Here is a 114,469-nt window from a genome sequence, read left to right on the forward strand (position 1 = left end):
GAATGCCTGGGCCTCTCCATGTTACCGGGGAGTGGCGAAAGCACAGCCTGCCTTAGGTGTGAGCAGGTGGATGACCTGCTCAGCCTGGTGGTGGAGCTAAAGGAGGAGGTAGAACGACTGAGGGCCATCAGGGAATGCGAAAGGGAAATCGACTGGTGGAGCTGCATCCTGCAGTCTTCCCAGGGAAGCTACCCTCAGAACTCCCCAATTCAGTCAGAAAGTCCAGTGCCCTCTTGCCCTAGGGTAGAGGGGGTGGACTTAACAGTTTCCAGGGACGACCAACAATGGAAACGGGTCCCCACTCGAGGTGGCAGAAGATCCCCTCCACAGCCCACCTCACCTCCACCGGTGACCACGTTCAACAGGTACGAGGCCCTGGAACATGTGAATCGGATAGAGGAGGCCTTGAACCGAGGCCCGTCTAAGGGGATCTCTACACAGGGGCAGTCTAATCCATGCAGCAAGGCTGCTCCCCCTAAAGTGAAAAGGAGCACCCGGAGGAAGCGGCGGGTGATCGTCGTGGGTGACTCCACGCTGCAGGGCACGGAGGCACCGATATGTAGACCGGACCCCTCATCCAGAGAGGTCTGCTGCTTACCTGGGGCCAAAATAAAGGATATCACAGAAAGGCTCCCAAGAATTGTTCAGGAGTCGGACTATTATCCTCTACTATTGATTCATGTGGGTGCTAATGATGCCATGGGGAAAATGAGGGACGTCAAGCAAGACTTCAGAGCCCTAGGGATGGCCATCAAAGGTACAGGTGCCCAGGTGGTGTTCTCCTCCATTCTGCCAACGAGGGGAATGGACTCAAGGAGGAGAAGGCGAATATGGCAGCTTAACAACTGGCTGCGCCGCTGGACCTGGCAACAGGGTTTCGGCTTCTACGACCATGGGTCTCTGTTTGATGACCAACAGCTAGTGGGGAACGATGGTACTCATCTTAGCAAGAGGGGCACACGTCTCTTTGCAAAAAGGCTGGCCAACCTGGTTAGGAGGGCTTTAAACTAGGCAAGAAGGGGGAAGGGGAGTGGCACACTGACGCGGCAAGCAGTACCGCACAGCCCAGGTCAGATGGCGTCCAGCGGGAGTATGGTAGTGGGGAAGTGAGGATAGGAAATGATCACAGAGGGTCCTCTTTCACCCCTCCTGGGAAACCTGTGGCCTCTGTTGCTTCCCTGAAATGCCTGTATACCAATGCGCGAAGCATGGGGAATAAGCAGGATGAACTGGAGATCTGTGTGCGGTCCCAGCGTCATGATCTCATCGGAATCACAGAGACGTGGTGGGATAGCTCGCACGACTGGAGCGCTGCCATGGAAGGCTATGTGCTCTTTAGGAAGGACAGGCTGGGAAGGCGAGGTGGTGGAGTTGCTCTTTATGTGAGAGAGCAACTGGAATGCATGGAGCTCAACCTGGGAGTCGAGGATGAGCGAGTTGAGAGCTTGTGGGTAAGGATTAGAGGGCAGGCTAATGTGGGAGACACTGTGGTGGGTGTCTGCTACCGGCCACCTGACCAAGACGAGGAGGTTGATGAGGCCTTCTATAGGCAGCTGGATGTTGCCTCACGGTCACAGGCCCTGGTTCTCATGGGGGACTTCAACTACCCCGACATCAACTGGGAGGACAACACAGCCAGGCATAAGCAGTCCTGGAGGTTCCTGCAGAGCATCGACGATAACTTCTTGACGCAGGTTGTGGAGGAGCCGACGAGGAGAGGTGGGCTACTGGACCTCGTGCTATCAAATAGGGAGGGCCTAGTAGGAGATGTGAAGGTGGGGGGTAGCCTCGGCTGCAGTGACCATGAGTTGGTGGAGTTCAGGATTCAACGAGGAGGAGGAAGGGCTGTAAGTAGCCTTGCGACGATGGACTTCAGGAGGGCCAACTTTAGCCTCTTCAGAGACCTCCTCGGTAGAATCCCATGGGCTAGTGCTCTAGAAGGCAGGGGGGCCCAAGAGAGCTGGTTAGTTTTCAAGCGGCACTTTCTCCACGTCCAGCAACAGTGCATCCCTGTGTGTAGGAAGGGAGGCAGAGGGGGCAGGCGACCTGCGTGGATGAGCCGGGAGCTTGTGGCAATGCTCAAGCAGAAGGCAGCGGTATACAGAATGTGGAAAAAAGGACAGGCCCCCTGGGAGAAATACAGGAACGTAGTCAGGGAGTGCAGAGATGCGACAAGGAAAGCTAAGGCACGTCTGGAAGGCAAGCTGGCAAGGGACGTTAAAAATAACAAAAAAAAATTCTTCAAATACATTAACAGCAAAAGGAAGATCAGGGAAAACGTGGGTCCGCTGGAGGACGGGATGGGCACCTTGGTTACAAATAACACAGAAAAAGCAGAGTTGCTCAATGCCTTCTTTGCTTCGGTGTTTACCAAGGGCAGCCCTTTAGAGCCCCAGGCCCTAGAGGCAAGAGAAGAAGCTGGTGGAGAGGAAGACTTGCCCTGGGTAGAGGAAGATTGGGTCAGAGAGCACCTAAGGAACCTCGATACCCACAAATCCATGGGCCCTGATGGGATGCACCCCAGAGTGCTGCGGGAGCTGGCAGATGCCATAGCTAAGCCGCTCTCCATCATCTTTGAAAGATCCTGGAGAACGGGGGAGGTGCCGGAAGACTGGAAGAAGGCCAATGTCACTCCAGTCTTCAAAAAAGGCAAGAAGGAGGACCCAGGCAACTACAGGCCAGTCAGCCTCACCTCCGTTCCCGGAAAAGTGATGGAACGGCTCATACTGGCTGTTGTCTCCAGGCACATGGAGGACAAGAAGGTGCTCAAGAGTAGTCAGCATGGATTCACCAAGGGAAAATCTTGCCTGACTAACCTGATAGCCTTCTATGATGAAATGACCGGCTGGATAGACGAGGGGAGAGCGGTGGATGTCGTCTATCTCGACTTCACCAAGGCTTTTGACACCGTCCCTCACAACATCCTCCTGGGCAAGCTCCGGAAGTGTGGGATAGATGAGTGGACAGTGAGGTGGATTAGGAACTGGCTGGATGGCAGGGCCCAGAGAGTGGTGATCAGCGGTGCAGAGTCTAGTTGGAGGCCTGTGGCTAGTGGGGTCCCCCAGGGGTCAGTCCTTGGTCCAGTCCTGTTCAATTTATTCATCAATGACCTGGATGAAGGCACAGAGTGCTCCCTCAGCAAGTTTGCTGATGATACCAAACTGGGAGGAGTAGCCGATACCCCAGAGGGCTGTGCTGCCATCCAGAGGGACCTGGACAGACTGGACAACTGGGCGGTGAAAAACCTCATGCAATTCAACAAGGCCAAGTGCAAGGTCCTGCACCTGGGGAGGAATAACCCCAGACACCAGTACAGGCTGGGGACCGACCTTCTGGAGAGCAGCTCTGCAGAGAAAGACCTGGGTGTCATGGTGGACGACAAGTTGACCATGAGGCAGCAGTGTGCCCTCGTGGCCAAGAAGGCCAATGGGATCCTGGGCTGCATTAAGAAGAGCATCTCTAGCAGGTCGAGGGAGGTGATCCTGCCCCTCTACTCAGCCCTGGTGAGGCCGCATCTGGAGTACTGTGTCCAGTTCTGGGCTCCACAGTACAAGAGGGATGTGGAGCTGCTGGAGAGAGTCCAGCGCAGGGCTACAAGGATGATCAGGGGCCTGGAACATCTGCCCTATGAGGAGAGGCTGAGGGAGCTGGGCCTGTTCAGCCTGGAGAAGAGAAGGCTGAGAGGGGATCTAATCAGTGTATATAAATACCTCAAGGGAGGGAGTGCAGAGGACAGTGATGGTCTCTTTTCAGTGGTGGCCACTGATAGGACTAGAGGAAATGGCCGGAAACTGAAACATCAAAAATTCCATAGGAACTTAAGGAAAAATTTCTTAACAGTGAGGGTGACAGAGCACTGGAACAGGCTGCCCAGAGAGGTTGTGGAGTCTCCTTCTCTGGAGATCTTCAAAACCCGCTTGGATGCAGTCCTGTGCCACGTGCTCTAGGTGTCCCTGCGCATGCAGGGGGGTTGGACTAGATGATCTCTAGAGGTCCCTTCCAACCCTAAGCATTCTATGATTCTATGATTCTATGATTCTATGATCATTAGCTGGAGGCAGAGCAAATCTTTTAGCAGTGCATAGTTTAATGTCCTTGGCATCTTTTTGCATGATGCATAGAAATGCCTGCATCTTGCATCTGTCTGAGACGTAGGGCTGACAAGCTTCCAGTTCAGTATGTAATGAAGAATATAAAAGCAAGATAGTGATCCCAAATGTTGCCTGCTGGTTCCCAAAGTTTGAATGCGCTAGATATTGCCCACCTGAATTCTCGGAACAGCAGTCTCGCCTTGCAGGCAACATTTCCTGCTGTAAGTATTTAGACAAAATGTCTTTTCCTAGTTGGAGGATACTTCTGATGAGACATACTCAAGTCATCACTCCCAACACGAAGAACTTGAGCGAGCCCACGGGGTTCCTGGGCAACGGCTGTTTCCCATAAGCGAGGAAGCAGGTACTGGGCTCGCTGGCAGACACAGAAGGCATCTTTTATCTGTTCCCCATTTTAGATTGTACAGGTATCCGCATTCCAGAGGTGGTTCTTCAGTGCCTGTCACTTTGTAAAGTGACACAAATACTACATTGATATAGTAGGGTCTAATGAGTGGGATAGCATCATAGCATGTTGTAGTCATGTTCAATAGCTTCATACTAACCTGTCTGTTGAGTTGAGACCTTTCCCATTTCTTTTTCCAGAAGTTTTTCCTTTGTTTACTAGCTTTGACAGACTGTTCTGTGTGCCCCTGTATGGAGGCTGCTTCTGCTCACATGCTCCTTACTATTTTGCCTGTTTTCCTGGACCAAGAACACCAGTTCTGTGTGCTCCAGAGCTATACACGTGCTATATCAATGGATGAGGGTAGAATTTCCCTCCCCAATACCTAGCGGGGGCAGTAGTACATCCATCTCTGCTTTCATTATACATTGAACTTTAATAGAGAGGCAGGGTCTCAAGAATACTAAATCTTCAAAGTGTGACATTTTCACCAGCTGTTGCACAGTAGGGAGGGGAGACCAAATGGCAGACCACGTATCATTGGTGATTCTCCCTTTGGAAAACAGGGTGAAGTGATTGCCCAGAGAAAGGAAGTATGTTGGGAACATGCAGGGAACTTCAGCTCTCAGAGAATCCAAGATCTCCATCTCTGGTAGCTGGTGCATTTTGCTTTGTCTTGCTTTTTACAAGATTTTAATCTTTCTCAATGCTTAGTTGCTCTCTTCATGCTTGGCACCAGTGAAATGAGCAATGATTGCCCAAGGCAACAGCTAGATGGGAGAGAAGGGACAATTTGGCTAAAGCACCAGCTGGACAATATGATAATCTTATTGTATGGAGGTGATAAAGCGATTTTGTTCCAACTGCATTTCAGCTTATGTTTTTCAGTGTACATTGACCTGATTTTTATTTGGGTTTCACATTTTAATTAACTCTGCTCCAAATATTACCTTGCTTTAGGTCCTCCAACACTAGATGGCCAGTGGACCGGGCAGCCTGAGCTGGCATCTCCAGTTCCTGGCCTTAATTGCCTCACGGATCTGTACGTGCCCCCTTCCACCAGCTCGTGCAGCCCTGAGACGTGCAACAACTTGCAGCCTCTCTCCATAAACAGCAGAATGGAGCTGTCCTGCAGTGAAGATGCCAGATCTCACCTAGGAGCATCAGACAAAGCAATTTGGGTGAGGTTCCTCTGGGGAGGTTTTGTTGGTGTGTCTTTTCCTGCAGTGAGTTAATGATGTAAAACAATGCGATGACAGTATGATAGTGTGGCTTTGGTGGGCAATGACTTTGCACAAGGCTAGGAGTTCAAATTTGAAAACAAGTCTGAAATAGGAGCATGTACGGGCTGATAGCTCTTCACCAAGTTATGTTAATACAAATGTCAGCTGGCTTCAGCTTCCCTGGTCTTTTCTAAAAATAATTATATTTATACTGGGTTATAAAATAAGCTTTCTGAAAATACGTGAATACCTTCACACTGCTCAAAGAATAGTTCGGTTTGCATTTCTGCAGAGACTTGGGTTGGTTAAAGGATTCTGAGTGGGGAAAAAAAGAACACTTCTTTATGGCATAATTTTAATAGTTCTAAAACAACATTGATCAATGTATCCTTCACATAAACTTCAGCAGTAGAGGCACAAGATTTGCTTTGAAAGATGGTTCAATTAATGAAAAATCAGGACTACAAGTAGAAATAGCAAAGCAGGAGTCTGGATATCAATGGAAAACGGAGCTAGTGAGCCAGGGAATGTTGTGAATGGCACCCAGTGTTTGATCTGCCTTGGGAGCCTGACAAACTTGGAGCTAGCTCTCCAAGTTCAATCAGCTGGTCTTTCTGGAGATGAGGGAGAAGAACAGGGAGCTGAGTATAGTCTTTGGCTATTTGATTCTAGGTTTTAGTGTCAGCACCACTGAAACTTTTCCCTTTTCTCTCCTTTTCACTCCCTAGAATGTACCACATGGGGAGCCTTGTGCCTTTCTGCTCTCTGATGCTGCACACCAAGCTCCTGTGCAGCAGCCACAGACAGGTGGCTGTGGAGAGGCTGATGTTCAGCCCAAGCAGAGCATCAAGTGCAGACACTGCCATAGCCAGCTCCAGGGAGAGGCAGTTTCCAAGTACACACTTGCAAACATGGCAATAAGAACATGGAGAGATTCACGATCCAGCAGTGCAACCCAGGGAAGCTCCTCAACAAAGAGGAACCTGACCCGGGGCGTTTAGGAACTGTTAGAAACTCATCCCTCAGTATCAAGAGGCTGCTGAGTGGGTGCAGTGGAGCAGTAGCAGGGTCAGGTGCTGCTGCAGAGACAGCAACACTGGGCAACACACAGAAAGGGAAAAGTCAGGCAAGAGGAATTCCAGTGGAATTCCAGAAGGGAACTGGAATTTTTTGATCTTGGCAAAGGTGCCCACCCGTTGGCCACCAGGTGCTTAGTGGCTGGAGGCAGATTTGGACGGGTTTCGAGTGGTGCTCACCCACTTTCTGAGCTATTTACAAACACCCCAGCAGGACTGTGGAGGTGTTGTTGTGACTTGGGTATCAACCAAAGGCCTGATGGAGAAGAAGGAGAAAGCCTCTTGCTGGTGCTGCTTGCTGTTTACTGTTAAATACACAAAAATCAGGTTCCCCTTGCACAATTGTATTTTTTTATCAGTTTTCTTCAATGAAACTGCAGATTCATTTGGTAACAGTTGTCTTACAGTATCCTTGCTGTAACAAAATTGATAGGTCGAAAGGAAATTTCTGACTTCTGTAACTTTTTCAGAGCCTCCTTTCTTGGGAGCGAAACCAGGCTCGGGGATTTTGGCAACAAGCCCCTGCAAAGCAGTACAGCTGGGGGAAAATGTGCATTCTGTGACAGGAACCCAACATTGCTGCTGCTTCCAGGTGAGCAGGGCAGCAAGCCAATTTCAGGGAATGCACTTGAAGCCTGGCAGGCCTGGTTGGTGTCCTACCAGCATGATTCAAATCCAGTGCTGCCGGTTGAAAGGCCTTGGAACTGTATGAATTCAGCCAGCAGCAGTGACATGTTCCAGCTTGAATTCTTTTCACTTGAAATAATTATCTTGAGCAAAGACTGTTTCTCTAGAGCATGGGGTGGAAAAAAATATTCTTACTACCATTTTTTTATGGAATAACGTGCTTTGCTGTCTCTAAAAATGATCCATGAAGTTTAGATTTCTGGATGATTGATTGTTTTCGTTATTCTCTTTATCTCCAGAAGTGTCCTTCCTTGCAGGTATTTATTTCTGGGTCGGAGACTGAGGAACACTCTGAAGTGTATGAATGCAGTGTATTGGGACAGTCATTCTGAGGGTGCTGCCAGAAATGTTGCATGCGCGCGTGGAAGTGCTGCCCGGTTGTGTTCTACAAGGTAAATCACAGGTATTGAGGGGCCCTGGCTGGGAATGGGTGGCAGGGGCTGCCACACCGCAGTACGGGGGCAGCGGTGCCCAACCCGCAGCCTCGCACGCACAAGTCATCACCTAGTCCTACATGCACGTGTGCAGCCAAATTATAGACTTCTAAAAGAGGGGAAAAAAAGCCCAGAACTACGTGTCACAGCTGGGTGCGGGTTCCTGTTACTGCCTGAGTGGCCAAAGACTTTGCTACTTTTTGACACTGGTTTGAAAATGTGACAACTGGAGAAACTCACCTTCATCTTTTTTACTTTTCTAGAGTCATATAAATGTACTACATTTTCTTAATATTAAATGTGCCACATGGTGTAACTTATATAGAGAAGGGTGTTGAGGTTTTTTTTTTTTTTTTTTTTTTTTTTGCCTGTCACTCTGAATTTTTGTGTTTTGAATGATTGAATTCACAGATAAAATAGATGATCAAAGACTCAAACAAGGCTAAAGTGTTTTATTAAAAGAAGAAATGTGGGGAAAATTGCTTCATAATGCTTCATAGTGTTTATGGGATGGTAATAAAATTTCTGTACGTACCCAGCAGTGAATCCTTGCTACAGCTCTGTGTTCGTTATTGTTGACCCATCTTCTTCTGTGACGCCTCAATTCTTCTGCCCCAATTTGTCGAGGAAGATCTTCACTGGGGCCTCAGTATCTGAGGATGCAACCAAAGGGTAGCAATGAAAACAGCTATCAAACTCTCCCTCCCCTGGGTATGAAAATAAGTGATGTTTGGCAAGTCAGCAGCCAGCATATCAGCTAAAATTGTATATAATTAGAGTTTCACTCTCTTTTTCAGGGAGAGTCCTGAGCCATGGGCAATGATTCTTGACGCCTGATGCCATAGGTGGCAGCTCTTAGCACCGAGTTAAAACAGAAAGAGTGGTGGCCCAATCTAACTCCACTGGGCAAAGCTAAGGCTGGAGGTGCTTTGTGAAGATCTTGAACTTAAACTCAGTTTGCAGTAGGACTGAGAGTAACCTGCAGATCGAGTTGTAAGAGACCAGAGCTGTAGCTCCTCTGCCGCTTGAATGATGAAGAATAATGTACGTGGAGGTAAAGCAGCACCCTTTTTCTAGGCTACTCGAGCTGTGGGCCATGTCGTCAGGACCTTATAACGCAGCTGCCGGTCCTGTTGTGCCATCGTGGGAGGGAGGCATTCATTCAGAAATGAATTTATGCTGCTGCTGCAGCTCCTGCTCAGGCAACTGAGGCTGCTCGGGGTGTTGTGGGGCACAGACGTGGAGCTGCCCCCTCGCAAACCTGAGCAACCTTCCCTGCCTCTTTGTCCAAAGCCCAGGGCAAGGACGGCCTGCTCAGCAGTGCTGGTGACAGGCCATGGGACACGATCCCCAGCGCTGGCTGCGGCTCCCGCCTTCGCCTGGGGCAGCAGCGAGGCCTGCAGGAGATGTGCATGGCAGAGGAGCGGTGCCACGGCGCTGCAGAGCTGCCCTGCAGCTGTTCAGAGAGCTGCCACAACCTGGCACCCCGCAGCTTCTCCCAAGGTGCTGCAGCTACGGGTGGAGTCTGCTGAATGTGGCACCTCCTTCAGAATTTCTCCTTTTAAGTCGCCACTTCCTTTGGAGCTCCTGTCATGAGAACCTGGTTGTGCTTTGAGCTAAAGCTGCTTCCACCTACTGGGAAAATCTGCCAACTTTACTAGCCAAGACTTGTTTCTTCATGCAGTGTGGGGCAGAGATCCAATAAAGGCAGTATCCAACCACCTCCATAGTCCCCAAATCATCTTGTGGCCTTGTTATCTTTTACTGCTTCTGTAATGGCTTCTTGGCTGTACAAGTCGGGCAGCTCTTAATTTAAAGTTGCTGTATCTCATCTTTGGCTGCTATTACATCCTGCCAGGGATTTGTCTATCTCTAAATATCCTTAGTATTAAATCAGCACTGCCACGTCTGTATGGGCAAGTTCAGGCAATACCCTCCACTCCAATTTTCTCTCGTGCCAACACTGTCGGAGTCATCTTTCAACATGTTCCTCCCTTTAATCTTCCTCTGGGGCTGGAAGTCGGGTCTTGCGCTTGCGCTGAGAGCAAGCTGCAGGGCTGTCAAGACGGGAAGCTGGCCCGAAGCCTCTCCTGTGGCTGCTTTGCTGTGGGAAGCCAGCGCTGCCTTGGCTACCTTAAGGCTCGCAACTGACTGTAAGGCAGCCAATTTATTCCCTGATCACCCATCTCCACTCAACCTCTTAAAGTTTCCATACAAGGCCTGAGCTCCACTCGTCTTATGAGCTCTCCCTTTGCATCCTGCTATGTTTGTGCACCAATGTGTGTCCTAAAACAAGCTTATTAAATCCTTGCCAATCATGGGCTAGTCTTTAGGTACCCTCTTTCCTTGTTTGGAGGCTTGAACCCTTTTCCCTGCCCCAGGCCAAACGTGATGCTGCTGCATGCCTGGAATCCCGGAATGATGGGGTGGGAGGGACACCCTCCTGGAGCACCAACTACTCGCCCAGCTGTCCAGAAAATCACAGTGTTTGTGTTGTCTGTCAGACATGACTGAAGGCAGTCAGCAGGTCCAACGCTTTCAAGGTTTAGAAACCTAAAGAAAATGAATGAATAAGCCTTATTCCTTTAGGAAATGAGGCTAAAAGCTAGGTCTTCCTCCCCTGTGACAGTCAGGCCATCATATATCAAGGAGGTAAGTTATATTACACTCTCAAAAGACAATTCAGATGACACATCAGATCCAGAAGAAAGAAAAAAAAAGGCAGACAGATTTGAGATGTCTGGAGGCAGGGCCTGAATAGCATTCCCCAACTTGTCAAAATCTCACAGTTCTTACAAATCCTCTCAGATTCCATCACATGAAATCTCTATTTTTCTACTTTCAAGGCACAGATCAAGCCTATTTCAACCTACCTAAGAGAATCAGTCTCAACAATAGAAACCTGCAATTAATTACAGGGCAGGCAGACCAAGATCTCCTTTAAGGTAACTGAAATACAAACATTTCCTTAGTCTTTACAGTCCTAACTATCAGAATCTGAATTCCTTTTATTTCTTCCCAGAGCTTTTACAAAATATCAGCACATATAAAGCTGATGTACAACTACGTCCTCCTTCCTTCCCCTCTTTTCTCCTGCTCCCCTTTTCTCATCACCAGCTCCTCACCCTTTGCCACCAGGATTCCAAGATCTGAGGAATTCGATAGCGATTACGACTCCAGCAATTTCTGCTCGCAAGAGGCTTTTCTGCTTGCGTGCAGCAACTCATCCTCCTGGGGTTACACAAATATAGTATTCCCTAGACCATGGTGTGAAGCCCCCCAACAGCAAATTGTAGTTCAGGTGACTCAGGTTGCGAAACCACATACAGGATCTCCTGATAACACATCTAAGGAGATGCTCCGGATTGTGATATTTTTGTTTCCTTCTGTACATGTCACTCTTTCCCCTTCCAGCAGGTCAGGGACTTTGGAAACTGCTGACCTTTCTAGCTTGGGTGCAGCAGTGGCTTAGCATGAAGAGCCATCTGTAAGCGGAGCGCTCAGCAGCTTACCGTTGCATACGTGTCATTTCCAGCAGTACTATCGCTGTGTGATGGCAGATGAGTCTTCAAGGCTTTTTGAAGGCCAAGGTCCTGATTTCCTGTCCTCCATTTCCTCTTTTCTTTTTTTCCCCCACAACATTACTTATTTTACTGCTGTTTTTTTCTCTTCTGTGCAAAGCGTTGGCCACTGAAGGAGCAACACAAGTAACCACACTGCCCCAGAGTGATTCCACTGGCACTCACACTCCACCACATCCTGTGGTGCCAGTTACAGGACAATCAGCCTGGGAGGCTGAGGCTTGTTTCATCTCTGTCTAGGAACACAAGAAGGGTCCTTATAGCAAAGGGTCAGATGTGTGTAGAAATGGAGATGGGGAAAAAGCAACGAGCGCTGGCACATCCGTGCGGCTGTCCTTGGCGTGTCCGCAGGGAGGTCAGGCGCACTCCTGTTGAGTTGGAGAAGCAAACAGAAAAGGGCAAGCGACTCCCCATCATCTTGCTTTCCCCAGCAGGGAAAGGAAGAGCCACACCAAGGATGTATTTCCACCGCTTGAAGAAAACTATTGTCACAAAGGTGGTTATCAGAAACTTCAACTAGCTGAAAATGGGCATCACCAGGCGTCGCGCAGAGCCTGTTTAACTTCACTCTCCGCACACCCAACCCGTCTCCGCCAGGATATCGAGTTAAAAAGGAGCTCACGCAACCCGCAGCCCCCACAACCCAGACCTACCGCGCGGGGAGCTCATCGCGGGGCGGACGAGACTAAACCCCGCACAGAACCGGGGCGCTGCCCTCACGGAGCCGCCGCCACCTCGCCTCAGGCGCCGCGGCGGCGCGCATGCGCAAGCGCGCCCCCCCGTCCCCACCGAGGCGCGTGCGCGCGCGCAGGGGCCCGGGCGCGCTGCCCGCGGGGCGGGGCGCGCGCGGCTCGACGCATGCGCGGCGCGGGGCCGCGGCGGCGGCGCTCGGCGAGGGTAACAATGGCAGCGGCGCTGGCGGCGGGCGGCGGCGCGGGGCCCGGCGCCGCGGCGGCCGTGGGCGCCGGCGCGGGGCTGGCGGCGCTCTCGGTGGCGCGGCGCAAGGACGGCGGCCCCACGGGCAAGTTCTGGGAGAGCCCGGAGACGGTGTCGCAGCTCGACTCGGTCCGCGTCTGGCTCGGGAAGCACTACAAGAAGGTGCGGCCCGGCGGCGGGGTGGAGGCGGGGGGCGGTTTAACGGTCGCGCGGCGGCGGTTTAACGGTCGCGCGGGGAAGTTCCCTCACGGCGGGCGGGCGCCGCCGCCGGTCCTTTGTGCGCGGCCCGGCTCGGCCCGGCCCGGCCCGGCCCGGCCCGGCCGCGTGGCCCCTCCGCGCCGCCGTTCAGCCCCCACGGCGCTGCGGGGGCTTCCGACCGCCTCGGGACGGGCTAGAGAACAGACAAAGAAAACCCCTAGAACAGACGAAATAACCCCAAATCTCTTGGTCCGCCGGGGCTGTTTTCCAGGGCCTCGCACCCTTGTTGATCCCGAGCAGAGCCGCAACTTTCTTGTGCGGACAAGTCGCAGCGCCGCTTGCCAGGCTCTTATATGGGTCTCGTTTAAGCCACACCCCGTTTTCTTTTCTTTTCTTTTCTTTTCTTTTCTTTTCTTTTCTTTTCTTTTCTTTTCTTTTCTTTTCTTTTGATTAGGGAAAAATCAATCCTCATGCTGTTTATAACCGTTTTACCCGGTGTGGTGCGTGTGGGGAAGCTCAGCGCTTCCGTCGGGGTCGCGTCTGGCCGCTCGCTCTGTGTTGGCCCTGCCGTGTGTTGTGTTCTGCTGCTTGTGGTTCTGAATTTATTTTTTTAGTCTCTTTCCTCCCCGACAGCTTTCCAGCTCTCAATATGATTCTGTATACATTAACACTGAAAAATTACTGGACAATTTTTTTTACCAGAGAGATAATTGTGCCTGGATGGTCTCGCAGACGTCCTACGACGAGTGTTTTCGATGGGGAAGCTGGGGAGAGATGTTGAGGGGAGATGCTAGACAAACTGCATGTGCTTATTTTATATATTTATCTCAGATGTAGGAGATTGTGATCAGTGTATGTTGTTTTCTTCTTTTTCCTTCCCCTCCTCGGCAGGTCTGGTTTAAATAACCTATGGGCTGCTTTGCCTCCCGTCGCTCTGGGGAGCTGCGGATTTGATTATTTGTGTGGCAGAGCTCCGAGACGGATGCGTGAACCGATCTGGCTCTGAAAACAAAAACAGAGCGTGTTTAGAGGGGTGTTTTACCGGTCTTTCCACATATCTGTTTGGAGTGCGGCCGCGTGTAGTCGAATCAGCGCAGTGGGGGACAGGTGATAAGTTAAGCGAGCGTCTTAAATTACATATGTGGATAAAGAAGTGACGCTGTAAAACTGCATCTTTGGGTTTAACTTACGCTTTTGAGGCCTTTCGCCCTGTTTCTAGACTTTTGAGGAGGAACTTTTTTGCATTTTGTTTTCTTGATGGAATATCTGCAAGATAATAAGTTTGCTAATTCTGAAATGGCCTGGAGCTGGCAGCTGCCAGCTTGCTGATGAGCTTTCTCAAGTCATGCTATTAAAAGCATTGACAATTCTGCTTAACTCCTCTTGTCCCTGGCTATTGTGAGGGAAAACTGCCTAGCTGAGTTGGTTGTCACCTAAACATAGCCTGGCAGGGCTCTGATCATCTCTAGTTCAAGAATGGGAGCTTTCATTTTGCAGATCAAAGCAGAACTCTTATAATTACTTTATATTTATTGGTATTACTGATTAGAAAGATTAGATGCTTATATTTATTTCTTAAGCTCTGAAAGATAAACAGAATTGGACTATAAAGAAATCCATGGTGGGGAAGTGAATTCCAAAATATTGCCTTATAAATTCCTTAAAAAGTAAGAAGAAAACTTTTTTTTTTTTTTTTTAAACAAGAAGCTCATAATTATTAGTAATGTTTAAAGATGTAGCCCGAATTTCTAAATGGAATTATTAATTCCTTTCTGACTTGTACTTAACTGACCTTAGTTCTTCTTGAGGGATCCGCTTTGCATAGTGGATACTTATTTTTTAACCTTGTTTCCTGTGATTCAGGTGGTGGTTTTACTGTAGCAGTGTCCTATTTCAGAAGAGTATTTTAGGGCTTACAGCTGACATATGTTCACCATACACTATAAAAATTGATCTGTATCCGTTTCTGCATTAACCTGCAGGATTGTAGCTTTTCAGGCCCATTTTTTCTTCCTAGCTGAGGTGCTGATGGTGAGAAAGGCCCTTCCTTGAGGCCCAGAAAGATGGTGTGTGCGGTAGGAATTAGTGTGGCAGAGGGGAGAAACGGCTGGTTCAGTGGAGATGGAAGAGATATTAGAGATGGAAGGAATATTGGGGATAGACTCCTAGTGACACCAAGCGTAATGCCAGAAGGTGAAATTGTGGGTTCCCGCCTCCCGTGTCCTTCCCCCTTTTTGTTCGTGTTAGGTGTGTGACCTGTGTTGCGCTGATTCCCTGCACTGAAACGTGCAAGGCGGCCTCAACTTCTCCCTGGGCTGCGTTTCAGGTGTTGGGGCTGTTCTCCCTTGTGAGTTGCCAGCTTCATTTCAGGCTGTGGTTTTTAAGACCTGGAGGAGCTGAAATCCTCCACAGCGTTAGGGAAGATTAACTCTAGTGACATAAAGGTGTCCATTGTAAGTGGGAATTTGCAGTTCAAAGGAGGAGGAAAAACGGAGCGATTCACTTCATGAATGTTTGGTTAATGCTCAGTGACTTCTTATGTGTTGTTTAGGTAATCCCTCTGACTTTAAGCAACAAATTGCTTATATTAAAATGGCATGTCATGAAGAGGACTTGCTTCTTGTGTTTCGAATAGGGAGTAGAATGCAGCAGCTCGGGCCGTGGTCCCTCCGTGGAGACCACCTGCTTGCTTGCTGCAAGCCAAGAGCTGCATTTAGACTGTTGGTAATCGCCCTTCTGCCAGTCCCACTTTGTTGCTGTTATCCTTATCAGGTATTTCCTCACTGACTGGTGGTGGTTTAATCTGAGGGAGGGATTTCTGCGCGTGTGCTTAGAGTTCTTTTGTGTTCCTGCCTTTAAGAAGGAAATAAAAGGGAATCATAGCCTAAATCAGAATATTTTAATGCTGGTCTTCCTTCCTTTCTCTGGTATTTAATGATCTAGGTGTTCTTTGTTTTGGGGGAAGGAAAGGATTTTGTGCATAGAGCCGTAATGGGGTTATTTGAGGTCAGTAACCACACCAAAACTGGGTGCTCGGGGCTTCCCTTCCGTCCGAGGGACAAAGGCTGTCCCAGGGCGGCTGTGATGGCCAGTGTGGCTAGCGAAGACGGCGCTGTGTCCCGCGGGTAGCTGCTATCTCCGGGTAATCCACGCCGGCCTTCCATGGCGTGTGATTCCTGCTTGATGCCAGTACAGCTCAGGCGTGCTTGTGTTTCCTTTGTGTTTCTCATCGTCACAACATCTTTACGGTATAGATCAGGCTGTGGGCTTTCAGCACCTTTTTTAAAAGAAAAGATGCTGAAGCCATGTGGTGGGTAACTATGCATAACTTCTGTCTTACAGATTTTCTTTTTGCTGCAGAATCGCTGTCAGCTTCCGTCTGCTATGGAGAGTAATGAGAAGCTGCCGGTGCGCCCTGCCTTCATGTTCCGTGTTCCTCCAAAACACTGTATATCACCCGGGAAATAACCTTATAATTTTGCTGACTTAAAGCTTATGGCAAGATCCATGTGCGCTGCTGGTTAGGGTACAGTGGGTGAAAGTGTGGAGCCTTTGTGTCTCCCTTTGGAGGTTCCTGTCCTTATTGTTCAGGAGAAAGAAGTGACTTTGCCTGCCTAAAACATTTGCCAGATATAGTCTAAAATAGAGCCAGGAGTTCCTAATGTTAACTTAAAGCCTCTCCTGCGAGAGGTGGAAGCGGATCTGCATGTAAATAAATAAATAAATGTCCCCAAAATCTCACACCAAGAAGTTTGCAGAGTGTGTTGTTATAAAATGTCTTTCTGAGGGAAAATATCTTAATTAAATAGAGTAAGTCCCTGCGCAAATACTGCCCCCTCCAAGTTCAGTTTTTGGCCAAAAACACCCTCCCACATAGAGTAGGTAGCCTGTATGGATTGAGATTGAACTAGCTGCATTTGGAATTTTGGGATTGGTGATTGGATTTTTATCATGTTTTTAAGTACAGAAATGCTTTGTTGCTCTGTTTCACAAGCTGTTAATAGAAGCCATCAATACATGATGTCTTATCATACTTTATGCTCAAGTTGCTCTTTCATTGCTTTATTCATGTAACATACTGCATTACTGAAAAAAGATTGATACCTTTTGCACTGTATTTAAAAAAAAAAAAAAAAAAAAAAAAAGCAAATGCAACAGTGCTGAGTTAATTGTTCCTTGCGAATGGTTGAGGGCTCTTCTATTCAGTAATGCCCTAATAATGAAGGTTGTGCAGCTCGAGAGGTGTAGAAGTAGCTTTTGCATTATTTATTCTTCCTGGAATATGCCCACAACGCAGACGCATTGCTCTGTTTAACAAGAAAGCTGTTGTATCTATAGAGCTCTATATATGTTTAGACAAACGGTTACTGTGAAATGGGGAGACAGCCTTAAATAACCGTTCTTAACTTAGAACTCCCAGCTTTGCTTTTTGGAGGTATTCAGCAGGCACGGTGTGTGAACGTGTTGATGGCCAAGGCTGCTTTGGAACTAGGAGTGGGCTTAGTTCCTATAAACTGATTTGCTGGCACTTGATTTGCTCTGCTTTTAGTTTCACTTCTCTATCTCCATAAAACTGTAGCTTAGTAGTTACCCGATTTGCTCACATCTCTTAGCTGGTATTTGCTTGATTGCATAATAATAAAATAACTGAAAGGACAAGACCTATTCAGCTATTAGAGGAAGGTGCTGGTGTAGAGGTTGAATGCGCAGAGGTTTCGAGCTGTTAGCTGTGGTACAGGGCATCTCTCTGTGCATCCTTGGCATGACTGTCGTGTTATTTTCCTTGTTTTAAAAGGCATGTGTACCTTCTGTTAACAATGTAAGAAACTTGGAGCGCTCTGTTGTCTTTCTCCCTCTTTTAGCAGACATTAAGCCCTTGACGAGAAGAGTTCTGGCAAATTTAAGTATTTAAGCACTTTTAAGTATTATTGTGTGCCTCCCTGGTGGACAGTTCTACTACCTGTAACAAGGGCAAAGGAATGGGATGCTTCTCATTGAGCTGCATTAGCTGGCGAGCCAATGGCTTTGTTATCTTTCATTTTATTTGAGTAAAGATGCTGGATTAACTGGGATACAGGTCTTAGTTACCTGCTCTATTTTGCCATCCTGTCCAGGCTCAGGAATTCTCACCAAAGACTGCCAAAATCGCTGTGGTTACTTCAGCTGCAGTCGAGTGAGAGCGTCCAGCCCAAGGGCTATAAATGCAGGAGTTACTAGCTGAGAGGAGTGTGGGGTCCCAGGTGCCTTAAAAACGCTTCCGAGCAAAAGTCTTCGGGGTGCTCCAGCACCATTACAGCTCTGTAGTATATCTCTGTAGTATGTCTGGTGTGAATTAATAGCGGTTGTTAATTGGATAAAGCTGTCAGGTGCCTGCTTTTCACTGGGGGAAGGCAAGCAAAGCTCTGGAAGTTTGTCTTTCTCTTCTCTTATGGGCTCATGTTTCCAGATCAGGTTTTATACACGTGGTAGGACACCTGGCGAGTCTAAGATTTAATTTCTCAAATGAGTCTCTCTGCCTTTTAACAAGTGCTGAAAAAACTTGCACCTACAGGTGCTTAAATACTGTAAAATCGTCAAGGAAAAGTCATGTGTTATACAGTGTATTTCACTACTTATATGGTGCTTTGGAAAGCTTAATTAAATTAGACTATTTAAAACAACAGGATTAAACTTTTGAAGGTTTTGGCTCACAGATCTTTTATTGGGCTTTGGAAAAATGTGATTTGAAGGTAGAGCAAAGGCCTTATGGTTCATACTGTTACACAGGCAAGTGGCTGTAGCTAATACTACTGTATTCTGTAAAATACAGTTCCTAACTGAATCCTGCCAAGAGAAATCTTTTTGGCTTGGTGAAGAGATTACAGTCAGTATTAGCAGTAATTAAAGCTGTGCAGCCACTCAATTTTTATGTACTCCGTGCTGTCATTTCCCCTTTGCATGAGCACTTTTTATTACAAGTACATCCTGGGGAAGCAATTTAGATTCTTGCAGAACACTGCAGTTGTAATCGTCTGGGTCAGTTTTTTTGTATGTGACCTGCTAAACAATAACAAATGAGGACTATTAGGATTAACCAAAGTAGTTGGAATTAATTGCTGAAAGATCTTAAAAAGGCTGCCACAGAAGGCTTCGTGCATGTGGGGGCCGGAATTAGCCTGTTACTTTATTGGGAACTAGAAATTGGGCTGAAGTAATTAATTCCTGTCTATAAAACACCAGTGGTCATGATAAACTGATGACGATTCACAGATACTTGATGTATTTCAAGATTACGGCTTATAGTTGTGCTTAGTGCCCCCCACCGCATACCCTGCCCGAAGCACAGATCATGTCCTTGCATCTTAAGCTGTGCCCGGCAGCTGATAGAGTAGCCTGGGGATTTGCTAACCACTCTTTGTGCTTTATATCCTCTGTCCCAACCAAGGGTGTGTTTTTGTTTTGTTTTTCAGTATGTTCAAGCAGATGCTCCTACCAATAAAACTCTGGCTGGGCTGGTGGTGCAGCTGCTGCAATTCCAGGAAGATGCCTTTGGAAAACATGTCACCAATCCTGCCTTCACAAAGCTTCCTGTGAGTATGAAGCGCTGCTCTGCAGTCCCTTCTTTCCCTGTTTGCCTGGTTGCCGTCCTGCTGGCAGCCTTCCAGCCCATGGGGAGCTTTTGTCACTGCCTTCTGTGAACGGGCAAAGTACAGCAGCTCTCTTTTGTAAGAGCAGATTTTCAATTCAATATTCTCTCCACATTTGCAAAGAATTTCATGGATAATGTTGAGAAGTTTTAATATCTAGCGCGTGTTCCTTGTAAACTGGTAAATTTAAAGTCAGACTGATGCATCCTAAACAGACCATCTAACATAGTTTCCAAATCAAACAAGTTTTAAGCAACAGAAATATTCAGTGACAACTTCAAACTTGTAATGCTGTCAGATTTAATGTGCGTGTTGGTTGTGCGTAGTTATCTACTTAGTCTGGGTTTGTTTTTCAGTCATTCAGAATGTTGGTAAGTTTTAATATTAAATAAAGAGAAACAATATCAACATTTTGAGGGCTGCCTATGGTATTTAAACTACAAACTTTGTGCTAACTTACTAGTGGTATTCCTGGTGATCCTATTCAGAGATGAGCCCTGTTGTGCTTGGAACCCTGTATTCCATGATGGTCATGTCCAAACGTGCTGGAAGTCCCAATGTCTGGTAGGGATGAGAGGGATAGATCGAACGCAGAGGACAAAGGGTGCTCGGTTGTGCAAGGCAAGGATGGCAGCATCCTCCAGGTGGTATCAAGCCTCCAGTCTGATTCTGGGGAAGGGCCAGGAAGACTGTCATAAATATGTAAGTAAGCATTGTGCACATCAGCAGCGAAGTGCAGAGGAACTTGAGATGAATTCCCATGTTGTAATCACAGCTTTAAGTGAGTCTCTTCAGAAAAATTACCAAGTCAAAACAATGAGAGCTGTGTACCATCTAATAAATGTTACTGATCGCTAGTGTCCGGGCAGAGTCATTGATTGTCTAAGCCTCAGGTTACTCAGTAGGGACCTAATTTGTGCATCAAACAATCCTAGATTGCACAGTCTTAAGTTGGAAATATTTATAACTGTTTAGTGTCATAAGCTCAAGTTGTTCTGAAATGATGGGAAGTATTCATATCTACTTTGGTTTACTGGTTTAGACTCCGTCCTTTTTGTTTTATGATTAAATTTTTTTTAATACACCTTTTGTTCATGTACCCATTCTTGTTAAGATTGTGCATACGTGCAAATCAGAAATTCATGTTCTCTCCAGAAGAGAGGTTTTCAAGCTCGCCTCTTGGATGGATCTCTTGATGCCCAGGGAAGCAGCACGAGATGCCGTTCCGGTGTAACTCACCATCTCTCCCACTGCAATCACATGAATTCAGTGGCAGTAACAAAATGTTGGAGCTCTAGGATCAGAGCTGCGTATTGTGGTGGTTTATTTTGATATGGCAGTGTGGAGCATTTGGGAAATTTTTTTTAGGCTACTAAGCAAATGTTGTTGTTCTGCCATAGCATTTTGAAGAAGAGCCAGAATGCTTCAGTTCTGTTCCAGATAAAGCTATTTAAAAGCCTTTCACTGAAAGGAAACTGAATCGAGACTAAAGGAGTCTCTTAGTTATCTTAATGATTGCTTAATATCATCAAGTCCCAGGCAAGGGAGGATCTCGAGTTAAAAATCAGTGAGGAGGACGTCATTCTGGTATGGAGGAAAACAAAACAAAAGGCAAAGCGTTGAAATTGGAATGCTCTGGATGTGCAGGCGACTGAAGAGATCCACAGTTTGTGAGTTGCTCACAACTGCCACACTAAAGAACCCAGGGAGCAGCCCCTTCTTTGGTGCCGATTACGGATTTCCGTGCGTGCTGCGGTGTTTCCCTCAGTCGTGCAATTTATTTCACATTGTGTTGCTCTTTAGAACTGCAGTTGCTGCAAAACCCAAGGATGTGGCTCTCCAGGAGCGCTTGCTAATGAGAACATTACAAGGTTGCTCCTTGCTGCAAGGTCGCTCTTGCTCCTGTGCACATCAGAGTCCTTATATTTATTTGCCCGGTGCTAGCAGGTCTCAGACCAACTTTCTCTCCCAAGTGGCTGCACTTCCACGGTGGAGCAGTCAGTCAGGAGGGGAGGCTGGTCTGTTCAGGCAGTATTCAGGGTTCATTTCTCTGACTGCACAGAGAAATCTCTCTGTGAATTCTCTTCATTTATTCCCTTTTCAGTTCTCTTCAGTTTTCTGTGAATTCTCTGTGAATTCTCTCCATTTCTCCGACTTCACCATCACAGTCTGCATTTAGTGAAATAAACTTCAAACACTTTTAGTGCTTTGAGTGAATAAGATTGCTAATTCTTTAAGGATGGAGCACAGTACAGGATCTGTAAATGGAAGAGTGTTGTTAGAGTGGACTTCAGTGCCTGTATTCTCATTACTGTCTTTAAACATATATTATCCACCTTCATTAATTCTCTCAAACAAAAATTCTGATTAATTCTCTCAGTTCTACATGTTTCATAGGCAGCCTGCACTAAGGTACTAACCCTTTAGACAGACAGTTATGAGACCAGCTGATCTTAATTGCCTTGTTACAAGGCTGGAATGTTCCAAAAGGATTACTGGAGAGATTTTGTTGGGGGAAAATGTTGAAGGGAATCTGGCTTATTATCAGTTATCTCTCTTCTGCAGAACAGCTTCTGTCTAATTGTTAAAAGCAAATTCCCCTTATTGTAATTGTGGTCATTGCTACGAGCATGGGAAGGTCTTGCTGAGGTCTGCAAGACAGTTTAAACAAGTGACCTATGCCTGTGAGAAAAATTTGTGTGCTCTTTTTCATAAGTTGGTATTGGTATCTTTCTGTGTTCAATAATAAAATCATAATTTGCTGAAGCCTGTGATTACGTCAGCCTTGTGCCGCTCGGGATCTCTAGGTCCAGAGCGGTGATTCTGGATGGCCATACACACATAGTATGAGATCAACAACCCTCTGCATGAGCGTCCCAAAAATACTCATTACAAGGGTGTTTTCTGGCATTTTATTAGGGCAGCTGAAGTTTGCATGCACGTGCGTAGGTGTGGTTGAAAGCCAGGAAACCAAGTAATATGTTAGTGAAATCATTCAGTGTGTTAAAACGTCTTGTTTCCATTCAAGCTTCTGATCAGAGACATCTCCAGAATTGAGTTTTCTGCTCCCAGCTGTAGAGGACTTCGGTTTGCTGAGAATGAGACTGGAATATCTGCAACCCCCAAATAAGCAGGTTGCTGCACGGCAGCTTTGAAGTCCTTTATTGCTTTCTGTGTAGAGCAGGGCTCTAAACAGATGGCAGAGCAGGAGCAGCCCTGTTCCTGTTGAGTGCTCCTGAAGGATCTTCTTTCTGGTGTTACTCTGCACTGGTGTATCTGATACCTTGCGGAACTGCTTTGCTTTCCATTAGCAGCTCTGCAGCTGAGAAAAGGACCGTTTCATTTTAGTGCCCATGCTCCTGTTTTAGTTGTCTGCTTGAAGAGCGAGTTTACAGCTTGTAGTAAAGCTAAAACTATCTATAACTTGGTGGTCGTTCGACTTCAGCAGTATAATACAGTATAATACGTATGTATTATACGTACAGTATAAAACGTATACATTAGCAGTATAATACGTATAATCCTGCAGTATAATACAACTGAGCTCAAAGAAAATGACCTGTTCTTAGCTGAAAAGTTAGCTAGAACCTGGTCAGAAATGTTTCTAATGTGAAAAATGAAGCTGAAATGTAGCTTCCTCTCTAACTGCTTGGTTCATAAATGCTCTTTTGTCCTTCCTTCTTGCTGTGCCAAGGGTCAGTGCAGGGCAGCGGTCTGGGAAGGGTGGTTAAAGTAACTCCTGGGGGTGGTACGTTCCTCTGAAACACTTGGGGTTTAGCTGTGCCATCCAAATGTCTTCCCTTTCTCACCTTACCTGGCAGGAGTTTGTTTATTCCAACTTTCAGTCTAAAGTCTGACAAAAATGTGCGGTTCTTAGGCAGCAAGCAGTTGTAAATCCACTTCCAGAGAACGGAATTGGTGGCCATCAACAGGCTGTTTCCAGTCTCTTGGTGCTGCTGTTCGAATCTCAGTTCCTGGCTTCTGAGAGCAGGTTTACTAACGCATAGCCCAGCTGTACTCTCTGGACAGTAAGGTAAAGAAATGGCTTGATTTTGGCATTTCAGGGTTGATCTGCACAGTGGCCTTTTCAGATCTTCACAAACTGAAGTGTTTATTATGGCAGGGGAGGGAGGTGAATGGAAGTCTATAAAACTTGCACTCAACATTCACTGTTGCTTCTCCATTTCTCCTGATTTGGTTTTGTCTGTTCAGTGCAGACTAAGATATTCCTAGCTGATGCTAGGATTTTCATTTTAATAAGCTGCAAAAGGGATGTGCAGAGGCAGCTCTGATTTGTTTCTTCAGCCATGGAAGATTTTTTTTTTTTTTTCACGTATTCATACAAAGAATGACTAATAGCTTCGGATGCATCAGGTTGATATCTGCTTGATACATACAGAAATCCTCTTAAATGGAATTCAGTCATGTTCTTGAAACCTTTAAAAGAAGAACATAAAACTATAAAGGAATTATATGAAAATTAAACTATGCATTTGATAAGTCAGGTGCCTAAAACTGCCAAATAACAGTGGTATCTTCACATTGATTATGGTAATTACATAGAAATTAATGTCACTGTTTATGCTTCCTGATTGTAGGCAAAGTGCTTCATGGATTTCAAAGCTGGAGGTACATTATGTCACATTCTTGGTGCTGCTTACAAATATAAGAATGAACAGGGCTGGTAAGTTTTTGCTTTGATTTATACACCATTTTGCATGAAATTAAACACACGAAATGCCTATGCGAACTACTTAAAGTTTAATACTTTCTGGACAATTGGGTAGGCAAGGGAGTTGGAGATGGGAAGAGGAGAGGATTTTGTTTGATTGAGAAACACACACCACTCACCCCCAAATTCAAACAAGTTGTCCAAGTTTGAGCTCTGGAACCTAGAGTTGGGAATTGGATTACAAGCTTGAGTTTTTTTTTGCCATTTATTTGCTGTATGGCTGAGCGAGTTAACCAGTATCTTGGAATCTTTGCCATCTGTACGATGGAAAACTGTCATTGTGTCAAGTGTAGGGATTTAGTTACTACTGAGAAAATATGAAGCATAACATAGATACCAGTAAATATGAAGTATTTAGTTGCTTATCAGTCTCCACAAACGAGCAATGTAGAGAGTATAGAAACATTTTGCAGTTGGGCTCGATGATCTTGAAGGTCTTTTCCAAGCATTCTGATTCTATGACTGCCCATGTAGCTGCTGATGCTGCAGCTACTCGTGTGACACCCCAGGAGTGCAACGACTTGGGTGTTTCTAAGCTAAAATCCATTTCTCGAGATGGCAGCAGCATAAATTACAGTATTTGAGAACACTGGAAAAAGTCTGAGGATGAAAAGTCATTAGCTAAAAGCAAGCAGTGACTGACCCATACATCTGTTTAAATAGTTGCTGATCTCATGTTGTTGATCTGTAACAGCATTCCTGAAGGGGGATGTGTTCCTGTGATCCACAGGAGCAAATTAACAGGCAAAAATCAAGTTGTTTTCGTATTGTTGGTATTTTTTTAGGAGTTATTTATTCTCATGTCAGCTAATTGGATGTATGACATGGAAATAACCAGAGAGCCAGTACGAGTGACTGCTGTCAGAAGTCTCTTTTCTTATTCTGACATTGCCATCATTGAGGACATGGTGCCACTCCTAGTGTGGCGTGTCATTCAGGAGTGTCATGACACTGGAGTTTACATGGCTCCTATTTCATGCTACTTCAACATTCCCACTTTTTCCAAGCAAATTTAGTTTCCAGTTGCTGAAACCTAAGAGCAAAGCTCAGCTGTGTGGCTGCCTCCTCTCTTCTCACTCTCTTGCTGATTCCTCAAAACTAGTGGGTAGTGCCTTGTGTTTGTGCATGTGGGATGTAGAGGGAAGTAATACTGGACTTCAACTCTGAGGTTCAGACTTAGAGCTTGGAATGTATCCTTCACTGACTCAAACAAATAATATGTGGTGTTTTGCCTGAAACATGATTTTATTTTTTTTTTAATGCTATGCATTGTCACTCTTGCTTAACCTGTTTGTGAATGATCTGTCTTATAGGAGAAGTACGTTTCCTCGTCATAATAGGTATGTCTGAAAAATGCACTTATCCAGTGCACGTGGACATACCTTGTCTATCCCTGCCATTCAAGTAGCTGTTTGCTAAGACCTGTTAGAGGGCTTCAGTTAAACCAAGAACTGGAAGAGTTAGTGCTGTTTTATCCGAGTGGGCTACTGCAAAGTGCTATTTCTTAATATATAGACATGCTTCTCTTAGATGATGGGATTCAAGAGCAGGCAAAAACATGGGGGCAGGTATAGCTCTACTTACCTGCATATGTTTGGTGCTTATATTCAACCTTGAAACTTCATGAGGTCTACTTGAGTAACAAACATTTTGAACAAGCTACGAGGCTGTCAATGTATGAACATTGGGGAGAGATCACTTGATCTTGGGTGTTTAAATCCTGTGCATTATAGATGTAACATACATTAATGATGTATTAGTATATTAAAAATATCTCTTTTGTTGTGTAGTGAGTTGACAGACTTCTTGATGACTAGTCCTACCGCTAGAAGTCAATATAAAATCTTCACTCTGCACAACTGCTTAGATCATAACTTTCTTTTAAACATTGAAGGATTATTCTGCAGAATGCAGCAGAATACTATGGTTTTTGCCAGGTCATTAGGCTGAAGGGAGAAATCTGTAGCACGGCTTCAAGAGAGATACCACTGATAGCAGCAGCAGTCATTCACTAATAGTGACTGATCCGAGTGATGCACAACACAAGAGCAGATTTATGCAGAACCATCTGTTTGGGCAGCTTCCTTTTGAGAATGTTAGAGAGACTCAAATGAAGGAAAACCTGGTGGTCTCAGTTAAAATGTCCTTTATTAACTTAGCAGTGTAATGTCATTGTGATCCTACAGTTGTGTGGTAATGGGTTTTGTGAGGAAAAATCAATCTTGCTTTGATTTGCCTTCATTGTGTATTTATAAACGGTAAAAATTGATCTGGTGTTTTACGGGAAACAAGCATGTCTTTAGAAGAAAATCTCATTAAGAGCCGGGCACAGGAATAAATTCCTACAGGGTAAGTTGAGGAATGAACTTAAAGCACATGGTCACTCCACGATAGCTACGTGCACATTCTTTCACTGTGTTAAATGCAAAGAGCACTCCCTGCTTTCACGGGCTGGATCCCCTCCTGCCTCTACTCTACTCCTGAGCACTGACTCGGCGCCCCAGTTAAGAGCGTTACCAGAGTATTTTGGCAGCTTTTTTCCAAACTTCTGCACAAGGCAGTGTTCTCTAAGAGCCAGCAACCTCATTATGGATATAGATCTTGCTGCGGAAAAGCGGAATCGTTAAAAGTCAGGACCAGTTTGATTCCAGAGGCATGGTGCTAATTCAGGTACCTGCAGAAGCTGAATTTGGCACTGATGCCGCTCACTTGCCATTGCTGTCCTAATCTTTCAGGTCCTCAGGGAATGCTGTTCAGCTTCTCCATTGGAGGTTGGTTCTCCCATGACTTTGGAAGATGGGTGGTGTTGGAGGGTACAGCAGAATGCTTCTTGGAGGCTTCTGCCAGCCTCCCTTCCCCAGTTGAAAGTCTAAGATGTTGGTTTTCCCCCATTATTTGTAATAGGTGCTTAGACCAGCTTTGGGAGCTTGAAATTTTTCATCACTCTCGTTTAATAGAGAATTTATTAGAGTTCCCAAGTCCAGTAAATACAATTGTAAAATGCATATGTGGATTCTTAGGTGCAGTTATGCCGTGTGGGGTATCTTGCTGCCATTCCCGGGGGAAGGCACATGGCCGTGTTCTTCCTGGGTCAGAATCCGGGACTGATGGATGAGCGCAACTAGAAATGAGAGAAACGTGAACGTTTGCTCGAGTGTTGTTTCCTCTGGGTGTTGAAATCCATCGTGGGCACCTTGGTGTTTTCATTTAATTGCCCTGTGTGACTTGTGAAGCACCTGGCCCTACTACAGGGTTTTGTTGGAGAATTTCAACCTTCATATTTCTAGTCAACAAATTTGTTGCATTTCTCGATTGGTGTTGTGGTACTCCTGCTTATGAGGGTTGCCAAGCAGAGTAAAAATATACTTGAGATTGTCCTTTAAATGTTGTTATAATTATATTCTTATGTAGCTACCACAATGAACTGTTTGTGTGTGCGTGCGTAAAACATGAAAGTTTCTCTACTGCTGATGGGGGGAAGATTGAATTCTTTCATATTTTTGAATCTCTTTCCTCAACAGGCGGAGGTTTGACCTGCAGAATCCATCCCGAATGGATCGAAATGTGGAGATGTTCATGAACATTGAGAAAACACTAGTGCAGGCAAGAAACTTGCATGCAAAAGCATTTGGTTTCTCTCCTTGTCCCCTGCACGTGCTCAGGGAAGATGCCTCCCTGGGCAGGATTAGGGCATTCCCAGGGGCTCAGCATCACTTGGGCGGCACCACCTTAACACTGGTTCTGGGTGTAGTTTTGGGTATTGACTTTCTGGAGGCTTTCAGCTTTGTAGTGAATTTGATCTATATTTTTCCTCATTGGGAGACATTCTAGACTCACTTGTTTTATCTGAACTCCGGAATTATTACTAGAAGATAGCAGGTAGCAGCCAAGTGGAGAATTAATTTCAAGTTAAAACGTAGGGTTTTTTATTTTTACATGTGAAAAGCAGAATATTTTCCTCGGACTCTAAATCCACAGTCTGTGTGCATGATATATTCGAGATGAAACTTTCTTATGCTTTTCAAAAATGGAAATAGGAGGAAGAATAGTGAAAAGCAGTAATACTTTTTATACATTTAAAATTATGTGTCTGAATATATATTTTATATATATTAAAATATATTATATGTGTGTATATATATGAATATGTAATCAGGCATATGTTAAGCACAAAATACAATGAACAAATACCTGTCACTATACTGGAAATGCAAGAATGTGCACATCAGTGCAACAGGACAAATTCTAATTGGGCCTTAACACACAGGGGACCTAAATTTCCTTTCATGGAAAGCAGTCTGGAACATGTCCAAAATACTTGGATTTCAAAGGCGTGATTCTGTGAAAGCAAAAACCTCAGGAAAGTTGCATTAGGTCAAGTTTTCTTCACTCATTATAAAGTTTTTGGCAGCATTAATAGTAGATTTGCAGAGGCCAGAAGGAACTAGAGCACGAGATAATGTAATGGGGAGATGTGCAAGGGAAATACTGCTCCCTTGGGGTTTCTGAAGCCAGAAGCAGCGTGCTGTACTGCAAGCTGATGTGTACAAGCATTCAAGCATTGCTGCTGGACACAGGATTTTTTTTATCACAGTCACAGGTGTCCTACTGGTTTCTTATTAAACTTTCTGTTCTTCACCCTAGAACAATTGTCTGAGCAGACCAACCATCTACCTCATCCCAGATATAGAATTGAAGTTGGCTAATAAACTGAAGGACATTGTCAAACGTCACCAGGTAACTGGCATAGCACATCTCAAATGTTTTATCAGTTGGATTTCTTTGCCCTCAACGTACCGGTTGCATTTGGATCGTGTCTGATGACACAAGACAGCAGGAGCAAATCACTTTAACACCAGAAGGTCACTAGTTGGAGAATGTCATTATTAGTTATCTCGCATGGAAATAGAAGTATAACTCTGCTTGTTCTAAAAGTAGATCAAAAATGCTATTGAAGTATAAAGTAATAATCGGAATTAGTTTGCGCTGTCTCAGTGAGTTGACTGTAAGCCCTAAGCTGATTTAAAGCTAGGGAGAGAATGAATGTGTATTTAAAACAAATCTTGAGCCTGTCCAAATCTCAGACCAAAGAAGGTAGTGCATAATAGAGCAATATTCCAGATATGTGGCAACAAGCTGCATAAAGTAATTTTGTTCTTAAATAATCACTGCTTTTTAACTCCATTTCCTTGCTCTTTTTTACCCTGTGTTGAATAGAAGTCTTTTGCTTATTACGTGATGAGAATATTTCCAGGATAATCAATGTCTTGCTGCTGTAATTTAATCCGCCAATGATTTGGGGTGGTTCTTTATTACTGAATAATTTTGGAGGCTGAGCTGCTGGAGAACAGCTCCAGTTAAACCTGGAGTCCTGCTTCCAGGTCTGGGACATGGAGCTACGGAGTAAATCTGGTGAAGAGCTACTAAGGTGATGGAGAGACTGAGCATCCCTCTTGAGAGGAGAGGCTGAGAGCGCTGGGATTGTTCAGCCCAGAAAAGAGAAAACTGTTGGGGTTGGTATAAAGAGGATGGGTCCAGGCTCTTCTCAGTGGTGTCCAGGACATGAGGCAAGGAAATGTAGGGCTCTCTACTTCTGTGCGTGTGGAGGCAGCTTCCTGTCCTCCAAACTGTCAAAAATCTTCTTGTTTTTGTGTTGCGTGAATAGATTGTAAAATACCTTCTACAAAAATATATATTAAAGATCCTTCCAATTCTTTTTTTTGATTTAAAGATCTCATAAGTAATGTTAATGATCACTTCTATATGTTTTTCACTTACCTGTGGGCCTGTTGGCCCTTAGGCAGATACCATCTGGTGACTTTTCTGTCACAGGAGGTTATTTCCATCAAAGCACAGTGCAGCACTGGTCCCACAGCTGGCCACACAATGCTCCTTTCATTCCCCTTCATAAATCACGGAAACTACTTACCGAACTACTATGCAACATGCTCTCCTAGCCTTTTCCGCTGTAAGAATTCACTGCTCTAGCCAAAACAGTTTCATTTCCAGATTAGATGTTTCCTTTGTTATGATTATGACATATGATCTCAATTTTATAGTATTTTTTGTCGGTTACTCTTAATTACCCCGTCCCTAATAACTGGAACAAGCGTCTCCAGTCTTTCTCAGCTGGCTGGCCTGCAGGCTGTGCCGAGCAATAGTATCTCTTCCCCAGCACAGGGTGGGCAGGCTCTTCTACTGCACCTTTATACAGGCTTCTTTCCTATTAGCTTTCCACTGCCTCCCCTATAATATCCAAAAATTGTTTTGGATCAAGCTGTGCATGTAGAGGAAAAGATGTTAGAGGTGCTTTCTTATTAAATATTCACCAGTAGGCTTGAATGAACTGATAGTTAGAGACATACATAGAGAAGTGGGAACCAGAAAGAGGAAGGGTTTGAACTGAAAGGGCAGGAGAGCACAATATAGCTTTCTACACTACAAAGTAGTAGTGAGCAGTGTCTTAAGATAATTGCCCTTTTCTGTTGCTTTTTAGAGGTGATGTTCTTAGTTGTTGCATTAGAAATAATGATATTTCTAGGTTGCACAGGCTGTGGATGAGAAGAAACTCTGGAGGAATTCCAGGTTCATGTTGAAGGTTTCTCATGAAGTGTTTCTCCTTTCCTTCCATCTTCCCACAGGGAACAGTAACTGAAGAGAAGTCAAAAGCTACCCACCATGTTTATCCAAGTCCTACCTCACTGGATGATGGTAAAGTTGCTTGCTTTATTTTGTTTGTTTGTTACTTAAGTGGAAGTCATCTTGTAGTTAAATTCCTTTAGCTTTCACACAAACTGTTTTTCAGCCTGCTTCTGAGAGCTACTTAAAGTATTATTAAAATACTTAAAGTGTTATTAAAGAGCTAACAACTGTAAATATATTCACCATGTAGTGCTTCTAACTATCTGGAATAATATTCCATTTTGTTAATAGATGTAACATTTTCTGGAAAGACATGTGGCACTGAACAACCCTCCTTTAGTGGTTGGATAGGAGGTTGAGCTATTAGTTTAATAGTCCTTAACAGAGTTTTTCAACATCATACAAATCCAATAGATGCCCAAGTGACTTAGGGACTGAAGGGGAACAAAGCTAAAGGTCTGGAAAAAAAATTTGGATTTTTAAAAAATGAAGGATAATCAAGTGAATTGATCATGAAGGCTAGGGGACTTAAACTTAGTTTCCGCTGTGATTTTTCTTGCTTGATGTTCCACAGTAATTTATAATAAATTTAAATATTTAAATTTAAATATTACACAGTAATTTATAATAAATTACTGTGTAATACATATTATTACTGTATAAATTACACAGTAATTTATAATAAATTACTGTGTAATAAGTGTGTAAAGTGGTGGTTTTTTGTTACTGTTGGGTGGTGGGTTTTTTCTTTCAGTTAAAATGTTGAGTACTGCAGCATTTGGGAGACACTACTAACACTACTAGGACTCACCTAGGTGTGTGATACATAGTACAGGTGCTAAAATAATTGAGAAGACAAGCTGACAGATTGCAAAAGCTGGTCTAGCTACCTTGTCAAACCTTAGGCAACGATGAATGTGATAACAATAAGGCTTGGAAAAGAAAATTGTTGGTCTAATTATAATGAAATCTACCTCTATATGAAATACAAAACAATTCGGACTTCCACAAAACAGTTTCACATCTACAGCAAGCAGGAAAGAGACTGAGCTGTTGAGCTATTTGATCTTAGCTCTGTTTTATTGTCTAGGGGATCATAGCTGCTGAGGTGAGATGTACTGGCATAGCTCAGATCTTGCTGTTGGGCCCTGGCATCTGATCTCCACTAGATGGAAGTGTTCACTTCCATACAGGAATGAGGGGGGATTGTTTCCCTCTGGGTTTGTCTAGCTGAGCTTGGGACTGCTGGGAACATCCAGCCTATTTGCAGATTTGCATTGAATTCTGACCACTTCAGCTTTGGGGGGAATAAAAAACCTAAACACATTGAGTCTTACCTGTCTTATGTTCAGTGAACCCGTGGGTGCTAGACAGAGCTCTCCTGTTAATCCCTGATTACACGAGGATGAGGCAACAGCCACGAATTCAGGCAGCGTCGTAGGACACAGGCTCAAATCCTCAGGATCCTTTATTGTAGTCCCACCTTGGACAATATTCCCAAACCGTGCCCTTTCCCCCCTCGCCTGTTGCATTGAGGAAAGATGGGTTTGATTTAGAGGAGGAGGTTTTGCATGATCTCAGAGGTGGAATTTGGAAACAGAATCATTTAAAACACCAGTCAAACTGAACGGGCACCTTCTTGCAACATTAGCAAAATACCTGTGTTGCTCAGTAGCTCTGCATTAACTTGAAGTCAGTATTAAGCAGTGTGCAGAAGACAGATGAGATTTAAGTCTCACTAGGCTGTTAATCTCTTTAAAGCATTTTAACAAATCAGCTTAACTGTCTCCTCCCTCTCTCCTCTGAAATTCTTCTTTCAAAACTTTGTATTTTGTCTTTTGAACTCTGTTAAGAGTAGAATTTAATAGTGGGAAAACAGTCTTGTGGAAAAAATGTAGATCAGTTAGAGAAGTTAAGGAGGCAATTGAGATTTCTGGCCACGGTATGAAAAGAGAGAGGAGAAAGACTTAGCACTTGACAAGAAAACATTTGGGGGAAATTGAGACTTTTCAGTTACACAATGATTAAGAATATTTGTCCCGAGGGACCGGGGAGCCTCTCTCTTTCCGTGTTGTTGTCTTTACTGAATGTCATCTTGGAGGATTTCCGTTACCCCGGAACGAGTGCTGGGTCCAAGGAGCTGGAGGGCTTGGGAGATGTGCTGGGATGTCATGAGCTGGTGGGAATCAGCGGATCCAGTGTTCCCACCTGTCAGACCAAACAGCTCCTTTTGCTTCTGCTTTTGGGTCTGCGGAGAAGCAGATGCCTGTTTCAAACCCCCTTGCATCTTAATCTGGAGTGGGTTAGATTAGTGGTATGTGGCCAGGGGTGGGAATGATTTTAGCATTAAAATGGTTTCGCTAATACGACATCTGTGCAGTGCACATGCAAGTTACTTTTACCTGAAGAAACAGGTCACAACAATTTTGCTATAACAGACTTTTAACAATGATGATTGCAGTAACCTTGTGCTCTCTAACTATGGAAAAGCAAAATAGCTCCAAAGATGGTCAGGAGACTGAAACATCTGTCCTGTGGGGAAAGGCTGCCGGAGCTGGGTTTTGCTCTAGGTACTCTGCTTGTGCAGGGGCTGGACTAGATGATCTCCAAAGGCCCCTTCCAGCCTCAGCCATTCTGTGCTTTTGCTTGAATCATTTCAGGCTGCTGAACCTGGTGCTAAATGTGTTTTTTTCCTTTCGCAGATGAATGGTTGAGACCTGTGATGAAAAAAGACAAGCAGGTGCTGGTACACTGGGGTTTTTTTCCAGACAGGTAAAGAAAGGTGGGGGAAGAGAGCACATCCCAAATGTTGCTGAAGTTTGTTGAAGGAGAAGTGTTTCTTGCGAACAGGCCCATACATAAACATGCTATTCCTTGAGCTTGCTGACTCTGATTTCTTCTGATACCAATACTCTGCATTCTGTGCTTCTGGGGCTGTCAGGAGTGAATCTGAATTGGGGATTCCCTGAATTTCAATGCTTTTTCCTTGTTCTGCGCAGTATAACAGGCTTGTTTTATGTGGGCTCTTCTAAAACATTAACCCAAGTACCCAGTACTACATTCCTTTTGGTTTCTGGATGGATGTGTATCAGTGTTTAGATAATGAAGCAAGCAGAGATGTCTTATGGAATGTAACCACTGAGCAATTTTGTATTGATACTGATTTTTATTGTGTCCAAGACTTGGTAAAAGGCTTAAGCCAGTGGCTTTAAAACTGTAATATTTATACCTGCTTCTGACACTGGCAGGTGGGTGAGGTTAGAAAAGAAGTGCATTTCTCCCCACATTCACTAATAGGGCTGCAAACTGAACCAAACCTCCAAAATTGGAGTGAGCTTTCTCATTAATAGAACCTTAAAGCCCAAAGGGCAGTCTTTGATCATCTCGCTGGACCTTGCTTAACGAAGGAGAGAGATTTCACTCCATGGGTTGTCTTCAGTCAAGTGCAGGTGGCTGCTGCAGTAGCTGAAGATGTCAGCGGGTAGCGTGTGTGCCCTTAGTGATTTTAAATGTATTTGCAGTAATTGGTTTCTGAGCCCAGCCTAGGAAGACACAAAAGACTGAAAACTCAGCACCGGCTCCTATTTATGCAGTCTCTATGCAGGGACGAATATCTGCTCTGCTGCACGTGCGCAGAATTCTTGGGAGCCACATATTTTTTTTTTAATGGAAGAGAACAAACAACAATCACACTGAAGTTTCTCTATTCATATAAATAAATGAGTATTTTTCATTATATCAGTTATCAGATTTGCATGTTGAATCTGTGTGTGTTCAAATATGTGTTGGTAAATATCAAAGAAAACAGGAAAAATGCTATATGCATATCCTTTCCTGCTTATGATTTAAGTCACTTAATACATGCCTGGGGTTGATTACAAGGTTTTTTGGCTCTTAATGTTCCTGAGTGCAGTTTTTTATTGTTGTCTATTGCTATGGATAGGCTTTTGTGTGAATAGCATGCAGAAAAGTGAATATAAGTAATAGATGGATTGTACAGCAGTAGGGTTTGCAGGACACACATCCTCCTTTATTTCAAGGGCCCAATATCTTTCGCGTAATGCCATGGGAATGGGAACGACTTAATTAACAGAAAACCAACCTTTGAGGAAGTGACCCAGAAATAGTGCGTTTACCCTTGAGTCTAATGGCTATTTGTGTAATTTCAAGCTGGAGCTGTTTTCACTAGGATGGCTTCTGACTTCAGGAAGTTATAAATGTACATTAGATGCTTTGATTCCCTCAGTTTCACTGTGGGAGTGTTTATTTTCACTAAAAACAAACTATTCCTCTAGCAAAAAACCCCAGTGATTATTCTCCTTATTTAACTTTTCATTGAGTGGAGAATAACTTGCTATTCTATCCCAGAGGTATGATCCCAATCAGATTATGCTAAAATTGCTGAATGAATATCCCTGCTGCTGATCTGGATGAACAACCGAGGCTACCAACTTTTTCTTACCACTTTTCCCACAGCTATGACACTTGGGTTCATGCTAATGAAATAGATGCTGAAATTGAGGATCCTCCAATTCCTGAGAAGCCATGGAAGGTAAGCCTGTCTTGAACAGTTCCCCAGAGTTATTGTGGTAGATCTCAGCCTCGGGTACTACTGCATAAACATTTTAAAGTGTTGTTGAATATCAATAACTGTATTTCCATATATACGGAAAAGCAGAAAAATATTTTTAAGGTTGTAACGGAAATGCCTGAAGTATATCTGTGGATGAGGGAATTATACCTTTGAAAAACACTTTTTATCCATGAAAAGGGAGGAAAATGCATCTCTGTTAATGATTGGTGATTATTTTGACTCAGTTTGTGTGTTTTGTATTGGAGGTAGCTCCTTTCTGTGCTGTTGAAATGCAGCCATCTCCGAGGTGAAAGATGGAAATTCATTATTTGGGCAGGATGGCATTATACATTATTATTTAAGGAGAAGTGAGGAAAATACAGTATCTACACGATATTTTTGAAACAGTGTTATTAGAGAAAATAATGTAGCTAGAACACTGGCGTTTCCACACGCGTGTGTCAGGGCTCGGCACGTTCCTTGCCTGACGCAGGCGGTGCAGAGCCCTTGCCTGGCTGCTCCAGCCTGCCCTGATGTGGCTTTGAAGACTGGCAGTTCGAGCTGGTCCCCTTCCTAAAGACTTCAGGGAACGTTTTTCCAAAGTGCTGAAGGAAGAGCTACCTTAGTCTGCTGTCACGTTGACATCTGTTCAGTGTTTTGCTCACAACATGCTATAACACAGAAATGGCCAAATTCTTAACTGCTTTAGAAGCACAAATTGAATTTTTAAATCTCTAGTGCAATTGAAATGTTGCTGTTCCTTTTGCCATGCTGTGCAGGTAGCTCTTGCCAGCCCCGGGAGGTATCACCAGCCACCCTTCAGCTCAGCTGCGCTGCCGAGTCCTGCGCCCTCAGCCCACCCTTCCCCAGCTCCATTTCACGTTGTTTCGTGAAGCTCTTGAGTCGGTTTGACTTGACTCAGTGCTGTGGAAGAGCCAGTTTCTGTGTGCTCTTAGTACAGTGCGTAGGTGAAATTCTTGATTTGACTAAATTTGCCAAATGCACCGAGGCTGCTTAAAAAGATAAAAGTTTTTATTTTTTTTTTTAATGTAGTGACAGTTGCATTTCACACACTAGAGTCACAGCCAGCAGGAATGTCTAAGAAAACCTGCAGCTGCTTTCAGAGTCTCACGGTGTTGCAGCTCACTTTGCTGGTTTGGAAAGACCCTGTTTGAATGGGAACACTGTTCCTAGCTGATTTCATAACGATGAAAGAAGAATGGGCGTTTCTCTGCCTGCAGACTGCTTGAGCGCTCACCCCGACAATGGCAGCTTTATTGGGATTCTCCACATGATTTGTTTTCCTTGTAACTCATTGGTTTGCCTTTCTGCTTTAGTTCATGGCAAGAAAACAATACAAAATAGTTAAGGAGGACTAAAGTTTACTTTTTTGTCGTATTCTTGGACTGATTCTTTTATACATAACACGCAATGCTGCTCTATGTCTCTCTTGCTGAACTGAATAGAAGAGTTAAAAGGGCAATTCTGGTCAGAAAACAACTTGATTTCTGCTCAAAAATTATCCATTTCAGGCAGTTACTTGGAAATAACTAAACATGTGTTTTTGTGTGTGTGTGTTTTTGTGTATGTATATAAAAACCACCCTAACTTCACACTGTAGAACACTTAGGCAACTGAAAAGCAGGCACAGAATTCAGTAGACTATGTACACCTACATTTGCCTGCGTTCACCCTTTAGTGCATTGTCCAATACAGACCTCATCTCATTTATTATCTATGGAACCACTATGGATACTCGGATCTTCAGACCTTTCTAACCAAAGTGCAAATATTTCCAATATTTTGCTAGGTCTGTTGTGGAGTGTGGTTTTGGTTTGGTTTTTGCTTTTCTACCTCCAAAAAGAGTGTCAGCATGCAGGTATGTCCATTTGTTCTTAGGTGCATGCCAAGTGGATTTTGGACACAGACGTATTCAACGAGTGGATGAATGAAGAGGATTATGAGGTAGATGAAAACAGGAAATCAGTGAGTTTTCGACAGAGAATCTCCATGAAAAATGAAGAGGTAAGGTGCTTCTCTGCATAATGAGTGACCTGCTGGTGTGCTAATGTTCACAAAGCTGCTAACATTCACCCAGTCAAACAGTTCAGTGTGAGGTACCCATGATAACACAATCTGGTTTAATTTTCTCCTGACACATCTGTCTTTTCATCCAGGAACATAATTGTGTTCTTTGACCCCCTCCTATCCCCAGCATAAGAGATAATACCCACACTGTGCCTTCTCGCAAATGAAAACGTGTAGTACGTCAAACAGGAACAATTAATTTTTGATTTCCAAATTCCCTAAACCAAAATGCTTGTTGAGACTGATTTTGTGTGTCCATTCCCCCTAGCGCACCTCGTAGTGCAGGGAGTTAAGACCCTGAGGACACGTTCATTTTTGCCCTGATGGATGGACTAAAGTCAGCAGTTAGCGTTCGAATCACACCCTTTAAGAGCACAGCCCTTGGATAGTGATAGCAGCAGCTAAGGGATGGCTACAGAAAACTTAAGGCGTTTCACAGTAACAAATGGAAGTATTTGGGAGCAGAATGTGGTCTCGATGTGATAAGTTTAGCCCCCTTGTTGTAGGATATATTAAAGACTGTAGCCTGCCATGTTTCAGCAACTGTAGTATTTGGGAGGGACTAATAACTTTGCTTCTTTACCAGCCTGTACGTAGTCCAGAGAGAAGAGATAGGAAAGCGGCAGCAAGTACAAGGAAGAGGAAGCATTCTCCCTCTCCTCCTCCCACTCCCGTGGAATCGAGAAAGAAGACAGGGAAGAAGGGGTGAGTGTCCAGCTTGGGAAGGCGAGACTGTAGCTTCTCTTGAGAAGTGCCTGTGGGAAGGTCTCTCTCCTTCCTCGCTTGTCTCACGTTATTTCCACAGTAATTGGTGCCCTGATAGTGCATTATGCTAAATGTCTATTCTGCTGTACAAGTTTGTTGTTTGCAGGCAGAGGAGAATCTGATGCCGAATCATCACATTACTTATATCTCAACAACAGGGTTCTCATTACTGTGTGGAGAATAGAGCTTCTTAAGTGAAAAGCTGCACTACTGCTTCTAAAATAATTCAGACTCGTTTAGTTCGCTTAATGCAAGCATATAGTACACATACTCTTTTTAAAGCCCTGAAAATCACTGCATTAATTTTTTTTTGTCTACATAATTAGGTGCTTTTAAAGCTCGCTCATCAGTTGCGACTCTGCAATATATTAGCATTTGTTAATTACAGGTAGCCTAAAATAAAGGTGATGCCTTTTTTTTAACCTGAAATGTCTTATTTTCAATAACTAGACCAACTTGATTGTGTTAGATTTGTGTGGTTTTTGGCTTTTTTCTTTCTTTTTTGAAGAAAAGGTATGTCTTGAAATGGTCTACCTCTTTTTTTCTCTGCCCTGTTTTGCGCAGCAGATGCCCTTATCAAACCTTCAAAAAGGACACATAGGTGAATTGCTAATCCATTGAACCTCACTAATATATAAGTGCAGCCAACATATTAGAGGCAATTTTGATTTGAAATTAAGAATTTATAGAGTATTACTCTAGTGTTTCAAAAAAGGGAAATAACCATAATTTTTTGAAATTGAAGTGGTACTTCGTTAGAAGCTGATTAGAGTGCAAAAGGTGCTCACATCCTCTTAAATGTTACTTCATCTTCATAATATTTAGAGAAGCTTTTTCTCTAGCTGGCCAGCACCATTTTCTGCAGCACTCTTGCTATCGTAAGGTATTTTGGCCCGATTCTTTAAAGCTGAGATTTGACGAAGGCAAAAGTGAAGACGAGAACCTCGTGACGCTTGCAGCTGGCAGAGACTTTGTGTTTTCTCTTGTAGCCAAGCAGCCTTATATGGGAAAAGGAGAGGGCAAAAAGAAGAAGATGAACAAGAAGATCTTACTAAGGACATGGAGGACCCCACACCAGTTCCCAACATAGAAGAAGTGGTCCTTCCCAAAAATGGTAAAATGTGTCTGGGCTGCATTTGTTGGGTCTTAAAACAACCACTTAAGCAGCATAGTGTAAATATGCATGTACTTTATCAAAGCCTTGGAATACTCTGTGGCTTTGAGGTAGGATGATCTGTCCCCATCTCAGTTTTAGCTAGACAATAATTCAGATTTTAGGACTGTGCTAAGAAGAGTAAGAAATTCACCTTCTACTGCATGTTTTTGAAATACATTTAGGAAAATGCACTGAAATGTTTAATTAGGCATGTTTTAGGTTTGGTCTGTGTGCTGAAATCATGGCATTTTCGAGTATGGAGTTTTCTGGAGCAAAAGGATAAAGTTGTCAAGTACCCAAGATAACCAAATCAAATTAGTGGAAACTGGCCGCATGCCTGATGCATTCAGTTCTTAATCCTTTTCAGAAAAGTGCTTATCTATACAATTTCTATAAAATATCTGCTGGGTAAGGAGCAGATCAGAAGTAAGATGTAATTCCTTTTTGTCGGTCCCCAACACCAAACTGTTTTGGGTGTCGTCCTGTTCAGTTTTACCTGTTTTGAACTTACATGTGAGACATGTAAGAACTGCTAAATGTGATGCAGGTGGGAGGAGTACAGGACTTCATCCCCTGAATGCATGAATAAAGGCTGCAGTGTGCTCAGGGCTGCAGTTGCAGAGAAACCAAACAAACGATCTGTTGTACTGGGACTGCAGAGATCAGATGAAATCTTCTGAACTGCAGAGATATGACCAATAAAATAACCAACTGTTTATTTGTAAGATAGTCTGGCTGCTGCATGCTAGATTTGGTGATAATTGTATCTTGTTAGCTTACTCATCAGAATTTCAATCTTGCTTTCTTTCGTAGTGAACCCAAAGAAAGACAGTGAAAACACACCTGTGAAAGGAGGAACAGTAGCAGACCTAGGTAAAAGAAAAGTGTCTTATAGTAAAATCATGTTTACAGATAATAGAATAAATATCTTTAAATCTCTCCATCTTAAAAGGAATCTGTAATGCCAGTCCTTTATTTAACTGCTTTAGTCTCTGTATGTATTCCAGGTGGAATGTACTGGCTCATTTCCCCTTTGAGGCTCTGTTTCTCCTTAGACATCTCCCCTGCCATGCGCGCACGCATACCCACACATACACATATACACACATATACATATACACACTAGGAGTAAGGTAAATCACAGGTTCCCTGGGCTTTGCTAAGCTTTTGGCATCAGAAATCTAGACTAGTATCCCACATCCTATTAAACAAGACAACATCTAGGGCACTGGGCCAGGCTGTAATTAATTATGGATTCCCAAGTGTTGAAAAATTCTAATTATCGTTGGTCTGTATTCCAGTTCTTATCTGTTCCCTTGCTGGGGTAGCCGAGTGTCTGCATAAAGATGGGACTGTCTTAATGAAGTGCTGCCCATTTTACTTCCCTCCTCAGTTCCCCCCAGGGCAAATATCCTTTCCAATTAAGCCGTGGTATTGCTAGAGAGGCTTTTGAGTGAACAGATGCATTTTGTTAGTTTGTCTGTTTTTACCTTTCAGATGAGCAGGATGAGGAGACGGTGACAACTGGAGGAAAGGTAACAACAGCCATTCAGTGTTGAGCTGAGCTTGGTGGAAACTGAGATCAGCTTGATCCAGTAGCTTACAACAGAAATGTTTAGTAGTGTATGAGATCAAATTGGTCACTGCTGGGAATGCTTAAGTACCTCAAGGGAGGCAGTGAGGAGGATGGGGCGGCCTCTTTTCACTGGTGGCCACCGACAGAACTAGAGGAAACGGCCCCAAACTGAAACACCAAAAGTTCCACAGGAACTTAAGGAAAAATTTTTTAGCAGTGAGGGTGCCAGAGCCCTGGAACAGGCTGCCCAGAGAGGTTGTGGAGTCTCCTTCTCTGGAGATCTTCAAACCCGCTTGAACGCAGCCCTGTGCCACATGCTCTGGGTGACCCTGCGTGTGCAGGGGTTGGACTAGATGACCTCGAGAGGTCCCTGCCAACCTTCAGCATTCTATGATTATAAAAAGAAATCTACCTTAATCTAGCTTAAGAAATGACAGGGTGAAATTTATGTAACTTTTAATAAACCAGATTTTAAAACACTCTTCTCAGTTTCAGCACTAAATCTAGACCCTAGGAAGCTTTCCTGATCACTTAATAGAATTGCCTGCATAGCTTCTGTTTTTAATTCCCTTGTTTGTGCAGCAGGATCCGTTTGTAACAGCTTGCCTAGTAAGGTGGCTTCCTCGCCATGCAGATAAGCACAGATCACGTCTGTGTTAGGTTTGTGCAGTCGTAGACCTGCACAGATGTAGCTGCTCGGATATGTTCCTAGTTTCACGCATTTGTTAAGAGCATCTGACTTTCTCTCCATACTGATGGACTTCTAATTTTACTAGATTTCAGCTCATGCATCTGATTGCTTATGTGTTTTCAGAATTGATCTGTGTCAAACAGGCTTTTTAAAGTTTATTTTTGCCCTTCATGTGTTTCTCTGTAACAAATGTAGTTTGGGAGAAGGATGTTGGAAGTTAAGGGGATTAAGAAACAAAGGACTTTTTATAGCTATTGTCAGCTCACTAAAGTGATTAGTACAATTTCTTGCTGTCTTTAGGGGAATCCAGTTCCTGAAGACAATGCTTTGCTGCCAGCAAAGACTCTTAACATCTTTCTTTAGGGACTGCATTATTTTTAACAGTCAGTTTTGTTTCTCTTGATCTGGTTAAATTGGTGCTTCAGTCAAAGGAGAGCATGAGCTACCTGTAGTAGGATACAGAGATCAAGTATTGCTCTGTTACAATTGTGCAAAAAACTTGAAAATGCAGAGGAAGCTTTAGAAATTGCCACTGCATGCAGTGCACTCACCTGGATCTCTACTGATGGTGAGGAATGACTCCTTCACGCTATTAACGCACGCGAGCCCTTCATCGGTTTTGTTTGCTCTCGGAACATCCTGTGTCTCCTGTGTTAGCATCCTTCCAAGGAAACGGCTGCCCTCTCTGTTCCAGCTTCTGTGATCTGTTAGTTGTGTGGCTAGTACAAAACGTCCGGCCACCTTTATAACCTACAAAGCACATCCGTACTCGGCGTCCAAGCCTTCACAGCACTTGGCTACAATACATCAATGAGTATTAGACTACAATACATCAATGAATATGGACTGCAGGGCTGAGTTTAAGCCATTTTGGGGATTTACCCTGAATATATGACAAAAGCCACTCGGAAGCCTTAATACCATTCTATGGCATAATAAATTGGCTTTTTGCTCTCTAGTTTTTGGAAGTGCTTTTGTTTCCTGCCATTCTCCCTCAAAAAGGGAGCAGCTCAAACTCTCAGGTGAGGATTGTTACGACACCAGTGCTCTTCAAATAGCAGCGGAGGGTTTCTTACACAGTCTGTATCATGTCATGACTCTTTTATGCTACCTTTGAGTGTCTATCTTTTTGCATCTGAACGAGAACCCGTGCTGGATCTCAAGCTGCAAAGAACACACAGGCTTGTGTTATAAAGCAACAGAAGTGAACAAAGACTTGTCCTCTGCCTGGAAATCTTATAAAACTTCATTCACTAGTTTCTTCGTCCTGTTTGGTTTTTACTGAGGTCCTCACTGTAGTGGCTGCTCACTTGTACATAGTAATCTTTCAGCTGATTAAGTAGAAAACTATGCAGATGTTATTGGCTCAAGTAAGATGACTCTTCACCTTCATAACAACCCACTAGCTTAAGAGAATGTAGTTTGAATCCTGTTAAAAACAATATCACATGTTTTAGTAAAACCAAAAGGCTAGTTTTACTTTGCTGGCCAGTTCAAGTTGGCCCTGCCAGCTCTCTGAAGATCCCTTCCTTGGAGATGATGTCGAGGTCGGATCTCCTTCTACAGCGGCCTGTTCAGGATAGTAGAAGAATTTCTGAACCAGAGCTGCCCGCTCTGCCATCCTGATGCTGCGCCTGGAGCTGTCTCCTTTCTCCAGCTGTATGTGAAGTGCTTACCCAGCAGCTGCTACAACACTACCTGTCTGCTCAGATTTTTAACTATATTTCTGCTCTTGACAGTATTGAAACTGAAGAACCTCATATCTCCTCTTGTGCACCCACCCCAACAAGCTATTTTTTTTCCTGACTTAAAGTGCTCCTAATCACTGCTAAAACTATTCCTCCTCTCCTCTCTGCTGGAAGGATAGATACCCCCGTGTTACCCCTGCTAGAGGGGCTGCTGGCTTCAGCCTGGCATGCTGCCTCGGAGATGTGGATGACATCGTCAGTCGTTATCCAGCGTGATCTTGGCACTCAGATCCATTGCACCTTCAAATTCCTTCCTAATCCCCACACGGAACACAAGGGAATCCCTGTAAATATTTTAGGAGTGGAGTGTGTTATTCTTCTGCTATATGGACTATGTGGAGACACCAAATCTGAAGCTTTTCATGTATTTCTCAAAATAATCAAATTTAGTCTTTTTGGCTTAACAGTCGGATTTGCAAGCAGACTCCCATAGGCCACCTTAGCACCCTACTGGTAAAAATAAATCTATTTTTATTGATTAATAGTACCACTCTTAGCTGTACCTCTCTCTTCCAGGTTTTAAGCCTTTTTTTTGTCCTTGAGTAATCAGTGTCACTGATCAACTTTGCTGTCCTCTGAAGTGTCTGGGCCACGTTTGCTTCTTATTGCTTCAGCAGGGGCACAATAGCATTAAACTCCTGTTAGAACTCAAAATGTTAGCTTTAGCGAGTGCTGTTTTTCTCACTCATGTTAACGGATGTTGATTAAAACCCAGTGATAACTACTGTTAATGTTACAATATTTCCTGCTGCCCGAGTCCATGCTGAGGGTGGATGTTCCCTACACACCCCCGTGATTATTCCCAGTTCATGCCAGGTCTGTCCCCATGCTACCCTACAAGTGAGTGGGGCTCTACTGCCCTTGTGATTCTCCTTCAGGAGGAACCAAGTCCAAGCACAAAGAAGCTGCCCAATACAAGCAAACTCGTGGGAACTTGCACCTTCCAAGTGGAAACAAGTACACAAACACACAGAATTACAGTTTGAACTTGCTGCGTCTTCATCACTAGAGTGAAACACCCAGGACCACCTTTAGGATTGATTGAAGTGAGCTCATCTAGGCAAGAATGTAGGGTAGCCAGAAGCAGTTTTTCAGAAAATAAATTTTATTAAAGAAATTATAGCTGACAAGTGTCTTCTAGTAAGGCTAGGAAAAGCAGTGAATCTGACTTCTTTTAATACTCTTGAGTAATAACAGTTCAGTGTCAGCATCTGGAGATTACAGTAAGAGCTGGGCAAACAGCTTGCAAAGTAGTCTGGATCAGTGCTATTGTTTTTATTACTTATGATTGCTCTAAACTGAAATGCAAAGATGGACTACTATGGTTAGTGCATTTGACTTCATAACCAGGACATGAAGCTTGATTTAATTGTGGTTATGTGCATCCTTGAGGTCTGAGAAAACTGGCTATGTAAAACAGCTCCCTATTAGCCTTTAAGAAGACAGGTTTCACTTTCTCTCATCTCTGTGTCTTTCCCAGCTGACCAAAGATGTCCTAAAGAAAACTATATTCTTCCCAGAATGGAAGAGTACTTGTTCTGGATTAATCTTTTGGTGGTTGAGAATTTAGGTGTCCATCTTTGTTCTTGCAACCTACTAACCATTATATTTCCCCGATGATACAGGAAGATGAAGACCCTAACAAAGGTGACCAAAGTCGATCAATTGATCCAGGTGAAGATAACGTCACAGAACAAACTAACCACATCATTATTCCAAGCTATGCATCATGGTTTGACTACAACTGGTAAGAAACTAATTTGGAATTGGAGGAAAGTTTAGTCTTGGAGATTGATTGATTTTTGTAATAACTCAAGCCGAGAGCTGAAAGCAAGCACCGTTTGGGTCTAGCTCTCCTGTTACAAGTGCATCTTTTTCATTTAAAAATCTTCCTTAGTGGACCTGGGGCATTTTCCACAGGTGAGGAGTGAGGGGGAGAATTTCAGGAGGGGGTGTAGCATAGATCTTTCAACTACTTTCTCAACAATTTATATTTTACACTGGTTTTTACAGAATAAAAACTAATTTCACTTCACTACTTCCCTAGTCTTTGCAGGCTCTTCTTAGAAGCTGTCTGCTTCTAAAATCTGGTGGCTTTTTAAATGTTGCTTCAGATTTTTGCTGGGAGGATAAGCTGTTGATTATACAGGGTGCTTGTTTCTTTTGTTTTGGGATCCTCCCTGGAATGATAAGTTATAATCTGTGAGCAGTTTCAGGGCTATGATCTTACCAGGATCGCAGACTCTTGACTTCAGGGTGGCTTTTGACACACTCCTCCATAACATCCTATTGGGAAAGTGCGGGGAAGTGTGAGCTGGGCGAGTGGGCAGTGAAGGTGACTGAAAAGTGTCTGAATGATAAAGCCTGTAGCTAGCAGTGTCCCTGGGGGCAATACTGGCTCCAGTCCGTTCACCGGTCCTGGTGGGGTGGGTGGTGGGGCAGAGCTCGACTTCAGCAAATCTGCAGGTGATGCAAAACTCAGAGGAGAGGTTGATAGACCGGGTGGTTGGGCTACAGTTCACAGGGACGGAGGCAGGTTGGAGAAACAGGCGGAGAAGGAACCTCATGAAGCTCAACAAAGGCAAGTGCTGGGCTCCCCAGGGCAAGAGGGACACGGAGCTACAGGAGCGAGTCCGGCAAAGGGCCTCGAAGATGATGAAGGGACTGGAGCATCTCTCTGAGGAAGCCCGAGGGGCAAGAGAAGACTTAGGGAGGAGGAAGGCTTTCTTGACAGCCATGTGAGAATATTAGGATACCTAAAAAGTAATTCTTGCTTTAAATACTCCATCAAGGTGTGCATTTTAAGGGTTTGTAAAGTACTCGAAGATTATGTTGAGCTTCTGGCCCCTGACTTGTGCGTTATGTTTGCAGTATTCATGTGATCGAACGTCGTGCTCTCCCTGAATTCTTCAATGGGAAAAACAAGTCCAAGACCCCAGAAATGTAAGTCAAACATGCAAAATGGATTCAGTAAGATAAATAAAGGAGCGCTCAGGAATCCTGTGGTCACGTCATTTGTGCCTGTGTTAATTGGATACTGTCTCCTGGTGCATGAAAGAAGCACAGAACGCTTGTAAAGCCACTCGTAATATAGGTAAAACTTGTAGATATCTAATTAATAGCTAGCAGTAGATATCCAGGAAAAACAAAAGTGTTTCCTTCAGCTAATACTGAAAAAGCTCTTTGTATTTTGTCTGTAGCGTGGTACATGACATCTTTTGTAGAAGTCTGAATTTTCTTCATATTATAGAAACTTATGTTCCTCCTTGTTTTTCTTACTCCCTTGTGATTACACACTGAATTTTAGAGACTCGAGTTAGAACAGCAGGTTTGTTACAGGAGGCTGTCAAATGGATTTTCCTTGGTTATATGTGGCCTAAGTGTTTATTAGTTCCCTGGGCAGCTGATGTGTGATTCTGAAAGAGCAGGTGAGGGCCAAGGAAAGAGTCTTATTTAGCACAGGTTTGAGATAGAAAAATTTTGTCTTTCAGAGAGCTGGAGTTGTGCATTGCAGGAAGAAAAAGTGTGTGTGTGTGTATATATATACACATATATATACATATATATATATATGTGTGTGTGTGTACATGTATACACACACATATATATCAGTAGTAAACCATCTAGTGAGTTTTAATTCTGAATTTATTTATAAATTTTGGTTGGAATTTTCTCAGTTAAATTTAGATCCAAGTTTGTACCTATCTCATCTCCTTATTAGATCTGGTATCTACTGCACAGCTTCAGCAGTTCTTAATTGAAAATTATACAGACACATTTACTTAAACTGTTTCAGGAACACTGTTAAAATGCTGAATACAGTATTGAAATATTACAGGCTTTTCCATATGTAGAGTGTTTAATTTTTGATCTGACTAATAGATGTAAGGATGTGGTACAGTGATTTTCATCAGAATGCGTATGCTGAGCTCCTGCAGCTTGCCCTGCAAGCCTCGAATAGCATTAGTGGAAGTTTATCTCCCCTCCTTCTCTGAATATATAACAGTAAACTGTTATTCAGAACAAAACTGAAACATGGATTAAAGAGATTTCTCAAATGCCTGATGTTGACCCTGTGGTTGCTTTTTATCTTGGGGACAAGTGAAGGAACACGGGTCACACTTTGGTTACACAGCTGGATTAAGTACTGGGTGTTTGCTGCTGCTGTGGTCGGTCTCAAGTTGTGGAGCCCCATGCTTCCTTCTGCACCTGAAATCAAAACCTTGTCTCCTAGTCAGTGATCTGCTAGCCATGGCTTGTCCCCAGAGGAGACAGATTGGAGGTGCTTCTCCAATAAATTCTAAATAAATTCTAGATTATCCTGCAGATGCATTTCTGCTGCTGTTCAGGTACTGTAGGCATAGTGGGTAGTCTTGGTTTTGGGTTCTTTTCTTAATGAAGTAAAAACTTCCGTGTGAATATGCCTGCAGCTTCAGTGTTCAGGCTAGACAAAATGCCTTTCTTAAAGCTCACAGAGGTTCATTCTTGTGACAGGAAGGCCTAGGGGGTTCAAGAATGTCTCAGGAGGGTTCCTATCTAAATACTAGTTGACTGTCGTTGTTGCTGTTAACAAGTTTTAGCTGATGAGTCATGTCATTGTTCAGAACAGATTCCCTTCAGGATAAACTTTAGATATATTTGTGTCTTATAGGCTTAACTCTCTTCACTTAGTAATGTTGCCTTAATTAACAAGTATTACACTCCCCGTTCCTGCAGCTAGGACCACATTAAGAGCTCCATCCTCACGAAGGTGGCAACATAGTTCTCTCCGAGGATGCTCCCTCTTGGGCTTCTCCATGTTGAATGTTACACGAGAAACAACACCTAGTCCCATAAACAACTTCTAGGAACCTACAAATGTAATTTGGTCAGAACTGTGAATGGGATTTTGACCCGAACATGTCTTTGCAGTGTCTCTCTGCTTATATCTTGCCTAAAATATACACTTCCGAATTTTAAACATCAATGTATGACAGTAACTCTGATTCAATTGTCTTACAGATACCTGGCCTACCGCAACTTCATGATTGACACCTATCGGTTAAACCCTCAGGAGTACTTGACTAGCACTGCTTGCCGAAGGAACCTGACTGGAGATGTGTGTGCTGTCATGAGGTAAGGAAAAAGCCTGGTCTCCTGGTCAGCACCTTTGCTTTGGCAGAAAGAGCAACCTCGTCGTAACTGAAAATACTCCACTATGCTAAGAAATGTTTTAGCAGCATTCCTCATGCTTCTGACTAACACACCGCTTTCCCCTCTTACAGTAACCAGAAGATTTTATGCCATCCTTCATTTATAATATTGTGCTTACTGAACCATGCTGGCAGGTTCTTAACTTACTCAGTGATGCTTGGATTCTGCAGTTTACTTGATAATGTGGAGCATACTTCAGAATTTCCTATTTTGCTGCTCAGTTTTGTCTGCTCTACCTGTTCTGATAGTCCTAAATTGTGAGGCACAGCAGAGCCCTGGGATTTTGGAACTTGCTAAGCGCAGATCAGTGAAGAACAGGTATTAGATGAAGGAGGCAGAACAGCGCTTGTGACAGCCCTCATAATTCATGTATTGTCTGCAAATGGTTTCAAGTCTGCTGCCCTAGCTTTGCTTTGCCTGAATTAAGTAATAGTTCTGTTATCTGTGATTGAAAATGTCACATTTTGTTTTATATAATATGAAGTGAAGCGATCGGGTGTGTGTAAAGCTCATGCAATGTGACTCGTATTGCTGTTTGCAATTAGTGAAGTATTATAAGGGATTCTGAACTTGTATTTGATCCAGAAACTTGTACTTAAAACTTCCCTTGCTTCCTTTCTGCAAGGCCAAGCCTAAGCCAGGCTCTGGCTGATAAGGTTCTAACTGGTCGCGTTGTTTCGCAGAGTCCACGCGTTTCTGGAGCAGTGGGGTCTCATCAACTACCAGGTGGACCCAGAAAGCCGTCCCATGGCCATGGGCCCCCCGCCTACTCCTCACTTCAACGTGCTTGCTGATACCCCCTCCGGGCTCATGCCCCTGCACATCCGCACTCCGCAGGTGAGCCCCGCCGCGATGTTTGCCTCCGTTCTGGAGCGTTTGTAGCTCCAGCCAGCGTCATGTAGCAGCTCCCTAGAATAATTTAGACATGTTTTGCTGAAAAATTCCCTTCTTTCTTGTCCATCCAAGTTGATAGTTTCAGGTAATCAGATTTTTACTCCTTCTCACAGTGGAGATTGATGATACACTTAGCACTCTGCGAGCTTGGCTATCATTGGGTGCTAGTGATGTTAAGTAGAGATATCTCTATAGAGTCACGTTCGGCTTTATATGTACTCTGTGTTCTATTCAACATTTGTCAGCAAACTCGGAATAACTTTCAAATCCTGACCTTTTTCCTGTAATTTTTTTTCCCACAGGTTCCAGCTGCTCAGCAGATGTTGAGTTTTCCTGAGAAAAACAAAGAAAAGCCTACTGATCTGCAGAACTTTGGGCTTCGCACAGATATTTATTCAAAAAAGACCTTGGCAAAGGCAAGGATGTTTGGATTTCACCCTCCACCCTCCCATCCTGGACTGTTACTGAGGTTTCCCTCAAAACTCTCCCCCGCTAGAGAAGTGACATATTTGTGTTCCTCCTCTGTCCCTGCTCTAGGACCTTTCCATCTCGCTGTAGGACACTAAGATACTGCACTTGCAGTTGTGCTGGTTACCTGATTTTACAGCCATAAAGACACACACTCGTTCCACACTAGTCGATACTGTCACTCTTCAGACACTTGTTATGGTATCACCTGTTGCACTTGGATGCTTCAGAATCAACAAACCAGCAGATGACTCAGTGCAGAAACTGAGGTCTTTAAGCAAGATCTTTAACTATTCTGTTACGGCCACTCACAGCAGCCTGTCTGAGATGGGATCAGCTTCTGGATCGCTCACTTTTATTGATGAGCTCTATGAGTTAATGATCTGTTTGAAATGCACCTTGGGATAGGATATAGTATTTATTCCAGATAAGCCTTTTCCTTTTGGAGTGGCTTTAAAATGGAGGCATCTGGTCTGGGTGATGATACCTCTGTTGTCTGTTTGCCATCTAATAAATCAGGGTGTTCGTAATCTCTGGGGTGAAATTTTCTGCAAGAGTTTTGCAACTTCTAGGAAATTGAGGAATCTTCCCCAAGCTATAGATTTGGGAGAGGTAAGCTTCGGGGCAAGTATTTGATAAATATGCAGATTACCTTGCTGTAACTTCTTTGGGCTTTATCTCATCCGTTAAGGCTCTCATTTTCCTGAGGTATTTTGTTGAAGTTGCTGACTTAGGTCACATCTGTCTTTTGGGGAGACCCTTATGTACTTCATACAGCCAATCTGCCTTGGAAGCAAGACCAGAGATTCGGTGGGTGTGAAGCCTTGTTGGCATAAGGCCTATTCCTGAGAAAGGTGCCCTTAAACTGAGGGTGCCTCGCCTGAGTGACAGCACCTCCCCGGCCAGCAGGAATCGTAGCTGGATATTCCTTGTCCGCTAACCACCGGTGTCCTGCAGCGCGAACGCAGCCTGCTCTGTGCAGACTGCCCTGCTCTTGGCTGCATTTTGCATTCAAGCTGACCAGAAGCCCATCAGCACTCCTCAGCTTTTATTTTTATTATTATTATTTAGGAAAGCTTCTGCTGGCTGTACGTGTAAGTGAAGATAGCTGGTACCAAGGAGAAGAGGGTACTAAAACTTTGGTTTGGAATAAAGAGAAGTCATGGGGTCCCCTAGACCTGTTGGGAAGATGGACTCTGTAACTACTCCTAGAAAACTGTAGGGATACACTGCCATATGTGCTCTAGCTAGGTAGGAAATCATGGAACCACTGCAGGGCATGACCAGGTATGGGTTAACTGGAGTATGAGCATTGTGAAGAGTAGCCAGCTGTCTGCGTGCACTAAATCACAACAGGTTCTTCCCTTCTCCTTTTTAATGCATTTTTAAGTACTGTACAAAGAAAACTGAATTTCACAAATTTTCCTGTATTATTTTTGTAGAGTAAAGGTGCAAGTGCTGGAAGAGAATGGACAGAGCAAGAGACACTGCTGCTCTTAGAGGTAAGTTCATGAGAAAAAAAATGAAAGCTGGGAAACTGCAACATACAGGATATTACACATATTAAAAATCTTTACATAGGTTAATCGTTTTGTTTGAAGCAGAATTGAATGGCATTCCCATGCTTTTATGGAAATGGGATAAGAGAAGCAAAGTTTGTAGTGGGGGGTCGCCTCTGGAGACCAGCTCATTTAGGTGGAGTAGAGAAGTGTCTGAATATCTAGGTGTGTATGATGCTTGTTTGTCTCTCTTGGTTATGTTTTTTTGAAATTGGTAGAATTTTTATAGGTGTCCTCCAAACTTCATCCTGTCATTCTCAGATAGTCATGGCCAGAAGAGGGCAACTGCCAGGAGTAGATGGCAGTAACACTGGGTACTGACGGGACTGCATGCAAAGTCCCTCAGAGGTTCAGCTCTATCTAATTTGTATCTGCAACCCAGGACCAAAACGTGTCGCATAAACTTGGGAATGGATCTTCCTGGGCAGAGGGGCCTTTCATTACACAGGAGATGCTAATCCCAGAAGGGCTGGGGCTGGCAGGGCCCTCCAGGGACCCCCCAGTGCAGCCCCGGCTCCAGCAGGGACACCCAGAGCACGGGGCACCCGGGCGCGTCCAGGCGGGTTGGAGATCTCCAGAGCAGGAGCCTCCACAGCCTCTCTGGGCAGCCTGTGCCAGGGCGCGGGCACCCTCACACCAAGGAAGTTCTTCCTCGTGTTCAGGCAGAGCTTCCCGTCCTTCAGATCTGGTGTCCTCGCGGAGAGCATAAAGAAGCTGGAACTCTTGTGTGCGACTGTTCTGGCTTCTTCGACTTTACCTGCATCAGTAAAATTGTTCAGTAGTTAACGAAGTTCAAGAGGAGAAGCACTGACAACAGATTGTGAAATTGCTTGACAAAATTCAATTCCCAGTGCCACATATGGCTGCGCTTTTGTAAACCATACCTGAGCAGCAGCAGACTGTTTCAGGCTCCTTGGCTCTGGAAGCATGTTCATTAGATAACCCAAATTATTTTTTCATGTTAGATTGGTGCGTGCTGCTTAGCCCACATTTTAATATTGGATTATGAAAAAATATGCTTATAGAGTGAGAACAGTTGAGATGTGGTCTGTGATGTTCTTGCACGGTGCAAACATAAGACAATATCTCAATACACTGATTTCTTTGCTTGCTGGTACTGATATTTAAAATTCATTCTTTTGTATATATGTAACCTAGTCATTTATATGGCAAAAAATAGCCTAATGAAATAATTAGGTAAAGAAGTAATTATTTTGCATACTTTTTCATTAAAAAAAAAACAAAAATTTGAGTCTTAAACTCGCAAATTTATTTAACAGGAGTTTAAACTAACAGCTCTTATTTGTTCTTCATTCTTGGATTTAACCTATAAATAAATCAGTAAAGAGAGTATATCAGTTCAAGCATAAGTAATTCAACTATAACGAGCCAGCTCTATCCAATTAAATCCTCAGGGTAGCTTTGGGCAAATATATGCAGTGAAGTTCCAAAGAACAAATCTTTTCTGAAATAATTACTGTCCTTCTGCCTGTTGACTGAATGACTGGGGGGAAAGTGTAAAAAAAAATTTAAAAATAAATAAATAATCCTTTTTCCCTCCCAGAATCATCTTTGTTGCCCCCACTTCTCTGTGTCTGCATGGAGTACTATTCTTGCAGAGCGAAGAGTATTTTTCAGCTATTTATAGTAAGGACAACTACTGTGAGCCTTAGTACAACAGAAAAATAGCCAGTAGTGAAGGAGAATGTGTAAAACCCACTGCACTGCCATTAAAAAAAACAGAAAGGAAAATCAAGGCAGCTGATCTAATGTGCTAGTGTAATTAAAAATAGATGGGTGGTGGCACAGAACTAATAGCAGGGAGCTGAAATTGCCTCCTGGATCTCCAGCACTCCTGTCTTTAACTTGCCGAACGTTTCATTAGTTTGATTCACATTTTGAAAATGCTTCTCAGCTTGCATCTTTCCCCGGTCACCTTTCGAGAGGCAGGTCTTGCAACGGTACCACGTTTGGGTGGATGAGTTTGCTTTGGAAGAGCTCATAGTATTTCCGCTGCAAAAACACTAAAACACTTCTCATGTTGGCTGGTGAAGTCAGCTTTTAGTGCTGATGGGAAAGACTGGTTTAATATGGTCCTGCAGGCAAGTGTCTTCTGAATGCAGAAGCGTTGTGTCTATTGAAATGTGTTGTGTGGAAATGTCTGTGCCCAGGTTGGGGAGCTCCTGTCACAGGAGCCCCACTTGGTTTTGCTGTTCTGCTTGCCATAATTAACATGGAAGCACCCAGCATTTCAACTTCTTGTGCTTGTAGGGACTGTTCAGACACGTCAGATAGACCCTCGTCCTGATACCTGACACAGGACAGCTGAGTAGCTCCGGTTCTGCCTTTTATTGGATGAAAGGCTGTGCATGCAGAAATTAAAGTCAGTCTTGCATGTTACCCTGAATACTGAGATTGCTGGTAGTTCTCAGACTATGGAAATGTGTTTCAAGTGTTGGACAGCCATGAGCTTCATCTGTCCGTAACATTCATGCGTAGATGTGTGTTGGGAAGCTCAGCTGTCACGAGTAGTTACAGTCGCAGGGAGCAGGATGGCGTCTCTGCCTTCTGGAAGGTGCCAGAGCTGCCAGCAGCGCCCTGCCAAGCGCGGCAGCGTCCTCGGCCAGAGGACACGTTGTTTGGGCTTTGCACAGGGCTGCTTCGTTACCTTTTCAGAAACTCCTGTCAGAACTTCCCTAACTCATAATCTTTAAATCACTTGAGTTTTACTGAAGTTAAGGTACTTGAGTACCTTTCTTCCATTTAGAGATGGATAAAACTCAGAATCAAATCCTTGATTTTAATGTAAGTCCTCACTTTACCAGGCAGCTTGTCTGCATGATGATGACTTGTTGACCAGAATGTTTGCTGTAAATCAGGGTGGTTAATATTCCTTAGAAAACCATTTGCTTTTAGCTTCATAGCAGAGAATATTGCTGGGTTTTTTTCATTCTTTCTGTCTCTTGGTGCATCATTTTGATGCTGTTTCAGTTTGCAGAACATTTGTTGCATCTGAAAACTGGACTTCTGTGCAAAGTAGTACAGACATGTGAAATAACATGCTAGGCTCTTTAGGGCAAGATGAGTATTTAGCACATACAAGAGGGAACATAGACAACGCTCAGGAGGAGGCAGAGAGTAGTTTTGGGAATTAAAAGTAGTAGGGAGGCTTGGTAAGATAGCAAATTTAGTTCCCTTTAACCTTTTTTGTGTGTGAAAACAAGGTGGGGAGACGATAACTGTGCAAATGCTGTTAGCAGATTCAAAATCCTCTGACAATTTTTTGATACAGTAACAACATGAAATTTGTCTGATGATGCCTTCAGCTTAAATTTAACTGTCATCCCAGCAGGGTAGGTCATATTTCTTCTGCAGAATTTTGCTAGCAGGAAAATCAGGATTTAAATAGTTGTCTGATCCTAATTTATTGTTCCCTCCCCAAAATGATTAGTACTGAAAAAGTCTTTCACGTAACGAAGTTCATAAAGAAGTATACAACAACCTTCATCTTTTGCAGGCTCTGGAGATGTACAAAGATGACTGGAACAAAGTGTCGGAGCACGTGGGGAGCCGCACTCAGGACGAGTGTATTCTTCACTTCCTGAGGCTGCCGATCGAGGACCCCTACTTGGAGAACTCGGACGCGTCCCTGGGCCCGCTGGCCTACCAGCCCGTGCCGTTCAGCCAGTCTGGAAACCCCGTGATGAGCACCGTGGCCTTCCTGGCCTCCGTGGTGGATCCCCGCGTGGCGTCCGCCGCAGCAAAGGCTGCGCTAGGTATGGCCTCGTCTGCACAAGCACGAGCTCTGTGTTCACCCGCTCTTAAAACCGGCTGCATTGTAGAGCTTCCCCTGGAAAGGGAATAAGTGGGGAAAAACAAGCAACACAAATATGTAGAAAACAGGTCTACTAATGCCCAGTCTTGCATTCTGTTGTTACCAAAACTGCCAACTTGCAGACAAGTTAGAGTCTCTCTTAAAAGCCCCTGGATATCTACGGACTGCTCCCATTCTCCTTTTGTGCTCACTGACCAAATATTGTTTGTTAACAGCACTTAAGGAGCTGGTGTTTCCATGACTGCTGTCGCTTTCTGAGCTATGTAAATGCTCAGTGCTAAACCTCCTGTTGTGCAGTTGTGCCCGTGCTGCCTAATCAGTCACAGCCAGGAATGACCTCCAAGAAACTGGCCAGAATAGTTTGTCACCTCTCTTTTTGTTGATTATTTCTGTTTTTTTTTTCCACGTTTTCCAAGTAAAAGACAAATCTATGTAATTGGGAAGAGATTCTGTCCCACCACATTTGAGAGAGGAAAATTCACTAGTTAAGGTGGAAAATGGGAACTGAAAATGGATGTGAGAATTAATTTTGTCATGAGTTTTATTGCCCATTGAGAAATTCAAAACTGCTTTTAAATTGCCATGAAATACTCCATAACATTTTCTGTGTGTTTTTTAACAGAGGAGTTTTCTCGAGTCAGAGAGGAGGTACCCCTGGAGCTAGTCGAAGCTCACGTAAAGAAAGTACAGGAGGCAGCAAGAGCCTCTGGGAAGGTGGATCCAACATATGGCCTGGAGAGCAGCTGCATTGCCGGAACAGGTCCAGATGAGCCGGAGAAGATCGGTAGGCTGGCTATCAAAATGCTGAAATATCTTGAATTGTGTTTCTTAGCAGTTTCCTTCTGACTCACAATAACCTTCAATTCACCTCCAACAGAAAACGGGGATTATGGTGAGGAGAGAGTGGCACAGGTCATCCTGCCTCTGCTTGCTGCAGGGTTATTACCTCTTGGCACTGCTGTAATGAATTTAAGATCAGCTTCACTTTTGACAATTTGTTTTCTTCTTCTGGCTCAGTGGAAGTGCCCTTGCTTGGGATACATACAAGTTGAGTGAGCAAGAATACCAAAGGGAAAATTTTTATACCAATTCTGTGGGTATTAGAGGGGTTAGAACAGATGATGCTGCCTTTCTGGCATTATGGTTATGATAGAGCTCACTGGTTTTATTGGCTTTTTATGTTTCCGTTAAGCCTGTAACATTCCTCCTTGCTCTGGGGAACTTGTGGCTCCGAGTACCCTGTCCACAGTGCTGGAGACAGGAGAACAACATTTTGTTTAATGGTAGCCTTGCATGCAGCGTGACAGAGTCTCGGCTCTGCTCCTGTGCGTTTACACCACCAGACTTACAAGCTCTCATTTGGTTTTCAATCAAATTACTCAGTAGATACTCTAGTATAAAGTTCATTATCCTGAACTTTGACACATACAAATTGTTTATTCATCACTATAGTGAGTAAAAGCATAACATTTTGCAACTCTCTGTAAAGTGAAAGCACCTTGTGAAACCCCTTTCTATTTTAATTTGTCTCTCCTAACACAGTATGATGAGTACAGATGAGTACAGTTCTACATACGACTTACCTTTCTCAAAGACTTGATAATTTGATTTTGAAATAGTGCTTAGCTACTGAAGGCATCTTTATAAAGCAGTAACAGGCCACTCAACCCTTCTGCCAGCCTTTTCCAGCCCCACACCGAATGGGACAGAGCGGATAGGAGGCAAATCTGCACTTGGAGATGGCAAATGTCCCGCAAAGGGGACTCCAGCGGCCCTGACATCTGGAATAGCCGCTTCTCTCTTGTGCAGAGCTCACGAAGACAGCCAGGCCCTTCTAAAACTATTGGAAATAAAACTGAAGCCCTTGTCCTTTCAGGTGTGCCAGGAAACAAATCTGGATGTTGTGCCGTCTGGAGCTGGGTTAAATTTGATGGTTAATTTAAAAACAAGCTCATCATACGTCCTTTATTGTTTGTTTGTTTTTCCCCGTGGGTTTATTTGCTTCCCCTTCCCATGTTCTCCAAGCACAGGCTGTCCTGCAGTCCGTGTGTGTTAAGGACCTTCGTAAAACGTCTGCCTTTTGAGTCTAATTCCTAATCCTGCGGGACGAGCGTGGAAATGTTACCATCAGCACCACACTGATGGCACTGCTCGGCCCTCAGGTAGCCTTTTCTCGAGGACAATTTGCCCACAAGTTGCAAATGGAGATTTTTGAAGTGCTTGTTGCTTAATATGGCGAGTTGGAGCGCAGATGACCATAACGTGATTATTTCTGAATGAGCTGTGTGGAGAGTCCTATAACTAATACCGCCCTGTTGCGGTTAATGCGATTTGTATCGGGCTGTGACTAATGGAATAAATTAGGACAACAGCAGATGGTTCTCCCTGGGGGAGCTGCTCAGCAAGAGTGAACTGGGTCACTCCGCAATCTGCAGCGCCCTCCACCTCCGAAGCAGCCTGCGCTGGGGGCCGGGGGAAGGCCCGAGCCCTGCTCGTGCAGAGGTGTTTGCTGTGCTCAACCAGGCCTGAGGTGCTGCGGCGAAATGTCACCCTGGAGAGCCAAAAACATCCGCCGAGGGAGCCGCGCGGTGATTAAAGTTCATCAGTTGGTGTATGTTAGAGATAAAATTATATTATAGCTCCATAATCTTTGCAAAACTCTTCATATTGGTGGATTACGGGAAATGTGCAAGGGGAAAATGACTTGAACAGATTGCAGGAACTTGTATTCGTACCAGGAGTCTTTTCTTGGAGGGTTTTCTTAGCTTTTTGTAGAGGCTGATGATGGTGCTGTTAAACTGGTGTAGTAAAGCCATGAGAGCATTAAGAACAGATTGAAGTGGTTTGGGCTCTATGGTGAGCATGGCAGACACTGGCAGCCAAGGTCACCTAGAGCTCCTTTTTGCAGGCTGGGAGGATTATATCACTCAATAATTGATCATCATTGCTGTAAAAGCAAAGCTCACCTTTCTGCATCGACCTTGTGTAGTGTAAGAGAGAGCTCTGCTGCTTGTGCCTGCGAATTGTGCCCTGGAACGGGCAGGGTCGTGCCCAGGCTCAGGGAAGGATGGACTCGGAGTCTGCTGAGGTGAGCAGCATCCGGATACCTCCGTCTGTGTTAGTGCAGCCACCCCCGTGCCCTCTGGATACGAATTGTCCAGAAAAATTTTCCTCGAACCAGCCTTCACTCTGGTGCTTTCTTCTAAGCTCCCACTGATCGCTTTATCCTTGTGTCCCGCGGACTGGCCAACATCCAGGGCAGGAGGTGGTGTGTGCATCTCCTCGTGGCCGGCCTCGCTTCGGTACCCAACCGCCTTCTCCAAGGAGCTTCCTACCTCCGTAATCCTCCGTATAACATCTGGCTTGTATAAAGCTGTCGTGTTTCTTCAAAATCCATTTTGTCTATGGGACTTTGGTAGCTTGAGACTGTGAACTGTGCGAGGTTGCTCCTCAGGACAAAAGTTGCCCAGTCTTTGACTGCACTGCATGGGGGGCTTGGGTGCTGTCCAGCCAGGGAAGGCTGCTGCCCACATGCTCCAGGGGATCATAGAACCGTTATGGTTGGAAAAGACCTTCAGGATCATGGAGTGCCACTGTATGCATTTTAAACAGAGCTGAGGAAACGATATTTGGTCTTAATGAACACAGGCTTTTCTTGCGTTATTCCTGACACCTCTCCAGAGGTATCCAGGATGTTAAACACTGGGCAGGTCTTTGGGCAGCCCAAAGACTGGGTTTTTCTTTACAGTGACTCTTGCTCCACTTCATTCTCTGTGATCTTTTTGCCTATTCTTACAGGTGGCCATATTAAGGGATGTGAGTAGGTTGTCCTGTGTGAGCTTGTGCTTAATTTTCACTGTTTGAGATGAAAAATATATATATATTTGACTATGGAGATGATAATGTTCATCATCAGCTCTGACCTTTGAGGTCCTGGATGTCTCCTGTCCCAGAAACTTTAGCTTTGTCATCAAAGCTGCTGTGTATGTGGGGAGAGCCTTGTCTAGTCTGGCTTTCCTTTTCAAGACATCATCTTTGTTCTAGCCAAGGCTCTTGAGTGCCTTGAAAATAAGTGAGATTTGGGAATCCCTTTGGCATACTTTAATGTTGCGGTATCGTCTAATTTCAGTGTTAATTGCAGCAGCAAGATGCAGCACAGGGGTAAGGGGTTGGTGGCCTGTAGCCATAAGGAGAAGCGAGGTGAGATCGAATGTACCGGCACGTGACAAGGACAGAGCTGCCTTTCCTAGCTGGATGGCTGAATATTTGCACCGGCAGAACACTTGAAATCAGTTCTCTGATTAGCCCGAATGGTTTAAACACCATTTCTTCCTTTCCTGTAGGTTTTAGACTATGAGAGGTGACGGCGCTGCATCCAGTTTCATAACAAATAAGTCAGAGTGAGCAGGAAGGAGCCGAGCTCGGCAGGCTGCTGCGGAGCCGCGCGGCAGGGCAGCCCGGGACGCGCAGCGGTTCGTGCCGGCTCTTCACGGAGGGTTTGGGCTCTCGGGAGCGCTTCCCTTGGGCGCTCCTGTGATCCGAGCCGCGCTCGGATCGCCCGGGCCCTGCGGGGACGGGGCCGTGCAGCCCTTCCTCTAGCATTTCCTGCTTCCAGCCCGTCTGCCATGGCAAGAGCTCAGGGGATTGGGCTCTGATTTACTGGCTCTGCTGCAACCCCGACTTAAACAGCTGATAAATGTTAATGCTTTATGGATAATTTTGTGTCATGTTCTCAAATACACATGGTAGAGAGGTGCACGCAGAAGTATATGAGCATATGGGCAGTACGTGTGCAGTTTTTGGCACACTGATTTCCCTCCTGCTCTCCGGGCCGTCATTTCCCTCTGAAATGCTGCACACACAGCTCCAACGAGGTGCCTCCAGGTTCTGCATTCGCCTCACGTGCATCGAGGTGCCGTGAGCCGGCTCAGCACCGTCGAGCCCATCGATTCTCTTGCAAGAGCAGCCCGAGCGCTGTCCCCGTGCCCGGCGCGTTGGGCGCGCGGGAGCCGCGTGCAGCACGAACCGAGGAGGCTCCGGTGCCCGTGGACTCCTGCCTTGCTGCAGGGAATCAAAATTACAGTTTAGGTAATAGCGTAATTACCATATTCAGACCCAGGGATTTTTCCACAGCTACGGTATTTTCCTCCCAATTAAATATTAATGTGGAGGGCTGGTTTCTGATGAGCCGCCTAAGTGTGGTGCCTCTGTGCAAACAGAGCGGAGTGTCTTGAGGGCATCTTTAAACTATTTGCTGAGCTGAAGCTCTTGCTAGGAATTCTGTGCATTTTTATGTGGGGTTTTGCTTTTTGTTCTTCTCCTGACCAGGGAGTTTACTTATCTGCTTGTGCTGCAAGTGTCACAGCTTGCTAGTGGTGCTGTAAATCATTCCAAGGAAATTATTATACAGCTTCCCTGGCTGTCCTGAAGCCAGTTGAACGTCAGTGGGGAGTCACTGCGTTTCCTTAGGAGTCGGCCGTAAATTCTTTGTGTTGGAAAACGGGGCTCCCCGATCTTGGAGGTGATGCTCAGAACAAAACATGTTTCTGCAGAGGCAAAAATAGCTCTTAAGACAGAGGTCTCACTTTTACCACTTAATATTATCTGAAGACTAGAAGTTTTCTACCCTGTTTTACTTTTGACTTGGGGTTTTGTATGAATCAGGACTTCAGAATTGCTCTCTCTCCCCGTACTTGAGTTTTGGGCTCCTCATATGAAACGATGGCAGTTTTCTTTTAGTCATTCCCTTCTATCGTAGCACTAGAAATGTGAAATTTCGGCGTTTCACCCGAGCTGCCCCAGCGTGGGCAGGGGCAGCTCCTCTCCCTCTCGTGAAAGGAGAGAAGGGCCCTTTCCTTACGGATCTTTCTCGCTTCTAGGCTGGCTCTGGAGCTCTGCTTCAAAATCGCTGTCTGAAGAAAATCTAATCTAGACTTTTTCTTATGGCATTTCTAGGTCACCAAATCCTAACTCGTAGCTAAAACTTGGGAGGATGTCTCCCCAGCCTCCACGAATTGAATTATGGTGGCAAATGCTTCAGATAAGTAGGTTTATCGTCTTAAAAGAAGCTAAGAGGGAAAATCTTTATCTTTCAATCATACATTTAAATACATTTTTCTAATGTATAGAAGGACCTCGTAAAAGCTGCTCTGCAGAATTACTGCTATTAAAGGAGAACTCTCTGTGCATCTGCTTTGCTTCAGCGTAACGCATGGGAATTACCAGGAAAATGAGGATTACAGCAAATGAGCACTGTGCACCAACTAATGTCTTTAGAAGCTGTCTTAGAGGTGGATCAGGGCTTTTCGCCAGCAGGTTTGTGTTTGTGTGGCAGCATGTTTTGTATCCCATGGTCTAGGCAGGCTCCCTCTTTAATTCCCCTGTACGTTCCGTTGCGCTGGGGTTTCTGCTCTTGCAGCTCTGCGATACCTGATAGGGTTTTAGTCAAGGGACTCGAGATTGTGCTGACACTTCCCCCTTGTCTCCACTTAAGGAGCGCGATGGACGGGTGTTTCTTGGCCTTCTGCAGAATCCCTGTGCACACGCCAGGAAGAAACAACACGTTATGAAGACGTTCTCCATCCTTGTCATCCTCCTCTGTGAGGCCTCTCTGCCTCTGTCATTAGCTTATTTGAATGCTCTTTAAAGGAATAACTTAATGAATGAACCAACAGTTAGCAGCGAGACCTGTCCTCAGGATAAGAATATGTAGCTGGGAATGGAACTAATTGCTGTGGAAACACTTTGCATGCACCTGGCACGTGGTGCCGGTATTTCTGATATTGTGCTGCCAGAAGGGTGTTTTTTTTTTCCCCTATCTCATTTTAGTCCCACTGGTATCCCGTTTAGGCCCTTGTCTGCTCTGCCTTTGTCCATGCCAAAGTTAAATGGGATAATCAGCCGGCAGCGATCCCTGAGGCATCAAGCTGGGCCTTGGCCGGGGTCTGGCACTGGGTTTAGGCTCTGAGCCAGGCTTGGCAGAGGGGATCTCGCGTCCGTGTCCTCTCCTGGAGACGCCGGTCACTGCGTAAGGCTGAAGCTTCCCCTCCTTTACTGCTCCGGAACGCAATAGCCCCTGCACGTCCCGCGGAACGCGTCGGCAAAGCTGCGCGCCACGGGGAGAGGAAACCTCCAGCCAACACTAACACCTTGGGTGCAGCTGCAGCTCCGCTTCTCCTAAAGCACCTTAGAAAACTTGGGAGAGCTGGGAATGAGCAGGCTGTCCTGTGGCGGCACTGCCAGGGGATGTGTTCGTTCAGCCTCCGTTCTGGATAACTATTTTGGATGCAAAGGAAACACTTCAGCTGGGAACTTATGTTGTTTGCGTGGTTTGTATGTAGCCAACATTATGCTCGACTGTGATTCATAGTCTGTTTAGCACCTAATTAGGAAGCTGCAGTTGGGCTCTGGAGGAGCTGCCATACAGCTTTTTTCTCAGTGGAAAAAGCTCCAAGTGTTTGGGTTTTACTTGGAAAATCCCATTGATCCGCTCTTCAGTACGGACTCACAAATACAGCCGAGGGAGGAGCGATGGAGCCAACGGTCCAAGTCTCGGTGAGATCTTGTCCGAGAACATCTTGTCCAGGGAAATCTTCAGATTAATTTTTTTGCTCTTCGGTTAAGATTCACAGGGGCCTGTGGCTCCACATCACGCGGAATCCCCCATGGTGGCAGCTGCGACGCATGACGTGCCTGACACCAAGCGCCAACGTAGACCATGGTGGCAGCGAGGTGCCGCGGCCAGCGCGCTGTGACGGTCCCCTCGGCAGCTCGAGCGGTGGCGGAACGCCCCGCCGATGTGTTTGAGGGCCTCGGAACAGCTCAGGGTGCTCCGGGGGGAACGTCTTGAGGAACCGCAACGTGTGCGAGGGGGCGAGGAGGTGCTGGGCAGGGCTCAGGCAACGCGGTGCCGCCAACCGTCCCGCCGTCCGTGACGTGGGAGCAGCAGCGGAGGGGCACAGGAGTGTCAGTAGATCTGCTAGATCCTCGTGTCACTTGGGATAACTGTTTTGATGCTACTCTGGAGAGCCTTAGCCCCGAACCCTGGCATTCGCATAACGCCCAGCGTGAGCTTCACTCCGTGCAAATCCAAACCTTGCAGCAAAGGGAGCCCCGGGATCCTGCGCCGAGGAGGAATTCCAAGTGTGGTGGCCTGTAACTGAGGTTAATCATGTAACTGACAACCAGCTCCGGGAACAAATGGGCTGTATTGGGAAGAACATTTTATAACCCTGCAACTTGCCAGTGGGAATTACTGTATGACTTGAGTCCTGCAGAACTGGACATGGAGCTGGTTTTTTATACAGTTAAAAGGGACAGTTTTGGGGGGTTCTCCCTCTACAGGCAAGCTGGGTGTTTCTGTATCGATAGTTGAACGTGTTGTCTCGCTTACCAAGCTCAAAAGAAAAACCTGTTAGACTTCAACATGAATTTAATTTTGATTTTTGAGTTAAGTAGTGTAATAGGCTTTTGATCTTCCAGGAGTTCAGTGGTATGCAGCTTTCTTTAAACGATTCTCAGTGCAGAACAAGAAATTTCAGTTAACTCTAAAATAAATATTGAGTATAATAAAGGGATATTGTGGCAATTCTAACTACTCTATTAATTTACATTTTCAGAAGGAGCTGAAGAAGAAAAAATGGAAACAGAGACAGATGGGCAACAGCCTGAGAAGGTAAGCTTGCTTTGGAACATGCTTCTGAAGAGACAGTTGTGTCGCCTGGAAAACTGCATTGTTATATTTTAAAACATCTGATCAGAAAGGTGAGCAGTGCTGTGCTGATCAGCATATACATCCAGAGCAAGCAGTTGTTCCAGAGTTCCCATCTTCGTAGCAATTCATGTTCTTATGAGTGATTTAGTCCTACGTCATGTGGAGACGTTTTTTTTACTGGTCAGACTGAAAAGAGCCATCGTCATGTGCAGTTTTCCAGTCCCAAAGAAAAAAAGGTTGGAATTGGAAGAAAACAACAAACAAACAAACAAACAAGAGCTGTCCAATACATTGTAGAGCCTTAAACTGCGTGTGTGGTTCATGGCTAGTAGTGCTCAAAGGCAGACATCGCTGGGGGGCTCTGCCAGGTTGTCTTGGGCCAAAATGCTTTTTCCCAAGTTGAATGCTGCTCCTGACAAGATTGTCAGGAGGAGATGAGGGTTTTGCAGGAAGTCTGCGTGTTGTTTGGGTCGCTCTCAATTCCTGGCAGGCATTTTGGGGTGTTGTGCCAGGAGCTTCGTGCTGCTTTTGGAACCTTTCTGAGCCCCCGGGATGGAGCATTGAGGTGACTCGTGCCCTGAGTCCCTGCGGTTGTGGCTTCCCAAGGAGGGAGGCTTGGCTCCTGGCTAGAGGTGTGCACAGTGCCCCTTGGTACGGTGCATCCTGCCGGTAACCGGCAGAGTTTTAGCAGTGGCATCTCCTTAATATCACACCTGCCTACCAGAAAGCAACTGTTGAGGCAGGTTTTTTAATAACCCCATGTCTACAAACAGGGTACTGGGCATTTCTTTTCAGTTTTATTGTAGCTGCAGGTGAAACATCTGGTTTGAGTTACTGAAGAGAATAAACAGTAACTGCGATACCAGGAAATCTCTTAAAGTTTTGGTCTCAAATAGCTGCTGTTTAAGCCCATTTTGACAGCTTTCAAAATTTTATCTCTTTGTGCTGATGAACTAATTTGAAAGCTATAAACCAAGCTAACAATGAAAGGCTTTGATAGCTCCTCATTCTTCAAATAATCCTTCGTCCCATTCAGGTTGAAAACAAAGGGGAAAGTGAAACTGAGGAAGGTGATAAAGTGCAAGAAGGAGAAAATGAGAGAAATCCAGAAAAAGAGCAAGATAGTGAAGTGACTGCCGAAGTCAAGCCAGGTAATGGTTTCCAGCTGTTCCTCGAGCCGCATTGCTTTAACAACCTGCCTCTGAAGTGGTTGGAATAGACCATAAACTTAACTGTGGCAGAAATATTTCCTCTTGCACGTCAGGCTGTTTCATGGTTCAGTGGTAAATATTCTGCTTTAATTTCACTGCAAAGCTTGAGCACTAAATTCTTTCCTGAACTCATTTTAGACTCCGGTTGGTCTTTCATGTTGTCTATAGTGACTGGGTGAACAAATTGCCGTTCCAAAGCAGCACAGGTCGTGCACATTCTTTTCCTTCCTCTGTATTACTGCACTATTTGATCATTTCTGATGCAAAGAAATAGGACTGCTGACTTTTATACTTAAAGCTAATCTGCCAACTCAGCTTTGCTATGAAGTGGTGCTGAGCTTTTACTTTGGCAAACTGAAGAGAACTGCCTTTTTCTCTACTTAAAATAAATAGCAATAAAGTAGCATCTTCGTATGTCCATATGGCACAACTAGAATATATTGTTGTTGCCTGGAATTCATGTTCAATATTTTAGTCACAGGTAAAACAAGACCTGGTTTTACGTACAAAAGCAGGTGCAATAATAGCGTTGATTGGAAATGCAGCAAAAATTGTTCTGATGAGGAAACTGATGGTTGAAGAAGACTGGACAGGCTAGAATCTAAAAGTGCTTGAAGATGACATTTAATTGGACCAGATTCCCTTAGGATTGCTGTTTTTGGACCATTTGCCATAGTGTAGGGACGCTACAGCATGGGAATGAATATGTTGCCTAAGAGTGTGTGTGGTAGAATTGCCCCCCAAGATGCAGTAGCTGTTAACGAAGGGAGAACGTTCATAACAAATTTGGGGGAAATCTCTTCCAGAAGAGAAGGAGGCCGAAGAGAACAAGGAGAACGTTGATGCAAGCAAAGACAAAGAAAACGAGGCTGGGAAGAAGAAAGTGGAACACGAAATCTCAGAAGGAAACGTAGCTACAGCTGCAGCTGCTGCTCTTGCCTCAGCTGCCACCAAAGCCAAGGTTTGTTTTATACGGATATCCACTTCCAGCTCGTATTTGAACTCTTTAAAATGGTCCTTTGTTCCAGTCCCGTGGGATTTCGTGTTCTAGTCTGTAATACCTTGGAAGAGCACAAGTGCCATCTTCCATTTCTTCTGCTTGAACTCCTAAATGAAATTATGTATAATTTATTTCAGGCTACTTCACGTAAGCTTATGCAATCCGTCCGTCCCTAAGAAACGGCCCCAGACTGTGTTCATGGCTTTTGGAAAGGTTTTGCTCTGCATCTGTAGCCGCAGTGCCGCCGGCAGCGGTGACAGATGCCCTCTGCTCCCTGCGTGGCTGTGCCCGCGGGCTGCTCTGTGGGCTTCAGCAAATGGGAAACCCTCTGCACTGGGACTGCATCCTAAAAACAACGTTGTGCTTAATTCCAGTGTCAGGATTAGAGGTGTTGCATGTCCGCTAATGAGCGTAACACAAGAACACGTCTTTAAATTTGTATTTGTTGTCTACAGTCTCTTCAAGAGCTGTAGTTTGAATCACTGTTCTGTGCAGTGACTTTACTAATTGAATGTTCTGCTTCATTGGTTTTGTTTTTGCTGGAATGAATCTACCTTTGCTTCCTTACATTCTTTTTTTTCCAAAATGTGTTTCCTCTTTACATATTTATTTGGTTCAAGATGCAGTTTTGGTGTCGTGCCACTCTTGGATTCAGTGCTGTATTGCTTTATATCTAGCAAAAGGAAAGCATGGATATGATTTATTTCCTGATAGTTTTCCAGGACATAATGGTGGGCATAAGGAAGTGTTGGCTGAGTTATACTGATTTTTTCCAGTCTGATCTCCTTTGACTCGTGAAGATTTAGTTTTGGCTTTGCTCTGGGTGCCTCATCCATCTCGTGAGGGTAATACAGTGTTACCATGAGACGTGGGATCCGTTCTCTGTTAACTCAGGAGATTTGAGTCTATTTCTAGTCAAGGCAGGTTCTCAAATCAAAAGTTACTGCCTTCCACATTCACTACCATGGCTGGGCGGCCCAGCTGTGTTATATTGCTGCTGAAATGCTGGAAATAGGGGGCAGACTGAATTTTGTTAGTGCAGTGCAGTGCAGAGTCCTCGCTGGCTTCCTGCAGATCGCCTTGCCTGTGCGCTCCCGAACCCTTGGCGTGCAGTTTGATGGGTATTTTAGGGGAGACTTTTCCCCCAAATATGCTTGGAGCAATTCCTCTTCCCTTGGTGGTTATGAGGACTAGAGGGAGAGGGATCTAATGATAACTTTCTGTATAATAATGTTCTAGGAGAATTGTAGCTTTATGTTGCTAAAATAATGCATTATAATTAGGACGTTCATGCTTCAGAGCTGAATTCAAGTTCATCAGGGTTTTTTCTTTCCATTTGCACTAAAAACCAGACAATATTAAGGTTTTCAGTGAGCTGTATCATCCTGAGCAATTCAACTCTTGAAACCAAACTTCAGACTTAAAACACTTCTCACCTGAAGAGCTGTTGTGAAACTGCAAGAAAGGCAGTTTGTATTAGTGAAATATTGCAGTTAGTTTAAGAATATATAGGGATTAAAGGCCCTCGAATTTCCTTCCTTTTGAGATGGGACAGCTCCGGGGAGGCCACTCACTTATCTGCAAAATGGTGTCTGGTGGGTGAGCTCATGTATGGGAGAGACTTGCTGATGCATTCCCACGTGTATTTGTACTTTACAAACACAGTTGTTATTTGAATCCCTTTCTTCTCAGACTGTTACACCAGCGGCAGCTCCCCTTCCTCTCCATCCACAGCACGGGGTGGGATCCAAGTCTCCCCTCCTGCCCATCGCTGTTCCCCTTGCTCGGTTGTGGTCGAGCTGTGGATCTGCTGGAGCATCCAGCACTCACACTGCCCAGCAGGACTGTTCTCCTCATAATTTGACCTCCTGCATAATATTGACCATAGAACTTCTCTTAATTTCTGTTTTAAATTAGTTGGGATTAAATGCATGTTTTCACTGATAGTGATATCAAGACTAGCGATGTGGAATCCCCTATAATCCTCCAGAATTTGTTCCATGGCTCATTAACGTTGCTGTTAATCTCTGTTCTTAGTCTGAACTGCCTCTACCACTGCCAACTGCCTGGCTTCCTTTGCCTGTTGAATTGCAAAGCCCTTGGATATCACCTCTTCCTTTTGCTTGTAGCAGCTCAACGGGAAGCATTGGAGCATTTTCTTTTTCCAGGGAGAAGAGCAAGCTGTGAGCCCCGTTAGGGCTGGCTCCTCTTCACGCAGCGTTCAAACAAGCCATCCTCTCCAGGCTTGTGTGCAGCTATCCACAGGGTGAAGCCGATGCCGTGCGCGCGCTCCTTGCTTGCCTTTATCTGCACTTCATTATTTCAGCCTTTAAATACAGCTTCGCCTTTAGCTTTCTACTGAAATGGGAATACTAAGCGACCTGATTATAAAAGGAAGCAGGAGATATATATAGATATATATGTTTGAATTAGTTCTGAAAACTTTGTATACCAATAGACAGACGTAGCTTAGTGAAGACTTCTGTGCAGACTCTCCCAGCCTAACTGCTGCACTGAGAAAGCTTAGTTTAGTGTTTGTGAATGCAATGGAAGCATGCTTAACTAGAAAGCTTCTAATTTAGTTAAGCAAAGAATATTTGAGTGGCAAAGGCATACAGGAGTGTCCTCGGTGTTTCTGTGGGTCCTTCTCCCCTGGGAGTACCTTGGTGAAGGCTTTTTGGGTGGCCTCAGGCTGGCTCAGTTTGACCCAGCCTTCGCTCACTCGTTTGCAGTTGCTCTGTCTGTGGCTTCAGGGCTAAACTGGATTGCTAATGGGAAGTGAGCAGGCACGATGCCTTTCGTGGTAAAATTTGACACCTGTTTATTTGTTAAAAGCTTAATTTTCCACGGGCTTTTGGTTCTGAGCATGAGGTTGATGATGTGAAGTCTTATTTTCTCTTCAGAAGAGAAACGGAGTGGCTGAAGCTAGATGCAGGTGTGCTTGGTTATTCCTTAAAGTACGTTTTTGTTTCACGCACATTTCACAAAATAATCTGTTTTACCCTCAGCACCTAGCAGCAGTGGAAGAAAGAAAGATCAAGTCCCTGGTGGCCCTTTTGGTGGAAACACAGATGAAGAAGCTGGAGATAAAACTTCGTCACTTTGAGGAGTTGGAGACCATCATGGACAGAGAGAAAGAGGCAGTAAGTAGGGGAATACTCTTCCGAAATTCCCGTTTAAACCCCCTGTGCTAACAGCTGGAAAACCAGCAGCTTCAGCTGTTCCTCACCTTTATGCAGTTCTTCATACCTCAGCAGAATTCTTAATTACTCCATAAATTACAACGTTTGACTCTCTCCTGAAACGTAAGGAGCAAACTAGTTGTATCCTGGATTTGCTTCCTAATCCTTATTCCTCTGATCTAGGCACAAACACAGAACTGAGTGTTCATGAGGTACTATGAGCAATCTCCGACTTAGGAATGTTTTTCCCTGTAAAGAAGATGAAGTGGTTGGAAACTTTACCCTTTGTCTAGAAGGGAGGGAAACCAGGACTGCCAGTTTAGACTGGAGATGGTGGTTTTAAGTATCTAGTTCTGTTTAGGAGGGTGTTCTCAGTAGCTCTTGGAAAACTCTTCAAAGGGTGATGCAGTAGCAGCAGAATGCATGCTAAGGAGTAACAGTTTCTCATTTTGTTATAAAGAAATTGCTTGATCTGGAGAGGGAAATGGCAGCTTGAAGAGAAGGGAGGGACACTAATACCAAGAGTTGAGAAAGATGAGAAGAGCTAATGATTGTTCTTGGGGAACAGAGAGGTATCCAAATGAAGCCAAATTAGCAAATCGGAATGCAAAGCATCATCTGAAGTGATGTGGAAGGTAGAGAAGAGGATCTGGGCAAGCGAAGCAAGAAGCTGCTGTCTGCAACCTAGCAAAGTAGTAAGCCAGAGCACAGGTTTTGATTGAGGGCTACCCGGCTGAAAGGTAGTGACACTAAAACGGTATCTACAGTGTGTTCCAAGCAGGGCTTCATTTATAATGCAACAGTGACATCCCAAGACTTGTGCATAGCTATAATCAGGGGATAGTGTGGAAGAGAGGCTGTCTGTGCCTGTCAGAGCTGGGCCCTGCACCTCGTGCTGGGTGTTCTTTCACATCCAGCTCAACTGCCTTTCAGAGGAGCAATTTCTCTGCAGCTCCTGGGAAGATGCCTCGAAACTTGATTTTTGTTGGACACTGGGCAAATTTTGCATTTCTCTGTTGTGCAATTAGCAGATTTTCGTCAATACGTTGTTGCTGTGGGTATGCTGAGAAGATAGTCGTGATTCCAGGGTCTTTCCCCGTGCTCTGCCTTGTGGGTTTAATGGAGCTGCCACCCTCACCTTGGCATTAATCACCCTGATGGAGTGTGACAACGTGTGCTCTGTTGTTGTAGCAGAATGTCAGCAGGAATCTCTTCACTGCTCGGCATCCTCAACCCTTTCGGTGCAGCGTCTGCTTCCCATGCTGACTGGCAGCTCAGGAAATGGACCTAACTATTTTGCAAAGGTTCTCTGCAGACCCCTTTATTTGGAGGCTGCATTCTGTTATAATAAAAGGGTTTTTCTTCTTTATGATGTTTCCCCTCTTAAGAATGTGCATACAGATTTCTCCCTTTCCCCCTGCCCCATGGCTTCTGATGGCTAAAATTCAGTCTTTTTCCCTTCTCACCTTTGATATTTAGTGGACTGATTAAACCAAAACTCTCCTTAGTGGCACTGCACACTTTGCAGGTGTCCTTATTCCTCCACAGACACTCTTACAGTAAAGGGAAGTTGTTCCTGCATTTAAAAACGTGTGCTCCAGGCTGGAGAGTGTTAAGTTCTAGGCAAAATGCATTTGCTTCAGTTTATAATCTGAAGCAATTCCAGCGCTGCCAACCCTGTGTGTAACCAGGGATTCTATCGATAGGTGCCTTCTTGACCCAGAATCTGTAATAACACAGGAATGCCTGCGCTCTTCAGTGGGTCTGCAAAGGGAGGGATTATTTGCTGAAGATGGAGTTGTGATACGATGATGATGGTGGCGTGGGGATACGTTAAGTGCTTGTAATAACCCCTTCTAATTGTGAATCGCTTTGCAACAGCGCAAAAAAAATTGCTATTGGGAAATGATGGTCAATAGGGCAGTATTCACGAGCATGTAGCTAAAAATGTGACCGATTTGATGAACAGGAAAGAAGCAAAAAGTAGAAAATCCAGAAAGCTGGTCGCAGCAGCACGTCGTTATTAAGCCTTAGCTTGGGGTCATTTGCAGGAATTCTCGTGTGAACCGCCTGCCACCTACTGAAGCTGTTTCCCTGCATGCACAATTGCAGCATTGGTGGAGGGATCTGCTCCCTGCATCGCGTTCCTCGCGGCGCCCGTCGCCTTGCTCAAGGACAAAGGGCTCGTGGCAGCATGAATAATCACACTGTCGTCCCGACATGCTGCGAAACGGCCCGCGATGAGGACTGTGTGTTATTCATGAACTCCCTCCCTATCTGGTGCTGCTGGAACGCGTGTTCTGTAAGAAAATGCTGTGTCCACCCGGGTTTTGTCAGCAGTCGTATTGCTGACGCAAAGTATTGATGGAGCTCGGGCGTTTTTGGAGAACTTCTACAGGTTTTCCTGCTTTACACAATCTCTGGTTTAAAATACTCGTTAAACATTGGCAAATTGAAGGGGGAAAAATAAAAGCCACCAGGATTTGCATGTCCAGTTGCTTGAGCGTAACAGATGTACAGACGGATTGTGGTCGCTTAATAGAGTCAAATGGCGTAACTTCCTTCACCGTGGCAGCGTGTCTGGATACTGTGTTTGAGTCTCGCACTTAAAAACGCAGGTGCAGAGTGGGATCCTGCCTGCAGACACTGAGCAGTGCTGCTGCACGTGTGTTCTGCTTCGGCCTCTTCCCAGAAAATGTCATTAGCTGCCCCGTTCCCTCCATCCCAACGTGCAGGACGGTGTGGAAGAGGGAGAGCAGCAGCTTCTGTGAGCACGTGGAGGCTCAATGTGCAGCCTGGGTCTTGTGCATGGGGTAGTTGTTTTACTAAGCCACTCTTCAGAACCAAATGAGGGGGAATCATGTGTTCCAGGCAAAAAATGGAGAGTTCCTTTTACCAAAGCCTCGTGCGTATCAGATTGAGATGGGTGTCAGCACGATAGCCAAGATGCCATGCAATTATCTGCGGAAGCAGCACTTTAGATGTGTACTTTTTAACTATTATCTTCATCTTACCGTTTCTCCTCTCTTCCTGACACAGTTAGAGCAGCAGAGGCAGCAGCTGCTGACAGAACGCCAGAATTTTCACATGGAGCAGCTGAAATACGCCGAATTAAGGGCTCGTCAGCAAATGGAGCAGCAGCACAGTCAGAACCCGCAGCCCTCTCACCAGCATCCCAGTGGGCCTGGCATGAACCCCCTCGGAGCACCAGCACATCCAGGCTTGCTGCCCCACCAGCAGCCCCCTCCGTACCCGATGATGCACCACCAAATGCCACCACCTCACCCCCCGCAGCCAGGTAAGGGCTGGAAGGAGAAGACCCCCTCGTGTTAGTCATCACCATTTATAGTAGCTTAAAAGAAGAGGAAGAGGAGTTGTGGGCTAAAATTAGACAAAGTGTGAGAGGCGGACTGCGCTTTCTAATGTGTTTCTTGTGAAATGGGAACAGTTTGCTGCTAAATTATTAGCTTGGCGCGTTCTGCAGCTTCGTTTTGGAGCTCGGGCTCCGATACCGGACGTATGAATGGAGCTTGTTACAAACAAACCAGATGGTGTGGTGGTCCGTGGCTGTCTTGGAATGTATGGCAGCCCAGGTTGAACCGTGTTACTTCTGGGCTCACTGAATGCTATTGCCAAAAAGCCAGAAAATGGTGCTGAGCCTGCGTTGCAGCGTTTTACTCATCATAGCCTGGTGCATTAAACAGCCAAAGCCAACATCCAGTTACGTAGGTGAAATAGCTTAAACCTCTAGTGTCAAAATCTGTATTACAAAAGTAAGCAAGCCTAAAAGAAATGAAGATATCACTACCTTAGATGAAAACATAGCAAGACCTGTCTCCTGTTCTGCCTCCAGCGTGTTGGTGCTTATTAAAGAGCCACAAATGCTTTATATTCAACCCTATCCTGATTAAGAGAAGAAGTTTTGCTTTGCAGAGCACATAGTCTTGCAATTAATCAGAGAATGTCTGTAAACAGGGTGTGAGCAGAGCATGAGGAAAAGTGAAATAATTGATAAATTGAAACTGAATTTTGAGGCCCGGCCCAACGGCAGAGCCCGGCGCGTTGGGAGCAGCGGGGCAGGGTGTCGTTGGAGCCCAGGTCCAGCTGCGTCCCCAGGACCCGGTGCGGGCACAGAGCCCCCTCGGCACCTTCGCTGAGCACCCCGAAGCCGGAGGAGCCCCCGGGGGCGGCGCTGGCCCCGCAGGGACCTGGGCAGGGCGCAGGGCCGGGCTCAGCGCGGGGACAGGAGCCGGCGGCGAGTCCTGGGGGCCACCGAGGCCAGCGGGCTCCTGCGCTGGGCAGAGCGGGGCCCGGCGCGGAGGTGGCTCCTGCGGAGGCCACGGGCCAGCGCCGGCTCCAGCGCCGGCTCCCGGGGCCAGAGGGACACGGAGCTGCCAGGGAGGTCCCCAAGGAGCGCGGGGGGATGGAGGCGCCGGAGCAGCTCCCAGGGCGGTTCGGCCCAGAGGAGACAGACGGGGTCTTACCACTGTACACAAATATCTGAAGGGAGGGTGTAAAGAGGCTGGGACCAGCTCTTCTCAGGGGTGGCCAGTGACAGGACAAGGGGAAACAGGCACAAAACTGAAACACAGGAAGCTCCATGTGAATATGAAGAAAAACTTATTGCCTGTTTGGGTGACAGAGCACTGGGCCAGGTTGCCCAGGGGTCTCTTTCCCTGGAGATGTTCAAAGCTCCCTTGAATGTGGTCCTGCTCAATGTGCTCCTGTGGGGCAGGAGAGCTCCAGAGTCCCTGTGACCTCAACTGCTCTGTGGAAGAAAGTCTAGATCCTGAAGCTGGGCAGAGGAAGGACTGGACAAGGATGAAGGTCCTGTGGGAGGTGGATCAGAAGGGACGAGTGAGAAACCAGTGGTTGTGCTGAAGAGATTGTCCAGGTGCAGGGCAGGAATGATGCGAGAGCGGCAATAAGGGGTCAAGAGTCAGCAAGAGCACCAAGGCAGGAACGAATAAAGCCCAGCGAGGAGGGAAGGAGCATGGGATTTAACCAGAGGAGGAACAGATGTGTGCTGAGTTTGAAAGTGAGGATCAAAACTGCGTATTCCTGTCTGCTTTCCATTCTGCACAAAGGAGAACTTCTCGATTAAAGCTAACACAAAGCCCCTGAACTCTGTTTTGTGTTATCTTGATGGAAGCCCGAGGGAAGGGCAGTTTGTAGAAGATCCATGTGGAATGTATAACGTTTGGAAAAGAGCCAAAGCCCAGGGTCGCCTAGTCTGCCCCAGAGAACACCTTGAGGACAGGTAGGGTTGTGCTTCCTGGTAAACTAAAACAAGCTCCTAAAACTAACACAATTTACACTCCCAAACAATCCTTTAGCAATTGTCTTTGCCAGACTCGAGACTGGTATCCCCCTGTCCTGCCTGGGTCTCTACAGCTCTTCAGCTGTGCTCGATGCCAAAGGAGAATGAGAGCTGTGTTGGGCAGAAGAGCCCTTGGAAGGTCTCCTGTCCAAGCCCTGGCAGCAGTCAGGCTACTCAAGGACTTCACCTGCTGGGGCATTAGGTGACCATATGACTGTGCCTCACCTGTGGAGGAAGAACACCTAAGAAGAAAAAAATGTTTCTACCGTTTATTCGAAACAATTCCTTGTATTTCAAGGGAAAATTACCAACCTTGATGATTAGTAATCAAGTTGCCAATGTTTTCAGGCTGACCTTAAAAATCATCCTACTCTTGGAAGGCATCGTGACGGGCAGATGCTGCTCTTCTGTGAAGATGTTTATGGGAATATATTTAAAGACTTACTTATACTTGCTGAATGTAATTGAAATGATAATTTAAATTAGAATAGCGTGGCCTGGATTGTAGTGACCGGGATTGTCTGGCCAGCTGTTGCAGCAGCAGACACTGCATTTTATCAATATTCAACTATTTGACCAAAACCAAGTCCAGAAGATGACCCGATTGGTTATCAGCTGAAAATCTTTTGGCAGGTCTCATAAGCTGCTGTTGAAGAGGCTGAAAAGCTTGGGCATCAGGATCAAAAATGGACACAGCACCCCAAGGCATTCAGAAGGCTGAAGCTTGATGAAAGCCCGAGGGAAAGGCAGTTTGTAAAAGGTCCATGTTGAGCACAGAGCATTCGGAAAAGAGCAGAAGCACCCAGCGAACTAGCAGGATCTGCAGATGACCGTGAAAATGTCAGGCGTATAATCCAGCTGTGTGAATCTTCACCATAATGAGACATGATTTGATCAACAGATGCAGAGTGATGCCCAGCAGAGAGGAAAATAAGAGTTAGTCATCTGGTGATCCAGAAGCTTAAGCTAACTATCTTTGCAGAGGATCAGGGTCAGCGAGTTCCTGGGTTTGCTGCACACTTGTGGTCAAAGGTTAATGTTGAAAGTGTAGAAAAAGAGCTGGTTTAGGGAGTGTTATCAAGTACGTTGTGCTTTGTAACGCAGTCTAACACTATAGCAGCTTGGTTTGTGTTTTGTATTAACAATTCAGATCCATCCCCTAGCAGTAGAATGAAGAAACGCAAAAACAGGAAAAGGAAAAAGTGGCAAATTCAAAGCAGATTAGAGGAAAATACCCTATTGCATATCATTAGACTAGCTCTCAGTTCCAAGCTGCTATTGAGGCTGGAAGTATAACGATGTTAAATGCATTGTTGCATTTAATGCACTGGGGACCGTTGAAGAGGCTGAAAAGCTTGGGCATCATGATCAAAAATGGACACAGCACCCCAAAGCATTCAGCAGGCTGCAGCTTTATCTTGATACTGGGGGACTAATAAAGGTCGATTTCTTAGGTATCCACGTCCTCGGCTCATGTACACCTTAGCCCTTCTGCCCCCCCTGCCCACCCAGGCTGCCTGTATCCCCGCCAGGGCCTTGCAGGGTGATACCTGGAGTGTGGTCCTGGGTTCAGCAGCTGGCACCACTCCTTCAAATTGCATTAAAAATCAGCAATAGATGCATTTCTGCTCACAGAATGATTAACGTTGGAAGGGACCTTTGGAGATCACCTCGTCCAACTGATCTTTCCCAGGAAGCAATCCACCCCTTTTCAAATATGTATCTGTATAAACCTCCTCCCTGTCACACTGCAGTGGTCAGGTCGAGTCCGTGATAAACACCAGCCCTCTCTCATTTTCCCCCCCACCTCAGGCTTTTGGTAGCTGCAATCTCCCGTTTGGATCTTTGGCTCTTCAGACAGGGCCCCACGCTGAGGACTTTCCCACACCAGTTCCGCAAGGCTCTGTGGTGGCTCCGTAGTGGAACTTCTGTCTGGGAAACTCTCCAGATCCACTGATACCCTTCCATTTTCCAGACTTCTGCAGGATAATATCAATATTTTCAATCGATTGTTAGCAGGGTGGTGAGAATAGTTGACCCCAAAGGAGGTTCTCTAGGAAGATACACCTCTTCCCGAGAAAAAAAAAAAAGAGTCCAGAATCTCTATTTAGCTTTCCCAGTAATGCTGTTTTTGAGCTGATAGGGGTTTTTCCTTTGAGTGAAGCAGCTATTTATTTGCCTGCAGCCTTCATCTCTTGGGTATCCCATGGGGTGTGAGTGCTCCAGCGAACGGAACTGCTGGAGCTCTTTGTATTTCCTGCACGGAAACTAAGCTGCTCCCTGTGTCCCCTGATTGGTGTCAGAGAAGTTGCTAAATATCTGGCCAGAATCCAAGCAGATGAGGACGTTTTTCTCTAGTGCTCTTGGGGAGCTTGGCCCAAGACTGCTGGTGGACATGGAGGTAGGCTGAGGGCCTGTGCAATGCGCTCTGCCTGTTCCTTAAATTGGCCAAAATTGCATTGAAAAGCTCAGCCTTAGTCTCAAATATCCCATCTCTTGGCCTATCACCCAGGACTTCCCATCTAAATACAGGGATTTTAGGGTTCTGCCGGATATGTCAGTCCCTGTCTTGGCTTGGCTTGTGTCGCTTGGTCCTTAACCAGGTCTCTGCTGGCTCGGTGGAAACTTCAGCGGTGTATTCTCTTTCCAGTGTCACGTTGTATGGGTCTTTCCTTACCTGCACGCTCCTAGAGAAATTGCAGGGTATTTACTGGATTTGGAAGTCTTGAATTAGTAATAAATCCTGTTAAGAGTCAACCATTCGTGCATAGACCATAGAAACTTTCGCTGTTTGGTTGTTGATTTGTGATGCTGTGAAATGAGCTGGTGAGTTTACCATGGTCGGCCACTGGTCTGTGCCATCACCGAGGTCACTGCACACCCATCTTCAGCAATCTTGGCAGAGATACCAAACATGGGCGGGTTTGCATGGATTATTGAAGATAGAGCAGTCACTGCTGGCTGCCCATCTAACAGAGCTCTGCGGGAAGATCTGACCTGTTCCGTTGGCCATGGAGAAGATCCCAGAGCTGTTCCGTGGTGTCCAAGAGCCACCGCTGGTCAAGTGGCCAACACAGAGCCATGCATGGAAGTGCAGAGCAAGGCCCCGAGGGACAGCTGGAGCGGGAATTAGCGGTTGCAGGGTCCTGTTCAGCTGCATCATTTTAACTCCAGACCTTATCCAGGTTCCCAAATGGTTTTCTAATCATAAGAGTGACTAAAAATGTAACTCGATTCTGTTGATAACTGATTTTTGGTGTTAGCCCTTGTTGACTTCCAGGTCAACCTGGAAGATGTCGCTACTACCCTTAAATATCTTGGCTAAAGCCAAACCTCTCCTCATGTTTTGTGCTCTGCTTCAAAAATACCTCTCAAAAAAGGATTTGCATGTTGAGGCCATGGAAAATATGTGATGGTTGAATAGAAACAGTTAAATCCTGCAGTTGCTCTCGCTGCCCTTGTACAGTAGCACGTGATGATCAACGCAGGCCATTTGGGGTAAGTCAAAATCAGAGCGTTGCTATTCTGGTTAGGCAACAGGTCGTGGTTTTGAAGAGATGTCTGTCCGGGCTCCGTCCGGACTGAGGACAGACGTTCAAAGTCCCCTCCTGCCCCAGCGCGAGCTCGGCCTCCGGCTCCGTCCTGCCTCCCGGCACCCTGGTGCGAGCGAAGGAGAAGCCCTGCGAGCTGGGGAGCAAGAGGGGAGAGCCTGGAGCCAAGGGGAGGGCAAGAACGGGAAGAAAGCGTTGAAGCAACGCGCGGGGATTCGGAGGAGCGAAGGAACGGCCTCACGGAGAGCTGCTCCTTGCTCTCAGGCAGAGCAGTTTAGTCAGATCTCTTGATTAAAAGCCAACGGTGCAGCTTTTCCCCACAAAGTTCATGTCAGTCGATGCGCTGCCCCCAGCCAAGGGGTTAGCGCTTTCCGGGAGCTGCTTTTCCGCAGGGTGGCCGAGCGTGCCGGCTTTGGGATGCGCTAGGAGCTGCCGCCTGTCCCGAGGCCGCCGGCATCACGGGAGGGGAGGGATGGTGGGAAGCCGAGAGCCCTCGGGAAGAGCCTTCCCGGGAAGAGCTGCAGAATTCCCCCGTTTCGGAGAAATCCCCCTCGCAGCTCAGCTCTCCCCTGTTCCACTCCGCTGCTCTTCATTTTGTTCTGACTGAACTTGCTCTGCTCTCTCCTCCCTCCGCGTTTTTTTCCCCTGCAATGAATTCTGTAGTTTTCTGATGATGGTTGAAGCGTTCTGTAAATAATTTTTGGCTTCTTCCTTTTTCAGTAAGTGCTGCACATATCCATTATTTAAAACCTGTTTCTAAATTGAGCTGCCTGCTACACTTTCCTAGTGCACTGACTGCAAATTTAAGGTTGTTGGATTTTTTTTTTTCTATAGTTGTGGATTTTGCGTTTGTTTCCTTCCAGTAAATATTTTCCAAGAACTGTCAATGCTTTCTTTGCTGTTGTGGCAGGTAATGAGCTTGCTGGCAGGAGACTTGCAGGGAGCCCTCACGAAAAGAGGAATGCAAAGTAATGAGTAGTAACTGTTTTGGCGGCATTCATCCCAATGTCATCACAAATGCATAATTGTGGGTTTGTGTGGTGCTTGGGGTGGGAATACACAAACATTATTAAATGCAGACTGGGGACTATTTCATATTTTTGTCTGCCATGGAAAGGAGGTTGGTTTAATTGCCTCTTGACAGAATATAAGCACCAACGTTGGTTTCTTTACTGTGGTTTTGGTGCCGAAGGCTGTTTACACAGTTGGGAAAGGGGGAATTTCTGCGTGTGCAGCTTTTTGCCATGCTGGAAACAAGGGCAGGTGGAAGGTGTTCCAGTCCTGGCCGTTGGCAGCCGGGCTCTGTGTTAGCACCTACAAAACGTGGCCGTGCAGAAAGCACTGCGGGGCTGGAAGAGCAGCCCGGAGCCCGCGCGGGGACGGCGGTTCCGCCGAGGACGCCGATGATGTTTCCATGACCTGCCTTGCGTTGCCTTTCTGGTTATCAGCAGAGCTTCTCCGCGAGGTCGAGCCCCTCCGAGCTCCTCGCACACATCTATTATCAACGGCACACGGGTATTGGCAGGTCCCTGCCCTCGGCGCCCGCGGCTCCGCGGCGTGCGCGCTCCGTGCGAGCAGAGCCGCGGGCGTCCCGCTCCGGCCTCGGCACGGAGCGCTCCCGGGAAGGGGCAGAAACGCGGCGTGCCAGTGGGAATTGCGGCTCCCGCCTCCCGAGACCGATGCCACAGGAGCTGCCGTGCTTAATTATCCACAGGGATTGCCCTGCACAGGGCAGGACGTGCTCCAAGGCCGGGTAGCAGGGCAGATTCCAGGGTCTCCCGAAAACCACTTGCCCTGGGAAGGAGCACATCCCGGCAGGCCGCAGGGAAGCTCGCTGCCTGGAATGGTGCTGAGCTGCTTCCCTCCTGCGGCTTCTGCGACGATCCAGCAAGAAGAGAGGGAGGTTCGAGGAGGGCGCAGGGATCCCCGGCAGAGATCCGGGGCGCGCCGCGGCGCCGAGCACTTCCCCCCTGTCGGAATTCCCGGCCATCCGCTCCCGAGCAGCTCCTGCAGCTCTGCCCCATGGTGGAAGGGAAGCAGCGGGAGGTGAGGAGCAGGATCCGAATCGACACCCGCTGCCCGCTACAGGAAAACAAATATATCGAGTCCCTACCACTCTAGTGCCCCTCAGGCAGCCAGTTTAATAGAAGTAGAGGCTGATTTAATACAGGTAAGTAAACACCTTAGACATCTTATAAAAACAGTTCTTAAATTTCATTATAAGGGAAACTTGCAGTTTTCCCTTGGTTACTTGCGCAGTGCTTCAGAGCATGCATTAGAAAATGTCAAAAACATCTAACATGTAAAGGCCTTTTTTTTCAGTCTGCTAAATCTCATTTTGTTGAACCTTTTGGCTTTATCTCTTCCTGCGTCTGCTGGTTTTAAGCTCTCCCCCTTATGTAGGTCACACTTTCACATTTTACGCTTGAGCCGCTGTCTTGGAGCTGTATCTCTTGTAGAATGAAATAACATATGATCTGTGTAGAAACAGCACTCTTTTTTTTCCTCCTCTCTCTGTAGTGGTACTACCAATTTCCCCATGCTTAATCCCGGGTTGGTTGGGTGTTGCTTGATTACTGCTCAACCGCAGCATTTTGGAGTTCTGTTACGTGATAGGATTGTTGCTCTGCAAGGTCTTTTAGTTAATTTTGAGATAAAATTGTAGCATACTAAAAAAAAAAAAAAAAGTCACAGAGTAGACAGCCAGCCCTGCTCTCAAACATAGAGAAGCTTCTCGGCTTACTGGGTAGCTTCAGGAAAACTGCAGTGCCCCTTATTTTTAAATATGCCAGCACTGGGAGAATAGCACTTGTAAAGTGTTGTTCTTTGAGTCGGCTGTGAAGTCCTTCCCGTTATTGTTGTGAGATTTGGCGAGATGACACGCAATTTGAACTTGTAAGAAAGCAAATTATTTTAAAGTTGATTTAATTTGCCTTTGACAGTGATTTTAGCTGTGACTGTGGCTGCTGTGAACACGTAAACCGTAGCCACTTGCAGACATGGAGCAATACAAAGAACCAAGTCTCCGTTTCGCTGAGGGACTCCCTGCCTAGCGGTAGAGCGTGAGACTTCACTATTGCAAGCCTGACCCAGCTCTGGATCCTTCCAAAGGGGTTTTTATTTTAATAAGTGTTCATTAAAAGCAACATCTGCTCAAGCCGGGCTTCTGCTTCCAGCAGGTCGAGGGAGGGGATCCTGCCCCTCTGCTCAGCCCTGGTGAGGCCACATCTGGAGTATTGTGTCCAGTTCTGGAGTATTGTGTCCAGTTCTGGAGTATTGTGTCCAGTTCTGGGCCCCACAGGACAAGAGGGATGTGGAGCTGCTGGAGAGAGTCCAGCGCAGGGCCACAAGGATGATCAGGGGCCTGGAACATCTGCCCTGTGAGGAGAGGCTGAGGGAGCTGGGCCTGTTCAGCTGGAGAAGAGAAGGCTGAGAGGGGACCTGAGCAGTGTCTAGAAGTACCTCAAGGGAGGCAGTGAGGAGGATGGGGCGGCCTCTTTTCACTGGTGGCCACCGACAGAACTAGAGGAAACGGCCCCAAACTGAAACACCAAAAGTTCCCCAGGAACTTAAGGAAAAATCCCTTCCCAGTGAGGGTGCCAGAGCCCTGGAACAGGCTGCCCAGAGAGGTTGTGGAGTCTCCTTCTCTGGAGATCTCCAAACCCGCTTGGACGCAGCCCTGTGCCACGTGCTCTAGGTGACCCTGCGTGTGCAGGGGTTGGACTGGGTGACCTCGAGAGGTCCCTGCCAACCTTCAGCATTCTGTGATTTCATGATTCTATGATTCTTAACAGCCTAATAGTGCTGTCCCCATGCAGCAGCGCACCAGGCCTGCTGCTCGGGGCCATCCCCTTCCCGGGAGACGATGCGGACGCAGGAGGAGGCGGATTCCTGCGCTCACCTTGCGTGAGAGCCAGCCTGCATCCAGACAGGTTTCCATGGTTCACTCTTGGTGTGTTGGCTCTGTTGCTCTCCTGCCTGGCAAACCCAGATTTCTGCAAATAGACAGTGCAAACGTGTGTGCGCTGGCTCTGCACGAAGGTCCTCGTGTCATGGGCCACAGCTGGTACTTGGGAAGGCCGTAAGAAACAGAGTAAGAGCCTTGTGCTGTCACACTCATCCATCTTCTTGCCCCTCTGATGGGCATTAACTGTGGACCTAAGTGTCTACGCTGAGTCCACGTCTCTGTTTAAAAGAAATATATCTTGGGTGCAAGATGTTCCAACTTGAGGAGTGTGGAACTTACTGGGACCACAAGGAGAATGCTCGAATCCTTGTCTGTGAAGGAAAAGCAGCCTTGCTGTTGTGGCTCCCAGGGGACGGGCTGTGTTTGCAGAAGCAACTGCTGAAGATTCACGCTGCGTGTGGAGGATTTCTGGAGGGGTTTTTCCATGCTTTTTAAAATATTTCACACTGGCAATGTTAGCAACTGGAGCTCAAGCTGCTGTTCCACGTGCCGTGACTGCGGCGCCACGGGCCACCGCACATCAGCAGGCACGGCAGAAGTTCCCGCATCCGTCACACGGGTCAGAGGAGAATCCCAGCTCCTGCAGCGGGACCCGGCGCATCCCGCTCTGAGCCAGGCCGGGAGCGTGGGGACGCGGCAGCCCTGCACGGAGCTCCCGCGGCCGCGTTGTCCTGGCGCGAGCTCCGGGCTCTCCTTCCCGGACCGGAGCCCTGGCCACGAGGAGCTGCCGGTGGCGGAGGATCCGCTCCGTCTGCTCGCATCTCCAGCGCAGCGTTAGCCCTCGACGCACTCCGGGGCAGCGCTGCCCGGCAGGAGGAAGGAGCCGACAGGAGCCTTACGGAACGCAGCCGGGGCGAGCGCGGAGCGCCGGGAAGGGCCCGTCCTGCGCCGGGAAGGGCCGATCCGTGGGGCTTTGCGCCGGCTCCTGCTCACCGAGGGCTTTGCCGTGTTCTCCCGGGGCGGTTTGGCTCCCGCAGCTCCGTTTCCATCGCTAACGTGGGTCCCTTTCCCAAGGCTTCGTCAGGCAGGGAGCTCTGACGCGGAGCGGGCTCTCCCGTTGCTTATTGCATGGGTGTTTGTGACAATAAAGCACCCAGCAGTTGTTCTTGCAGCAAATATGTTGACATTGGCAGTGGAGAAGCTTTTCCTTCGGGGTGACTCAGGTGGCATTTGGAGCGGGGATGGAGCTGGCTCCGTTACAGAACTGTCTTTTCCTGAGCACATCTAGACTCTTCTGTGCTTTTTGCTGTGCTTTTCCCATCACTCGTGTTTCCAGCATGTTCCATTACTGTGTCCTTTTAACGTTCTTGCAGGTCAGATGCCGGGGCCAGGTTCGATGCTCCCTGGGCAGCCCATGCCCGGCCGGATGATGCCAAGTGTGTCAGCCAACATCCATCCCGCCGGGAGCGGCCCCGCTCCGCCCGGCATGGCGCCCATGGCGGGAAACCTCATCGGACCGCGCATCCCTCTGGCAGCTCCCAACGGCCTGTGTGAGTGCAGCCCCGGCGCGAGGCTCCGAGCGCGGCGTTCCCGGCGCTGGGAACGGCAGCCTAGCCGAAACCCCCTTACGTGCTGGGAAACGAGATCCGTGCGTCTCGGCAGCCAAACATTGGTGCCAGAGGTGTGCTGGAAGCTTTAAGTGCTTGTCTCCCCTCTAGGCATCCAGGCGGATGCTATTGTCCTTTATTTTATTTATAACATCCCTTTTTTTATTTATAACGACTCTAAGGCTTTGTGCTCACCGTCAAAAACCTCTGTCAATCCGAAGTAATGCACACGGGGGTTCAATTAACTGTAGTTAAATCCCTAAATAGTTGAGATTGGAATACAATCCAGTTCAACGGTACCTTAGTGAACACCTCACGTTGTGCAATTCCAAAGGGGAAGCCCTAATTAGGAGGAAGCAAAGGGTCCGTAGGAATGTTCCTTGCGTGGTGTCAGCGCTCGCTGGTGTTGGCTCACGTCACCATGAGACGCCTGCTCTGAGGCTGTTTGTTCACACACGGCCTCTCTGCTCCTCTCGTGCTTTGGCTTTCCCTGGTTTTCGTGCCCTTTCCTCAGCCTCCACCACTGGGGATATCTTGTCAGGTTGTGTTTCCGCTTGCTCTTTTCCCCTACGTTGACTTCTCTTTCCACCCCCTATTAAACAGGTCGGTCATGTTCCATTAGCATCTCCTTTGTGTACACTGGAACTGGCCTTTTCCACCCCTCCCTCCTCTCCTCCTGCCGCAGCTCCAGAAGCCTCTGCTCCAACGTGTCTTTGCTGTTCGGAGTTGAAGTGCAGGCTCTGTTTATAAACCGTGTTGTTACTTGTGCTTTAAACGGGCAGGAGCCATAACCCGAGGGCTCCGGAGCGGGGGCCGAGCTCCAGGCTGGTTGATGCGGAGCTGCCCGAGTCGCCTGTTCCCTCGGCCGGGTGTTTTCCCTGCTCCCGGCCCAGCGTTTCCCTCTGTTTTCCCGCAGATCCCGCTCCCGCGCAGCCGCCGCCGCCAGCAGAAGGGGTGACCCCCCCTCCAGCGGGAGCCGCGCCGGCCTCGGCAGCTCCCTAAGCGCCGGCAAGGAGGGAAGGAAGGAAGGAAGGAAGGAACTTCTACAGCAGCACCGTGGCGACCAAAAACCCATTCCTCAGTTACCTCCTGTCCCCTCGGAGGCTCCCGCCTGCCCCCCGGCCGTGTGTGTGCACGGACACGCATGCACATACGTGTGCACACACATACATACACGTATAGGAGCCCGTGCACGGCTTCCCCCGCTCCGCCCTGCCCTTAGCGCGGCAGGAGCCGGCATCCCGGCGGGAAGCGTCGGGATGGAAGGTGCCGGCGGGACGCCCGCGCGCTCCGCTCGCCTTGGAGCCGCCTCCGCTCCTATGGCCTCAACCGTAAGTGGTTTGTGGGGCTGGAGCAGGTGCCGCCTTCACCCGTCGCTCCATCTTCTGGCTCTCCAGGCAGAGCCAGCAAAGCTCGGGCACCAAAGCAGCGATTTGGGCAGAAAAGGAGAACCCGGGCGTGCTGGAGCGCGGAGGGGGCAGCAACGCCGGCTCCATCCATACCCACACCTCCTCACTAGGGACAGGAGCTGAGTCCTGGGGCTGCCTCACTAACTTATTAAAGAAAATATTGATCCGGTGCGAAGGAAGCCAGGAGTGAATCAATTGGAATAAAACCACTCAACGGTAGGAGTTTTCTTGCTCCAGATTTTACTTTTTTTTTTTTTTTTTGTCTTCAAAGGTGGTAGTTGAACCTTCCCTCCAAGTAGTTTGGTACAGTAGCCAACTGAGGAAAAAAAAAAAAACAAAAACGTGATTTTTAGTCCCTCTTTTTGGAGCATATACTTTTTACTTTAAAAAAAAAAAAAAAAAAGAACAAAAAACAGAACAGTAGGTAGCGATGAAGGGGCTGGGCTGGGGTGGCGGGTGCCAGAACTACCTCCTGCAGCCACTGCCCCAACCCGCCGCCTGGGTGCGTTGGCAGCCGCAGGGGTCGGATCCGCCGCGGAGCTTCCCGAGCCCCTCCAGGGTGGCTCTGAGCGCCCGGCGCCCCGTGGGGACGAGGCCTGAGCGGGGGGACGCGTCCGACAGAACCGCGTCCAACGCGGCCCCAAAAGGAGCAGGGGAGGGCGGCCGGGAAGGGCGCGCGGGTCTTTGTGCGCGGGACCGCCGTGTCCCACGTCCCGCTCCCAGGATCCGCCGCGTCCCGCTCCCAGGATCTGCAGCACCCCATGGCCCCCGGGAACGCCGCGTCCCGCTCCCAGGATCCGCCGCGTCCCGCTCCCAGGATCCGCCACATCCCGCTCCCAGGAGCCGCAGCACCCCATGGCCCCCGGGAACGCCGCATCCCGCTCCCAGGATCCGCCACATCCCGCTCCCAGGATCCGCCACGGCTGCAGGCCGGAACCCGCTTTAGCAAAACCTCAGGTTGTTTTTAGCGTGATCAACTTCACAATATAAAGGATCCAGACGGAGACTTATTTTTTACTGTACTAGTGCTGATCCTACAGAGTACCTGAATTCTTGACACTGTTGTGTTTCTGTATAAATAATACACGTGCTGACTTTTTCATCTGATCCTCTGTATAGGGCCGGTTTTAATCCTGCGACACAGCCACCCGATTTTGTGAAATTAAAAAAGGTTTTTGTACAAAGCATGTGCCCGTTTGTCTGGAGTCTCTTTCCTCCCAATCTGGGCCATGCATTGGCTGAAAACGGTGGGTTTTGCCCCGCTTCGCACAAGCTCTGGGGAGCTGCCGTTGCCTCCTCGGCGCCGCCGCGCGGGAAGGACCCGCGTCCCTTCCGCTCGGGACAGCGCCGCAGGGAGCTCCGGATACCCCAGATCGGCCGGTCCAACCACCCGCCCCCTGCTCGCAGCTCTCCCCTGCGCTCCCGGCCACCGTTGCTGTTCTTCCTTTTACCCCTTGCAGACGTTTTGCCAGGACGGAGCAGAGGGCAGTTCCTCGTGGCAGCCTCGGAGCCGCTTCTCCTCTTCCGAAGCCTGGAAAAGCTTCGCAGGACCTGGAGCCTCCCAGTCCGTCCTGCAGTTCCTGACGTGCCGGCAGACGGAGGCTCCCTGCGGCGGTGCCGGTCGCTGGGAGCAGAGAGGGGGTCCCGGTGTGGCCGGGCACCGGCTCCTGCCCTGGGGACAGTCGGGTTCTCCCACCGCCGCCTGGCAGCGACGCCCTTCGCTCTTGCCCAAAACCGCAGGGTTTGGCCTCTTCGTGGCCCCGCTGCCCACGAGCGCTTGGTGGCAGAGGGGAGCCGGGAGCGGCGGCGGCTCCGCAGGGAAGCTCCGGCCCCTCTCCTTAATCCCGTGTTTTATTTTTAAAGCCGGGACTGGATCGCACCCGCGTGCGCTTGGGCATCACCCGCGGCCTCGCGGGGCCCCGGCGCCTCCGTCCGTCCGCCCGCAGCTCCGGGGCCCTGCGGCAGCGCCGGCCGCTTCCGCACGACCCCTTCCCAGGCCCCCCTTTCCCAGGCCCCGGCCCGTCCCCTTGGAAACGCGCGGGGCTCCGGGCGGCAGCGGAAGCGCCGGGAATGTTAAGCAGGTGCAGCCCCTCGCGGGCACCGGAGCCCGGGGTCCCCCTGCCGCGGCGCCCCGGCCCGCAGCTGCCACCCGCTGTCCTGGTGCCACCCCGGAGCTCGCTGTCACCCTGGATGCTGCTGTCACCCATCTCTGTGCTGTCACCCACCTCCATGCGGTCACTTGGTGTCCTGCTGTCACCCAGGACCTGTCTGTCACCCCAGATCCCAGCGTCCCGTCCCTCTTTGCTGTCAGCCTTCACCATGCTGTCCCCCGGTGTCCTACCACCACCCGGGACCCTGCTGTCACCCAGCACCCCATGAACACCCAGCTCCCTGCGGCCACCTTGCTGTCACCCAGTGTCCTGCTGTCACCCAGCACCCACCATCACCCACTGTCACCCCAAATCCCACCAGCACCCGGCCCTGTGCGTGGGGACCTGGGGGCTCCCCAGGTAAGGTGCCATCCGGGACGGTCAGAGCTCCCAGTGCTGTCGGATGGGACTCCCATGGGATGGGTCCTGGGTACCAACAGGGAATCCCAGGATGGGTCCTGGGTCCTGCTGGGGAATCCTGGGTTGGATCCCGCTGCCAGGGGGTCCCTAGGGGTCCCGGTGCGGGATGCCCGGAGCCCACGGGGACCGCGGGGCCGCAGGAGGGGCAGGGCGGGACCTGCGGACCGGGCTCCCGGTGCCGGTTCTGGAGCGGGGGCGGCAGGGCCGGGGCCGGCTCCCTGCGCCCGCGGTGGTGGGGGGGGGCCCTGCCCGGCTTCCCGGTCCCCGTTCCCGGGGCGGCGGCGCCTCCCGGTTGCCGATCCCGGGCTCGGGCTCGCGGCGGCGGCGGCGGCGGGCGGAGCCGCTCGGCCCGGCCCCCGGCCCGGCCCGGCCCCCCGGCGCGGCGGCGGCGGCGGCGGGAGCGCGGGGCGCGGGCGGAGCCGGTGCCGGTGCCGCTGGCGGCGGCGGTGCCGCAGCTCCGTCCATGCCGCCATGGCCCCCGCGGCTCCTCGGCCCCGCGCCGCCCTCGCGCTGCTCCTGGCGCTCGCCGCCCTCGGCCCCGCCGCGCCCGGTGCGTACGGGGGGGATCGGGGGGGACCGTGGCGCGGGGGGGGCGGCGGGACGGGGCTCCGCGGCGCCCGGCCCCGCATCCAGCCCCGGCCCGGGGGGCGGCGGCGGGGGCGGCCCGGGGGGCTCCGCGTTCCCCGCAGCGGAGCCCGCGCGGGGGGGCGCTCGGGCGGGCGGGGGTCGGGCCGGGGCTGTCGGTGGCTGCGGTTGTTCCCGGGCGGCTGTTGCGGGCGGGGCGGGAGGGGGGGAGGGTCCTCGTGCCCCCCGGGCGCCCCCTGAGCCTCCTCGTGCCCCGCAGCCTCCACGTGGGCTCCCCGCGCCGCCAGCGAGGCCGCGGGCCGGGCCCGCGCGGGCGGCGGCAGCAGCAGCCCCCGGCCGCCCCTCGGCGCCACCGATGCCCCCGCGGGCGCCGCCAACGTCACCGGGCCCGAGAGCGCCCGGCTAGAGCCCCCCGGGGCCGCCCGCGCCGCCCCGCAGCCCCCCGCGCTGCCGGAGCCCGCGGCGTCACCGCAGCCCGCGCCGTGTCCGGGCTGCCCCGGCGAGGCCGCCGCGGAGGCCGGCAGCGGGGAGCCGTCCCCGCCACCCGCCGCGGGCGCCGTCGAGGGGCTCCCAACCGGCGGCCCCGGCACCGACCCGGCCGCCGTCCCCACGCCGGGGCCGCCCCGCGGCTGGGAGCCCCTGGAGCCGTGGGCGGCCGCGGCCAGCGCGGCCCCTGAGGCCGGCGGCTCCGCGCGGGCCCGGCCGGACGCGGCGGCGCCCGGAGCCCCCGGCACGGCCGGGCCGTCGCCCGCCGGCCGGACGGTGGCCGAAATCCTCGACGTCGACTACTACGAGCTGTTCGAGGGGGCCGAGGGGGCGGCGGGCGCGGGGCGGGCGGCCGCCACGCCGTGGGCGCTGCGCGAGCTCTACGACGACTTCACGCCCTTCGACGAGGCCGACTTCTACCCCACCACCTCCTTCTACACCGACGGCGACGAGGAGGCCGACGAGGACGACCTGGACGCCGAGGAGGACGAGGACGAGGAGGACGACGAGGCCGGGGGGCTGGAGGACGAGAACGGCACGCGGGCGCCCACCCCGGCGGCGCCCGGCGTCCCCACGGCGCCGCACGAGCCCCGGCCCACGGGGCGCCGCGACGCGGCCCCGCTGCCGCCCGCCCCGGAGCGCGCGGTGCCGGCGCCCGCGGCCGGGCCGGACAACGGCAGCGCCGAGTGCCGCAGCGGCTACGCGCGCCACAACGGCTCCTGCCGCTCCCTCTGCGACCTCGTGCCCGGCTACTGCCACAACGGCGGCCAGTGCTACGTGGTGGAGAGTCTCGGCGCCTTCTGCAGGTGAGCGCGGCACCGCGCGCGCCGGGGGTTCCCTCGGCCTCCGCCTGTTCCCGGCCCCCCCGGCGGCGCCGCCGCCGCGGCAGGAATTAGGTCAGGGCCGGCCCCGCTAATCGGCCGCGGCAGATTGTGGCCGGGAGCGGCGGCGCCTGCGCGGGGCCGACGGGCCGGGCGCTCACGGCCGCCCCGCGCAGGTGCAACACGCAGGCCTACACGTGGCACAAGGGCCCGCGCTGCGAGGCCGTCGTCACCGACTTCCAGGTGCTGTGCGTGGCCGTGGGCTCGGCCGCCCTGGTGCTGCTGCTGCTCTTCATGCTCACCGTCTTCTTCGCCAAGAAGCTCTACCTGCTCAAGACGGAGAACAGCAAACTGCGCAAGACCAAGTGAGCGGCGCCCGCGCGGCCCCGGCGCCGCAGACCCCGCGCGCGCCGCTCACGGCCCCGCTGTCCCCCCCGCAGATACCGCAGCCCGTCCGAGCTCCACAACGACAACTTCTCGCTGTCCACCATCGCCGAGGGCTCCCACCCCAACGTAAGGTCCCGCGGCCGCGGCGCCCGCGGCGCCCGCGCGCGCCGGCTCCTCACGCGCCGCCCCCGTGTCCCGCAGGACGACGGCGGCTCCAAGGCGCCGGAGCCGCCGCAGCCCGGCGCCCGGAAGGAGGAGGAGGACGAGGCCTTCGTGCCCGGCGCCCCCTCGCCCAAGCGCCCGCCCGCCAAAGCGGAGCCCGACGGCGCCGGCACCAACTGCCTCCCCAACAACCTGGCGTAGCCCCCGCTCCGAACCGCCCCCACCCCGGCATGCTTTGGTGTGTTTTGTACAGAGAAAAACGGCCAAAATCGGCAAAAAGAGAAAAAAAAGCCCACCCCTCCCTCCCCGCCATGGTGCCCGTCCCGCGCGAGGCCCCGGGCTGCCGCTTGCCGTAGTCGGAGGCTGTGATTTCCAAACCGTTGCTCTCCCGCCACTGGCTTTTTTTTGTACTTTGGCCCCACTTTTTTTGAAATACAGGTTTAAAAAAGAAAAAAAAAAAAGACGACTACAACAACAACAGAGGAAGACCTTGAAATAAAACTTTTTTCTTTTCTTTATTACTACTGTTATTATTAAGGTTAGGCGTCTGGCTCTCCATCCCGTGGCATCACCGCGGTGGCCGCTGCCCCTTCCCTGTCCCCATCCCGGCACTTCCTGCCGGAGCGGTGCCCTCGGGAGCCTCCCGGCCGGTCGGATGCTCCCAAATTCATTAAATTTCAATGCTTGGGTAGTTTGGCGGCGCCGGGGGCGGCCGCCCTTTGTGCGGGGCCGGGCCGAGGGCTCCGGGCCGGGAATTGGCAGCGGAGCCGCTCGCGGCGCCGGCACGTAGCCACGCGGCGCTTTTCTTCCCTGTTCCGTGGCAAAACGGGGCCGAAGCGGCCGGAGAACGGGATGAGGGGAGGAAAAGGAGCGGGAGTCCCAGCCCGGCCGTCCCGCTGCCTGCGGAGCCGTGTCCGTCCTTCCCAGCATGGGGTTTTCCTGGGAGTTGGATGGACTCCAGTCCCTGCAGCAACAGGTGATGGGATCCAGCCCATGTGGGATTGGGATCCATCCAACCTGGGCTGGGATCCGTCCCACCTGGGATAGAATCCCCTGGGATGGGATCTGTCTCCCCTGGGATTGGATCCGTCCCTCTGGAATAGTGTCCATCCCCCCTGGCCAGGGGTGTCCCCTGCGTCTCCCATGGGTTGATCCTCCCATCGGTGCAAGGGGCACCCGTTCCCTTTCAGCCGAACGCGGCTCTGTTGCTCCCCAGCTCATTCCAGGCGGGAGCGAGCGCCGTGTGAAGCGGAACCGACCCTGGATTTAAAGGCAGGAGAAAAGCAAAATCCCTCCGTGTGGGAAAGAGCCGCTGCCAGGAAGCGCTCGGGGCCCTGACCCGCGGTTTTCCCTGCTTTTCATCGTGTCGGCCAGCGCGCTCAGTTCACCGGGAAGCAATTCCCAGCTCCATGCAAAGCGGAGGAATTGTCGAAACACAAAAAACACCCTCCAATTTGGCTGTTTTTTTGGGAAACTCGAAGACGGCAGCAGTTTGGCCGGGCTCGAGCACGGAGCCTCATCCCGTGCCAAGGGCTGCGGGAGGGACGGGAAGCGGGATCGGGATCGCCCGGGGCTCCTTGGAAGGTGCAGGGAGCTGGACGCTCTTCAGAGGCCGGAGCGCCCGGACGCTCCGGCGGGAAGCAGCTTGGCCACCTCAAAAGCGTCTGCGGAAAGTGGGAACTAGGTCAAATTACCCGGGACAATGACGAGGGCGGCAATAAGCACGCGGGGACAAAGTCGGGAAGGCCGGGGCGCAAATTGAGATGGAAATCGCGGGCATCATTAGGAGGAACAAGAAAACGCGGCAGCGCTGGGAATGGGCAGGGGAGCATCGGGCTGTGCCCAGATTTATGGACAAAACAGGCTGGGAATCCAAGGATTCGCTCGTGGGGTTGGTTTTTAATGAGGCTTTGAAGATGCCGGCTACAAGGAGATATCCAGGGAAAGAAACGAGGCGCCGAGATGTCGGTGCAGATGGAGGGGTGCAATGGGAAGGACCACGGAATGGGGGAGCTCGGAGCTTCATCCCAGGACACTCGGAGAAGCTGCCGTGGATCCAGCGGCGTCGCAGGGACAAGGAGGGTCTCAAGGGACCCCGCGGGATTTGGGACACGGCTCCTCGGGAGACACGAGGCCACCGGAGAAGGGACAGGGGTGCAGGAGGAGCCAGCGGGATGCGGAAGGCCCGGGAGGAGCCCATGGGCGGGAAGGGCTTTGCCAACCACAACGATTCCATGAGGAGCCATGGAGCAGCGGGAACAGCCCCTGAGGAGCTGAACGGCCTCTCCGAAAGGGATGGGACAGTCGCTGTGTGGGTACATGGGACGATCCCGCCGCCTGTTCCATCCCACGGGAACGCCGCTCCGCTCCATGTGCGCCCCCCACGTTAACGAGGAGCAATTCCGCAGATGCTGGAAAAAACCACGGATTTCGGGAAGGCTCTGCGAGACGATAACGAGGTTCCGGGCGGGAGAGGGTGCGGAAATGGGAATCGCCACGGCGCTCCGTGATCGGGAAGGCCAAGAAGCAGCGGGAGAGGCGGGAAGGGCAGCAGGAGGGGCCGAAATGCTGCAGAGGGTCCAAGAGGACGAGGAGGAGTGTGAAGGGCAAGGGGAGGAAGGCGGCAGCGCCCGCGTGCGCGAGCAGAGCGGCTTCCCGGCCGCTTTGATGCCGTTTCGCTCGTGGCCAGGACGCCGCTTCCCGCTGACGTGACTTTGCCGCCCGAGCCCTGCTGTTTTCCACACGTTTCTGGGTGTTTTTTTTTTCAATCTGCATTGGAAAATGCCCGGGGATCCCACACGGAGCGCCGGCAGGTGCTGCGCTGCGAGAGGGAAAAGCGGCTTCTAAAGGTGACCCGGAAAGCGGAGCGGGAACGGCCCTCTCCCGCTTTGCGGATGCGGCAAACGATTCCCGGCGGCCGCGGGCGATTAGCAACCAAGTCATGGCTGGAAGCGGCGGAGAGGGACCGCGCGGCGCCGGAGGAAGCGGCTGCGCCGGGATCGGGAGGCGGCGGCGCCGGAGCGGAGCACGGTGACCAACACCCGCTCCGGGCGCCTCCGCCTGTGCGTCCGGCTGCTCCGGGTGTCTCCGCCTGTGCGTCCGGCTGCTCCAGGCGCCTCCGCCTGTGCGTCCAGCTGCTCCGCAGTGTTTCTGCCTGTGCATCCAGCTGCTCTGGGGTGTTTCCGCCTGTTCAGGTCTCCCGCTCCGTCCTGCGGCCGCGGTGGAGCGGGATCACGAGCTCCTCTTCGCCCGGGGTCGACACCGCGGCCGTTCCTGTCACCTTCCCCTACACCTTGACTGGCCTATGGAGGGAGCTTAGGGAAACCAGCGGAAAAAAGACAGACCGGGACCCACTGCCCTTCACCTTCATTCCTTGGTTTATTCTCTGCCTGCACTATCAGTTCCCCATAAAATCCTCCTAGGAGCTGGGGTGGGATGAACCCCCAGAGCTCTCCAGCAGCCACCACCTGGACATGGATTTTGCTCCGTCACCAACACGGATCTGGATTTTGTTGTGCTTCCCCCTTTCTAGGTGTCTTTCTAACACCGCCACTCAGCAAGAGCCGGATTTGCCCCTTGGTGCTGGCGCTGGGAGCTCCGCAGCTCCCGCCGGAGCCGGGGAGATTCCTGCAGAGCAAGACGGGGCTGGAATGGGGCTGGAAACCTGCTGCTTCCCCGGCCTGCGGCGTTCCATGGGGATCAACGCTCCGAAAAACGCCGGAATACTCCCCAAAACACGGCGACATGTCTAAAAACACTGCAATATCCCCAAAACACTGCAATACTCCTAAAAATGCTGCAATATGTCTAAAAATGCTGCAATGCTCCGCCAAACACTGCAGTACTTCTAAAAGTGCTGGAATACACCTAAAAGCGCTGCAATATGTCTAAAAACACTGCAATACTCCTAAAAAATGCTGCAATACTCCTAAAAATGCTGCAATACTCCTAAAAACGCTGCAACACTCCCCCAAACACTGCAATGCTCCCCCAAACACTGCAATATTCCTAAAAACACTGGAATACTCCTGAAAACGTTGCAGTATGTCTAAAAATGTTGCAATACTCCTGAAAACTCCACAATTCTCCTAAAAATGCCGCAATATTCCTGAAAGTGCTGCAATACTCCTAGACACACTGCAATACTCATAAAAATACTGCAATACTCATAAAAACGCTGCAATATCCTTGCAAAGGCCGCAATATTCCTGAACATGCCTCCCTACGCCTAAAAACGCTGCAGCACTCTCAGACACGCTGCAATGCCCCTAAAATTGCTGCAACACTCCTGAAAACGTTGCAAGACTCCTGCAAACCCTGCAAAAGGGGTGAAGGAACCGGGGATAATTTTGGCACCGTCCTCCCTCTCCAGCAAGTGGCAGCTCCGGGGCTTCCTCGGGCCGTGGTGGCCCTCGGGTGTCTCTATTCGTGGCCTTGTCCCCTTCTCCTGTCCCTTGGGCGCACTCAGACTGCCCACAGCAGCCGCTACCTGCGCATCAAGGGCCACCATGTGATGTCCCCAACACTCGCAGTGGAGGGGACGGTGACAGGAGGCTCCCGGCGCGGTGTCTCGGTGCCACTCGCGCTGTCCTGCCCATGTCCCCGTCAGCCGGGGTCGCTCCTTGGCCCTCCCAAAGGGCAGGCAGAGAAATGGCCACGTCCGGACGGTGTAGGAAATAAAACTGCAAATCCCAGAATGCGGGCAAGGGGTCCGGGAAACAGGCGCTGCCACGTGCAGCTGTGAGCAGGGTGTTCCTACTGTCTGTGTGTATAAAACCACCCTGGTCCATGCATTGTATAAGTGTGTGTGTAAAATCACCCCTGGTCTGTGTGTAACCACCCACAGTTCATGTGTGTGTAAAACTAAATCCAGTCCATGGGGGTGTGTGTGTAACTACCCCCAGCCCACAAGGGTGTAGGTGTAACTACCCCTGGTCCATGGCTGTGTGTGTGTAGAACTACCCCAGTTTGTGTGTGTGTAAAACCCATCCCGAGTCCCGGTGTGCGGGTAACCACCCGCAGTCATGTCTGTGTACAGCAGTACCCCCATTCTGCCTGTCTACCCATCTGTGTGTGTGTGTGTGTGTGTGTAAAACTACCCCCCGTTCATGTGTGTGTAAAACTAAACCCAGCCCATGGAGGGGGTGTGTGTGTGTGTGTGTGTAACTACCCCCAGCCCACAAGTATGTGTGTGTGTGCAGGTGTAACTACCCCTGGTCCATGGCTCTGTGTGTGTGTGTGTGTGCGTGTGTAGAACTACCCCAGTCTGTGCGAGTGTAACCCCGAGTCCGGGTGTGCAGGTAACCACCCGCAGTCGTGTCTGTGTGTAGCAGTACCCCCATTCTGCCTGTCTCTGCATCCCTGTGTGTGTGTAACCACCCCAGCTCACGTGTGCGTAGTGGAGGTCGCTCTCCCAGGGTAGTCCGCCTGTGCGTGCGGCTGTACGGGGCGGGTGTGCGACCGGCCGCCTGTACCCAGGCGCATCCCGGGGGTGCCGACGCGTGTGAGGAACCACCCACTGGCGACAGCCGCCGTGTGCGCGGGGGACACAGCGGGGCGGGCTGTGTGTGAGCGGGTGTCCCCGTGTCCGTGTCGTGTCCGTGTCCCCCCTTTCGTGTCGCTGTCGCCACGAGGCGGCGCGCGCGGCCGTCCGGGGGGGCGAACTGCGCATGCGCATAGCTGGCACGAGCACTGCCCGCCATCGAGCGCGTGCCGCCCCCCCCCGCCCGCTTCGAGCCGAGGCATTTGGGCCCTCCGCGGCTGCCGTCGCGGCCCGTTGCCGCAGCGCGGCGCCATGTTCGCGGAGCTCAACGAGCTGCTGGACGCCTCCCCGCAGCGGCCCGAGCAGGTGAGCGCGCGCGCGGCCGCCCCCGGGCCGGCGGCGGCGACAACGGCGGCAAGAACGGCGGCGACAACGGTGGCAATAACGGCGGCGGCGCGGGCCCGGAAGCGGCCGCGCGGTGCATGCTGGGGATTGTAGTCCTCGCCCCGCCTCCCGGCTGCGGTGTGTTGGGGAGGCGCGGGGCATGCTGGGAGCGGCGCCGCCGCCATGGCGGGGTGTCGCGGCGGCCGCGCTCCGGTGTCACCCGCGTCCCCGTGTCCTGGGGGCCTCGGCCGCTCCGGTGTCACCTGGTCACCGTGTCCGGGGGGCCTCGAGGGCTTCCACCTGCGCCCGAAGCACCTCGGGCGCAGGTGGAAGCCCTCGAGGTCCCCAGGAGTTGCGTGGAAACAGGCCCAAGCTGAGGCCCGCGCAGGTTCGCAGCGGCTTGCGTGAAGTAAATAATGACGAAGAGCCGGTGCTGTGAGGCCGAGGGAGGCTCTCCCGCACGCGGGATGAGGCCTGGCAAGAAGGAGGATCTGTGGAAAGTGCTAACGTGGTGGGAGGCCTGGGTTTTCCTTCCTCTGTGTCCGCCATCCATCCACAGTGTGGAAGAGTGGATCTGTAGTGATGCCTGCAGCATCCAGGCGAGGGGAATGGCTGGGATCAGAGCTTTTCCTGGCAGCACTGAGGAAATCCCCACCCTAGATCCTCTGTTTGACAGGAGCAGAGGCCCCCTCGGTGCCACCTCTGGTCACTGTCCTCAGCACACGTAGGATGGGGACGTGGTGGCCAGTTACACCATGACGATGCTTGTGCCGTGGGTCAGGCAGACGGTGGAAATGGGAAATTCAGCAGAGCGAAACCTCAGGAAGGTTCAGCCGCAAGATGCCAAGTTTTGACTCGGCAGGAGCCCGCGGAGGAGCTGAACCGAAGGCTGCTCCGGGCAGGGTCTGGGCACATCGGGATACCCAGCCAAGGCTCCTGGGAATCGGTGTGTCCTGCTGGGTTAAAAAGAGTCCCCCCATTGCAGGTCTCTTGCTCCCATCTTGCCGTGGTCGTGGGTACTTTGAGCATCTCCAGAGTGCTGAGGGGATCAATGGCTCCCGGGCTGGCGTATGTGACATGCCACCGCCGACCGCGTGTGCCACCCGCTGCTGCTCTGGTGGTTCCCAATGAGCAGCTGCCGTTTCCCAGACTCGCTGGGGATGTGCAGGAGCGGGAGGAGGGTCAGGCTGCCCCTCGGAGGTGACAGAATTTCCAGGTGCTGGCGAAGCAGCTTTTCCCGACGTCCTGGGACTCAGTGCTCCTGAGCAGGAGGGGCCGGCTGTGCGAGGGGCTGCTGGAATTTACCTCTTCTGCCGACTTTGAGTTGGAAATATGGAATTTTCCCCCCTAAAAGGCACAGGGCAGGAAGGCTCCTGCTGCGGGGGTGCCACAGGGAGCACCCTCTTTTAGCCCCCCCTTTTCTTTTAGTCCTCCTATATATATAACTGCCCTTTTTAACTCCCCCCTTTTAACCTCCCTTTTATTTAACCCCTGCTTTTTATTTAACGCCTGCTTTTTTGTTTAACCCTTTTTGTCCTCCGCCTTTTTTGCCCCTCCTTTTTACCCCCTTTTTAAATCCTTTTTTTTAAAAAACTTTTTTTTAAGTAGGTTGAAAGAAGGCCCTGCTAAGTTCTTGGTGATTAAAAGCAGCCCCTCTCTGCTGCATATCTATGAAAGACCCATCTTCACTAAGGCTTTAAGGGAAACAAACACCCTGCCGGGGCTGGCACCACTAACGAGCGTGCGCTGATGAACTCCGTTTTGTGCCGATCCAGGTGCCGGTCCTTGAAATGGGGCTGGGAAAAGACCCTCCGGTCTCACCGGGGGAGGTGATGGAGCAACTAATCCTAGAAACCCTTTTCACACGAGGCAGAGAGCAGCGAGTGGGACTGGCAGGGGGAAATGGTGTCTAAGCATCCGATGGCCTTCCAGGACGAGGAGCTTGGTGAACGCCGGCAGAGCGCGATACTGATGTTGACCTTAGCGGGGCTTTCACCCCCATCTCTGCTCGTGTCCTTGGAGATAAACTGATGTAGGGCAGATAAGTGCCAGGGAGGGGGGCCGAGAGGCGGCCGAGCCGCCTCGCTCCGAGGAGGTGACAGGGGCACAAAGTCCAATTGGAAGCCAGTCACGAGTGGTGTCACCCAGGGGTTGCTACCAGGGCCAGCGCTGTTCAACACCCCCCCTAGAGACCCGGGTGCGGGCACAGAGCCCCCTCGGCGCCTTCGCTGGGGACCCCGAAGCCGGAGGAGCCCCCGGGGGAGGCGCTGGCCCCGCAGGGACCTGGGCAGGGCGCAGGGCCGGGCTCAGCGCGGGGACAGGAGCTGGCGGCGAGTCCTGGGGGCCACCGAGGCCAGCGGGCTCCTGCGCTGGGCAGAGCAGGGCCCGGCGCGGAGGTGGCTCCTGCGGAGGCTGCAGCTGCTCCAGCGCTGGAATCCGCACGTGGGAGATGCGGAGCAGCCGGAGCGAGTCCAGTGAAAGGCTACGAAGATGATGACGAGGCTGAAGAGCCTCTCCTATGAGGAGAGGCTGGGAGAGCCGGGCCTGCTCAGCCTGCAGAGGGGAAGGCTCCGGGGAATCTTGTCAATGTGCAGCCTACCCGATGGGGACAGTGAGCAAGTGGCAGGCAGTGACAGGACAAGAGGCAGTGGGTACAAAGTGCAACACAGGAAATGCAGTTTAAACCAAATCCCCTGCACCACCAGGGGATCATCCCCAAAGCGCTCAGCAGCCTTTAGGTAGCTGCCAGCTGTGAATTCACCCTGAATTTCGGTGAGCTCACAGACCTGGGTTTGTGCTTTGTGTCTACAGATTTAATGCTGGCTGGAAAGTACGAATGCACTAGGGTGGCACAGGGGGGAATTAAAGTCCCGTTAGGTCACGTCCTCCCTTCCCTAATACCCTCCGTGTCGCTGCTAGACACTGGCCGGAGCAGATGTCCCGTCTGCCGGGACGGAGCTGGGAGCAGTTTGTGTCCTCGCGTTCCTCTGTTCCAAGTTTTTCTGCTTCTCTCTTCCCAGGGCAAATTCACGCTGCTGCGAGACACCAGGACAGATGGCAGCTTCCTGGTGCACCATTTCCTCTCCTTCTACCTGCGAGGTGCGTCAAGGGCTGCCCTCGTCCTCTCCTTGGGGGTTTCTCCTGCACGGGGTGGTTGGAAGGGCAGGGACCAGTTTTGCAGTCCCGCGTTGAGCACGAGACACCCGGGGTCAGGACTTGTGGGGCCTTGTTCTTGGGATTGACTCGTCCTTGGGCACATCCCTTGATCTCCTTGCAGCTTGTTTCGTCATTAGTTCTGACGAACGTGATAAATCACTCGGGCTCCCGAGGGTGAGGTGTTGAGTGAAACCCATTCACTAGCCAGACTTTTTGTAGCACAATTAAAAAGAAATATCAGGAACAACCGATGGATAGATAAGCTGCTGGTGAGTAAAGAAGCAGAGGGACTGGCGAGTTGCCTAATTACTTTGCTGCTAATGGCTTCAACCTGTGAATAACCTGTTGGTCCCACGGAGCCGGACTGTGTCGGCTGTCGCTGTGGAGCACCCCTGGCTCCTCGGGCAGGTACCGACAGCGCAAACCTTGAGTGGCATGGAAGAATGCTGGAATATCCCCGGGGAGCGTGGCCCCTTGCTTTCAGCCCCTCGTTTCCACCCCGGGTGCTGCCTGTCAACCTCGGGCCTGTCTGCAGCCCCTCCGCGTTGTCCAGGGACCTTGTGGGTGCTTGGATGCTCCTGGGGGTCCTTGGAAGCGCGGCCTTCCCACCGCTCCCGTTCTGTGCCCTGCTCCCTGGCACAAACACATCAATTTTGCCCGTACCCAAAGCACGAGGCCGAGTGGTCCCACGCTGGCCTTGCCCAAATCGTGTTCTGCGGAGGCGGCTTTGACAGCAGGGCTAGTTCTGCTAGTTCTGTTTGTGGTTTCAGACAAGGTCCTTCACCCTGCAAGAGCCAAGGACGGGGCTTTTGGCACTGCAGTGGTTTCAGTAAATTGTGTCATGGTCGGCCGTTGGCCTTCGTGCCGTGGGGCCTGCAGCCAGTGCCAGAGGATCCCAGGACACCACGGCATGAGACAGAAAAGGGGCCTTCTGCTTCTGTTACACCAACCTTTTCTTAATCTCATCCCATTTAATTAAACTGAATCCCTAAACAACAACAACAAAAAAAACAAACTGAGGAAAGCCAGCAATCCAGCCAAGAGCAAGTGAGGGGCTCCCTAAACCGTCTCACTTGAAGGTCTGTCTGGACCTTTCAAGGATTTCTGTCCTGGCCGCTGTGCTGACGTGTCTCCTGTCTTGTCCCGCAGCCGGCTGCAAGGTGTGTTTCGTGGCCCTGCTCCAGTCCTTCAGCCACTATAACATCGTGGCGCAGAAGCTGGTAAGTCTCCGGGTCGGCAGGTTCCGTCCCAGGTAGTGTCCTGTGGAAAGGGGTGACACAGTCTCGTCTGCTTGAAAAGAAGCAGCGGTTGTAATAACACAGCTGTAAGTGTGGCTTGAGTTTTGGTGCTCGCTGAAACAGTCACGTTTAATTTTACTACTCAATTTTCACCTTTTAAAAGAGAAGTGGTCCGAGAGCTCAGCCCTAAGGTGAATAAACGAAAGGAGCAGGTGCCCTGTTTCTCCTCGGGTACTCAACGTGCTCTTGCCCCGCATTTCCCGCTGCCGAGCAGGGCAGCCTCCAGGAACGTGCAATGGGTGACTTTCCCCACCCTGTAGCACAGTCTTCACGGGGCTGGTTTTGGCATCCTGTCCTCGTAGTGTCTGATACGTGGTGACACACCGGGTATTTATACACAGCTGAAGCAGCGCTCGCCTCCCCGCAGAGCCTTCTGGTCTCACCGGTTCAGAACCAGTTCCTTCCACGTTAGCTACCTGCAGGGACACACTTCCACTTGCGGGAAAAAGCTTCCCAGGAATTTTCTGCCTGCGCTGGCTCTGCAATCCCAACTTCACACTTTTCTGCAAATCCCCCTGTCCTCGTGAGGATCTGCATTGAATTTTAAGGGCCAGCAGGGACCATTAATGTCATTTGTGACCTTCTGGAGAACACGCTGGGCTGGAGCAAGGCGAAGCGCGCTGGGGCAGCTTGCCAGCCGCGCTCCCAGCCTCGTTTGTGCAATGTTGCTTTTGCTTTAAAGGGAAAAACCTCCACGCTTGTCCCCAGCTGGCCTCCCTCTGGCCTCGCCGGGTCCCCCGCACATGGAGCTGTGCTGCACAGGGGACCTTGGCGGGGTTGCTGCCCGCGACGCGGCCGCACTTTGTCCCACGGCTGGGGTTAACGGCCACCCACTCGCGCGCTCCGTCGCCCCTTCCCTCTTGCAACGATTTCGCTTGCCAGGGGTGACGTCCGTGTGCCGGGACAGTGGAGCGGGTGACGCGGGGACCACGCGAGTGGTGCCGTGTGGTGCTCTGGGGACACGGGTTGGGCTCTCCTGTGCCGCAGGTGCCACTTCAGCACCTTTGCTCCCCTCGTGCTTCCCGCCTCCAGCTGCGGAGGTGACGTCCAGGTGGGCACTGGTGGATGAGCAGAACCTTCTGGGCCAAACTGGCCTCCGAGCAGAGCTGCCTCCTCATCCCACCAGGCATTAAGGAATGAACCAGGGTGCAGCGCTTGGAAATGGCGGGATTTGGCTCCCCCTCGCAAACGGAGAAGGAGCCACCTCAAATGGTGGCTCAAAATTGTCACTCTGTCACCTGGCCGAGGACCTAAAAAAGCCACCCAAAGCGCTGGCTTTAGGATTGCTGGTGCCGGTGTCTTTGTGGCGCTGGCGGCGCCGGCCGCTCTGCAGCGCGTCCCGCTCCTGTCCCCAGGGCGTCAACCTGACAGCGGCCAAGGAGCGGGGCCAGCTCGTCTTCCTGGAGGGCCTGGGCTCCTGCCTGGACGTCGTCTTTGGCGAGGAGGAGCCGGAGGAAGAGCAGGAGGCCAAACAGCCCCATCCTCTGCAGTTCCTCAGGTAACGGCGCAGCCGCTGCGGGGCTCGGTCCGCGTGGGCCGGGGGTGGCTCCGAGTGCCAAAACCTCCTTCTCTTCCAGCGGGACCGTCTCGGACCTCCGGGCCCTGTTCGAGTTCGTGCGGACGGCGCTGGCGCCCGCCGACGGGGCCGCGTGGACGGGCCGCGTGCTGCTGCTCGACGAGCTGGGCGTCCTGCTGAGCCTGGGCGCCGCGCCGGTGGCCGTGCTCGACTTCGTGCACTACTGCCGCGTGGCCGTGTGCTCCCGGCTGCAGGTGGGAGCCTCGGGACGCTCCTCCGCGCCCTGCGGCAGCGCCGCATCCGCACGGATCCTTCCCGGCGCGTTATCTCCCGCTTGCGCAGCTCGACAAACCGGTTAAACTAGGCAGCTGCCTCCTACCAAAGGCTTGACGTATTTTTAGGCTGTGGCTATATAAGTATGTATAAAATTCATGCATTATATATATATATTTTGCCAGGGGAACATCGTGATGCTGGTCCACAGCGATGAGGACTCGGAGGACAAGGAAAACGAGCTGCTCGTGACCTCCCTGTGCCACCACAGCGACCTCATCCTCTGGGCCGAGGGCCTGGCCACCGGCTTCTGCAAGGACGTGCACGGGCAGGTGCGGGCGGGCCGGGGCCGCGCGGCGGGGCCGGGGCCGCCGCGGGGCCGTTAACGCCGCGTCTCTCCGTGCGCAGTTGAAGATAATCCGGCGCACGTCGCTGCAGCCGGGAGGCGAGCGGGACACGCTGCAGCTCTACCAGTACAAGATCCAGGAGCGCAACGTCACCTTCTTCGCCAGGGGCATGTCGGCGGCCGTGCTGTGACGCCGCGGCCCGGCCTGCGGATGTGCCGCCGGCACCGGGAATCCGAGCGGGACGCGAGCGGTGCCGGCGCGTGTCGCTGCAGGCAGGGCCGCTCCACCCACGCGCCAGCGAGGGCCGGGCCGCGCGGGGACGGGGACGGGGACGGAGTGTGTCGCAATTCCGGCCCTTCTCCTGCCTCCGGCGCCCGCCGCATTTCCCCAACTCCTGCCTTGCCCCCAATTAAAGAAGTTTTGTGATATTTCATAGCCCGTCGCCTTGCTGGGGGGTGAACAGGGTGTCCCTGGCTCCGGGTGCCTGCTCTCATCTCCCGGGTGTCCCTGGGCTCGCAGTGCCTGCTTCCATCCCCCCCAGGCTCCTAGGGGCCCGTTCCATCTTTCCTGTGCTACCAGAGCCACCTCCCCAGGGCACTGGGTGCCTGGTCCTATCTCGCCCATGTCCCAACACTCCTGGTGCCTGCTCTTACCTCCTGGGTGCCCCAGGCCTCCCAGTACCTGTGTCCCAGGGCTCCATCCCATCTGCCCTGTGCTCCTGGTGTCCCGTCCCATCTCCCGCGTGTCCCAGGGCTCCATCCCATCTGCCCTGTGCTCCTGGTGTCCCGTCCCATCTCCCGCGTGTCCCAGGGCTCCATCCCGTCTGCCCTGTGCTCCTGGTGCCCCGTCCCATCTCCCGTATGTCCTACAGCCCCATCCCATCTCCCCTCTGCTCCTGGTGCCCTGTCCCATCTCCCACGTGTCCCAGGGCTCCCGGTGCCATCTCCCCTGTGTCCCAGGGCTCCCATTGTCCCCAGTGCCCCATCCCATCCCGCCGTGCTCCCGGTCGCATCTCCTGGGGGCTCCAGGGCTCCCAGTTCCCGGTTTCCCCGAGCCGGATCCGCTCCCTCTTCCACGTGCGACACCAGAGGGGCGTGGCCCAGATTTTGGGGGCGTGGCCCAGATTTTGGGGGCGTGCCCGGCAGCGGGGGGCGTGTCCGGGAAGGGGGCGTGTCCGGCGGCGGGCGCGGCGCGCGCGTGGGCCCGGGCGGCGGCGGGAACCGGCAGCGGCGGCGGCGGCGGCCACAGGCCGGGGGAGGGGGCGGGGGGAGGGCGGAGCGGAAAGGGCGGGGAGAGGAAGGAGAGAAGATAAATAATAAAATAAAATAACAGAAGAGAAGAAAGACCCCGAAGCGCCCCGAGCGCCGCCGCCCGCGGAGAGAGGCCGAGGCCGGCGGCGAGGAGGAGCCGCCGCGCAGGTGAGAGGCCGCGCCGGTTCCCCCTCCCCCTGCCGGGCCCCGGCGCGCGCGGCCGCCCCCTCCCCCCAGCGGCCGTTTAACGGTCGCCGCGCGCGGCCCTGGGAGGCGCCTCGCGGCCTCCTGCGGGTGTCCCCGGGCCTGCGCGCGCGGGGAGCCGCGATCGGAGCGGGCCGCGAGGGCGGCCCTGGCGGAAGGGCGGCCCGAGCGGGACGGGGGGCTGCCTGGAGCCCCTTTCCCGGCCCCTCCGGAGCCGCTTTTACCCCCTCGGTTTTACGGCGGCGCGCCGGCCCCGTCCCTGCGGTGTCGCCTCCTCAGGAGCTTCCTCGCGGGACGTGGGTCGCGTTTTCATGCGACCAGCAAGCGGAGGAGCCGCCGCGTCCCTGACGGGACCCGCTTTGGGGACAGGGAAGGGAGTCCCCATCCCGACACCCCCGTGTAACCTCCGCTCATCCTCGGGCAATTTTAGCAGCAAGGCCGGGCTCCCGCTCGCCATGCGGGACGAGGCGACCGTGATCTCATTCCCTGCGAGACAGGTAGCTGTTACGACAGCTTCCCGAGGTGGTGAATTGAGGATTGCGCGACCTGTTGTGTAACGCAGGAAGGAGATTCGCTGCCTCGAGTTGGGAAGAAGGGAAAACACCCTGGGATTGCCAGGGGACGAACAACATGTAGGAACCCGTGTTTAGCTTGGGGTTCCGCCTGGTCCCTCGTAGCAGCTCTGCTCGGTGTTCTCAGTTACAGAGCTGATTTGCTGGGACGCTTTTTGTTTTTCCAAATGCAACTTAACTATGACACTGCAAAAGAGCTAAGAAGAGCCAAGGCTTGTGTTAGGAGTGTTTAAAGAAGCGTCGCAAGTGTCAAAATGGGACAAAAGATGGCCAGGCTTTCTCTGAGGATAGTTATGGGAAGTTATGCTGAAAGTTCTATACAGTTCAAATACAGAATAATTCTACACTAGTTTTCCCTTGTGCTTCGGATGCTGTAAAGGGAGGTGGGTGACCAGGGACCTGAGGGGACAGTCCTCGAGTGAATCACTTGATTTGTGTCCTCAGGTTAAGATGCAGCCACTTTCCTTTCTGCCCCCCTGGAATCCCTTGGGAAGAGCAGTCAAATTCCAAGGCTGCTGGCAGTAAAACAGCGAGTCCCAACCAAAGGGCGAAAGCTGTGAATGAGGAAAGGACGAGGGTTGCATTTCTTTCAGGGGGAAAAAAACCCTGAATTAATCTTGTATGAACCATTGTGATAAAGATGCCGTGGAATAATAGTCCATTTGTTCTCCAAAGACAATCTCCAAGTCAGACTTTGAGACTTGTTATCTAACAAAGTACTTTTAGGATTTGTTTCACTGCTGGGAAGAAAGAGCTCAGTGACTTGTTGGTGCTGCCTTTCGAATTGGTGGTTATTATAAAGAAAAATAATTAGTTTAGCATGATGCTAGAGAGGACAAAACTCCCTTCCGCGAGTCCTGGTGGTTATTCGGGCTGGCCAAAAGTTGCTCCTGTCACCAGGAACCTGTTGAAAAGCAGCCCCATGCGAGCGAGTCGCCTTGTGGGCGCTTGGATGTGGCAGTACCGAGGGTCTGGAGCTTGCAGGAGTTACCTTCCACAGTGAAAAATGCTCTGATTCTGTGAAAAATGCTCTGATTTTGAGGAACCGTCGCCACGCGTGCGCTGAAGGTCCCTTGTGCTTCTCTTTCATGGATTTTGCGGTCCGAGTTGCGCTCGGTGTCTCTCATTGCTGTCGCCGTCCAGCATCCCCTCTTGGAGGGAATAGCTGTTAATTATGTGGCTGCTGCAGCCAAAACTCCCCGCGCTCCAGAACTTAGGGTTGAAATCCCGCCGGAGCTCAAACGTGAGTTGTGACAAGGGTCTGTGTGACAAGGGTCTGTGTGGGACAGAGTCAGCCCAAGGTAGAGCCTCCTCATCTCTCTCCCTGACATATTGGAAAATCATCTGTTTGGGAATCTCTCTTTTTGGAGGGAAGCCACACGTTTAAGCTCTGGTCTTGGTAAACGGAGAGATAACCAAAACTAGCTGCAGAATTCAATAGAAAGGAGCGATGATGCAAGCGGTGATGATGCAAAAGGTGGGTGAAACCTCCATCCGGGCCGTGCAAACTGCAGCAGGAGGCCGCTGCAGAGGGGAGCTCCCAAAAACGCCGTCCTGCCCCTCCTTGGCTGTAATTGCAGCCAGAACCAGTTTGTGAACGGGGAGGGATTTCATGAATCCACCCGATGGAAGCCGTCCTAGCGCTGCCTGTTTCACACAGCTTGAGGCTCGGCCAGGGAAGTATATTTTTTTCTGAATTAAACACTTTATAACCCGTCACACTTCTCTCTCTAGTAGTTATGAACCCGTGAACTTCTGCCTCTGAAGCAGAAGCAGCTCTTAACTGGTGGAGATCCATAAACCCTCTGCTTACAGCAGAGATCTCCATCATCCAGAAGACTGTGATGGTCCCATTAAAAAAAAAAAAATAAGTTAATCTTCTGCCCAAGCTGGTAACTGCAGGAAAATCCAGGAGAACCCTCTGTATGTGTGTGGGAAGAGCCAGTACCGCTGCAGGATGAGGAAAATCCAGGAGTATTCGCATAGATCTGATGCAGAAACTTAATTTTTGTGTAGCACCAAAACAGCACTGGTGAGTTAAGCATACCCAGGAACGTAGTGGGCTCCTAAATATATTCCACAGAAATAAAAGTAGTCTTTTACAGAAATAAAGGTAGTTATGTAGGCTTCTTTTGTGATGTTGTTGCCTTCTTTAGCTTTTTGTATCTTTGGAAACAGTGAATGAAGTAAAGATGCTAAGCACTTACTCTGGCACAGTTTCTTAAAGCTGTTGCAGCACGAGGTGGTATTTGGATACACAAGGCTATATACAATTAGAATTTATGAGCCTAAATTAAGTTTCAGTTATTATTTTTAATGCAATCAGTAAAGATTAATTCCAATGCAGTAGGTGGGTAAGGTTTGTGCTGATTACAGGTATTAATTTGACTGGGTAAATGAGTAATTGCAGCTGGAGAGGTGCAGAGGAAAGAACGAGTGAACATGATGGGTGTTTGATAGTGAATAGCTGTTGTAGGTGCTTATTTCTCACTTTCATGAGTTTTATCTCAAAAATGGTACTAGAACTAGGTCTGTGGGTTATTCAAAACTAGAGGTGTTTCCCTCTTCTGCTTAAAGAAGAGCAAAGCCACATAAGAAGGATTAAGATAAACTGAAACCAGCTAGCAAGGGCTATTAAGGCATACAAAAGTTATTCTATGAGTGTGTTAATAGTAAGGAGATTATGGAAGAAAGAACGGGGAGGAAAAATAAGGCCGAAGTGTTTGATATCTTCTGCAGCTGACTTGGAGGAAACTAATGCTACTGGGAATAAGGAAAGAGCAGCTTAGCAAAGCGGCGCCCGCGATGCGGAATTGCACCCATGGTTAGGAAAAACCTGAAATATTTAGGGAGCATCTTTGGGAAACGACAAAGAGGATTTGAAACACGAGAGAGGAGCCCGCTGTGGAAAGAGTGGGAAGAGGAGGAGAGCGGAGAACAGGCATCCGAAGTGGGAGAACTAATAACCAAGAGATTTGGAAGCACCTGAAAGTTTACAGGAGCGAGTGACGGCCGCCTGGGTCAGTAGCTGCATTTCCTGCACGAAGCGAGTTTGCTTCTTTCCCTGGTGAGATGACAGGCCCATTTCTGCATACGGAAGCAAGAGCTGCTGCAGATCTGGTGTTTAGTTCCGTTTTTTTCTCCTAATTTTAAATAGGTGAGGTTAAAATAGGTGAGGAATGTTGTGGGATGGGTTTAAAAAATGAGAAACGGATTTGGCGATTTTTGGTGTTGCCTGAAAAATAGGATGCACAAAGGACAGATAGGAGGTTTTTGTGTTCAAGCAAAAACTAATTAGCTGCAGGAATCTGAATAATTGATAAGATGATAGTCCAGTATAAAAGGATCCTTTTACTCATATGGGTCTGACGAGCAATCATTTAGGGGGCAGGGAGGCAAAGGACCCCGGGAGGGGATTATTTTTGGCTGTAAAATCCGGAAAAGGAGCTGCAGGTGCTGCTGGAACCCTTCCATTCCACCCAGCGCTGCACAGCGTTGCGTGGGCCCCCGTGACCTGCTTTTTTTTGGTGTGACACTTGAAAAACACTGCGAAGCAGTTGGAGAGACCCCAAAGGAGAGCGGGGGGACTTTGGAAAACGGCAGGTTTGGGGCAGGGGAGACTGACGGGATTTACTCCTGAACAAGCCTTGCTGTGGAGGAGAAGTCCACTGATTTCCACACCCTCTGGAAACGGCATAAAAGCAGCAGCTTGCGCAGGAGGAAGGGTCCCAGGTAAGCTGTGAAAAGCCACCTAAAGCTCATTAGAAGCACAGGTTGCCTGTGGCAACCCAATAAAATGTTTTAGAACAAATGGGATAAATGTCAGCTGGGGATAATCTGCGCTTAATTGACAGGCTTAGAGTCAGGTTTATGAATTAGCCCCCTTACAAATAGCCCTGTTTTTGCTCAGTCTTCTCCTGCAGGTTGGTTGCAGCTACCTGGGTGGTTTCTAATGAACGGAGGGCATGAGCGTTGCCAGCGCAAACCGCTGAGATGCTGAACTTGTACAGGAGTGTTGGAAAACAGAGCTACAGGCGAAGGACACCCCTGGTGCCGGCCTGGGCCGGGTGTTTGCCCTACAACACTACAGGGGTGCTGTGATTGCCCCCCACAGAATGGGCTAACCTGGGGACGTGGTATTCGAAAAGAAACCCCGACGCCGGCACAACTGCTTTATTCTGCACAGCTTGTTTGCCATCTCCAAGAAGGTAAACAGCACTGGAAAGTTCTCTTAAGTGTCAATTAAATTATTTCTAGGGAAGGGACTTGTCACTCTGCTTTGGAAGTTTTAAATATAGGTTTAAAGCAGCTGTTCAGCGCCTTCATTATAAGGCAGGTGTATCCTAAACAAGAGCAGGGATTCTCTCTGCTGGCTGCTGTTTGCATCCTGAAATAGCTGTTAGTTGGGGGCAGGAGCTTTCTCTCCCTCCCCTCCAATGGGAGCTGCTCGAATTCCTCGGTTTTGCGGCTGCGGAGCAGGAGGAATATCCAGAAATGGGCTGAAGAGAAGATGGGCTCGGTTCCTTCTCCCGTAAATTCTCCGGATAGCCCCGTTTAATGGTGAAACTGCACGGTATGTGGGCGTTGCATCATTCCTTTGATATTTGTAGGAGAAAGTAACTCCCTAGGGCCTGCTGTGAGGCGGTGATAAACAAAGAGAGGCCGCGTATCCTGAAAGGGACCCGTGGTCCGCGTTGCACAAGAGCAGGGTGAAGGTCCCCCGGCCCCGCGGGCTCGTTCCTCGGCACGATGATCCATCGCAGCGGGAGACCCAACGCGTCGGGATCCCAGCGGCCAACGTGGCGCCCTGGGAACGTGACGTGGGGCTCCAAAAACCGCCCGGCTTCGCTAACCCGCGTGACATCGACGGCGTCCCGGGACGAGCGCTCGCACAGCCGGACCGTGGGTTTGTTTGGAGCCGTCGCGTTGTAGCTGCGTTTGATGTCGCACCGCAGGAAGCCGCCCTTCCCTGCTCGGCTTCCTCGGATAATCTCTGGTTCTTAGAGATGTCCGTTGATTAAAAACTTGTTGACAAAACCTTTTCAGGTTAAAAAATCAACACCTATTTCTTTAGTTTCTTTTGCGGAAGGTTGAACTTCTCTCTACCTTTCCTCATTCCTCTCCAGGTGTTTGAGAGGTGTCTTCTTAACTTCTAATACCTGATTTACTCTTCAGTCTGCCTGATCTCTGCTTCCCTGGATAAGTAACACTTTCGGTTGTCTACTATGTTAATACACCTATTAACAAAATTAACACCTGTCTATTATGTTAATATTACACTTTTTCCTTAGGTATTCATAAAGATATTAAACAGTAGGATTCCTGTGGGACTGCTGGTCAGGTTTCTTATTCCAATTTAGCTGTTTCACGTCTGGGTTCCTGTGCGTGTCCTCGTGTGATACCATGAGGTCCTGGACCCTCACTACTGTAACATTATTATTTTATGTAGCCTCTCCTAGTGACAAGCCAGGCTGGGATGGATCCTTATGTCCCGTTACGGAGGGCTTCATTATGGAAGTCTTTCCCCCAGCTTCTCTGCTCTCCTCAGCAAAGATGAAGGCAAATTTTACTTAGCTTTTCTTCTCTGGCTTTATTTTTTAATATAACGATCATCCTTTGGCCTTGCAGATTCTCTAGCAGGCAGCCTGCTTGTGGAATCTGAATTAGGATTTGTTATGAATTCTTAGGCCTTTTCCCATTTTTTTTTCTCAGACTCCTTTTTGACCTGCTTTATAATGTTTTTACAGGATACAGGGATCTCATTCTCCTTATTTGCCCCATTTGGACACAACTTCAGCTCCTTACCAGCCTTTTTGATAAATGCCAGCATCTCCTCTGATATTCCCATGTAATAACTTCAAATGGCCTCTGTCACCTGCAAACACTTTGTTCTTCTAATTCCCCTTAAGGTTTCTCTTAAACACACAGTCTCTTTAATAAGTCGTTCTCCCCACACACTTTTTGAAATCTGCTGTGCAGCCTTGTCCCAAAACATAAAATAACTATCTATCTATTGATATATACACACACACCTCTCTTGGTTCTCTCTCTGTCTTTTATATCGTGTGGCACTCGCTATTTCAGTAATGTATATCCTGCACATTTTCTTCTCTAAATTCAACCTTTTCCAAATTAATTTTGCCTTGTTGTTTTCTATCATTCATCTTCATGGGCTCCCCTGTATGAGGGGGAATGTTAACAATATTTCTGCAGTTGTAAGTGATCCTAAAGACCATGGTTTAGGAAAGATGCTATTTTCCATGATGATGTTTCCTTGTGTAGTGAACTAGCACTGGAAGCTACAGCCTTGCTAACAAGAACTAGTTTGGGCAAGAACTTAGCAGTGAGTAAGAAAGGATTGGCAACTGTTCATGTGTTCAGTAATCCAATAAAAATCTTATTAAATTTCCTTTGGCTAAATGGTGAAAGAGTAGTAACCTTTGAATGGAGCTGTGAGGGTTTTCTGAATGTTGACACTTTTTATTTTTGCAGCTTACCCAAACTTCTGTATTTTGTGGCTCTACTAACAAGCTTTTGACTAATGCTGCTTGCAATAACCTTTTTGTTAGTTTTCTTTGCGAAAAAAGGGATATTTCTTGTTTTTTGATGCATTGCTGTTCTTGAGCAGGACTTAGCTGAGACTCTTGTGACACAAGAATCCAGAGGTTTTACTGAATGTGTTTGGAAACTTGTTTGGAATGCGGATCCTCACAGGTATGGGATTGGGTTGTCCCTGGGATGTTAAGACTCTTGGTCCAAGTGCTCTTTTCCTGAGCCTTTGTGGCTCTCTTGCCTGGGTTTTCCACTTGATACTATTCAAGCATTTTGAGATATGATGAAGAATTTGTAAAAACGAGTGAAATATCCCTTGTAAAATGGGATCTTTATTTCAGGTAACCTCTGGATTTCTAAACTGTCGAGATGTAAATGAAGATTGTAAGGAGAGGGATGCAGGCAAAAGGATGCGAAGGGAATGAGTGGGTAGCCCTGCATATGCATAGGATGTTGTATCAAGATATGTGCATCTCCTTGATCTTTAAATATCGTGTTGCGTGCTTGGCAAACATGCTTCGCTTTGTTTCTTGTTTGGCTGAGGGAAATGAGTTGACAAGCAAGTCTGGAGTGCGGGCTCCAGTCGTTGGACTGGTGGGAAGAGCTTTGAGGCATTTCCAGAGAATAAACAAGAAGGGAAAGGCCCTGGAAACGTTCGCTCCGCGGAACGCAGCAGCTTGACCAAGCGGTCCAAAATGGTCAGCGCGTGAGTCGCGTCGCAGCGAGCTGCCCTCGGGTCTTCATCTGCTCTCAGATGCAACGTGCTGCTCAAGGGAACACGCACATTTTGCTGCTGTCCAAACCAGCTTGTTTCCCTGCGTGTCCCGCTGGAAGAAGGTGGGATTTGAACCGGGAATGCTGCACCTGATTGCCCTGGGTTAGATGCCCATTTTGTGTGTTGACATTTAAGAACCGAATCAAAACTTCACTCCCTTGGTCCTGTGGCTGGGATGGAAGAGAGGTAACCACAAGTTTGATGAATTTCGTAATTCGGATACGAAATGGAGCCATCTATGAAGAACAGCCAGCTCAGAACGTACCGGGCGCTCCGGAGCCTCGTTTCTCAGAGGGCTTAGTCGGGATTAACCTATTCAACACACCAGTCTCCAAAAGGGTGGTTTAGTGCTCATGATTTTCCCATAGGAAGTATTCTGCTGCCGCTGACCTCTGTGTCCTCTTGCAGCACAAAAGACTATTCTTTGCATGGGAATGTAGTTGGAGAACAGCAGCTTGGTGTTAGAGCTGATTGTGTAGCGGGCCTGTGAGGGGAAATCGGTGTCCGGAGCACATTTCTTGTTTCTCCCCATCTCTGAAGCCTTCCAGAGAATGCTTCTGCTTCCCCCGCGTCCCTTGTTGGAGGAGAATTCTTGGATCAGTCAGGTTAGCTGGAGCAAGGGAGACTTGGCTTCCCGTGGTCTGTTCCTCACTCCTTTCCGCTTCTCCCTGCTGCTGATACTGGGATGATGTTCGGGCTCTGGACATGAGAGCCCCTATTGCAGCCCAGAGCTCTGCTTCTCAAGGACGTTTATTGAAAGGGGTTGGGGTGGTGACCCCATGTAGTGCATCAAGGCTGTGGAGAACCTCCACAGTCCAGCAAAAGGCAAGAAAATCTGCTTTTGCAGCACACGTTGCTGGTGTGTGAACGATCTAAAGTTTGACCATTTCCCATATCTTTTGTCAGGGAATTTCTTTGGTTTCCCTTGTTTTCAGGGGGACACTTACAGCCAAGATGGACATTGTGATGGTGAAACCCTGTCCATGGACTGAGGGGAGATGGAGGAGAGCCCTGCCTGCCCAATGGAGACTGAAAATCATTGAGCAAACACAATACCAGGGATCACTCCAGTTTTTCTGCTCTGTGTCCCTAGATGTAGCCCAAGATATGGAATTCCTGTAGCTCCAAGCAGGTGGGAATGTGCCCTTATGGGATGTGGAATCCCAGCATGTGAAGGAAGTATCGTGTGAATATGGAAGTGGCCTTGTCCCCCCTGGATCAAGATAATAATCAGAGTCCAAATCAAAACCTTACTTTTAATTTGGCAGGGCAATTTTGAAGTGATCTGGTTAATTTTGTCTTGAGCAAAGGTGCTCCAAAGGGACAGGTCAAGCATTTAAAATGTGTTAGGTCTCCATGGGAATGTTGTTGGTGTGGGTGGGGGGAACAGAGGGACCATTTTTGGATCCCTTCCTCCTTTCCCAACCTCCGTGTTTTACATGGAAAATCCTAGGTTAAAATTCACATTGGAAGCTTAGCTATGGGACTACTCTAGACTGTGGCAAGATAGAGCAAGTTATTTTATGTACGGAAGTGCAAGAAAAACCACTACAGATCAGTGTTTTTTTTCAGTCTTACTAGCAGCAGTGTGTTGTGCTCTTATGGCTATTTAACAATACTGCCTGATTCAAGAGAGCTTAAAAAAAAAAAAAAAAAAAAAAGGCAGGTTGCTGTTTCTAATAGAGGGAAAAGCTTTCCTAAGCTTGAGACTAGTTTTGTCTCTGTTTACCTCAGGCTGGTGTCATCTGAGCAGCTCCTGCCTATGCATGAGACCTTTCCGTGCCTTCCGTGAGGCTTTTTGGTTGGAAATGTAAAGAATATGGAATGTGTAGCTACTTTTAAGAGAGACAGAGGCTTTTATCTTTGCAAAAGTGTTATTACGCAGCGTGTATTATTGAGTTTTTCTTTCTTTTCACAGAAAGAACAACCCTTTTCCCGTTCTGAAAGGCACTAAGCGGGACGAGGGGCTCTCCCGGCACGCCGAGGCCGTTGTGCGTCCCTGCAGCTTCCTCCCCGCTGCCGAGTGCTTCCGAAACGCTCCCCGCAAACCTCTCACCAGAGAAGAGCTTGAAATAGGAAGTGAATTGTGTCTCCTTATATGCAGCTAGCTAGGTGTGAGGGTGGGCAGGAAGGGGTGTTTTTAGAAGGATTTTTGGATGAGCTTCTGCTCTGCTCTGTGCGGAGGGAAGGGCAAGTGAGCTGGATGCAGCTGTTGAGCGACTGACTGATGCGGACCCGTTAATTCTGATTGAAAACCCGAGAGACCTGGACAGGTTGGAGAGTTGGGCAGAGAGGAACCTCATGAAGTTCAACAAGGATGCAGGGAGGACGGGGCCAGGCTCTGCTCGGTGCTGCCGCTGCCAGGACCAGGGGGAACGGCACAGGCTGAACCCCAGGCAGCTCCATGTCCGTGTGAGGAAGAACTTCCTTGGTGTGAGGGTGCCCGAGCCCTGGCACAGGCTGCCCAGAGAGGCTGTGGAGGCTCCTGCTCTGGAGATCTCCAACCCGCCTGGATGCGCCCGGGTGCCCCGTGCTCTGGGTGTCCCTGCTGGAGCCGGGGCTGCACTGGGG

General features: G+C 49.1%; 3 protein-coding genes across 6 annotated transcripts; all 3 read left to right on the forward strand.

Annotated features, from left to right (window-relative positions):
* The first annotated feature begins 12,356 nt into the window (after window positions 1-12,356).
* SMARCC1 (SWI/SNF related BAF chromatin remodeling complex subunit C1) lies at window positions 12,357-84,671 on the forward strand. Of its 2 annotated transcripts, XM_088528927.1 has the most exons (29): window positions 12,357-12,596; window positions 19,082-19,201; window positions 23,857-23,942; window positions 25,304-25,330; window positions 27,512-27,593; window positions 28,635-28,727; window positions 30,632-30,701; window positions 33,335-33,404; window positions 35,109-35,184; window positions 37,105-37,230; window positions 37,880-37,998; window positions 39,048-39,172; window positions 40,028-40,087; window positions 40,712-40,749; window positions 44,855-44,976; window positions 46,101-46,172; window positions 48,231-48,344; window positions 49,106-49,259; window positions 49,619-49,732; window positions 51,227-51,286; window positions 54,861-55,119; window positions 55,801-55,962; window positions 63,797-63,852; window positions 64,928-65,042; window positions 65,909-66,063; window positions 69,111-69,245; window positions 72,324-72,582; window positions 83,436-83,612; window positions 84,586-84,671. In XM_088528927.1, the coding sequence occupies exons 1-29, from the start codon at window positions 12,357-12,359 to the stop codon at window positions 84,669-84,671; spliced, it is 3,372 nt and encodes a 1,123-aa protein (XP_088385053.1). The 2 variants fall into 2 exon arrangements, with proteins under 2 accessions (XP_088385053.1, XP_088385054.1); XM_088528928.1 differs by lacking the exon at window positions 25,304-25,330.
* A 3,448-nt stretch (window positions 84,672-88,119) lies between these two features.
* CSPG5 (chondroitin sulfate proteoglycan 5) lies at window positions 88,120-90,314 on the forward strand. The gene is made up of 7 exons (XM_088528939.1): window positions 88,120-88,183; window positions 88,493-88,533; window positions 88,672-88,880; window positions 88,935-89,525; window positions 89,717-89,905; window positions 89,981-90,053; window positions 90,129-90,314. Exons 1-7 carry the CDS (start codon window positions 88,120-88,122, stop codon window positions 90,288-90,290), a joined length of 1,329 nt encoding a protein of 442 aa, XP_088385065.1. The 3' UTR covers window positions 90,291-90,314.
* Window positions 90,315-95,820: 5,506 nt separating this feature from the next.
* Window positions 95,821-102,743, forward strand: ELP6 (elongator acetyltransferase complex subunit 6). 3 transcript variants are annotated; one of them, XM_088528945.1, is made up of 9 exons: window positions 95,821-95,937; window positions 98,976-99,074; window positions 99,137-99,142; window positions 100,261-100,331; window positions 101,516-101,521; window positions 101,734-101,907; window positions 101,987-102,179; window positions 102,384-102,530; window positions 102,607-102,737. In XM_088528945.1, exons 1-9 carry the CDS (start codon window positions 95,884-95,886, stop codon window positions 102,733-102,735), a joined length of 879 nt encoding a protein of 292 aa, XP_088385071.1. In that variant the 5' UTR covers window positions 95,821-95,883; the 3' UTR covers window positions 102,736-102,737. The 3 variants fall into 3 exon arrangements, with proteins under 3 accessions (XP_088385071.1, XP_088385070.1, XP_088385069.1); XM_088528944.1 differs by lacking the exons at window positions 99,137-99,142; window positions 101,516-101,521 and having other exon boundaries at window positions 98,976-99,054; window positions 101,765-101,907; window positions 102,637-102,743; XM_088528943.1 differs by lacking the exons at window positions 99,137-99,142; window positions 101,516-101,521 and having other exon boundaries at window positions 98,976-99,054; window positions 101,765-101,907.
* The last annotated feature ends 11,726 nt before the right edge of the window (window positions 102,744-114,469 follow it).

The sequence above is a fragment of the Tinamus guttatus genome, unplaced genomic scaffold (genome assembly GCF_059628265.1).
Source record: "Tinamus guttatus ecotype Peru unplaced genomic scaffold, ASM5962826v1 Tinamus_guttatus_pri_ptg000317l, whole genome shotgun sequence".
NCBI lineage: Eukaryota > Metazoa > Chordata > Aves > Tinamiformes > Tinamidae > Tinamus > Tinamus guttatus.

What these genes read in the sequence shown, in the direction of transcription:
- SMARCC1 (XM_088528927.1), top strand. Translation starts at nt 12,357, where the DNA reads ATGCGCGGCGCGGGGCCGCGGCGGCGGCGCTCGGCGAGGGTAACAATG. An exon ending in AGGAACAGTAGCAGACCTAG is followed by an intron (nt 40,088 to 40,711) that starts GTAAAAGAAAAG and finishes TTTACCTTTCAG; the next exon opens with ATGAGCAGGATGAGGAGACG. An exon ending in CGCAGCAAAGGCTGCGCTAG is followed by an intron (nt 55,120 to 55,800) that starts GTATGGCCTCGT and finishes GTTTTTTAACAG; the next exon opens with AGGAGTTTTCTCGAGTCAGA.
- CSPG5 (XM_088528939.1), top strand. Translation starts at nt 88,120, where the DNA reads ATGGCCCCCGCGGCTCCTCGGCCCCGCGCCGCCCTCGCGCTGCTCCTG. An exon ending in CCTGGCGCTCGCCGCCCTCG is followed by an intron (nt 88,184 to 88,492) that starts GCCCCGCCGCGC and finishes CGTGCCCCGCAG; the next exon opens with CCTCCACGTGGGCTCCCCGC. An exon ending in GGCTGGGAGCCCCTGGAGCC is followed by an intron (nt 88,881 to 88,934) that starts GTGGGCGGCCGC and finishes CGCGCGGGCCCG; the next exon opens with GCCGGACGCGGCGGCGCCCG.
- ELP6 (XM_088528945.1), top strand. Translation starts at nt 95,884, where the DNA reads ATGTTCGCGGAGCTCAACGAGCTGCTGGACGCCTCCCCGCAGCGGCCC. An exon ending in CATCCTCTGCAGTTCCTCAG is followed by an intron (nt 101,908 to 101,986) that starts GTAACGGCGCAG and finishes CTTCTCTTCCAG; the next exon opens with CGGGACCGTCTCGGACCTCC. An exon ending in GCAAGGACGTGCACGGGCAG is followed by an intron (nt 102,531 to 102,606) that starts GTGCGGGCGGGC and finishes CTCCGTGCGCAG; the next exon opens with TTGAAGATAATCCGGCGCAC.